Source organism: Juglans microcarpa x Juglans regia, chromosome 7S (assembly GCF_004785595.1).
Source record: "Juglans microcarpa x Juglans regia isolate MS1-56 chromosome 7S, Jm3101_v1.0, whole genome shotgun sequence".
Taxonomy (NCBI): Eukaryota; Viridiplantae; Streptophyta; class Magnoliopsida; order Fagales; family Juglandaceae; genus Juglans; species Juglans microcarpa x Juglans regia.
The window spans coordinates 17,585,994-17,712,649 of NC_054607.1; the positions used below are offsets into that span (position 1 = coordinate 17,585,994).

At 35.1% G+C, this 126,656-nt stretch overlaps 3 protein-coding genes, 1 non-coding gene and 1 pseudogene across 4 annotated transcripts; 2 read left to right on the top strand and 3 right to left on the bottom strand.

The window, feature by feature from the left end:
• The first annotated feature begins 10,157 nt into the window (after positions 1-10,157).
• Positions 10,158-15,193, top strand: LOC121241653 (GABA transporter 1). Its single transcript, XM_041139518.1, has 7 exons — positions 10,158-10,394; positions 11,330-11,560; positions 13,308-13,405; positions 13,607-13,796; positions 14,123-14,253; positions 14,393-14,629; positions 14,717-15,193. Exons 1-7 carry the CDS (start codon positions 10,268-10,270, stop codon positions 15,095-15,097), a joined length of 1,395 nt encoding a protein of 464 aa, XP_040995452.1. The 5' UTR covers positions 10,158-10,267; the 3' UTR covers positions 15,098-15,193.
• Positions 15,194-21,539: 6,346 nt separating this feature from the next.
• Positions 21,540-30,775, top strand: LOC121240880 (annotated as a pseudogene).
• Positions 30,776-32,040: 1,265 nt separating this feature from the next.
• Positions 32,041-64,571, bottom strand: LOC121241118 (AP-2 complex subunit alpha-1-like). The gene is made up of 27 exons (XM_041138739.1): positions 64,094-64,571; positions 58,684-58,815; positions 58,258-58,383; positions 56,522-56,584; positions 56,351-56,448; positions 56,028-56,235; positions 47,691-47,762; positions 47,524-47,616; positions 45,623-45,724; positions 45,065-45,162; positions 44,717-44,798; positions 44,498-44,586; positions 43,603-43,708; positions 43,426-43,491; positions 42,041-42,147; positions 41,850-41,954; positions 41,646-41,766; positions 41,337-41,519; positions 40,927-41,163; positions 40,155-40,235; positions 39,727-39,891; positions 39,519-39,605; positions 39,296-39,421; positions 33,591-33,671; positions 33,430-33,501; positions 32,714-32,793; positions 32,041-32,628 (listed from the first exon to the last, which is right to left on the bottom strand). Exons 1-27 carry the CDS (start codon positions 64,223-64,225, stop codon positions 32,484-32,486), a joined length of 3,057 nt encoding a protein of 1,018 aa, XP_040994673.1. The 5' UTR covers positions 64,226-64,571; the 3' UTR covers positions 32,041-32,483.
• Positions 64,572-73,361: 8,790 nt separating this feature from the next.
• Positions 73,362-73,443, bottom strand: TRNAS-GCU. Its single transcript has one exon. It is a non-coding gene; the product is annotated as a tRNA-Ser (tRNA).
• Positions 73,444-79,431: 5,988 nt separating this feature from the next.
• On the bottom strand, positions 79,432-83,033 carry LOC121241162 (UDP-D-apiose/UDP-D-xylose synthase 2-like). The gene is made up of 9 exons (XM_041138814.1): positions 82,574-83,033; positions 82,356-82,448; positions 82,080-82,187; positions 80,894-81,008; positions 80,670-80,803; positions 80,485-80,586; positions 80,309-80,401; positions 80,056-80,191; positions 79,432-79,963 (listed from the first exon to the last, which is right to left on the bottom strand). Exons 1-9 carry the CDS (start codon positions 82,844-82,846, stop codon positions 79,851-79,853), a joined length of 1,167 nt encoding a protein of 388 aa, XP_040994748.1. The 5' UTR covers positions 82,847-83,033; the 3' UTR covers positions 79,432-79,850.
• Between the last annotated feature and the right edge of the window lie 43,623 nt (positions 83,034-126,656).

Here is a 126,656-nt window from a genome sequence, read left to right on the forward strand (position 1 = left end):
TTACTATTAATAAAAAATTCAACTCAATTCAACATACAAATACAATTTAAGTTATTTTTCCTTGAGTTCATGTGCTATGCCTATGCCTTGTTTGTTTTTCTAATTATTTTCAATTCATATCATTTAATCATTACAATCTTTTTAAAATTTTATATAAAATAAAATAAATAATTTAATTTTTTTAAATTTTAAAATAAAAATAATATTAAAAATATATATTTTAATAATATTTTATTTAATTTTAAATTTTAAATTCAATTCATCTTATAAAAGAAAAAAAAAAAGTAGCTAGTTGCTAAGGTCAGTACGATCGACAGGCATCATGAACAGTCACTGTCTAATTAAATTCCAACATTAAAGATTGAAGTTTTTCCTTCAGTTTAAGCAAGACTCATCACACAATCAGCCAGCTGACTAGTAAAGAGTAAATAAGCTAGGCACGGCAGCTATTCGATAAAATGACTTGAAAAAGTTTTCTTTCATTCATAATTCTCTCACTTTTTTCATACATCTGAATACAAATAGAGTCTATATTTATTGACTTTTCATAACAACTAAAATGCAAATAATTGATACACATCAGATTGTATTCTTGGAATATTATCATTTTGGAATCTTTTAGACTTTTCTAGAATTTGTCTTATCTATGTGTAGTGCATATGAGCATCGTCCAGAAGGTGAGGTTGCTTCTGAAGCTGCAGCTGTAGGTGCGGTGCATGTCCTTCTTTTGAAGCTGCAGCTGTATTGTCTTAATAGTCCCCCGCAAATCAAGTGGCACTGGTCCAACGGTGAGGCTTGATCGTAGCTGTGAAAAACGTGCAGAGGACAACGACTTGGTAAAAATATCAACTATCTGATCCTTGGTTGAGATGAATGAGACTTGAAGAGTTTTGCTTGCTACTCGCTCACGAACAAAATGATAATCTAACTCAACATGTTTAGTACGTGAATGTAAAATATGATTAATTGAAAGATAAGTAGCACCTAAGTTATCACACCACAGTGTTGGTGGATTAGAAAGAAAAATGCCAAACTCTTTCAAAAGAGATTGTAACCAGAGAACCTCACATGTAGCATTGGCTACAGCCTTGTACTCGGCTTCAGTGGAAGACCGAGCTATGGTGGATAGTTTTTTTGAACTCCAAGATATTAAATGTGACCCAAAATAAATGCAAAATCCGCCCGTAGACTTACGATCATCCGGGCATCCTGCCCAATCAGCATCAGAGAAGGCTGCCAGCTTACAAGGAGAAGAGGCAGTAAAATGGAGACCAAAGTTTTTGATAAGATTAAGATAGTGAAGAATTCGTTTGACGGCTTGCCAGTGGGGCTGCCGGGGATAATGCATATACTGACAAACTTTATTAATAGCGTAAGAGATATTTGGTCGGGTAAATGAAAGATATTGAAGACTCCCAACAATACTTCGGTAAAGTTGAGGATCTTCAAAAGTTTGGCCATCAAGAGTCGTGAGTTTTACTGAAGCACACAATGGAGTGGAAACAGGCTTTGAGTTATGCATGTTCTTGCGAAGCAATAAATCAAATATGTATTTACATTGATACAAGTAAAGACCAGAAAAATTTCTAGTGACTTCAATGCCTAAAAAATAATACAAATAACCCAAATCTTTGACAGGAAAAAAAGAGCTCAATGCAAAAATAAACTCAAAGATAAACTCAGAGCTTGAACCCGTGACTATGAAGTCATCGACATATATCAGAACATAAATACATCTAGATTTTTACTGAAGTATAAAGAGAGAGGAGTCAGAGGTTGAACCTTGAAAACCAAGAGAAACCAAACAATCGGACAGTTTAGAAAACCAAGCCTTAGGGGCTTGCTTCAAACCATAAATTGATTTTCGCAACTTACAAACATGAAGAGAAAGATCAGGATTGACAAAACTTAGAGGATGCTGCATATAGACATCTTCCTCGAGTTCTCTATGTAAGAAGGCATTCTGGACATCTAACTGGTGCAAGGGCCATCTGTAAGACACTGCAAGAGATAGAAGCAAATGAATGGTCACTGGTTTAACAACAGGGCTAAATGTCTCTGTGTAGTCGAGACCGGGTTGTTGGTGGAATCCCTTGGCCACAAGACGAGCCTTCGGCGCTCAAGAGAACCATCCACCATGCGTTTCGACTTAAGGACCCATTTAGCACCAAGTACATTGTAGGAAGGAGACGCAGGAACCAAGTCCCACGTTTTATTTTGCAACAAAGCCTGAAATTCAAGGACCATGGTTGTTCTCCATTCTTGGAATTTCGAAGCCTCCGAATAGGAGGTTGGCTCTTCGGGTATGAGAGGAGACGCAACTGTAGTGGACAGAGATGGTTTGTCAGGCCATGGGAGGGTGCCATCCGAACGAATTTTAGGGCAGTGAATGTTGTTTTTGGCACGGGTAGTCATTGGATGAAGAGAGGAGGTCGGCTGTGAGGAGAGATGAGAGATATTGGGGTTTGAATGTGATGGAGGTAGTGGCGGCTGCGAGGAAAAATGCTGGAGATTAGGGCTTGAGTTGGATGAAGTTGAAGGCAGCTGTGAGGAAGAATCGAGAATGGTAGAATGTGTACGTGATGGGCTAAGTGTTTGAGGACGGCTTGAGTTGGTTTGATGAGGACTGGAAGGAGGAGAACGTGACGGGCTTGAGTCCGTGGGAGGTGAGGTGGAGTTCACGTGGGTGGGCTGTGAGTTTAATGGTGGAACTAGAGTGAGAGTGGGCCCAGACTGAGTGATAGACACAGGAGGATTGGACAGAGTTGTAAAGGGATAATTTTGCTCGTCAAACTTAACATCTCTTGAGATGTAGGTACGACTAGTAGAGAGATGAAGGCACAAATAGCCTTTGTGATCTGGGCTATAACCCATGAAAACACACAGTTGGGATCGTTGATCCATTTTATGTCAATTAAATGGTCTAAGATTAGGCCAACAAGCAACACCAAACACTCTTAAAAAATTATAATCAGGAGTTTGATTAAAGAGAGTTTGAAAGGGTGATTTGTGATTGAGAACAGCAGTGGGCGTTCTATTAATTAGAAAGACTGCTGTCTGGAAAGCCTCTGACCAATATTTATTTGGGACGCATGTGCAAGTAGTGTGAGTCCTGTTTCTACAATATGACGATGTCGTCTCTCAACAGACCCATTTTGTTCATGAGAGTAAGGACATGTGAGACGATGTGAAATTCCACAAGACTTAAGCAAAGACTGGAGAGGCCAAAATTCTCTGAACAAAAATGACATTTGTAGAAAAGGTATTACTCACATATTGCAAAAAAGCTAAAAAAATAGTATACACATTTGATTTAGACTGAAGAGGAAAAAGCCAAATATATTTGGAGTGATCATCTACAATAGAAAGATAAAAGCGACAACTATTAGTAGATAACACGGGTGCTGGGTCCCAAACATCAAGAAAAAGTAATTGAAAAGGTTTGATGGATCGGGAAGATGATGGAGGATGTGGGAGAGCATGGACTTTAGCTTGGGAACACGCAGCACAAGTGTGAGAGCCAACTTTGTTATGAACAGGAAGTTGAAATTGCTTCAGTACGAAGGATGTAATCTGAGATGAGGGATGGCCAAGGCGAGCATGCCATAAAGGAACAGAGGTACGTTCACCAAGAAAAGCTTGAGGGTAGGATGTGGAAGGTGCAGAGGTCTGTGCATGATCCAGTGGAAGCACATAAAGGCCATCTTTAATAGGTCCTTGAAGAAGTGCCTCCCGGATTTGTAAATCCTTCACAAAGAAACATGAAGAGTGAAACTCAAAGTAAACAGAGTTATCAAGACAAAACTGACGTACAGAAAGTAAATTTTTCGTAATTGATGGAACATGCAATAATTTAGTAAGGAGATATTTGCCAGAAGAAGAGTGAAGCTGAGCAGTGCCAATATTTTGGATTGGAAAGCAAAGAGCCATCTCCGATGCTGACTTGTTCAGGGCCATGATACGGGGTAGAGTCTATGTTGAGATTAGCGAAGTCCGAAGTAAAGTGATTGGTAGCCGCAGTGTCTGGAAACCATTGAGCCGAGGGAGAACCTGAGTTGGGGAGAGATGAGTAGTTTGCAGTAAAAGACGAGGGAGGTGAAGTTTGGTAAGAGTGGTCGAAGCAATGATAACAGGAAATGGCCGAATATCCAGATTTACGACAAACTTGACATGTGGGACGAGACGCAGGACGGGTGGAGAAGAAATTTTGAGGACCTCAACCAGAACCACGCATTCGACGACCCCCACGTCCATAAGTATTTATGCCTCTATGAAAAGTAGAGGGTGTGGATGGTCTACTGGTGACATGCGCAGCTAGAGATGGCCCGAAAGCGAGGAACCAGAGAGAAGAGAGTGAGACTAGTGTGCTAACCGGGACTTATGATTTAATAGATAACTATATCTTTGATGGGAAGATAAAGAATCTGGTCGAGTGGCAATGGAGGTGACCACCGACTCATATTCAGAGCTAAACCAGCAAGCAAAAAGGCAGAGAACTGAGATGGAGAAAGAGGATAACCTGCGGCGCTCAATGAAGCTGAAAGATTTTTTGCTTTGTTGAAATATTCGGTTAGTGATTCCAAGCCCTTTTTCAAAGTAGTCAACTAAAGTTGTGTTTGGATAAGATGAGCTGAAGAGCGTGTAGCATATAGGTTATGAAGAGCATACCAGATTTCAGACGATGTGGTACACTCAAGAACCTGGGCTAGGACAATCTCTGTTAAGGAGGAGTTGAGCACCAAAAAAAATGTAGGCGTGAGCCTTTTACCAAGCTCTAGATACCACAAAGAGTAAATAAGCTAGGCACTGTAGCTACTCGATAAAATGACTAAAAGAAGTTTTCTTTCATTTAGAATTCTTTCACTTTTTTCATACATCCTGACTACAAACAGAGTCCATATTTATAGACTTTTCATAACAACCAAAATGCAAATGATTGGTACACATCAGATTGTATTCCTGGAATATTCTCATTTTGGAGTCTTTTGGACTTTTCTGGAATTCGTCTTATCTGTGTGTAGTGCGTATGAGCATCGTCCAGAGGGTGAGGTTGCTTCTGAAGCTGCAGCTGTAGGTGCAGGTCCTTCTTCTGAAGCAGCAGCTGTATTTGTCTTAACAACTAGCATGCACTCAGACAAGAGCATTGTAATTATAAAGTAGGAAAATGATTTGAGTATGTAGCATCTCGACCATAACTTTAACTCAACTTGATATTAAAAGTTTGTTTTTTGTTTTTAAGAAAACATATTATAAATATATTTAACAATTACATAATATAATAGTAGGGTTGGAGCAGAAAATCTAGTTTGGGAGCCAAGTTAAAAAAAAAAATAATTTTGAGAGGGCCAAATACTAATTTTTATATAGTCTACTTCATAAAAATACATTTCAAAACTTAATTTTTATCAAATTTTGAAAATTCTAAGTGGCTAGCCCCCTAAGTCTCTTAGTAGTTTCACCCCTGGTAGGAAAGCCCTAACATTCAACTCAAACCAGTAAATACAACACAAAAAATAAAAATAACAAAAGAGGGATATGAGGTCAATGACTTCTCCCACCCATTTCTCACAAGGGGAAGCTACTTAAAGTGGTTTTGTTACACGGATTGTAATACTACGACTGAAAGTAGAAGTGAAAAGATTTGTGCTGCATTTTGCCTGTCTGGATTGGCTACAAGAGACTTCCACTACTTATTTTCCACGATCTTTGGTTAGGAGAAACGAAAACATAGATAGATAGTAAATAGGAGAACCGTCAAATTGCCGGGGAATGTCGGTGAGGGACATTGGCGGCGCGTTTGTTTGTTTTTTTTCTTCATTTGTTTTGAATTGCTGCTGCTGTTGACAGTTTATTTGAATTGAAGGTAAAAACTAATTAAATTCTTATATAATTAATACTAAATTATGGTTTAGTTGTTGCAGTATGCATGATTGCTCTTAAGATTATGCTTCATTTCCTACGTTAATAAGGTTGCATGCTATATAAATGCACAGAATTAGCAATAGGGATCGAGAGCTAGCTGGTCTGACTCTGTCACTACTCTAGTCCAAATTTGACTTACATATGTTTGATTTGCTATTCAATGGTTTGAAGATGGACCTTCTTGTGTTTAAATTAAGACTTAGATCATCAAGTCGATCAAAATCTTGTTGTAGTCAATTTTCTCTCTCTTATTTATTCTCCTACAACCAAAATCAAACTCATCATCCTCCTCCAATATCTTGGGCCTCCCGAGCAACCTACTAAAACTTTCTATTAGGACTATTCATTTGAATTGGATTTTTTTCTTGGCCCAGTTCAGAACCTAAAAAATCAGATTCTAGCTCAAAACAAATCTGGGCTAAAACCCGAGTTGCAAAATCCTCCTACAACCGGTACCCGGGTTTTTTTTTTTTTTTTTTTTTTCGAAATAACTACTCTTCTTAAATCAATCTCTGCCGCTGTTGATCATTGTATGTCTTCTTATTGTAGATATTACCCTCTCTATCTTCGTATTCCTCTTCAAGATCCGGGTGCCACTTATTCACTCTTTGCTTGTTCTTGTCTTTTCTTTCACAGATCTTTCGACTTTCGCTTCCTGCATTAAAATGTTGGAACATACTGGTGACTTATCAATATAAAAATAGAGAATATTATTAGCGCTAAACAAAAAAAAAAAAGACTTTTCACATGCTCTCATCAATTCATCGTGAATTATAAGCACGTGTTCTTGATCTACTAATTTCATGATGTGAAAAAAAAAAAAAAAACCTGGTTAAACAGGAGTTTCGGGTTTAAAACCTAGATTCATCCAGATTCCGGCTTGGGTCTGACCTGGTCCGAGTTCTAACCCGGGTTTGAAATTTGGGTTCCATTCCGGGTATACCGAGTTCTCGGGACGGAATCTGTATGAACAATCCTATTTTCTTTGCTCTCTCTATACCTACCTTTTCCAAATTTCATACTTCCAAGTATATATATCTTATCATTACATTTATCCTTCATATCCCCGTAGCTGGATGTGGAAATATATTGAAGCCCCAAAGTTGTTCAAAGTTGTTCCTTTTCACTGTGATGATCCTACTTTAAATACTCAAATTTCTCAAAGTTTAAAATCAGAGTCGGAACTGGGACTAGAAAAGTATTGGATTTAAAAAGTCCGAAGTACTTCAACTCTATATATATATTCTAACTACCAAGCGTTATAGAAGAGAACTAAGTAAAAAGTAAAATATTTACACATAAGTGAATAGTATTTTTTAACAAAGTGGTTACTCATTTAGTATTTATATGCAAAGTAGCTAAATCATTGTGAATGCTCTAATTTTTAATGAATGCAAATTGTAGTGACAAGTAATAGGAGTTATGAGGTGCTCAGAGATAAACAAATCTATGGGAAATACGGGATCATGAAAGGCCATACACAATTTCTCAGTTTAAATATAGAGCAATATAGATTGTGTTTACATGTTGAACTAAGTTGAGTTGAGTTAAGATGATAAAATATTATTAGAATATTATTTTTTAATATTATTATTATTTTAAGATTTTAAAAAGTTGAATTATTTATTATATTTTATATTAAAATTTAAAAAATTATAATGATAAATTGAGATAGATTTATGAACCAAACGTAGTGGATCTCCAACCACACTTAATAATGTGACAAATTTTAAGTAATCTCATATATCAACTCAAAATTTTAAGTCATCTTTGATTCCAAGATCATATCCCATTTCCTGGAAGTGTTAACGTAACCAAAGCCAATAATACTGCTTCCTTCAGCACCAATCCTCCATCAAAAAATATATAATCTCTTATTATTTACATAATTTTTACATACTATATTTTTTTATTATTAATTTATTATTTAATATTTAATATATAAATAATAAATAAAAAATTGAATTAATTTAAAAAAACTCCATTTTTTTTTTAAAATTTTAAGATTTTAAAAAATTTTTAAAAATATAATAGGGAGAGATTGGAGGAGGCTGTACAACATTGCTCATCCTCCATACACTAGTCTGCCATTTAAGACCAGTGCACACCCAATCACTATGCATGGCTGTCGGGTGGGACCCAAAGATGTTTTCATGGTAAATGTGTGGGGCAACCCAATAAATAACAGGCCAGCACACCTCGGGGCATTACAATCATTTGCACTTTTTTCAACGCGCAAGTCCGATTTGAATTCACATCTTATATTATTATTATTTATCAATTTTAATTTATAAATTTTATTATTATTTATAATCTATTTCATTATTATTCATAATTCATTTTAATTTATTTTTAAATTCAAACGAAAAAATCTTGATGAGTCTCTTTAAAAAAGAAAAAATATATATACGAGAATATGATTTAATTATAAAAAATTATATAAATTAATATAATGTGATATAATTCAACAAATTATAAAAATATTTTTACTATAAAATATATCTACCAGATCACAACATTAATAATTATATTTAATATCACCTACTTTATAATTATTTACAACTCTATTATATAAAGGGTAACTTTTATAAATTTGAATTTTATTTTAATAAAATTATATAAATATATTAATTGATTATTAAGTTAAAAGAAATGTTTTAGTTATAAAGATATTTCATAAAAATAAATTTATAAATTGATGTTATTTATTGTGATATATTAAAATATAAAACTATTTTTATTATAAAATAAATGTAATGTTTAAGTCTATGACTCTGATAAAATAATATTTTTAGAATAATTATTTTTAATCACCCAATAAACAATGTATAGCCACAAATTTTTAAGCAATGGAAACTCATAACTAATAAATATTATAGACCAGTTGGAATATTAATCAAGTTGCCTGATGTTGAGGAATGCAATCTCTACATCCGATCTCATATATACGTAAAAATAAAAATTTATCTAAAATAATGATTAAACAGAGCTCTAAATTATCTTCTTTTATTTTTTTATTCAAATATAATACATAATTTAGAGAAACAGTTGTCTGTTAAGAAAAAAATAAAAAAATATATAATATAAGAATAATGAGTAATATTTTTCTTGCCCAACATCAAATACTACCCAGAAGTTAGAAATAATATATATTTAAAAAGAAATAATATACATTTAAAAAGATGTTGAAAAATTTTAAATTTATTCTTTATTTAATAGTTAAAGAAGTGACCATTAATATATTGATATATTTTTTTATATTTTTTTAAAAAATATTTTAAAATGATTAAAAAGTTATAAAAAAATATTTAAAAAAAAAAGAAAAAGAAAAGGCCAATTTGGAGTGGCCAATTTGGTCAAAGATGTTTATGTCCGAAAATAATAATAGGGAATTCCGGAAAAAACAAGGGCTATCAAAGCTGGCTGCTTGACTAATCTTTTGCGTGCAGTGGCGGAACCCCTGCCATGTATCGCCCTTCCAAAATCTTTTTATAAATTAAATTTTTTTAATTTTTTTCAAATTTAATATATATATGGAAATCGACCCCCTCAAAAATATTATAATCCTTGCGTGCTCTTCAAAATAGTCTAATCCATGTATATTCATATAAATGCCTTTCTCTAATTTTTCTCTATATGTCCCAAAATTTTATTTAATTTTTATATATAGTATATTTAGTTACTATAATGTGGTCCTTTCAAAATAAATTTCTTTGATCCTATTAATTCTTTTAATTTGATGGATAAATTCTAAAAAAGTTTAAAATTAAAATTAAATATGTGAAAACAATAAATTTATTAATACGGATCCCAAACTTCTTGATATATAATACTATACTAATTTTTTTAATATGTAATCTAAAGTTAAAATGAATACTAGATGAATCATTTAAGAGTGACATTTTATACCAAATAAAATAATTTAGAACTTTTATCCATTTCATTAAGCAAAAAAAAATTTATTTGAGGCATCAATTCAAGATTTTAGATCAAACTTGTATAAACTTACGTTTTTTAATGAAAAATGGATTTATGAAAAATTACTTATTAATTGAATAATATTATATATAGTCGTAGAGTGTATAAATATTGAATAATCATTTTAAAAAAAATATAAAGTCTATTATTAAAAAATTAATTTTTTTATATAAATGATTTATTTATTTATTTTTTAATTGATTGAGCGGCGCCTTACACTCGCCAGTACTGCAGCTATCATTTATATCTTTTTATTTCTATTTCTGCCTTTGTTTCTGATATTTCCGCTCTTTCTTCACGTTTCGCGTCCTTCTCTCTGTCCATTTCGTCTGTCCTCTGAGTCTGAGAGAGGGCAATAGAGAGAGAGATGAGTACGCTGCGATCAAGCTCAGTAGCAATGCATGAAGGAGAAAATCATGCAAAGATCCGGCCTGAAGAAGCACTGAATCAGCAGGACCTTGATGCCGGTGCTCTCTTTGTTCTTAAATCCAAAGGTAAATTAAAAAGAGTTGCTACGAACTTAATTCTCACTTTTCAAACTCTTAACTACTGTTTCTTCCTCCATTAATGTCATGTCATCATCACCATCACATATATATATGTGTATATATATATATATATATATATATATATATATATATATATATACACACACGAACGCACTTCATCCATGTCTCCTTTAATTAGTTTGTGCTGTTCCTCATCATCTTCTTGATCTTTTTTTCAATCTCTATCCTCTTTTGTTTTTCCCTGCGTGTCTGAACTCGCATCCCTAGCTAACACCCCGCCCCCACGTGATAAACTTCAAGGTTGCTTGCACCAAACCACCACCCCACCCAGTGTACCCACCATCAGTATACCATGTTGAAAAGTCAGGCCACATATATATGCACATAAATTAGGTTTGAAAAAGATCTGGATCTCTCTATATTCACTTTGCTTTCACAATTTCCGTCTACCACTGCCACTTAAAAAAAAGTCTCCGAGCTATTGATTTTAAGTGATTTGTCAAATTTATTTTATAATAAAAATAATTTTATAATTTGATAAATTATATCAAATCATATTAATTTATAAGATTATTTTTATATAATCACTTTATAATTAAAGTATTTCTCTTTAAACAAAAAATATATTTCCTAGACTCTCTCTCTCTAAACATTTATAAATGGGCACATAACATGTTTGTGCATGTGATGCATGTGAGGCAAATCTTTTTAATTCTAGGAAAAAAAGAAAAAATATGAAGACAAACTTTCTCGAGAAAAGAGCCTTACCTTTTCAACTTTGCATTGCGTATGTGATCATGGGGTTATGTGCCACTTTATTAATTCGTGTCAAAATCATGAGCAACTCATATGATTATGATCATGATATATATGTTTGGTGCTAATAATTTGATCGTGTTCCTAAAATATATATTCCATAGGATCATGGCTGCACTGTGGTTACCACTTGACAACATCCATTGTTGCTCCACCTCTCTTGAGTCTTCCATATGCTTTTACCTTCCTCGGATGGACGGCTGGGATTTTCTGCCTGCTTATTGGAGCCCTAGTGTCCTTCTATTCCTACAACTTGATATCCATGGTTCTTGAACACCATGCTCAACTGGGTCATCGCCAACTGAGGTTCAGAGATATGGCTCATGACATCTTGGGTACGTATAAACACACCTTTCCCCCAGCTGGCCTCCTCTTTTTTTGGAAGAATTTGAATGCCTAATATTACTCTTATCATGATTTTTACCATCATAATAATTAGCACATGGTTTCTATTTAATATATATATATATATATATATATATATTGAAGTCGTTTATTAAAGAATATTAATATATCATATGTATTTTGTTATGAAAAAATAACGAGTCTAGTTTCAATTGAATACGAACTTTATCTTTCAAAAGTTATTATATTCTTTGTATTTATATTCGTATTCGTATTTGGCACATTACTCATGTAAAAGCTTACCAAATCCGCGACAAAAAACAAAAAAAAAAACCCTTGGGATTTGTCAACAACATCCTAACTAGCTGGCTCGTTTAGATATATAAATCATCTTATCTCATCATTATAATTTTTAAATTTTTATATAAAAATATAATAAATAATTTAATTTTTTTAAATTTTTAAATAATATTAATATTAAAAAATAATATTTTAATAATATTTTATTTAAATTATTTAAAATTATCTCACCGTCGAAATGTAGGCTTCCAAAACCACTAATTCATGTCCGGCCAAAGTTCTATAATGACAAGGCAAGTGGGTGGCCAGAGTATTGGCTTTTAACTTTCATGAGAATAGACTGATTAATACGACAGTTTTGGAGACATCTGCTCTTAGGATTTGTAGAATTTTAGTGACATGTGTAGAAACGAAGATCATGATCAATCTTTCTTCTTATGATATTTCACGAAGATTTTTTTTTTTTTGACACTGTAGGGATTTTTCACGGCAGGTGAGCCCTTCAATTTTTTAAAGAAAAACATAAAAGTATTAAAAATCTAAAATGAAAAATATTATTTTTTAGATTAAACTTTTAAAAAATAAAATTGGATTATATATTTTTAATTATCGCTTCTATGAAATAATAAAAAAAAAAATCTTTAAAATCTTGTATTTTTTATAAGCTTTTTTGGAGGGGATCGGAGCAGATGCATGGCCGGTTGGCTGTGAATTCAATAATTTTCGTCCGGTATCGAAATAAAATATCCCATTATGTCAAACTTTTATTTGACGTTTCTATTCTAAACAAATTCAACTTTGACAATTCATCTCCACGTTTTCTTTTCTTTTAAATTCTTAGACCAAAAATAAAAATAAAAATAAAAATAAAAGAAAAAAAATTCAAGAGAAGTGATATTTAAACTAGATAAATATGGAATTTACATAAAAAAATATTTTTTAATAATAGACCTCATTTTTTTAAAAAAATAATGCGTAAGATTTACGCACTCTAAAATTGTATCTAACTTCTTACGTAATCAAAGCTCAAAATTTTCATCAAAACTGCATGGCCATCAAAATATAAATGTGGTAGATATTATGCACCTTAATGATCTTGTGATATAATTTGCTTTCTCTTTTAACCTATTTATATATTTTTTTTATTTCAATTTTTTTAACATGCATGATAGGAAATGATCGCCGTTTTCCTATAATATATATTTTCTTCCATCATCTAATTATCTAGTTTGGGTATTGAGAATACCTGATTTTTAAAATACCGCACTTCTATTTATTATTTTATTATTAATTTTTACCTACTTTTCATTACTATTTACTGTTATTCAATATTCTATTATTACCTTTTTATTATATTTTTCAGTATTATTCACAAAATATTTGAGAATATCTCACTACTTAAACGTAACCTAAATCTAATCTGATTGACTTTGGCAGGACCAAGATGGGGTTGGTTTTATGTGGGACCAGTTCAGTTCATGGTTTGCTATGGTGCTGTTGTTGCTTCTACTCTTCTGGGTGGACAGTGCATGAAGGTCAATCTCTACTCTAAAAGGCTGGCCTTCTGCCCCATGTCAAAATTTTCTGTATCTAGGCAAAGGGTTAGGGATGATCACATCCTAGCCTCTATACATTATATATAGTACTATTTGTTTGTTTTTATTGTTTGGGAAAAAGGCTTAATGAAAATTCTCTCATCTTTTCCTCTTCTTTCCTTGTTTCCGCCCTCATTGCAGACAATTTACTTATTATCGAACCCAGATCATGAAACTATGAAGCTATATCAATTTGTGATCATATTTGGATGCTTGATGTTGATTTTGGCTCAAATCCCATCTTTTCACTCATTGAGGCATATCAACTTGGTATCTTTGGTTCTATGCCTTTCCTATAGTGCCTGTGCCACTGCTGGTTCCATTTATATTGGTAAGTATCACTATAATGAAGTTGGTAAAAAGATAAATACATAAAGTAGATCCTACGTACAATATTTATTGTTCATTTCTTATCCGAAATATTGATATCTCCCATTTGAGATCCTAAAGTATTTGATAAAAAGTTGGAAGGAATCAGCTTTGAGCTGCTATGGAAAGATTAAAGAAATCTGGGGAGGGGGAGAGAGAGAGAGAGAGAGAGAGTTTTGATGGTAATCTTATTTATTGGCAAGTATTATTCATCCTTGTATGCCTTAATATAGTAGTTGCTGCACTTGATTTGGATTTAACTTATAAAGCATGGATCAATTTTGTTAGGACATTCATCCAAAGCGCCAGAGAAAGACTATTCTGTAATGGGTGAATCTGATGATCGCATCTTCGGTATCTTCAATGCCATTGCCATCATTGCCACATCGTATGGAAACGGAATAATTCCAGAAATCCAGGTTTGAAATGTTTTAGATCAATCTGTTTTCACAATATTAGATTCGAGTGCAATTTCTTTAAGAGGTTTGGACAAACAAATGGAGTCAAGAACAGTATGAATGCCCCAATATTTCAGCAATACGAATTTTGTGGTTATAGGCAACAATAGCACCTCCAGTGAAGGGAAAGATGTTCAAAGGACTGTGTGTATGTTATGCAGTAGTGGCGGTGAATTTCTTCAGTGTAGCCATCTCTGGCTACTGGGCATTTGGTAACCAAGCTAAGGGTCTCGTACTCAGCAACTTCTTGGACATTAATGGCAGACCTTTGGTGCCAAAATGGTTCGTTCTCATGACTAACATCTTCACCATTCTCCAGCTATCTGCTGTTGGTGTGGTGAGCTTCTCTCTCTGTCTCTGTCTCTGTCTCTCTGCTGGAATTTTGCAGGCCATTAATACTTCACCGGCCATGGGGTTTTTACAGGTATACTTGCAGCCCACAAATGAAGTGCTTGAGCGTGCGTTTGCTGACCCAAAAAGCAAAGAGTTTTCTCCTCGCAATGTTGTCCCCAGGTTGATGTTTCGGTCACTATCCATTGTAATAGCGACAACCATAGCAGCAATGCTTCCATTCTTTGGAGACATCAATGCGCTAATTGGAGCTTTTGGGTTCATTCCCCTTGACTTTATATTGCCTGTGGTGTTCTTCAACTTGACATTCAAACCATCCAAGCGGAGCCCCATTTTCTGGTTGAACATCATTCTCGCAGTTGTTTTCTCCACCTTGGGGCTCATTGCAGCTGTTGCAGCAGTTAGACAAATAACCCTTGACGCCAAAACCTACAAGTTATTTGCTAATGTATGATCGCCCAACCCAAAGTGCTTATGCATGTATCATTAGCTGATTGGCTGAAACCTATGCGATACATTCAATTTATTAAATGATAAATAGTATATGCATATAATTAAGTAATTAGCATATATTGAGTTATATATTATATGAATTATTCTACGCATCAGTCTATAGCCGCAACAAACTACACATTATTTTTTTATTTTTTTATTTTTTTTACCGCAGCACACTGTGTGCTGCAGCTGAAGTGTGCTGCGGCTATGGGCTAATATGAATAATTTTCCATATTATATATACAATAACAATACTTTTAAAAGAGTAACAATATTAGCACCTTGATTTTTAAATTTTGGTTTTGTACCTAGCCTTAACCTTCTATCCCTTTAGAATAACGATATATACAAGTCTCAAATATACAAATCTCGTACATGTATTTTATAAAAAAAGTAAAAAAAGTGTAAATAACTCATTTTTTCTTAGTGGGTTCCACTTTTTTTTAAAAGACTTGCTCAAGATTTGTGCATTTGGAGGCTTGTCCTTAATATTACTCATCCCTTTAGTTACTCTCTATTATTTCTATGCTATAAGTGAGTTTTGGTTGAGTAGAGAGAGTGAATAAGAGCTCTTTATCTATATGGTGTATCAAAGCAACTCTATCCCTCAAGAATCACAAGTACTAGAGTCTAATTTTTTTCAAAATGTGTAATTCTACATACAACTGTGAAGTGCTTAAACGCCGCGTAATCGCTTTGAAAAAAAGTAGGATCCACTATTAAAAAATTATTTTTTTATGTGGGTTCTATGTTTTATTTATTTTTTTTCAAAATGATTACACGACGGTTACATAATTCACGGTTGTAAATATCTTTTCTTTGTTCTTTTTAATAAGATAATAGAGGGGTGATGACATGGGCTTGGTTTCAAAAGAGCAAAAGTCCATCCTTTTTTCTTTTTTTCTTTTTAGAAGAAGTCCATCCTTTTAAAACTGTAGATTACTAGTCATGAACCAATACAATTCGAGAAAATAATTAAATTTATTGAATAGTACTAATTAACATAGGTAAACTAATTACGGGTTCAAGATGTTTGTAAACTTGACATGCATGCTAGACTTGAAAGAATAGTACATATTAATTTTCAAAATGCTTTTAATATGGCAATTCATGAACTTTTCTTTGCCCTAACCCTAAACTCTCTCTCTCTCATTCGCTCACCACCATCTACCAATTATCCCCTGACTTGATGCAAGCAAGTGGATTCTCACGGTGGCCTCTTTGCTTATAACATTTGGAAACCCTGGTACATTCCAATTAGAAAGAGGTGGTAGCTAATAAGGGTTAGGTAGTCACTTGGACTGCTCGGCCAACCCGATCAAATGGCAGAAGAGGTGGTGTGCATTTAATATTTTGTCCAAGCGGGAGGATGGGATACCCACCCTAGTTAATTGAGCTAGTTGCCCACATTCTCTTTTCTTCATCTTCTCTTATTTTCACTTCATGTTCCTTTCTTGTTCGTTCTTCCTTCTTGTTCTATTCTACTTCTTTTGTCTCATTTCCTTCTTTCGTGGTCAAACTCGAGTTCCAGAGAGTTACAGAGACCGTGACCATAGTCGTGGGTCTCTAGTTACAGAGACCATGACCATAGTCGTGGGTCTCTCGAGTTCTAGAGACCCATAACCATGTCTCTTGAGGCTCAAAGACCCACGGACATGATTGTAGGTTAAGGAACCCCCTCCCCAGTGCTCGTTTTATTGCACATTTGTATATTTTTGGATTGATTGTTGTTGATTTGTTTGATCATCTAAAATCATCTAGGTTGGTGTCTTTGTAGTCTGATTAATTCTAGTTTGTAGAGATATGGATGGAGTTAATGTCAAGGGATTGGGGCGGAGTTGTGAAATCTGCCTTCCTGTTCATCAAGTGCAGTGGGCAGCAGTAAGAGCAGGGGCGAGATGTGAGGGAGAGTGCTCCTCGGCCATTAAGGGTGGATAGCACCCCTAGCAACTTGGTTACACTCTAGAGTTTGCTATAACAATTTGGCCGGTTTGGTTATCAAGATGTCTAGTCTCATCTAATATATCCATTACAATTTTTTCAAACTTTCATACAAAATATAATAAACAATTCAACTTTTTCAAATTTTAAAGTAAAAATTATATTAAAAAATTATATTCTAATAATAATATTTTATTCAACTTTCAACTTTTATCTCATTTCGTATATATAACCAAATCAAATAGAGTTAAATCTAAGAGTTTTCACTGAAATTTAACTGAGTAAATGGTATGTTGCATTTGCATGGTCTTTGAAATTTTCCGTGATCAAAAGTTTCAGTACTGGTGAAAACTTGGCTAAAATAGTTGGATTCTAGTAAATAAAGTTGTTGGGCTTAATTAAAAATCTAATCAATAACTAAATTTCACGAATATTTAGGCTTCGTTTGGTTACCAAACTCATCTCAACTCATCATTACAACTTTTTCAAATTCCAATACAAAATATAATAAACAATTCAACTTTTTCAAATTTTAAAATAATAATAATATTAAAAAATAATATTCTAATAATATTTTATCATCATAACTCAACTCAACTCAACTCACTTCAACATCCACACACACCCTTAATAGAAAAGTAAATATGCAGAAAATATTTAGGCACCTTGGCTTAGAATTTGAAAATCACCCAGACTTGGGGATTTGATCTGGGTCAGGTGTGATACCTCCAAAAACCAACCCAAACACCCTCAAGCTCATTGATATATACTACTACAACGATGGTATATATCATCACCACGACTATTCAAGCACACCTCAACTTCTTCACCATAGAAAAGGAAGGAAGAAGGTTTTTTTCTTTCCGAAAATGGAAGTTAACAAACACAATTTAACATCTGTAGGACTATTCCAAGCAAGGATTGAAGAATTAGGGATTGATTCACATAGGGTCCATCACAATACAAATTAGGTACGTTTACCACTGCATGCATCTGATAGAAGTTTCCCAAAGCCCAAAAGAATTGTAAAACCCTCCCTATAACATAGTATGAGAAAACACAAAGTTGGTAGCAAATGAAAGATCTTTCAACAATAAACACATGATTAACCCAGCTCTATCATGTGCATATTAAAAGGTGTGAAATATGGTAAGAAGATAAAAATAGAATATATGTGTTTGTGGCTTTTGACCAAGTCCTAGATCTTTTGCATAAAAAATGGCTTCTTATAACAGTACTATATTTGTATATTGAAAAATTAAAATATAACTTGAGGCAAGATCTTAACTATTTGTCTTTGATCATGTCTCGTTTATTTTCACAACTCATCTAATCATTAAAACTTTATCAAATTCATACATAAAATAAAATAAATAATTCAATTTATTCAAATGCCAAAACAAAAAATAATATTAAAAAAATAATATTTTATTCAACTTTTAACTTTAATCTTAATTCATCTCATCTCATCTGTGAAAATAAACAAGGCTAATAGTTAGATCTTAATTGATGCTTAAATTACTAAAATTTGACTGTTTATGGTGCAAATTACTAAAGATCAAAGAATGTAAATTCCTAGTTCTAGTAGTTCATAGTGCAATTTGAAAAAATGATGGTAACTCATCATTGCAAGTTATAATTTTCGCTTGGAGATAAAAAGAAAGAAAAACATTAGTTTTAACAATTGAACTCGATGCTCTTTCATCGAGTAAAACTAATAAATTGTTATATTCATAATAATTCTTTAACCATTCACTCTCAATGCAAACCATTAAATAATTTACAAGGAAGTCATCCTCTTTAAACTCATAGATTTTTGTTAAAAATTAAGAATATAATTTATGTATTGTTTATAATTGCTTAGTAAGAAAGTCTTCCTTTCATGGCCTCTATATGCCTCAATGTCGGCAATTTCGTGGCCCTTTGCCTCAAATAGGAAAATTATCCTTTGTGGAGGGAGTAAATTTTGGTCTTGGTTGAAAGCCTCGACGCCACCACAATATGAGTGTCATCCTATTGACACTCCATCCACATCACCAAAGGTTGCATGCTTAGCTTGGCCTATATCCAATGTACAAAATTGATCGGACTCCTTTGAGGTTGGATCATCGACACACTATCGAAAGAGACCCTCAAACTCATGGTGAGACTTGAATCTTCTATACAAGTCTAGAACGTTCTTAAAGAGGTATATACTCCAAAAAAAGGGAATTCGAGCTCGCTCAACATGAAGTCGAAAAAAAAAAAAAAAAAACAAAGGTATGCTTAGGTTAAGCTATGCTTGTGAGCATAATGGTGTAAGCTGATTAGGTTTGGGGAGTGGGATGAGAATTTTTGGTTTTAGATGAAAGTTTAAAATATTAATTTTAAATATTATTATTATTTTGAAATTTAAAAAAGTTGAACTGAGATTTGAAAAAATTGAATTATTTATTATATTTTGTGTGAGAATTTTGAAAAGTTATAATGATGAGATGAGATGATAAAATTAAACTAGAAGTATTTAGGAGTTTTATGCATGTGGTTATTGCTCAAATGGATCAAAGATACCTCAAGGATAACAAATTGATGGCATCTCAATGTAACTCATCCTATTTTGTAGACAAATAATAAGATTATAAAAATTTGTTAGTTCGCTAATTCAAGTGTTCCATGAGTAAATCATTTATTATTTTAACGAAAAATAAATCCAAGAAAAATTGAGATTGATTGAAGTAAATGAGAAACTATGCTAATTGCAAATTTTGCTTAGGTAAATAAAATATGAGTTCATAACGGTCTAAATATGGAACAATTAAGAAATCGTACCGATTTACAAGGACTAGCCCTACTGACCATTGCCAATATTGAAGATGGAAGGTTGCCGTTGGAAGTGTGATGTTATTCCCTCCATTTTGGTCTTCACATATAGCTTTGGTGTAGTAACTGCACCCACACATTTTTCACTTACGGGTATTCTAAAAATTCCCATAACTCTGAGTCGACTCACTACTCCGACTCAAACATAACAAGTAACACTAATCTTGACTATCCCTTTGGTTTTTTTTTTTCCTTTTAATTAATTTTTATTAATATATATTTTTTGTATTTGAAGCTTGATGGCACATAATTATCACTAATTGGCTGATATGATAGTGCCATTGCCATATGGGATTGTCATGCTAATTTCTAAAACTTCCATTTATAACATATATATATATATATATATATATATACACACACACACACACACACACACACACACACACACATATAAATTTATCAAGAGTAATGCTACATGTAGTCGTGGAGTGCGTAAGCGCCGTGTAGTACTCGCTTTGAAAAAGAGTGAAGTCTACTTTAAAAAATTAATTTTTTTTTTCATGTGAATCTCGTATTTATTCATTTTTTTAAAATGATTGCGCGGCGGTTACGCAATCACAACTACAACTATCATTTCTAATTTATCAATGAATATATCTTGGGGTTTATTGGTGTTATAAGCAAAAGAAAAGAAATAAATAAATTCACAATAAAGTCAAAATCTTTTTGATTTTGTGCATTTTCTTCTTACTGTGATTTAACAAATTTAAATATTGTAGATCCTACTTTATCTTGTATATGTGATGTAGAAAATTGTTTTTTTTTTTTTAATTAAAGTCGTGCTAATTGTATCATACAAATTTTGGGTAATCAAATTGTTAAATTTTTCATCAAATCATCTAAATTATATATACATTATATAATTTGCAATGTCATTCTCAAACTATTTTAGTTTCAACAATGTTCCTTTTAATGATTATATTTTATAGTATGAATGATATAAATAAATTTAAAATAAATAATTTGTAAAGAAAAAAAAAATAAAAAAAAATACTAAAACAAAAAAGCATTGAAAATTTATATTATTTTTTTTCTTTTAACAAAAGGATTGAGCCATGACTCGTCCGGGTTGTAATCATGAAACTTGGTGAGCGAGTTACTAGTCAGATTTCCTTAAAACAAGGAGCTGATATTAATGGAAGTCGATAGAAGAGTGAAGAGGGGATGTTGTTGAGTTCTCTCTTCTATTAGGGCCTTTCCTTTCTCTATCTCTATCTCTCCCTCTCTTTCTCTCTAACCCCAAATAGCCGAATACACCATCTTCATTGGCAGATATCAAACCCTAACCAGGTATTCTCCATTCGTTTTTCAACATAACGTTTCGAAGTTCCAATCTGTTTTTTGAAACATTTTTTTTTCTCGATTTGATTCAAATACTAAACCTACTTTTGGGGGGGGGGGGGGGGAGGGGATATCAATTTATATAATCTCATTCTTATCGATTCATTTTTTACTTGGTTTGAAGGGGCTACATGAGCCCCAGTTTTTGCACCACGAGGTATTTCTTCTTTTAGGTGATATAGAGAAAATAGAGATTAAAATTGGCTATAATTTGTTTCCGATTGTGGGCCCGGTTCATGATCTAGATCGATCGGATAATGGAGCCTCCCATGGTGAGATCAAGGGGTAGGTTGAGGAAACAGAGGTTAAATGAGGCCGACAACATTGCTCTTGGGCCTAAAACCAAGAACTAGATTGTCGAGAATAGATCGGTGGCTTTGGTGGGAAGGTACGTGATGAAGGAATTCAATGGCAGTGGGATTTTTCTTGGGAAAGTTATACATTACTACTAGGGATTGTATAAAGTCAATTATGAGGATGGCGATTGTGAGGACTTGGAAAGCGGTAAGATTTGTGGCATTATTTTGGGTGATAATGACTTCGACCATGATTTGAGTAGACGGAAGTAGAAACTAGATGAGTTAGTATCGAAAACTAGTGCAAACAGTCGGATCGAATTAGAGAAGAAAATGTTCAGCTCATTAAACAGAGGTTGAATCATCTGCATTAAGTGAGGGGTGGAGTGACAACTGAAAATGATGGGAGAGAGGATGAAGGCCATGCCAATTCATCGAGTGATTCGTGTGAGTATGTGAGGGACGGGGATTCGGAGCTTGATGTAGAGAGCCCACCTATCCCACCACTAGAGTTGCCACCTTCTTCGGGACATTGGAGTGCCTAAGAAGTATGTTTCCTATCTTTTATCTGTTTATGATTTTTTATAGTCCTTTAGCATCCCTTTATTTTTTGAGCCCTTTTACTTTAGATGATTTTGTGGGGTCGCTTAAGTGTTGGTTTGCAAATACGTTGTTGGATGCGGTTCATGTTGCTTTGATGCGTGCATTTATGCGTCATCTTGAAATGTTCTCATCAAATGGCTTGGAGCTTGCCTCAAAATATTTGAAGTACTTTTTTTTACTTATGAGAAAAGTGCTTGAGGCATCTGTTTTCATTTTATATCTTTTGCTGATGAAGCCAATATACATTAATTTTTAATGTCAACTACAATTAAGTTATTTTTTCAGCATTTAAGCGCAAATGATATTTTAGTGTAATTGATTACTCACTAATATTTCTCCTATAAGGGAATTTATAAAGTGATTTTTCATACTTTTACATTTGGTCACCGAAGAAGATGCAATGGGTTAGGTGTTTCCACCTATGGGTCCATACAAAAATACCTTGTGCTAACTGTGCTAGGTGCATCTATTTCATTCATTTAAAATTCAATGAACTATTCTTATAGGATAGTAATTCATATATTGTTTTCTCTATTGACAAGCAGTTGAATGAATAGTTTTATTGATCTGTCCATCAAAATAGATGGTGGGATGAGGTTTTGGCTTGGATATCTTGCACGATTGTATTATATTTTACTTATAAAAAAGATGGTATTAGACATCCATTTCTCTATCCACCCGTTCATCTTATATTTTAAGATAAACATATCTTTCATATAATCATTTCTATTTATATTTTATTATTAAAATTACGTATGGAAGGTGCTTTTTTTGCAAATTTTCATTGTTAGCAATTCACTTTTTGTTACGTCTTTTTTATGTTTCAGGTGCATTGATTGGAGCTTGCTTGATACATTGACTTGGCATGTTTACTCGGTCCACTATTTAACGGTAATGAGATACACAAAGGGGCTTGAGTGGAGAGGATTTTATGGCAAGGTTTTGGTTGTGGAGTATTATTGCTTACCAGCAGATAGGAAGTTAATGATTTTGCAAATCCTGTGTGACGACGTCTTAGAGTCTGCTGAAATAAGAGTTGAGATTGACAAGCGTAAGGAATCAGAATTTGGATTAGATTATGATACAGAAACAACCAACCCTAATGAAAATGTCCCTAGGCGGGTTCACTATAGATATTCCAAAACTTCTGCTTGCAAGGACAGAGAAGTGATGGGGATTATTGCAGAAACCTACAACATGAACTCACTTGTTAACTCAAATTCCTTGGGTTTCAAAGGTACTAAATGGGATGTGGATGTTGCTGATATTGATGTGGATAGAAATGGTGATGAATGCCGGCTTTGTGGCATGGATGGGATCTTGCTTTGTTGTGATGGATGTCCATCAACATACCATTCGAGGTGTATTGGCGTGATGAAAATGTTCATATCAGAAGGGCCATGATGCTGTCCAGAATGCACTATCAATAAGATTGGGCCAACTGTTGCAATTGGGACATCACTAAAAGGCGTAGAAATATTTGGCATCAATTTGTATGATCAGGTCTTCTTTGGTACTTGTGACCATTTCCTGGTGTATGTTCTCAATATATTTATTTTACTCTACTACCTTACTATTAATAATGAACTTATTTGTTTGTTTTGGAATTACAAGAATTTAGCTTTGTGTACCACTTGGTTTTTTAAATTTAGTCAAAATATCAATCATTGCAGGCTTAGGGCTTCTAGAGACATAGAGCCATGTTTTAGATATTACAATCAAAATGACATTCCAATGGTCCTGCAAGCTCTTTGTTCATTTGTGAAACATACAACTTCATACTTGGGGGGGTGTGTAAGGCAATTTTGCAATACTAGTCTATTCCAAAAAGTATATTCTCTCTTGCAGTGATGAATGAAATGCATAGAAACTTAGCCTGCATAAAAGATGTTGCAAACCTTTTTATTCTATCATTCCCTTCTGACAAGGAATAGCAAAAAGTACCTGCTATGCTCGAGGTTGGGATATAATGACGACCAAAACAATGTAAACAATGCGGCCCTATCATGTCTTGGGATCCCCATTGTTGACACAAGACAAGAGGAATCCACACTCATGGATATGAACTTGGCTGAGAGGATTAAAAGGGAATCTGCCATTTCTAATGGTTCGGATATCCAACAAGTAAATCTATCGGACTTAACCCACCAAAGTTTAGTTGACAAAACATATGTTGTAGACCTCACTACATGCACCTCTAGAAACATCAAAGGCAGTTTTACCAGTTATGCAAATTATGTGTGTTTTCCTGTGAGTTTGGCCTCTCAAAGCAGAGAAGGTGATCGAGCAGGTTCTGAAAAGAGTAACGGCAATTCAGTTGCTAAATTTTTATACTTGGGGTCTTTCTATAAACCTCAAGCATACATAAATCACTATATGCAAGGAGATTTTGCTGCGTCTGCTGCTACTAAACTGGTTGTTCTTTCATCAGAGGAAACTCGGGTCCCAGAGGGTAATGCTTTAGAAAACTCGAGGAAAGTTGCATCTTCCAACAATTTTGTTACAGGCAAAAGCGCTCTCAATAATGACCTCTCATTTCTTATGGCCAAGTTCTGAAAAGAAACTTGTGGATGTTCCAAGAGAGAAGTGTGGTTGGTGTCTTTCTTACAAGACCCCTATTTCAAGCAAGAGGGGATGTATCTTAAACCACGCATGCCTGTGTGCCACAAAAGGTGCTATGAAAATCCTTGCTGGATTTCGGCCCATTAATAGTGGAGAAGGAAGTCTTGCTAGCATTGTAACATACATTTTATATATGGAAGAATGTTTACATGGTTTGCTAGTTGGCCCCTTTCAGAGTGCTAGTTACAGAAAGCACTGGCATAAATGAGTAGAACATGTTTCAGTTTTTCGTGCAATTAAAACTCTATTTCTTGAAGTAAGTTCTTTTATTTCTTGGTTTACTTCGTTTTGGTGTATATGACACAATAACACGTAACTTTTTATTTTTATCTATGTGTTTCATAGAGTGTATGTGATTTCCTAATTTTCATCTGAAGTGGCTTCTACAATGGTCATATGGGATTTGATATATTAAATCAGGCGTCAGAGTAAAATGTTTGAGGGGCTACATATGGTTCAGTGTTTGTTTCATAATTCGGCATTAGATTCATGATTCCTAATTTTGTTTTCATGCCTATAATTTTCATTCTTGTGAATGAATGCACGTATTTGGGCAAGATCATCTCAGGGAGCAACTATATATTTTGAAGGTTGATTGCATTATGTTTAGGGTGGATTTGCACCGATTAAAAAAAAGATGTTTAGGGTGAATTTGTTATATAAAAAACGTTAGCTTCAGATTCACAATTGTGTCTTGAAGCTGATTTGCAAAAGTGTGTGGTTGATTTGAAGTTTTTTTTTTTTTTTTTTTTATATATATATAAGTAAAAAGAAATGTATTAGATCAAGAAAAGGGCAAGGCCCGAGTACACAGAGGGTATACATAAGTACCTAAGTACAAGTTAAGGATTGCGAAAAGCAGCGTAAAGGTTGTTGAAAGAAATGTCATTCAGTACAATAGAAGAGGCCCAAAGTAATAAAGTACAATAGAATAGTCCTTAAACCCTTCCAGTGCACACTCTTTCTCCTCAAAACAAGGACTATTTCTTTCGTTCAAAATGCACCACATTAGACAAAAAGGCACCATTTTCCAAATAACTGCGATCTGTCCCTTACCTCCAAGTCATCTCCAACTTGCCAGAGGCTCTATCACACTTCTAGGCATTACCCATGCCATACCTAGCCTTGTAAAGATGTCATCCCATAGAATCTTAACTACTCCGCAATGAAGGAGCAGATGGTTCGTTGAATCACTATGATGTTTGCACATAAAGCACCAGTTTGTTAGGTAGAGGCTGCTCCTTCTCAACTTATCAGTTGAAGTGATATTTAAAGTTATATGATTTTTGCAGTTTAGGAGATCTGCTTCATAATTTAAAACAACTTTTGGTTTATATGTTGAAATGAATCCCTAGTGGAACTTATTGAGCTTCCCACCTTTCCAAAGCCATCCAGTGATGTCACGCCACTGCCATTGGCGTGCAAAAAAGGCCCTAGGGATTATTCTTGTAGCACCACTTTCATGCATCTCAATCCCTTGTTGTTTCGGCGTCAAAAGCATTGGAAGGAGACCTGAAGTGCTAGAAAACTTAAAATTTCAGACAGTGGAAATGAAAACAAACATTGTTGAGCAGCCAAAATATTTTTAAAATGTTGTAATTTAAATTTGAAAAGATGTATTAATCAATTGATTCACTTTAGAAGCTTGGATGTCCTCTCCTGTCAGAAATCCACAAAGTTTATGTTCCCTTGCCAAGCTTCTCATATTAGCACCAAACTTCCCTTGCAAGCCCATCCCATCTTCACTGCTTATGGAAGCATTCACCGTGCTACAAACATTGTGAAAAGTGACCAAATTTAGTACCATTATGATAAACTAAATCCCTTGCAAACTACCAACGTTAAGTTATTAGAACAATTTCTTTCATACAAAGCCTCGTGTCTCCCTTCTTTATGCTATCTCTAGTTACATTTATGAAATTGCAAATGCCTTGCATTTACTTGCCATCTCTTTTGTCCTGAAACATAATTGTTATTATTATGTTTCTTTGTAACTTATTTCGGCCCAAAGCATGGGACGTAAGTAATAAGTTCTTTCTAGGTATGTCTTGGTTCACGTTTAAATTTTGCACTAGCTTGTCAAATCCTTCTAAGCTAATGATGTTTGTAGTCAAATTTGAATGCTGAATTTTTTTTTAATAGTGTTCTTATTTTTAGTGCTGAACTTTGAACTTCTAATGTATATATTATAGTTTTGCACACAAAGAAGAAATATTATGGTATTGTAATATGCTTGAACAATATTTATGAATAAATAAAATAATTTTCTAATTAAGGGGTATATTTGTATTGTGAAATAAAGTTTTGAAAAATAAAAAAAACTGTTGGACCTAAACCAAATTTCTATTGGAGCTATTAGTGTGGTAGGCGCATCCTACCCATCAAGATCATGCCTTGGTTGCTAATTCTGAGTAAGACTTCAATATCAAATTGTCATACTGCATTTCAGACCTTTGGTTGCTAATTCTGTGTTTGACATCAAATATATAAAAAACTTTGAGCTATTAGATTAAACTTATCTGCAAATGCCATATTTTTATGCAGTACAAGTTCTTGTATACTTTCACATGTACCGAATGCCTCTTTGTAATTTTTGAAAAAATCTTGCTTGAAATTTTGTAATACCAAAGTTTCATTGAATGAATGGCACTGAAACTGTCAGTAATGTGTCTTTCAGCAGCAAATAGCCAAGTTTCAGTAATCAAATTGTTTAATGGTGCTATTTGTGCATGTAAAATGTATTAATTCCTATAGGCAAATATAAGTCACAGGCATATTTCTTTAGGCACGTTTTTTTCATGTGGAATTTATAGTTTGGTTGATGATCTGAGTCTTTATTTACAACTTGAGGAGCACATTAGTATCCTTGCTCTTTCTGGGGACTGGGTTAAATTAGTGGATGGTTTGTCAGTTGACCCTTTTGTGATTCAAAAGTGCTATTTGCACTGTCACAACAACACATAAACGTGGACTTAGTGGAAGACGAAATAGGAAATAGTTTGCTTCATCTGAAGTGACAGATGATAGTTGCTACGACCAAAGTTTTGCCTAGTGGCAAGGTGGAAAGCTATCAAAACTTATATTCGAGAAAGCAATTTTGCCACGCTCAGTGGTAAAAAAAACAGCTCGCCAAGGTAATCCTACAATATAGTAACTACCACGCCTTAGCTCTCCCTTCATGAAAATAATAATCCTACCACACTTAATGTTAACATCTTTCTTCTCTCTAAAATCAGTCTCTAACTACATATAGTAAATGTTGCATTGTTATTACAAGCATCTTTAAATCTTAGATTGTTGCATTTATGAAACTAATACTGTGTAAATGGAATTCTGGCCCATTAGGTGGTTGAAGAAAGATCTCTGGCATTTATTGTGTTGATAGCTCCGAAATTCGTAAAAGAAGTAGGCAGTTAGTTTGGAGAGCTACAGTTGAATTGAGTAAGAATGCATCACAGCTTGCGCTTCAAGTTTGTTCTTATTTTATTTGTTGTTGCTTATCCCTTTCTAGCCAACCTTTCTCATTATGGCGAATTTGTAGGTCTTATATTGGAGTTTGCATCAGGTTAGATACTTGGACTTTCATTTGAGATGGAGTGATCTTCTTCGTCTTGAGCAGAACTTGCAGGATGGAAAAGGTCTAAATACAGAAGCTTCTACTTTTAGAAATGCTATCATTTGTGCTAAAACAATTGTGGGAAACAAAGTCAGATATGCAGTTTTTTTTTTAATCAAAAGCATCTTCCTTCACGCATCATGAAGAATATCATTGAGATTGAGCAAAATCAAGAATATATTTGATTAAAGAGTATGGAGAAAGTGTTGATGAAGTATTCTTGCCATCTGTTGAGGAGCCTATGAATGTATCGATCCAATTACAAAGAAGGTGCTTGAAAGCCTCCTGTCGAGATGTATTTTTCTATCTTACTTGCAGGAGAGACAAATTGGAAGTACATTCTTATTCCTCGTGTTAGCTAGATGTTTTAATTAGGTACTATTCCTAAAAAAATTAATATGATTTTTTCATGTTTTAGTTCTCTATAGTCCGCCATCTTGGTTCAAACTCATGAACTTTTCCTTGGTGTGATTTTCAGGAATGCAGTCAAATGCAGGGCATGCCAAGGTGCATTAATTGAGCCCATCATATTTTCTTTTGTCTTGAATGTTTTATTTTATGATAGTATTTTTGCCAAATGTGCCTAGAATACTTCATGCTTTTGCCTTTATATCTTTCTTGTTGCCTAAGATCAATGAAATTTCTGAACTAATGATCACAGCTTGTGCCATATTTTCGTCAGGTTATTGTCATGAAAGATATATTTTGAATTCTACAATGTCCATGAATGAGGAAGTTGAGTTCTTGATTACATGCGAGCGATGTTTCCATGCAAAGGCTTTAGCTCAGAAAGATAGCAATAATGAATCTCCGACCACTCCCTTGACATTGCAAGGTCATGAATGCCCTAACATAAGGAAAGTCACCAAGGGTGGAAGGCCTCCATGTAATAATCAATCGTTAGCACCTGTCTGAACTCAGGCTACTGCTTCTGAGTTGAAACAATATACTTCTGATTCTAGTTCAGCAAATAAAAGCCACCACAAGCTATATTCTTGGGGTATTATGTGGAAGAAGAAGCAGAGTGAAGACACAGGCATTGAGTTTAGGGTTAAAAATATTCCTTTGAGGGGCAGCTTCGATGACCATCAGTTGGGACCTGTTTGTCACTTGTGCAATAAGCCATATAGGTCTGATCTTATGTATATCTACTGTGAAACTTGCCAAAGTAAGTTTGCTTTTGGGGTATTATATGCGTCACACATTTTTTTTACTGAAAATACCTCTCTCCATCTCCATCTCTCTGTGTGGGTTTGTTATTTATTTGTTGTTATTTTTATTATTTTTTTCACTAATTGTGTTTGTGGTCAATGGCAGAATGGTACCATGCTGACGATGTTGAACTTGATGAGTCAAAAATCTTTGGTGTAAAGGGCTTCAAGTGCTGCAAGTGTCGCAAAATAAGGTCACCATTGTGTCCTTACATGGACCCTAAAGACAAGTTGCCTGAAGGCAAGAAGACACGCTTGAGAGAAATAAAGCAAGGATGTATGAGAGTTGACTCTAATTCTGGAATGATTTCTGAATTCAACGAGTGTGAACTTGTTCCTCCAATATTTCTCATGAAGGAAGACTCTAAACAAGAATCTAAAGAGTGTGAACTTGCAACTCCGGTGTTCTCCATGGAAGAAGTTTTGGGTCAAGAATTTACAGTGTGTGAACCTGAGACCCCACTGTTTCTTATGGATGTAGTGTCAAAACCAGAATATGATCCTCTTCTTTTACCCCATTATGGAGCTGAGCTTATTACGGAGCATGATTCAGAACTGGACATTGAAAGGAATACTGTTTCTAGGCTAGGGCTGCAGAAACTTCCAATCAAAAGGCATGTCAAGAACGAGGGGATGCAGATGGTATATTTAGAGGTAATCTTTCTCATGCTGAAGTGTCAACACACGTTGAAACATATAACTTGAAACCTACAGAGAAGGCAACGTCTCCTCATGTAGAATGGGATGCTGAAAGTGAGATGATGTTAGACTATCAAGGTTTTAATTATGAAGATATGGAATTTGAACCCCAGACCTACTTCACTGTTACTGAGTTGCTGGCATCTGATGATGTTGATAATACATCTGGAGATTAGTCAGGAAGCTTTAAAAATCCATCTTGTAAAATTTCACCTGATGAGATCCCCGACCAGTATAGAATGGATACTTTTAATGATCAACTAAATCCTGCAGCTTCTGTAAAACCTACCATTAATATGGGGCACTGTCAGAGGTGTTCACATACGGAACCAGTCCCTGATCTTTCTTGTCAAATTTGTAGGTTGCAGATACACATAAACTGCTCACCTTGGGCCGAATCATCATTTGAGGAAGGCAGTTGGAAGTGTGGCAATTGCCAAGAGTGACGGTAGCTGATCTAGTTGTAGTCTCTTTGAGGTTTTGGGTTTTTTTGTCTGCTCTTAGTGACTTTCTAAGGGAGCTCTCTCTGTGGTGAGATGGTTTCATACATTTTACAATTTGATTGATTGGAATGATGTTATGAAGGGGATGGTTCAGTCTCCATTGTTGTCAAACCTTGGAGAGAATTTTGAAATGCTATGGTTGTGGTTTCAGAGGCGGAGTAGTTTCTAATGTTGCTGGGGTTAATGACTTGTGGCTGTGGTTTCAGAGGCGGAGCAGTTTCTAATGTTGTTGGGGTTAATGACTTGTTGCTGCTTCCCGACAGTTGCCAACATCCGGGCAATAGGCTTCTTGTGTTATTTATGTAAAGTGACATTTCTTATGCTGGTTTGGTCAGCCTACGAAGTATAACTGGGTGCGTATGGGTAGGATTTAGCCATGATGTGTCCTCTGCGGTCGATGAAATCCAACCCCCCCTCCTCTTAATAAAGTTCCATGTAGATTGATTGATATTTTATTTTGTTTATTTGGAATTCGAGATGTAATTAAAGATGTATAGATATCAGGGCTCCATCCAGTGGTTTTGGTGGCTGTTACGTCTAAAGATGTGGTTTTGGTGGCTGTTACGTCTAAAGATGCTGTTGTGTTAGCTTGCCATGGTAGGTTGTGTAAAAGATCTAAGGAAATAGTCTTTCGAAGAAATGAACAAGTCTGTTTATTAACACTAAAATCCACTAATGTAGAGACTATGTTTGGCTTTAGAAAAATTCTACTCATCATCCTTACGCCACACACCATACATATATATTTTTTTTTCCCCCGCTTTACCTTCTTTCATCACTCCCAGACCCTAGAACAAATCTGGCTATCGATAGGATTTTAACACGAATGGACGAAATGACTGCTGCCGGCATGATTTGCATCGCTTTTACCGAGTCTTTTAACTCTGGCGTACGCACACATGCTTGCAGCATCAAAACTTCTGTAGATAAAAGTAATGATATTCTTCATCGTCAATCACATTTAAGTGGTTGCCATTTAAGATATTGATAGAAGAAGTCACTTGATTCTGCTACATCACAGGTGTAAATTGAGATTATAAGATTTAAGATGAAGAGTAAGTGTAATTACTAAAGCTACTCATTATTCTTTAGTAATTATGTTGCCCAATGAGGCAGTTCTCGATCTTATTAAGAGATTCTATCTCGGATTAAAGGAAAATCGAAAAAAAAAAAAAATCACATCGACAGTGTTCTCTATCCTCCAGTAATTGCTCTATCGAAAATATTACTATGGACTAACAAACAAACGCAAACTGTTACAACCGGTTCTACTTGCAGTATCTTTTACATGCACTCAAATATTATGCTACAGAAACCAATCCAGCGACACTGGGAAAGGGAAAAAAATCAAGATTAATAAATGATAATAACAATAAAAGACCCTCACCCCAAAAGAGAAAAATCTCGCCAAGGCACAATTACTTTGTGCAGAAAGAATCTCATAATCCCCGACGGACCGACCCATGAAAATCCCACTCAAACACTCAGCCGGCTGCTAAATTATCTCACCCCTAATTCCGCCAGCCCTTGCATCTTGATTTCTTCATCCACCACTCTAACTCGAGGCACATATGGGTGGCCCGGCCGTATAAATCAGGTTTACATGTGTATAATGAACAAATCCTCACACTGTCACTCACCTTCACCTTTATCACAGTAAACCAGCAAGCATAGCCCCTGGATCTGTTAATGCTGCTGCTGGAGTAGTTGGCTGAGGTACTGGAGGTGCTGGCATTGGAGCATAGGATGCCGCCGTAGGAATGCTAACTAATTGTTCCTTGATGAACTCCTTCAACCTGCGCATCAGCCGTCAGAAAAAATGCACCTAGGTAAAAAGAAAGTTATGTTAGCAGTATGCGACTGGGAAATATAAACACATACTCAAACGTTAATGTTGGGTCCCCTGACGCAACTGTCATTCGCAACTGTGTTCTGTCTGCTGGATCAGTTTCAATTCTAACCTGAATATCATAAAAGAAAAGGCATTCAAAACAGTGACCTTCCACAGACAATATTGCATCCTTAAGCTTACATACTAGGGCATTATCCACACCTATTCTTTTTCCTGTGGAGAGAACCCTTGGGAAGTTTTCAATTGCGACTTTTGCAAAAATATCTCAAATCCATCTTTTAGTGATGTACAATATCATAAACTTGGAAAAACTGTAATCGGTAACGCCTTTTCAATTGACTCTCCCCCACCCATTTGCCCACTTTCCACGTTTTCTACCTTATTTTTTCAAAATCCCAGGTCCATTTTTCTCTCTCCAAATGAACTATTTTCATCTCTTTTAATAAACATTGCTTGTGCCCTTGTGCCACTATATGCTCACAAGTTTATCCAAATAAAACTCGAATCATTGAAGTTCATCCATAACCAAAACAACCTGATAGCAAGTAGTCATTCCACGCTCCCAATTTCTACAAATTGCTCTTTCCACTAAGAAAATTGCAAGTTAATTTCCCCAATTATTGACCAGAAGGTTTTAAATTCGGATCTCTCAATCTTATGGACTAGGTAAGATTCAATAATGAAAACAATGAAATCAAATCCAATTGTAAAACTCAAATTCCAAAACTGGATCGATATTCCTTACCAAGCAGAGCATGGGCTGTGTACTTTCTGAGTAGAATGTAGTGCTTGCAACAAGATTGTTTGCATTTGGGTCCTAAAACGGAGAAATAAACATTGTTAAGCTTCACAAAACCAAGAGTTACACGAAAAGTATTGACATCTCTCCTTTTAATAACTACTTACAAGCCCTGGACAAACCATCAACCGGAGACTGTTAAATAGATTTGCCATGTCCATGAGAGGCATTGGTCTTACGCCTCTAACCTGCAAGATTGACAGGAAAACAAGAGCGTGCAGATACTAATCAATATTATTAAACACAGTAGCTACTCAAAAGACCACTGCATACTGAGATTTGCAAATACTCAACAAATAGAGCAATGCTGAAGACTGTTAATAAATTGGTTACCATATTTCAAATATTTTCTCTTTTATTCTTCAACAGTGAGAAGAAGACATGTTATGATGATAATACCTAACATCTCATCACTGTCCAATAATAATATTGGATGGTGAATGAGAACTCCAACAGTAGAATAAATGGAACAGTGGTAAGTAGTTAAACTTTTCAACCTTCTCTAGCAATGAGATGATGAGACAATCGTTCTGCCTCACATGCAGGTTAGGTTGACAATACCTAGCATCTCACCCCCATCAATTAGAAATGGATATTTGTGATGACCCGGTCCAATATTTTTAAGATCAAAATAAAGATAATTTTACTGGGCCTAAATTATGTTTAATGGGCCATATTGGATAAGCCACGAGCTATTATTCATTGAGGTTGGCTAGGAATTTTAGTTGGGTCCATAGGTCCAAAAGTTAATTTTAAGGCCCGTTAAGGTTAAGTAGATGATTTTAAATGGAATCAATGGGCCAATTTTTTAGAACCACAATTGGTTTATCGGATAATTTTGAATAGGCCACGGGTGGATTATGTGGAATTTTTATTGGGCTCAATAATTAGGTTAAAGCCCATTTAATATTTAATGGACCAAGCGGGCCTATATTTAATTCGCATTAGGCCTAAGATTTTATTTAAAATACCAAAAGTATTTATTGGACGGGTTGGGATCATTTTGAAATTTAAAATCGGCCAGAAAGGATTATTATGTGACTTAGCCAATGAAATTATAGGCAAGTCCTGGAACTTAGTTGGGCCCTTAAAATGGCCCAACCCACTTGTTAGAACCTTATAAGGACCCAAGAACAAACCCTAGTGACCCATGGACCAACTAAGACCCAAAACCCATGTGGAAGGCCCAAGCCTTAAGCCCAAATGTGATACCCAACCCACGAGAAAACCCATGCACGCAGGACTCTCTTCCTTCCTCATATAGCTAGGGCTGCCGTGTAGTTCAGGGTAGATACTGCTCAACGTCCCTCGCTCATATCTCTCAGTTTTCATGGTTGCTACAAGTCAAGGCCAGTCTGCAAGTGCACTGGTTGCCACCAGAGAAGCCACCACCGCAAACAACCTAGACCAATGTCCAGCCATGCATGTCTGTCGCTAGTCACCACAAGACTCGGTTTCGTGCACTTCCTCCCGCTGCCAACTGATGTCAAACTCCATGGAACCAGTCCACAGCACCTCAAGCCGTGAGCCACCACATGTTTAATCTGATTGACGCCACCATGAGGCAAGCCACGCTCAATCCATGACAAGTCCAAGGTCAAACGGCAGAGGCTTCATGTGAACACGGCCCAGTCCGCTTGGTCGTGCTCCCCCTCTCCACATCACCAGCCATGAACAAGCACCTTGAAGCCAAGCCAACCTGTCAGGACCCCTAGGAAAGTGGCCTCCAGCCACGCCTCGACACTACCATTGACATGCCATGGCAGCCCCACAGCCAGCCTACATGCGTGCCATGGCCCATGCCTTGACACGCATGAGGGGCACAACAAGGCTACTAGCTGCACGCTGCCCAACATGTGCATGTCTATGCGCATGCCTAGGGAGGTTAGTGACCGCACGCAGCCCAGTGAGCGGCCTAGCATGCACACGCCCTTGCGCACGCCCATGCGCGTGCCCTAGCAGCTGCAGCCCAGCAAGGTTAGTGGCATGCCTCAGCAGGCATGCCATCCAGTGCACAGCTCCAGCCCGTGCCCTGCAAGCAAGGCCAGTGGCATGCCATCTAGCGCACGGCACCAGCCCCTGCCTTGCAGCATCAATGCCCAGGCCACCTGCCTGTGCCATGCGAAGTTAACGCCCAGGCCACCTGCTTAGGCCATACAGCACCAATGCAGGGCACCCTGCCATGCCAGTAACAGGCCATGCATGGCATCATGTCGTGCCCACTAGCAGCCCCATGCATGGCACCCTGCCATGCCCACCAACTAACCATACACGGCACCATGCTGTGCCCCACCAGCCACGAGCCAAACTTGCCCAGCCGTGGGCCATAACCACACCTGCCCACCCATGGGCCAATGCATGGCACGGGCCACCATGGCCCTTGCAAGACTATCTTATTGCTTTATTTTATTTTTATTTTAATATTTTCCAAGAGACCTTTTGGGAGTTTCCACTTTGTAATCTCTATAAATACGACTCTTAATCATTTAGCTTACATCTTTTGACAATTCCCTTTGTGGACGGCTTATTGTTTTTGAGATCATTTTCGGTGCTTTGCACTTGGGCTCTTTGGGGTACAATTCATGAATCCCTTAAGAGAGAATGATCCCTTGTAATTCGTAAATAGATGTGATTCAAGTTAGCCAATCTTATGAGTATTATTCAATCATTCTCCTATCTTCCATTATTCTTCCATTGATCATCTTATTTCACTTGCATTGTTCTTGCATTGCTTTTATACTTTCTTGTGCTTGCTTTCTGCACCATCAATTCATCCTTTCCCACGTCCAAGCCAAAACTCATAATTCCACTTACCATATTTAGCTTTCCTCCATCTTCCATAAACCCTAGCCGAAACCACCAAGTCTGTATAAGGTAATTCCTATATTTTAGGAATCCTTGACTTCATACAAATCCAATCCCTTGATTTAAAGAATTGTAATCCCATCTTCAATCCCTTAAATCACTCCATCCCTACAATATCTCAAGTCAACCAAGACCTTCCATAATAGCCAAAACCGAATCCCTTTCCTTCCTTAAAAGATTCCTACCATTTAGGAATCTTTCCATATTCATCTCCAATCCGTCCAACCTCATCCAAGCACTCAATCATGCAAACCCTAATCCCATTACCCTTTGCGTGTTGCCCTAGCCACCAAACCCTAACCTCACTTCACTCCTCCAACCCTAACCCATACCAATTCGGCACCATTCTCAAGAACAAGCACAAGCCGAACTACATTGCATTGCATCCATCAAACACTTAGATCACCCAATTGCATCACCATCATCACTTCCATCACTTAAACACTAAACCTTCATCAACCTAGGGACCCTCCATTGCCACGAAAGTTGAAGGCCAAGCAAGTTGGCAAGGCCCACTCGGTCATCACCATCACCAAGGCGAGCTCATGGACCTTAGTGTTTAGGGACTAGACTGAGGCCCCTAACACAACCACAGTAGTCGCACCGTTGTGAGCCAGCCCAAATGCACCACCCCAACAGCCGACGTCCTCTGTTTTGACAACCTAAAACAGAGCAATCGGTTTTCCTCCAAGCATAGCAGACCAGCAAGCCACAACTGCCCTCAGCCGTCCAACCTCCATAGAAAATGCCACTGCTTAGCCATAGTCAGTTGCACAGCCACCCAATGTAAGCCACCGGTGACCACCAAGTAGTTGCACAGAGTACAACCATGAATCCATAGCCAAACCGAAACCACCATGGCCCTCCCTCCCACACTCAGCCTCTTCAAGTAGCCCAAAGCTCCACCCAAATAGAAAGCCCCACCTTGTTCTGCCACCGGTTTCACGTCCAACGCCCTCCCTGCTCCAAAGTCTTGAGTTGCACCGTGCAACACCAAGACAACGCCCAGCCATGAACCCTCTCTCTATCTAGCTACGTAAGCTCTCCCCCTATCCCTCACGTTGGCTCTCTCTCTCTCTCCAGTTTTACGGGTAAGCCATCTAGTCCATTGGTTCCTCAAGTGCTTATTAAATCAACCTTGTAATTTAAAACCATGAAGCTTTAGACACGTATATGTAAAGCTTGAGACTCAGTCAAATAACGTATATGCCCTGATTTTAGGTGACTTGCAATCACAGGTTAAGGGTTTAATGAATATAACGGGGTGTAGGGAAATCGAGGTAGGGTTAAAAACACTAGGTTTTTAACGTGGAAATTGTAGAGAAACCATCTTAGGGTTTATTATTTTATGATACTATGTTGACGATAAAATTCAAGAGAAAATTAGATGTTGGACATGGAAAAATATTCTTAGGGTTTAATCATGCAATTATTTGGAGAAATTACATGGATAACAATGATTGGGGGACCTATGATATTTTAGGGTTATGAGAATTTTAGGTTTTCAAGAAATATAGGTTATTTTAGTATTTCAGGTTTTAATTTCAAAGTACATGTTAAATTAGAAATTAACGCAAGTTATGTGTCTATCTTAGAGGTAATTGGCCTCGCCCCGGAAATAATGGAAACGCGACGAGGTAAGTAGCATTATCATACTCTTCCACGTATGTACGGTAAACAACATGTCTTTTATAAAAGCATTATGTATGTATGTATGTCCTTCACTGGAAGCCCCTTTTTGCGTACCAAGTTATGATATGATGACAGTGAATTTCAATGTCATGTTAATATATGTTTCACATGCATCATGATATGTTTTCATGTATGATTACGATAAGCTATGTCATTATGTGTTCTATGTGCATCATGGTAAGAAATATAAAAGACAAGTTATGAAAGAAGCTTTAAGAATGGTCATAAGAGATGCATGATACCAATGCAGTTATTGGTGGATGTGCAAGTCACGGATCTAAGTGTGGTCCACCATAGTATGTTATGATAAGTTAAGTGGTTATACTTGTGGCCACAGACAGTGGAACCGGTGTACAAACCTGCACAGGGGGTTTAAGGTGTGCTGACCATTAAAGAAAGGAAAAGATATTAATGAGTTGTGCATAGTACATGTTGTATGTTTATGTTAGTATAATTATTAAGGCTGTGTTTGGAGCTTGAAATGAGTTGAGTTGAGTTGTGAATAATAGTATTTTGTGGGTCCCATTGAGATGGATTTAATTTTTTTTAGGTTGAGATGCGTTTAACTTTTTAGGTTGAAATGTATGAAATAAGTTGAGATGAGTTTAGTTTTTTTATGGAAAATTGCAAAAGTAGTGGGTCCCATCAATAATTGGATTGAGATAAGTTGAGATAAGTCAAGTTGGGTTAATCTTCTAAACACAGCCTAAGTATGAACGCTTTCAAGAAAACCCTATGTTTATTAGTTTACTGTATGATGTACTACTTATTGAGAATTCGACTTATTTTTTTGTATGTTTTCATATTTTAACCACCCTAGGTGAGATCTTTATGAGGATGGAGCTGCCGAACGGGATTTGGCTTAGGGTGGCCAGACAGATGCCTAGATCATGTACAAAGCTTAAGTTATGGTTTTTAAGTTTGAGAAATTTTAACAAGTACTTCCGCATATTCTATTTTATATTTTCAGTATTTTAATAAACAATGACTATTTTAAATTATGGAATCTTTTGTATCTGTTAAGAAGAAAATTTTAAAGTCAAGGTTAGTAGCACTTTGGTTCTCCTAGATTTCTAAAAACGACTTTATTCTTAACCCTAGGGGGCTAGGTGTTACAATATTAATAGAAAACACCAGCCATTGTAAAACACAAGATATTCATAATATCTATATAGAGGGGTAATAATAACAAAGAATGGACTATTCATGGAAGGAAAAATTTTACTCCAATTCCAAAGAGGAAAGTTTTACACACCACTTCTTGGAGCTTCAAAGGCGGTCCTGAAAGTGATCTCCATTGAGGGAAAAACTCTTCTGCCGACACTGGTATAGGCTGAAGAAATTTATTCAAGACTGCAGGAAGGCGAAGCTTGACATTGGCCTACGACAGGAAAAATACGACATATAAAGTCACAGATGTTATCAAGCTTCATGTTTGATTTTTGGCAGAAGACCGCAGGAATAACATATATAAGTACCATATTGTTACCAAACTTGTATGAGAAATCGAGAACTGCTACATCCCTACTAGGGTGGAGATTCATAACTTCAAGTGGACATTGAACCTATACAACAACACGATACCAAAAAACTGTGAAGCACAGGATGAATACAGACAAAAGATAAGAGTGGCCCCTAGATAAACCAACAAACAATGATTCGATACAAGAAAAACAAAGTTTTCACCTGAGCTCTGGGAGGAATGGTTTCCGGTACTAATGAGAGCTCCATTTTTAAATGGGACGGAGGTAATATTATAGCCTGAACAGAAACAAGGGGAGCAGTATTCTTGTTTCCCAAGAAAAGAACAAGTCGCCCTTGATGTGCTCGCCAGTCTCCTTTAATGCCAATCTGGGGTAGTATTTAATAACAAAGTTACCAAAAGCCTAGTATGCTAATTAACCTTTAAAAATAGTTAGGCAGACATGAAATACTTTTTGATAAGCAGACATGAAATACTACCAAAGCAAGTATCTTATGGTAAACTGCATCTCATCAAGTTTAAATATATTATAGATGTGTACTTGGGCTATGCCTATTCTTATTAATATAATCTTTAACTAATAAAAAAATATATTATAGATGACGAAAGAACATTTAGAGGGAAGAGAGACCTGGATATGAGGATCCTCGTACAGAACGCCACTATCCTTCAAGCACAAAGCATGAAACCTTTCAGCAATATTTCCTATTGGCTGCAAAAAGAATAATGAAGTTAGCTACTTAAAAGTCTACTCAACCACAATGAAAGTACATCACTATTTCACAGCATATAGCCAGTGATACTAGGCCGTGTTTTAATAATGCTGATATATCCAAGTAAAAAACCCTACAGGATTCTGCTAAGAATATCTCAATCTTGGGAGGAAACCAGTAATTTTGGGGAAGTATTAAAGAAAACAAGAAAAAGATTCATAGGGAGTTGAGATTAATATTTTTTTTTATAAGAAATTTTATTAATGTTAATAAAGACTAGGCGAAGCCTGAGTACGCAGGACGTATACAAGAGTATGCACCTAGCTAGAGCTAAGGAGAAATAGATACAAGGAATAGGAAAGAAAAATAAGTTGACCTGCTTGAGCTTAACTTACGATTGACAACATCAGTTTCTTATCCAATAAAATAAAAAACAAAAAGATTGACACCATCAGGGCTGACTTGAGAAGCTTTTAGCTTTTCTAATGCAAGTGAGCCAATCCAGCAACCTCTACTCTACTGAAATCAATTTCTAACTATTTTGTTTGCATGAGCATGAGCATGAGCAATGCAATGCTCAATTTGTTTGCATATCAATGGACTATGTCACTTCACTGCATATGGAACATCTTATTCAACCCACCTCTTCCAATAAGCCATACGGAATTTCATTATAACAGTCGGTTATACCTGAACTGAATTTGTCTGCTCTCCAACAGGTACAATGGCGGTGGCTTCCACAGCATTCGGAACATCTTCCAATCCGGAGACTATATTTTGTTGAGACTGGACATCACTACTGGGAGGGCCTTCAATAGCCAGTGGACCCAAGAGATCACCAAGGAGATCGGCTGAAGGAGGTTGGGGATCTACTATACTCAAAGTCCCATTCTCATGGGACAATCCTTGCTCTGCTAAACTCTGATCCTGTCAAGATAATCAAACACACATCAATTCCAGTTGAAACAACTAAAAATTATAGATTCAGTCCTAAGATTCCAAAATTAGAGAGGGAGAATATGCTAACAATGGTAGGGCTCAGAGAAAACAAAGAAAAATTATAATAAAATGAAAAAGAAAATTGAAACGGAAGAACTAACCACGTTAATGCTCATGCTGGGCACCTTTACTAGACCAAGCTGGGTGCTGGACGGTGTCCCATTAGCAGGACGCTGGTCAGTCACAACCAGAGCACTTGATGTTTGCTGCTGGGCCCGCAATTTTATAGCACTTTGTTCCGCAGTATCAACTTCAGTATCCTCAGCCTTCTTGATCAAAGCGGACTAAATTTCAAAGATAATATTAGAAGTTAGTACCAAAATCTTTCAAGTGAGCCCTTTAACCAAAGCTATCTATGAAGTGACTGCAAGAAAAGTATATTGTCCTGGAATAAACTGCACCAGAAGTACCTGTCGCTCAGGGAATTTGGGCATTTCAGCCAATATATCCACTAGAGCTGCACCTTTCCTACTCAACGCAAAATATTCAACAGCTCGTTGTTGTATTTCAGCATCAATGCAACTCTCATATCTACACAAATGAAAATTTGTGTTGAAGAAACCTACAACATTCTGTAATATTTTCAACAATAGGTGCACAGCTAAAAGTCTCACTTGTTAAATATTCCCCAAATCTGATTCTGCAGCTCTGGGTCTGGGGTTTGGGTGTGCATTAAAATCTTGGCATATGTTGAAAGGAGAATGGGAATGGTAGAAGACCTGCAAATAAATTATGGACTCTAAGATATAGTAGAAGAATGAAACCACAAATTAGTAAGATAAGGGGTAAAGGTAAGTGCCCTTACGATACAGTAGGAAGTTTCTCGTGTAAGATGCTAAATAATTCCTTAGGACTACACCCAGGCCGTCTGGCCAAAAGGTGGCCAAATTCTCCAAGGAGATACGCACTGACCTGTTGCACGTAATACAATTCCAAAATACATTTAGACATTTGTCCTAATTAAAATTTTCTTTGAATGAATCAAATATTTTTTTTATTGGCACCGGTCTAGTGTATCAAATATGTTTTATTCAGCTGCAAATGATTTCAAAAAATTATGGATGGCTCAAGAGAATTAACCAATATATGGAGGTATATGATAATATACAAAAAAAAGCAACAAACTAACATTCACAAGCTTTATGTAGGAATGGCAATATGTGACATGACCAGTAAATCCAACACGAACACGACAGGAAATTAATGAGTTTGGGATTGATGACCCGTTAAGACACGATTTATAAACGGATCAATAACGGGTCAACCTGCTTAACCTGAAATCAACCTGTTTTAACCCGTTTAGATTTTATTTCAAAATTACTATTTTATTATTGTTGAGTTGTAATCTTAGTATTTCTCAATATGCTTATGTGTTTATTATTGAGATTGTAATTCTGGACCTAAGCTCATATTTGTTATTGTAGGGTTTGTAATATTGGTTTTATTATATGTCAAAATTTGAAAAATATTGATATTTATTGTTAGTAGGTAGTCTTATTTTTTTTTAAGATATCGTGGCTACTAATAAATATAGATTTTAACTTTTATGTGAAATTATGTTAATCAGGTCAAATGGGTTGTGTGTTAGTTCAACCCATTCACATGAAATGGATTTAAATGAGTCATCTTGATCTATTTCTAATTAATTATTAAACGGGTCAAAATGAGTGACACGACACGATCCATTATCTTAATGGTTAGGGTTAGGATATAAAAGTTCGACATGTTTAGCTTAACGGGTCAAGTTCGGATTGACCTATATAGTTGAATGTTCATAACTTAACACAATACGAACACAAGTCAAAAACACGATTTGCCACCCCTAGAGCCTTCATGAGACATGGTATGAAACTTGAACGCCCAAATAAATCATGTAGAAAAATGACAAGTTGTGCAACTATGATAACTATTTTGTTATAGCTCCCAATTCAGGCAATCCTCATTCAGCCTATTAGATTCATTCTCAATTTTTGAAGTAGTGATCCAAAAACAATAATAATTTCCAAACTAATATTGGCAATCGCCTCTGCTGCGGATACTTATGAATTATTCGACAATAGAACATTGGCAACAAGCTACACATTATAGAGGCAAAGGATAAAACAAAGAAGAAGAACTAAAGGATATATCTAGCTAAGAAATATCAATATCATCATGAAACCATTGATAACCATTGTACAGAATACGGACCTTCACCATTGTCTCATGTATAGCAGGCTTGTCAAGATAGTCTCTTGCTTTTGCTGCTGCATAAGGCTGATTAAATCATGAAATATTAGTTGAATAGTACAAATAGAGACGTTTTTCATGTAATACATAAAAAATATAAAGAAACAGGAAGAAATAATATTATAAATATCTTATCACCTGTAGGTCTTCATTGTTGGTAACAAACTGCACAACACGAAACCATATGTCATCGCTAACAAAATCTCCAGCTTTATCAATCAATTGAAGAATCACATCCACGTACCTGTGCCACATTAAAACAGTATGATATCATTGACAAAGGATTCAGAATGCACGTAATACCATATAAAAGGCAAACATTCACTCAATAAACTTCAATTGAAGGTTTAATATATATCTAGAGCCTTGTTAATTTATCCAATAATAGAATTTACCAAGTCACATATAGAACCTCAAAATTCCAATCCTCACCATGAACAAAAGGCTAAGTAGGAATAGCCAATCAATTTAACTTTCAGTAATTATTTATAACATGAACTGGGCAAAAATGAAAATTCACAATGTGCGAGAGAGAGAGAGAGAGAGAGAGAGAGAGAGAGAGCATCTGACTCAGTCATCCAGGCGTGTACCTACAAAATCTTCCCCAATATTCTCTTTGAATTCGATAATCACGAAATAATAGGTTCAAGACTCTTGTGACCTTTAATGTTTTCCTTCAATGACAATACCAAGCTGCCATCCCAGGTGAGCAGATAACAATGAAGAATGGAGATTCCAAATGGGAAATAAATTATTGCAGAAAGGACAGCCTGGTCTAGCATCTCATTTCTTTAAGTGGTAAACCCAAAACCCATTATTTACATTTAAATTGTCTGGTATACACGCATGGTAAAACCGGAAAGTTAACTGTCTTAGCTATCAAAGTGTCATTTTCAAAGGTCACAAGCTATAAAGGACCCTTTGTAATTTAGATATCATTTTAATAATGTTAGTAATATAGATATCATGCTTTCAACATAGTTTTTTTAATTCAATCTGATCCCAATTGCTTGCACACAGGAACCATGCTTACCATGACAAATCCGGGGCAAACTTCTCTGCAAGAATAGCAGCTTTAAGTGATAATTCCTCACGCATCGCAAATTCTGCCGTACTGAGATACTGCAAATGAAATGAAACTGACTTGAGATTGAAACTAATTTGGCAAGCTAATATTGGACAAAAATACAATTAAAACAGATTTGTCTATCAATCTCATAAAAACTTTAGCCCTGATCTACCATTGGCATACCTGCAATAATTCTTCAACTATGTCCTTTGCATTTGTAATATCGCACATACCATAAAGCAAATCAAGAGCGCGTCTACGAATACTGAGGGCATTGATGTCAGAAAATCAGACTTTAAAATATATAAACACATACATACCTACACATCAAACACACATGCTAGGGAAATCCTAACATCCCCAACTTTAAGTTGAGGCTAGCATCCACCAATAGACAATATAATCAAAAAAATAAAAACGCAACAATAGAATATGTATCACATAAAAAATAAGTCTATTGCAAATGAAAAGCTGCCAATATCAAGTATTCTTCAGAATGCAACTAATACATTACACAACGACAGATTCAACCTGATGTCGGGATCCTTCAATGAGGTTATGATCTGAGCCTGATGCCTTTTGATGATATCTTGCACATCTGTTACCAACAACATCCGGGTCATATTTTCCTGCGCAAGAGCAATGTTAATATCAAGTTATCCAGTTACAAAGTAGCTATTAAGGCCTTGTTTGCATTCAAAACCCACCTCAACTCATCTCAACTAATCTTATCTCATCATTACAACTTTTCCAAATTTTCACACAAAATATAATAAACAATTCAACTTTTTCAAATCCCAAAACATCTTTTCCAAATTCTCACACAAAATATAATAAATAATTCAACTTTTATTCTAGTATTCACAAACCATCTCAACCCATCTCAACTCATCTCTGAATCCAAACCACTCCTAAATTTACCCTTTTGAGTTTAGACAAAAAAACATTCTTCATGCATTATTGGTCATGGGTTGCATTGAAGGGAAAGAAAGAAGGGAGGAGGAGAGAAAATACTAACAAAAGTGTTTCTATAATCTTTTTTTATAGGTAAAAACAGAATGGATTAAAAGAAATGTTTCTACAACTTACCAAGCCAAGATATCGAATATTTGGTTCACGCACAGCAATAAACTTTCCAAGAAGGGCAACACATTGAGACATCATCTCTTTTTCAGCATCAAGATGCATGACCTGAGATAGAGCAATTAGAACATGCGAAAAAGCAATAAGATAGCCCCTAAATATCCTAAAGAAGAGTACAACTATATTCCTTTTTATAAGTAAAGGAATAGTGTTGCCTGGCAACATCACTTCCTGAAACCAAAAGCACCATGCTTTTACCTATTAGAAAAGGAAAATATAAGAAGCAAAGATTTAAACAGTGGAAAGACTAAGGGATGTTTGGAAAAAGTTTTCATCTCATCCCATCTCATCTCATCTTATCTCATCCTTAAAACATAAACACTTTCAAACTAATCATTACAATGTTCCCATACTTTCAAATAAAAAACAAAAAATAATTCAACTTTTTAAAATCCCAAAACAAAAATTATATTAAAAAAATAATATTCTAACAATATTTGAACTTTATAATATTTTTTATTAAACTTTTTCTCTCTTTTTTTCCAAAACCCAATAAATAATTAACTCAAACTATCTAACTACTATTCACAACTCATCTTACTACTATTTACAAAATTCTCATCCCATCTCATTCGCTAAACATCCCCTAAGATCCCCTAAGAATCAAAAGAGAGAATTGTCCCAAAAGATTAGGGCAATCTAAGGGCATGTTTGGACAGGTAAAAAAATTCTCCAAACTTCTCATAATTTTATTCACAAACATCACTCAAACACAAAACACTTTTCAATTTCAATTTTTTCATCTAATCATTATATGATCATTATCCAAAAACAAAAATACCAATTCAACTTTTACAAACTTCAAAACAAAACACAAAACACAAGAACTAATACAATTTTTACCAACTTCAAAACAAAAATTATATTCAAGCAAATTTTTTTACTTTATAATATTTTTATCCAACTTTTTCTTTCTCATTTCCCAAAACCAAATAAAACATGTTCACTCAAATCATTTCACAACTATTCACAAAATTCTAAGATACTCTTTTTTTTTATAAGTAAAAATATTATACATATCAAAAGGAGTAACCAAGTATACTGAATGTATACAAGAAAACACCTAAAAAATTCTGAGATACTCCAAGTGTCCAAACATGCCCTAACAACCTAAGTCAACCCCCACAAACAAAATTTACAAAGGTTAATGTGATAATGATACATTTGCAACTCTTTTACAACAATTTTACGACTAACCCACGTAATTATGCCACTTTGTTAAAAATAATTTCAATTTTACACAACTATCCTTTATTTGAAGAGTTGTAAAAGAGCTGTAAATTTATCATTTTTAAAAATATATTCGAAAGCTCCACTCCTTCAGTATCCTTCTGCATCTTTTTCCCCTTTTTGGGCAAATGCATGTGGACAGCAAGCATCAGTATTAATATGTGACGAAGAGAGAACACAGAGAGAGGGGTCGTGCATTTGCATGATTTCACTTATCCTCGAAAGCATGACTTTGCAGTTCGCATAGTTATGCTTGTAAGTGGGTACGTCCATATGTGTATACCCATGCATGTATGCCTACGCAGTTCGGGATAGTGAACATCTCAACAAACGGAACTCAAATCTTTTTTTCCCAAGAAATGCACAAAGTAGTTTGTTTCCGTAGAAACCATTAAAAATACTGGACTCAAGCTTTCATTCTTTTTACAAGTTCCAGCAAGTTTTCATAACGGCAACATCGTCTCCACATAAACACACTTGTGCACGTATACATATGCACAAAAGTAATTTGTTTGAATGCATGTATGAACTATGAATGTGCAAAAGTCACTAAATAATCAATCAGCCATTTTAAAATAAAATGCAATGAACTAAATTTATTTGGGCTGTAAACTTACAAGAGCAAGAGCCTCAAACAGAACAGCATGTGATGCATTGTTCTTATTTACATTTTTAACAACATCAGTCCCCATTAATATCCGTTGTAAGACCTGAAATTAACAACTCAAGGTCAATATAAACAGAATGTAACAAGGAAAAAAAATTCACTTGAGAAAAGCAGAACCTCAAACAACGATCTTCTGGTGTTTGGATCTTCAATGGTTGGAAAATACTGAAGAGCCCTCATTGTCTTAACCTGCATTAACCAAGTGCTAAGAAGCATTAATATTAACTTGTTAACACATAAACCTACTACAAGTCACCAACTTGTGAATACATCAACCTATTACAAGTCACCCAATAGTCGAGTCACAATGGATTGTTTCTTAAAAATGCAATTGTCTAAACCTATGTAAAGTAACATAATTTTAGACCCCTAGGGGTTGGTTCAAGTGGTAAAGGCCTTGGGTGCAAACAATCTCTAGGAGCCATCAGACTAGGGGATTTTCCTCTTGAATTGCCCGAGATGTACTTGAGGGAAACTCCTTGTCGAGGGCTTGTGCACCCCCGGATTAGTTGGGACGCTGTTCCTAGGCACGCGGTGCCAATAAAAAAAAAAGTAACATAATTCCATATCATACATGTACATTTCCATTCTAAGTTAATAAAATGAGGGATTTTCGTGTAAATGTAGACATTTAATCAAAAAATCATTTTAGAAAAAAGGGTTAGAGATCAATCTAATATTATCTCTGAGGCCTTCTTTGCTTAACTTTCTGTTACCTATCAAAAAGAAAAAAGGGTTACTTCAAGAAGCCTTGGCTTGTGTATAGGTTGGAGGAAGAATCCTCTCAGGCAAGGTCCCACGTATTCTGCAAATGGCTTTGGGGCCACCCCTTACTCTACCATTATTACATTAATCATATGAATGTGAGGATAAGCCATTGATTTTCTTTTCACTACGGTTAATATACCAAGGTAGTAGCTCAAAAATAAATAAGCAAATAAAAAATTTTCCCATAGGTAAAATAAAGTTAAGCCAAAATAGAAGAAGAAGGTTCATCTATATCCGATACATGATGATCTCTAATGATCAAACATCAATGACCTACTGGTTCATAATTCTTCCCTCCATACCCACAAGCTAACTTCACCAACAACAAATCTTCTACTCTCCTCTCTCTAAATGAGCAACAAAACTGCAAAAATAATAGATCCCCAGAATCTGTCATAAAAATAATCCCATTGCTCGATACCATACATCCAAAAGCAGATATAGAAAATATGGGTAGACCTAAGAAATCCCAAACAAGCACAAGAACAAGGACTAAACCCTTCAAGTCAAAGCACAATTAAAAAATAGCCAATCTGTCTACTCCAGGCCATTGCAAAGCCCAGATCAGTCGACAACACTTCAGTTCTAAGAGGAGGTTGATAATTTCCAAACATCATTCTTCCCAAAAGAAGAAAATCCTAGATGTAACTCGTGCATTCTGATTAAAAAAAATATGGGGAAGTTAGCATTCTCGTGACTTACAAGTATATTGAAACAGGACAAACATTTGAGATGTTGACGCATACAAACTTGGATAGAGCAAACGTTTCTCTTTGGAAGCCAAAGGCTAAAGCTATGTATCACATGGCATCTGAAAATACCTTTTAGTCAAAAAGGAAGTGCATGCGGGAGATGTTAACTCGTGCATTCTGATTAAAAAATATGGGGAAGTTAGCATTCTCGTGACTTACAAGTATATTGAAACAGGAAAAACATTTGAGATGTTGACGCATACATACTTGGATAGAGCGAACGTTCTCTTTGGAAGCCAAAGGCTAAAGCTATGTATCACATGGCATCTAAATATACCTTTTAGTCAAAAAGGAAGTGCATGCGGGAGATGTTAAGGTCTTGGTATCTTATTTAGTCTAAATTCAGAATTTATTTCAGTTTGTGGGTCTATAATCTCCAAAGTGCTTGCAAATCGCCTAGGGGAGGTTTTGGGGAAGATTGTTACAAAACCCCAAAATGCATTTGTAAGGGGTAGACAAATCCTAGATGCAGTTCTTATCGTCAATAAATGTCTGGACAGTAGACTAAAAGCTGGCACCACATGACTCCTTTGCAAGTTGGATATGGAGAAGGCCTATGACCATGTTAATTGGGACTTCTTAATATACCTACTTGGGAGGTGCGGATTTGGGGAGAGATGGCGATCGTGGATCAGATGGTGTATATCAACAATGAAATTTTCAGTTTTGATAAACGGCAGTCCAGTTGGTTTTTTTAGCAGCACCCAAGGCTTACGACAAGAGGACCCGATGTATCCTCTTCTCTTTGACCTTGTCATGGAGGTGCTTAGCTGAATTATTTCAGCACAGGTTATTAATGGCTTTATGGCGGGTTTCCCGATTGATGGCCCCAATAGGGGTACTATTAACATTTCTCATTTGTTGTTCGCAAATGATACACTAATCTTTTGCGAGGCAGACCAAAACCAGGTTCGGGCATTGAAGGCCCTCCTACTCTGTTTTGAAGCAGCGTCCAATTTGAAAGTGAATTTTGACAAATCAAAAATGATGCCTGTTGGAAGTGTTAACAACATAAGGTAGTTGGCTAGCACGTTGGAATGTAAGGTTGCCTCCATGGAATACCTTGGCCTCCCGTTGGGGGCTGCCTCAAGAGCTATTCCAATATGGGACACGGTGATCGAGAAGATAGAGCAAAGATTGGCAAGCTGGAAGAGATTGTATCTGTCGAATGGTGGCAGGATTACCTCAATTAAGAGTACGCTGTCTAATTTACCTACTTACTTCCTGTCTCTATTCCTTATTCCTGCAAGTGTGGCGTCCCAGATTGAAAAGCTTCAACGTGATTTCTTGTGGAGTGGAGTGGAGTGGGAGATGAATTCAAATTCCATCTAGTCAGTTGGGACAACGTATGCTCCCAATCTCCTTTGGTGGGTTGGGTATTAGAAATATGAGAGTTTTTAATCGAGAGTTACTTGGAAAATGGTTGTGGAGATATAATATGGAACCAAAAGCACTATGGAAGTCGGTGATTGAGTGCAAATACAGAGGTTTTTTTTTTTTTTTTTTTTTGGGGGGGGGGGGGGGGGGGGGGGGGGGGGGGGGGGGGTTGGTGTACTAGAGAGGTGGGTGGGGGCCATGGAGTGGGAGTTTGAAAGCACATTAGACGTGGATGGGGGGTCTTTACTCGATATACAAGATTCATTTTGGGCGAGGGCAGTAGGATTAAATTCTGAAGCGACATATGGTGTGGAAATAGTGCTCTAAAGGAATCACTTCCTACTGTGTTCCGGGTGGCATGTGAAAAAGAAGCTTCAGTGGCTAATCTCATGGTGATATCGGGGGGAACAAGTCCAATGGAACATAAATTTCAGTAGGGTGGCCCAAGATTGAGAAGGGGGCAGCTTTGAGGATTTTTTTAGCCTACTGTATTCCATAAAACCGAGCAACCAGCTAGATGATGTGTTGTGGTGGATACCTGCAGGTAAAGGTAAATTCTTGGTTCGCTCTTTCTATAAATTCCTCACACTCGCCGAATAATCAGTTTACATGGAGAAGGATTTGGCAACATAAGTCGCCTCTTAAAGCGCCATTTTTCACATGGACAACTTCCCTGGGTAAGATCCTGACAACAGATAACTTGAGAAAACGCAGGGTGATTATAGTGGATTGGTGTTGCATGTGTAAGAAAGCTGGAGAGACAATGGATCATCTATTACTACACTGTGAGACTGATAGTGTTATGGAATGAAGTGTTCAGCAGATTAGAGGAGCTTGGGTATGCCCGCTACAGTGGCTGCACTATTGGCAAGCTAGACCAATTTGAGAGGCATTCAACAAATCAAAGTTGTGTGGACGATGGTCCCGATATGTATTTTGTGGTGTCTATGGCAGGAGTGCAATGAACTGACGTTCGAACACAAGGAGCGCACAATAGAGGAATTAAGAGCTTTGTTTACTAGATCTCTATGTACATGGGTCATAGCTGTAGACTTTAATGGCCTCAACTTTCATGACTTTCTTGTCTACATTGCTTCAACTTAGATAGGGTGTACCTTTGTATATCATCTCGTGTACTCGGGCTATGCCTATCATTATTCAATAAAATTGTTTACTTATAAAAAAATGTATTTTAGTAATTTATGTTATTTTTGCAAATTGGACTATATTTTATTAGCATGAGTCTGATAGTCACTGGACTTTTATGTAGTGCCTTAGATTTATTTCATTAATCAAATTAGGCATCTAGAGCATTCTCATCGGCTTAGCCATTTGTCCTTGCAAGCAAAAATTTAGCTAATTTGAGGTAAAAATCATCTGCATTGGATTAGCCATCAACAAAATATTGACTATCAGCTACAGTAACTCAACATATTTGTTGATCAACTGTAGCTCTATGCATCATTTTTTTAATCTTATTTCTCTCCAAATGGCAACTCTCTCTCTCTCTCTCTCTCTCTCTCTTCAAGTGGGCTCATTCCATGCCCTCCCTTCACCAACAAAGCTCCCTTGCCGCACCACCCCCCATGACATCGTCTTCATTTTTTTCTTCCTGTTTTTTTTCTCAACAATTTCATCTCCAGTGTTTTCTCTCCCTTTTTCTCTTCTTTATTTCAACCACACCACATAGACGGAGAGCCCCCATCTTCATCTCCTTTCTTTTTTTCCCATCCGTCGCTTGTCTCCATTGTTGCCAAAAAAATAAATCCAGCAGATAGCTGCTTCTTTTTCAATTGTTGAATTCTTCTTCATTTTTTACTTTCCTGGAGCAAGAAGTGGATGGTAAAAGGGTTGAAGAACTCTGGTTCTAGGCTTGCTCTTGACACCCGTAGGCAAAGATAAAAAAAATCATAAAAGAAAAAAATTAGTATTTTAATAGTATAATGCAAAAAGAAGTTACTCCAATGTGAAGAATTAGGTATATAGGTTAGCCAAAGTCAAAATAGTAACCACCGTTAGCCAATTTGGCCAATTTTTTAGCGAATTTGATGTGAATGCTCTTAGTCCCCTATTAGGGAAAGTCTACGGTAAAGAATCTTTTTTTTTTTTTTTTTTTTTGATAAGTCTATGGTAAAGAATCTCAAATAGATTTGGCATTGTACTCAAAACAATTTGAGATTTAATTTGAGAATTTGAATATTTTGCTTTATAGAATGCATGTGTGTGCCCTTGTGTGATTTCGTTTTCCAGAGCCCTGGTATTCTTCTCTCTTGGCCACTTTCACCTCACCATTCGCTTCGCGTTCCAAAGCTTTCAAGATGATTCCTCTTCTTGGATTTCTTTGATCTTAAACCCTCAACCTTTTTCCTAGATATTTTGAACCTTCAAGCCCTAAAATTTTCAGACCATAACCTACCAAATAAATCCAATAAACAGCCTTAGAAATACCATAGTTTGCTGCTGCCAGAGTAGTTTCTACAACCTTTTTGCTTAAACAACCCCATTGGGCCACTAAAATCCCACCTGTTCAACATAATTCAAACCGCAAGCCCTACATACAACTCAAACCCTAACACCACAACCTTTGAACCCAATGTGCATCCTAAGCATCCATGAGCAGATTTCTCAATCTGTCCTACGTCATGACACTTGACACAGACTTAATTCCATGTCACTCCATAGATTTTGAATTTGAAGGCATATTCAAAAGGGAATCCCTTTGATCCGGATGTGGTGTAAAGACTAGCTTTACACCCACTAATGAGAAGTTGATAAGTCAGTGATTCATTGGTTTCTGAAAAACAGGGCATCACTCGATAACTTTTTTTTTTAACAGTAAATAAAGATTTTATTGACGAGTAATAGGCATAGCCCAAGTACACATGACATATACAAAAGCAACACCTAGGCATGATTGACTAAGGATGCATGGAATTCATGAATATTCAAACCATTGGAATCTATTACAATCGACCAATGGAGTAGAGTGTTAGAGAAGAAAACTCGTCACTTGATAACTTCCATGTCATCTTCTTCATGCTTTTACATCTTTGTTTTGTCATTACTTTCTCCCCAGTTTTTTCATCAACAGCACACCATAGATTGTCTAAAATTCATATTACAGATATCATTCCAAATGATCTGATAAAACTAAAATCCTTTACGGAACTGAGCAAATAGTAATTTCATTTATAATACTCTACCAACTTAAGCAAATGAGCATCCATTTTCATTGCTTGCAAATCGAAACCTCAGATATCCCAGCAACCATAATCTTATTTTCCTCATTTCTCCTCCACTTTCTCAACGACCAAACAGGCACTTCCAAAGATTTATGTAAATTTGACATTTTTTTACCTAGCAGTATATGCTTTCATATTTTTTGTTTTCTTTACATTTCTCCCAAACCCAAAACTTTTTTTTTCATTAAGTCTCCTTGCATTAAAAACCAAACAAACTCTCAAAATCCACATACCATTCTGCAATTCTTTGACAGCACTCTTGAACAACCACAAAACAGGACCCATTGGAGGCAACAAACTTAGTAGAGTTATGGAACTAAGGTGGCAGAGTAATAAACCTTTTATGCGAATCGAATGCCAGTGGTCGAAGGTGAGGTCATGAACACCGTGTATGACCAGTTTTGTCGATCGTAGGCAGGGGTAGGAGCAGTTGATATTCTTTTTTTTTTTTTTCAGTAGAGAAGTTGATATTCATTAAAGGAAAATGAGAGAAAAGTGAAAAGAAAGTGTTGGAAAAGCAAAGATAGCTTACAAAGGTGGGGGAGAGCGTGACTTTAGAAACAATCAGGTGCTGTCATTTATTTTCCAAGAATCATTGAATGATGATGTGTTAGATTGTCATTCAAGGGTGTAAAACCATTGTTTTACACCTGAACCAGATAGAACCTTAATTCTATTCAAAAAGCCAATCTAGGGGAAGGTCAAGACTGAACCACATATTCCACCTTACCTTGAATAGTTGAATACCATCCTTTCAAAGCAAAGTTGAAACATTATATGCCATCTTTCATTCTAAAACAAAATACTGTTGGCATGTATAGGAGAGATAATTTTATAAGTACCAATTGCTAAGGCAAAGCACCCCAGTGTCATCACTCTCAGGGCCCCGGCAAAGTTGGATGATATCTCCGGGCTCCAGTAGATTATCCAGGCAAACCAGGAAACATATTCTGTATGCTTAAGAAGCTAAGCATGGGAAGCACCAAGATGAAGATGTCTTTGGCCTTCTAAATCCCGCAAATAAAATATCATAAAAAACTACTATTAACAAAAAAATCTGAAACCAGACTAGTTGCCACCCTTTCTCTAGTCAGTATGCCACAGATGGTAAACAATTAATGTCACAGAATAGAAATTTTTTTCTGTGTAGAACAGATAATTTTAACATTCCCAGAAGTTAGCAAAAATATTTTTTGCTCTTTTCCATCCTCTTACTAGTTGGGAGTATCTTTTTACATACCTCCTGTGTAATAGGGTTGCACCCCTTTGCGCATCCTAACAATATTCCATTACTTACAAAAACTTTTAGCACAATATCTAATTCAACTTTTAGCTGATCGCATTGTATATTTTATTGATCCATGGGTAAGATGCCACACAACCATAGATAGAAATGGCCAACAGCATTCAAAGTTAATAATGGAAAAAAGGCAAAAGAGAGTTATCTTCCTTTTGGAATTCCACACAACTCAGTCAGTCGAAAGAAGTCCTCAGTGGAATCACAATAGATGACACTAGAAAAGAAGAACTAATAGTTTTTTTTTATTAGCACCAGATGTCCGGGAATAGCGTCCTGACTAATCCCAGAGGGGCACAAGCCCTCCTTAGTAAGAAGTTTCCCACAAAGGCACCTCGGGTAATTCAAGGGGAAAATCTCTCGGTCCGATGGCCTCTAGAGATTATTTGCACCCAATGGGATTCGAACCTTGGACCTTGGATGGAGCATACCACCAAGACCAAGGCCTTTACCACTTGAGCCAAACCCTAAAGGTTAAACTAATAGCTTTACTGGATTAAATGCAAAACGCATACAAGATTATCAACAGATAGTCAATTTGGAGTAAGCTACATTAAACTGCATAGATATTATGTGGTGTCTTGAAAAAATTGCTAATTTCTACCTCAAACTATTGCTTCTCCAGCTATAATTCAAACGATATCTAATGCCAGAACAATATGGGTGCGTTTGGATGTTAGATAACACATATCTACAGAAACACATTAATGCATTCATAAATATGTAAGTACTTGCATATCAACAGGTCACTTCAGATTCTCTTGGACAACCAAGGATGCGATTATTTACGTAGATATTTCTTATATTTCTATACTTCTTTGTCTTTATTGATCAGTCAGAGTACAAAGGATGACCAATCTGATTAAACTGCAACCAGTGTCAGGATTTTATCAGTTTCCAGTTTATTCTATAGCTAAGAGTCCAGTCTCGGGAAACAGCAATCAGATATTTTTGCGCAACCATGCATTAATTTACATCCATTACATACAGAGAAGTTGAGGAAAAAGCCAACACAAACCTGAAGCCAGGGAGATGGGATACCATAGTAAGTGTACTCTTGGGGAATATCCTGGTTCCTGGCAAGCCTCTCTAATGTTTTAACGCATTTTGGAAGACAACTCCAATATGCTTCATGGTTGTTTGATACTAAGGAAACCAGAAGGCTCATAGATGATGTCAGGACACCAAGATCACGTTCATCTAATAGCTGTGCCATCCGATCCGCCCTAAGACAAATGGTAAAAGGAACTATAAATAACCACAAGTAACCATATAAATAACCACAAGTAACCATATTCCATTAAATCAGCCTTTTGCCAGAAAAGGAACATTCAAACATACCAGCCATCTACATTGACAACATCAGGATTTTTCCTAAACAAGCGCAGCAGACAAAGAGCAGCTTTCTTCCTCACAAGCGGTCTGCAGCTGCTAGAGATCTAAATCAAAAGACTTCATTAAATCCATCATTTTCTATAATTACTGATTAATAAAAAATTTGTGTTCTCTTACAAGTAACTTTTGAACATCAGGCGCTAACGACTCCGAAAAATCTCTACCACCAATGTTGCCAACCTACAGAGTTTAAGAAATGAGGTGAGGTCATGACGGAGCAATAGCTGTTAATGTAAAACAAGAGTATGATATGATAGTTAAGAAAAAGAAGACACTGGGGCAGGGACAAGTCAGAAAACATTTTACATTCTCTCACATGCAATAGTTAAAAAATAATAAACAAACGCTTTGCAGAGTTAATTCATTAGTGAAAATACCATAAAAAGTAGATCAAATAATTTCAGATAGATCATAAAATAATCGTAAAATTCTGAAATATAATGATTCAGGTTCTGCATATTTGCAAAGCATAGTACCAAGTCCTTCCCTTCATTACAGTAAAACAGTAACTAAAGAATTTGCATTGTCTATCGAGAGTTAAACCACCTTCCAGGAAAACGGAAGCAGTGTTAACAGTGTACCATCATATAAAGTATGTTGAGAAGATATGATTACATTAAAGTGGCCAAATATCCGCAAGAGAACAGAAAGGATGTGTAATGAAGGGGAGGGCTTGGTGGTACAGCTCTATTTTTCCTTGCAGGCTACCATAAACCAGGAGATGCAGCTTGCCTGAATTTTTTTCTTTTTTTCTTTTTTTTTTTTTTTTAGAGGTAATTGAAAATGTTATTGATATTTTTTTTTCATCTTTAGCCAGTGGAAAGCCATAAAGAAAACCTTCTATGATTCTATGAACCTAGCCATTCTTGATGGTATGCTTAGGCACATAAGGCCTAGAATGTAATGGGAAAAATATACATATGAGATTAACCAAATCCAACATGTCCAAATTGGGCTTTATTCAGTTGAAACAAATTGCCCAGTTGCATGGGAAATTCTTTAGCCTTTTTCCTTGCAAAGGATTTTCCAAAATTGAAATTCCACAAGCTGTCAGGAATTTGACAAGATGTAATTGCAATACAGTGCTTCCGTGATTATTGAATGGGAAAATGCAGAATCTGAACATCAAACTGTGCAGGAGATCACATCATGATCTCGACTGTTTCTCTGTTATAAATAATTAGTAACTTTATTTTTTTGATCAGATAAATAATTAGTAACTTCCAACAAGTTCAAGTCTTGGATGGTTAAAAACACAAGGGCATGCTCAGCTTTTTATTCATAATAAATATCCATGAATGAAACATCAGAAGAGAGTCCATCTTGTCCTAATAAACATTAAGTCATACACCACATATCCCAATGCCATTGTTCAAATGGACTTGTTCCTAAATAGAAGATTCTTGGCTTCTTAAACAAATAAAGTAAAACACTATTTTTCCATCGATGTCTCAACCCTTCATAATACACTTATTACAGCACATGCTTTAACAAAACTGTCTCATCCTAAAATATATTAAATATACAAATTGAACACCAGATGTCTTGGAATAAGTTAAGAATAATCATTATACAAAATGAAAAAGAGTATCCTTGAGTATAAAGCATCAAACATAACAGTCCGTCAGCTACTGATGGTACAGGCCATATTTGCCATCATGATAAGTAAATTATTGAAATATGCATCAAGAAATGTGCTACACTGGAGGATATTCCATAAGCACCTTGATAAAGTAAATGCATGGTCCTTTTGACAGGTAAAAAGAGAATAGACAAGAATAATCAAATGTAGTTTGAAGCAAAAAGATAAATAGTGAGCTATTAAAATTTAAAAAGTTATCCTATTGCCATACCATGGTCAATGCCAAACACTGGAAAGTTTCATTGCGACCAATAATATCATTGCGCACAGTGTTTATTGCCAGTCTCAAAAAGTCATGGTTCTCATTTAGCAAACTTGATGTCACAATGTACCCAACCTGCAGCCATTTTTAGTCCAATAAAAATCAGAAATACAGCTGAGAGTAAAGTTATTTCTAAACATAGAGGACAAGGCAATATATGACTAACATCAAACATGAAACCATGTAATAGATGTGAAAGATGTCTTTTAAGAACCACAAGTTAAATAATACAAAAATGCCACGATGATACCAAATCTCAATATTTCTGGTCTTCAGCAGTTAAGCTCGAAACCAGGGCTTTACCAAGCCAATAAAATGTAAAGAACTGATCCAAGTTCCTGTCATTGAAAAAATTAGTACACAAGATGAAATTACCTGCTTTTCGGGATACTTTGGAGCAGATATTAGAGAAACAGCTTCCATGTGACCAAAATCCACATCATAACCAAGCATGTAAATGTACAGCATTTTCCAAACATATTTTTTCTTCTCATAAGGTGATAAGCCCTGTTGAAAGAAGAAAAAAATCCTATAAAGTTTCAAGAAACAGGCAGCAAAAAGCCAAGAACAATACAAGAAAAACTATCACAAACAACCAAAACGATACTGTGAACCATAACTGATATTAAATACAAACAAACGTGACATGTAAGATACAGCAAATTTTTAGGGAACCTAATACAAAGCAGTTGCACAAAAATACCTTTTTTCTAGGTATAACATGCACACCCTCACAAGATTACACCTGAGATCTTCAACCTCCCAACTTATGGGATGACATTTGATCCAAGGACCAGGGCAAAAAATAAAGGTAGCATAATGGTCTCAGTGCCCATTGCTGATATCAAGCTTTATTTTTTTCTGGAAATTGCTGATATTCAAGCACACCTTTATTTAAGCGGCCAGGAAAATTCACATTCCAACAAGCCCCTAGGGGTTGACTCAAGTGGTAAGAGTGTTGGTCTTGGTGGTATACCCTCCCCAAGTCTAAAGTTGGAACCCTTGGTGCAAACAATTGTTAGGGGCATTGGATTAGAGGAATTTTCCCCTGAATTACCCAAGGTGCACTTGCGGCAAACTCCTTACTAAGGTGCACTTCCAGGATTAGTCAGGACTTTGTTTTCGAACATCCGGTGCCAATAAAAAATATTCACAATCCAATAGTGCCAAAGATATCAATAAACGTTGTTATAGGAGGATGGTGGAAAATGGTTGGGGTCTATTTTTTGGGTGTTATTGACTTAAGGCATCCTTCTCCTACAGTCAAACCAAACGAAAAGTTACCATCAAGGTGGGGGTGCTAAAAATAATAACGATAATCCTAATCTCCTCCTTTATTCCACTAGTGAAAGTACTGGTCTTAAACTCTTCAGGCAACCATTGTATTCTACTGGAATGAATTGCGAACCATGATTGATCATGTAAAACCAGGCCCAATTTCATTAGGGCTGAAATGAGAATATTGTTATTGGCCCGAGGGCCTATAAATTTCTAAAAGCCCCTTTGAAGTTGTCGGATTGGATAAGTGTTGGACAAGCCACAAGCCCATGTTTTAAATGAAAAAGTCAGACTTCTTGGATGACAAACCCATAAACCCAGCCCATTAGGAATCAACCTGACAGCCCTTGAAACCCCAAACAACAAAAGATTCATATTGTTGCAACTCTCCCATTTCAATTCAAACTCCACAACCTTTCTCCCTTGGAATTTTTTCTTCCCACCACATCTAATGATGCCAAAGACCCTTCTCCTCTCTGTATAAAACAAACCCTTCACACAAAGTTCTCCATCCCCCACGCCACCTCTCTCTCTCTCTCTCTCTCTCTCTCTAACAAGATCAATGCATACTTGCACACTCATGGTCATCCCTATGCTCTCACCCCATTCAACTCTCTGCACCCGAGAACTAGTGCCGATGAAGACCACCAAAAGCAAGTTGTTACACCATATTGACTTATGAGCATAGGTGGTGTACGGGATCCCATGTTGTTTGGGAGGGAGAAGTTATTGCTCTTTATAATGATTCCAATGGGGCTCCAATGTACCATTAATTAGTACTTTTGATGTATGGCCCAGAGGTGGCTAGGACCTTCCCTTTGAGCGTTACATGTTGTCTCCCTCTGCTTTTTCTCTTGCCGTCTGTCACTGCACAGCCAATAACAACATTTTTTTTTATAAGTAACCGCCAATAACAACACAAGTCCAAGCAAGCGCAGAGATGTCCCCATGCCCAAACCATTAGAACAGACACGTTGCTCTTTATCTCACATCACCTCTCTCTAGTTCCACCATGTGCCTCAAATTCATGAAGTTCAAACTCACACAACCGAAGATCAGCACAACCACCAGTTGCAACTCTAGCTTGGACAGAAACTCCCGTCCAAGTTGCATAGGGTCCCTTTTTGCAGAAACCAATGTTGGCCAATCGGCCCAATCCTTCACCATGAAGCACCGCCGCATCATCCTCCTCCAAACTACACAACATTCTCTCAATGATTATTGACGCATTAATTGTTGTATAGAGCTACGAGTTACATTAATATGATCACAACCTTTGAGTTATGTAAGTTAATATGACTACATCCTTTTGAAATGCATCTTTCTAAGAAAAATTTTGGTAAGTATGAAGATATTTTATTGATGATCAAATAGGCATAGCCCAAGTACATAAGAAGTATACATTAGATTACACCTAATTAGGAACTAGAAACAAATACAAGGAAATCATGAAAGTTAGACCTTTAGAAATGCATCTTTTCTAAATTATACTATCACTCTTTCAAATTGCTTAGCGTTTAAATTGCAAGATAACAAACATGTTTTTGTAAATGCAAGGCATGTTGCTCAAATGGGGTATAATTATTTTTATATGTAAAACCAATTCCTTGATAATCCCTTTTATGCATCCCTATGATTATAATTATAAAAGCATGTAAATGCAAATGGGTGCATGCTTCCACTATGCCATGTAATGTATATGTTGTAATGTATATGTTGTAATGTATATGTAGTAATATTATTGGATGAATGAATGAAATAAAAGTAAAAGGGAATCAAAAAAGAAAAGAAATGAAAGGTGAATGGCTGAATGATTGACTGCTGACAGATAATTGATGACCGATAGTGGGGTCAATGGAAATGGCTATTTAAATGGCTTACTAGATGTGGGCCTACTAGATGTGCGCTTTGCAATGCCCATCTCCTTTTGACAAGATTTTACCCAAGGCCTTAGGTGCAATCATGATTGTCAAGATCATCGACCCATGCACAAAAAGGGTAATTGCATGAATCATTACTAGATTTTATATTATGGAATGAACGATAATGTTTAATTTATGTATGATGTTTAAAAGAAAAGGCTTAGTAAGTAATGATATGTTTAATGCATGATGTATTGTTTACTGAATATTTGACTCACTGTTATGTGTTAAACATCCTAAGTAATAATCAATGTGAATATGAAACTGAATTATCAAAAACAAATGTGAATATGAAACTGTAGAACAAGACTTGGCTTGGGGAGAAGAGGCGAAACCACAGAGACCTAAACCATTTATGGAGATTTTTAATTTATTATCTTATTATTAGTAGTTGACAAGTACAAGACTTCAACAATTTTTTATAAGTGCTACTGATGACTCTGACTTCATAAAGTTTGGTTTATTTTTGTTTTATGAAATCTTTTATACCTAGCGCATAAGTAATTTTTCAAAGTGGCATTCCCGACCTTATGAGGGAAGGGGTGATACAGATAACCTTCCATAAGCCCCACTCATCTTAGTTTGGTAGAAGCGGTATGGGGTCTTCAAATAAATAGGGTCCAAACTCCTCTCATGTAATCACTTGACAAAACTCTTCTCGTGTAATCAAAGCAATAGACTTTGCCATCCATTGTATCAAAGTAACTAAACCTAAGAAGCTCCAATTTTGGAGATCAAGCCAAGATTGTTCCATCATATTTTTTAAATTATAAAACTAAAATAAAATAGTGTCCATTAGGTGCACACTGGTGTTTGAGGAGCCTTCGCCATCCCTTTTGCATTGTGAAAATGAATCAATTTTTTTTTTTTTTTTTTTTTTTTTTTGATAAGTGAAAATGAATCATAAATTGAAGTAACGTTATTGATCTGCTGCAGGATCTCTGCCAGCATCCACCCATGAGACTATAGGTCTCCTTAGAAGGGCCCAGTCATCTTAAGCTGAGCAATAACCTCAGCAAGCTGATTCATTCTAGTGTCTTCTGCCATTTGAATAGTGATATCTCTAATGCTATAATGTTAGGTTACCTTGTAATGGAAGAAAATTAAAAGCTAATAATAAAGAGTAAGGCCACTTTGAGGGCACCAAGTTATAGTATCACAGAGTGAGCATAAGAGGATGGAAAAATAAGACCCACATTTCTAGGGAGGGGAAGTTCTTGTGGTTTATAGTGATTCAACGATGCTCCAATTGTAGCCTTGACTACTTGTCTAAAAGAAATTGTAGCCTTGACTAGTCATTTTGGAGTATCAGTCTAGATGTGGCTTGGGCTTTCATTGGATCATTGCAAATGTCATCAAGGCCAACCCTAGCAAGTATGAAGCTTGAGCTGTGCTTTTTACAATGGAATGGTCTAACGAGAACGGGTGGAAATAAGGAGAAGTTTTGGCGATTTATAATGATTTCAATGGGCGCCTTAATTAGTCCTTTTAGAATATATGTTCAGATGTAGCTTGAGTTTACCTTTGATCATTACACCAGTCCTCCACAACCATTTTTGGTTTCACAACTGATTCAATTTTCATGGATAATTCAGCAATTTATGGGAAACACAACCCAATCTGTCAATAAACCCGCATACCCAAATAACTTTTTTCCCATAAGTAAACTGACCCATATAACTGACAATAACCAACCAACAACACAAACATAACTGACCATTACTGCACGGCTCACTAATTTACAGACAACTAACCCACTTAGGACCAATTGACCCAGCAGGCCAACACAAAATGCAACTCCCATAAGTAAAAAATGGTAAATAAGAAAGATATGCCACATCGTCCTCACATGCTTGATGCTTCCAGCATGAGGAAAATCAGCCCAGACACATGACAATTCATCTTAATTCATGCGGAAAGAAAATGCACATTGCAGGCATCATGCTTATCTTTTAAATAGATGGCACCAAATACTCCAGGGAAGAAAAATTTATCATCCAATTAAATGAGTCCTCGCAAACAAAATTAATTGCTCACACTAACAAGTCCCGCTGAGCTATTAGACTAAATCCTATGAGCAATAATTGCATCATGCCGTACTAAGTGCCCATTCCCTCTCATAATCGCAAGCCATTACAAAGGCGGTCTAAAATAAGCCTGAATAGCAAAAAGCTCTATCATGCTGATGCCTGCATTCCCCTCTCAAAAGACTAAAGAAGGGACCATCAGCTCTCTATGTTCAGCCGCTCGCTAAAGCAAGGATGAAAGTCAGAATAGAATGTAAACTTGCCTTTCCCATAAGGTGAAAAACTTAGAAGCTCCAACTAACTTCTCCATGTAGTTTAATGATGCTTATCTGAGTAAACATCTTTTGTAATAGAAGTAATAAATCTTAATTGATAGCCACAATATTTCTTTTTTTTTAATAGTATCTGAGTGAACACCTTGACTTTGCATGCCCCAAAATTCAAAATTCCTTTCGCTTCTGACATTTTCCGGTGACCAAACACACATATAGCCACTAATCCCGATCGATCAAAATATATAGGCAAATAAACAAAGCGTGGTAGAATTCATGGCCTAACCTTCTCGTTCTTGAAGCGTGTACGGATGTTTCCGAGTTCCTTGTCGACGCGGAGGCGTTCCTGCTCTTTGTTCTGGCAATTGCGGACGTCGCTGATGAAAACGGAGAGCCCTCGCATGCCTGACAACGCCATCGCCGCTCAGATCCACTCTCACAGGCACACGAACACGCACATACAACGAGAGAGAGAGAGAGAGAGAGAGAGCGCGCAACCCAACTCTTGAGCTCCCAATCCTAGATCCTCCGTCGCCGTGACACCGTTCGGATCTAACGCTGCGACAATAATAGAAGGGGTATCTTCGAGAAGATCAGCTCCAAATTCAAAACCGAAAATGCCTCTGTCACATATATATATATATATATAGAGAGAGAGAGAGAGAGAGAGAGAGAGAGAGAAGGAAGGTGGACTGACTGAGGTGAAATTGGAAAACTCGTCGGAAGGAGCACGGAGACGACTTTTATTTACAATCCCCCACCGCCCCCTAAAAAGAAAAAAGAATTAAAATCTAATCCATTTTTCGTTCATTTTATTTTCCGCGTAATATTTTTTTTTCTCTCCTTTTTTTTAATATTATGCTTATTAACTGAATACGAAATTATATTTTTCACCGTGAATTATAATTTATTTCTATTTATAAATCAAGTAATCAAAAGTTTTAGGTCCCGTTTGTTTGGATAGTTAATTGAAATGAAAGTTGAATAAAATATTATTAAAATATTATTTTTTAATATTATTATTATTTAAAAATTTAAAAAAATTGAATTATTTATTATATTATATAAAAATTTAAAAAAATTATAATAATAAAATGTGATGAAACATTTTTTATATTCAAATCGGACCTTAACCTCCATCTTGTTCAGCAATGTGAAAATACAGAGTTATGATTGTACAGCGGTATCCGAAAATATATCTTTAAGATATTTTAAAGTGTCACCGATGATATCCCAACATATTAAAGTGAACTAAAAGATGTATAGATTGATATATAAAATAATTTTTTATTTGATCGATAATCATAAAAAACGAGAGACATTTTAGCCATTTGCAAAAGCTCAAAACTTCTTTCTTGCACTTATGCTTATGGATAAACATACAGAGCACACTTCAAAACGTAGACCGTTACCACTTTCATCTTAATTATTTTTTTCAAATTTTCACTTGATTATGATCTAATCGTTAAAATTGTACCACATAACTAGTTCTCAGTTGATCTTCATGGTCTAGTTTTAATCGAGAAAACAAATTGAAAAATGTAAGCAATTTAGGGTAGAAATTTTAAAGTTTTTGGTAGTTTGTGATAATATTTGCCAACATTTATTTCATCTTTTCTTTATACCTCCTAACATAATATTAAGGCTGCGTTTGGTTATAAAATTCAATTGAATTCGATCTAATTTTAAGTTGAGTCTAATATCTAAATACCTAAATCTCAAATTACTAAACTCATCTCAACTCAAAACCTTCTTATACGTAGGACTCACAACTTTTTTCAACTTAATACATATTTCTACGTAAAACCCACAACCTTTTTCAACTTCTCATAAAAAGTATTAAATTCATCTTAACATCTAAACACATTTTAAACTTAATTTAGATGGATCTTATATAACTCTTTCTACTATTCAATTTACTATTATTTATAAAGAACTTATTTATAAAAAATTGAGTTTAACTCATCATCCAAACAAGCCTAAAAGATTTGAAAACTGTCACAATTTCTTAGAGTTAAATATGCATTTAGTCTCGTTCTGCACTTTTAACAAAAAAGAAGAAAATGAAAAGCGGTTAATGAAAAGACTTCCTGTGCAAAATATTCATTACCAGTAATTAATGAAAGAATCTACGTCAGTTTTGTCGTTTCACCTCCAGTGTCACAAAAGATTTCCTACAATTCAACACATAACAAACTAATGAAATCTTAATACTTAGGCTTCATTTGAAAAGTAAATCCATCTTAATTCATCTCAATTAATCATTATAATTTTTTTAAAGCTCAATATAAAATATAATAAATAATTCAACTTTTTCAAATTCTAAAATAATAATAATAATAATAAATAATATTCTAATAATATTTTATCATCTCAACTCAATTCAACTCAATTCAGTTTAACATCTAAACGCACTCTTAAGCTTTTCTTTTAGAGTAGTACTAGAGTTACAAAAATATTTCATAAAAATAAATTAACAAATTGACGTATTTTCATGTGATATGTTAGATTTATTTTATAACAAAAATAATTTTACAATCTGACATACCATATCAAGTCACGTTAGTTTATGAGTTATTTTTTATAAAATCTCTTCATGTCTAAGGCGTTGCTCTTTTTCTTATATACAAATATTGATATTTAGCAACTTATCTATCAAATCTTGACAATTTACGCTCTCCATTAGATCATATCTTAACACATCATAAATCGTTAAAAGTTGTTATTTTAGATAACAAATTTAAAAAGAGAAAAGCTTCCAGCTAGATGGGTGTAAAAATTATTTTCACACTAGCCAATCAAATCGCGACACGTAGACTTCTCAAACTCCAGCCTCCTACACCCGGCAACACCAAATCGTTCTCTCCCTCTCCCCCTCTCAAACACGCTACTCTTCTCTCTATTCTCAAACTCCATCCCTTTCGTTCTCTCCCTCTCCCTGTTCATGCCGTGACTCAATGAGTAGTGATTATTTGCTCGATGAGTGGAGAAAGAAGGAAGAAAGGGAGCGTAGAGTTCCGATGTTTTCAACAACTGTTCATGCCATGACTTGAAGTTGACGTCCTCTCTCTCGCCTCGCACTCAACGCGTTTGTAGTAGCTTTTTATTTACCAAGCTCTCGTCTTTCTTCAAGCGCAAACCCACCCAGTTCTGCACTTTCTTCTCACTACAACACTTTTATTAGCTCTCTCTGCAGCTTCTTCATTTCTTTCTTTTCCAAAACTTGAAACTCACAACGAATCAATCGTTCTCTTAGACTATAAGTGGGAAATTTTTTTATGGGTCTTAATAGATATGTGGATATATATGCTTTATGAAGTGGAATAATGACGTCGATCCAACGGGCTTTATTGTCATATGAAGGAATGGAATTTGAGAACAGAGAAGAACGAGTAGCGTGTTTGAGAGGGGAGAGAGAGAGCATGCTCTGGTGTTGTCGGGTGCAGGAGGTTGGAGTTTGAGATGCCTACGTATCGCAATTTGATTGGCTAGTATGAAAATAGTTTTTATAGCCATCCGACTAGAAGTTTTTCTCATTTAAAAAACATTAGTAGTTTAGGATGAAAATACTAATGTACAATTAGAATATTTTCGATGCAGTGAAATCATTTGCATTAGCAATTGAATATTTTTAACCTACTTTAATTCAATGCCCATTTTTGCACAAGAAAGTGGGCCTTTTATTTTTTTATTTTTTTTTCTCAACTTTAAAGCTTGTCATTTATAAACATGTAAGCACAAACTCATAAGAAAATTCTTCATCTTTAATTTTTCCATCCTCAATCACACTACTCCTTATATAGCCTATTATAAGTAATTTTGTATGTCAACCAATTAAATGAACAAACACTTAAAATATGCCACTGTGATTAGGTGCAGTTTGGATAGTGAGATAAGATGAGATGATTTTAGATGAAAGTTAAAAGTTGAATAAAATATTGTTAGAATATTATTTTTTTAATATTATTATTGTTTTGATATTTAAAAAAATTGAATTGTTTTATTATATTTTGTATGGAAATGTGGAAAAATTATAATGATAAGATAAGATGAAATACTTTCACTATTCAAAAGGGACATAAACATGAAAAAAATCAAATATGAATAATAAATGGGTCCTAAATCCCAAAGATAAAAACTAAGGCCCATTTGGATTGTGAGATGAGATGAGATAATTTTAGATGAAAGTTGAAAGTTGAATAAAATATTGTTAGAATATTATTTTGTAATATTATTATTGTTTTGATATTTGAAAAAGTTAAATTATTTATTATATTTTATGTGGGACTTAGAAAAGTTGTAGTGATGAGATGAAACTGTTTCTAGGCATGGTTTGGATAGAAATATGTTTCTATCTCATCTCATCTCATTATCCAAACACTACAAACATAAATATTTTTTAATTTCAAATCTTAACTTTTCATCTAATAATTACCTAATGATTATAAATTTTTTAAACTTTAAAACAAAACATAAAAAACAATTCAACTTTTTCAAATCTTAAAATAAAAATTATATTAAAAAAATTATATTCTAATAATATTTTAACTTTTTAATATATTTATTTAATTTTTTCTCCCTTATTTTTCAAAATTTTATAAAATATTTTAACTCAAACAATTTTTAACTCATTTCACATTAATTCAAATATTTAATTATTATTTATAAACTATCTTAACTCGTATCATTTCAACTCATTATCCAAATCAAGTACTCAAAAAAGGACAAATCAGGAGAAGTTCACGTCGTTGCTTTTTCTTCCACACGTATACACCGAACCGTGGAAAAATTTAAGAGACCAATGCTTCATTATTTATTTTTTCAGCACCTACCCTTTCCTGGTGGAAGGATTATGAATAAAAACAAAAAGAAGAGCTCTAAATTATATTAGTTTCGTTTACCTCTTTTTGGTCGAAGGATAGACGCTGTACATGATGGCAACAGACCCGATGTGCGTGTTTGTTTGATGAAGTGCAAGGTGGTGGGTGTTGCTGTTGGAGTGGATGATAGTTGTGGAGGAGGTGGGCCTCTGTCTAGTGCCCATTGAAGGCGACCCCGTAGATGCTAGGAGCTGACATTGCTAACACTTATTTCCTTACTACGTAACCACCCTACTTATTATTATAAAATCTATTAAAATTATTTTTAAAAAATAAACATCTAAATGTTTTTTTTTTGTTTTTTTTATATATTAGGTAGACTTCCAAAAGAATTTTCACTTTTATATATTTGTAGCATGAGATTCCATTGGTAAGATCATATTAAAACCGAAAAAGGTTTAAAAAAAAAAGAGCATGGCAAAGATGGCCAAAACAGAGAGAGAGAGGAGCATGATCTATCACCCTCTTTTAATAGATGTATATGTCATGTGTATATGTCATAAAATTTTGCTATTCATTATTTTACACACTATATATATATATATATATATTTGTTTTATTCATGCTGAACTAATTGAATTTTTCTACTTATCATCCATATACCACACATTTAGTAAAGGAAAAAAAATTAAAAATTAAATAATCATCTAAGTCACCACTTTTTTCTTACAAGTATAACGCCAATTTATAACAATAAATTCACTCTTTCTCAAATTATTCATAGTCAACATCTTATCAAGAGATATTGTTCAACCCAAAAAAAGCAACTTTGGGTTGTATTGGAATACGAGGAGAAACTAAAATAGAAAGCCATTCACAAGAGCACATAGACTAGTGAAAAAAGTTGTCAGGTACTTGACCATGCTATTGCAAAGTTATGATACAAAATATTGGAATATGAGGAAAAAAGGGAAAGACGTACCCCAAAAAACAGCACGTTGCACAAGAGGAGGCACGGGTATGTGCTCTTCTGATTTCTTTATACTCCTGATAAAATAAAAAATAAAAAATAAAAATAAAAATAAAAATTAAGGTGGGTTTGAAACCGAGACATTCACAAAATGTAGGTAAAGGATAGTGAGATAACAGCCTACAAATATTCATTGTAATATTATGAACTTATATAAAAATAAAATATCGTGGACTACTTAAATCAGATATTTTTTTTTAGTACCAGGTGTCCAGAACAATGTCCTAACTAATCCTGGAGTACACAGGCCCTTGGTAAAGAGCTTTCCACAAGTGCATATCGAATAATTCAAGGAGAAAATCTTTCAATCCAATGATCCCTAAAGATTGTTTACAAATAATGAGATTTGAACCTTAGACGTAAGAGAAGCATATCTTAAGCCCAAGGCCTTTATCACCTTGAGCCAAACCCTAAGGATTTAAACCAAGTACCTTAATGGAACATAGGATATAAAAATTCATGGAGCAACATGTCATGTTGCCAGACAAACTGTATGGATGAGACTTTTATCTTGGAAAATTATGTCAACAAAGGAAGCTCTATGATATTCGCTTTTGTAATTTCTTTTTTTTTTTTTAATAAATACTACTTTTCTAATTTCTACCATAGATTATTATAGTTTGAAAGTGTAAAGAAAATACAAGATACCAGAAGGTATTTGACTAGGTCCGCTATACATCCCCAAATATGAACAAGTCACGTCCTTAAGTACGTGTATGTGTACATTGTCTTTCTTTGTCTTTGTCTTTGTCTTTTTATTTTTTTTTTTCAGTATAACCCCCATGACAAATAAATAAAAGTCAAAACGGAAAGTAAACAAATTTGAAACTAGTTTTTGTTTATATAATCTAAAAGAATTAGATATTAATGCTCTCGGGCCAATTTAAGTCACAGATTATTTCTCGTCGTCTCTTTTTTTGGCTTGAGATAGAGAGAGACAGTCTAGTCAATTTAGGATGTAATTTGAAATAATAACGTAAAACATTAGGAGTGAGAAGAAAAGGCCCAATCAAAGAGAGCTCAGTCTTAAGCGCTAAGGGGTTGGCTCAAGTGGTGAAAGTTTTGGTCTTGGAGTATCACTCCCTTCAAAATTCAAGGTTCAACATCTCATGAGTGCAAGTAATCTTTTAGAACCATACTCCTTAATAAAAAGTCAATAATTTAACCAGTTCCGTATAGAAAAACTTTTGAGAGTGCGGCGTACAGGACTAGGATTTATTTTACAAGAGTGGGCTCAAGTGGTGAAAGCTTGGGTCTTGGAGTATCACTCCCTTCAAAGTCCAATGTTCAACATCTCATGAATACAAACAATCTTTTGAGACCATACTCCCTGGTAAAAGTCAGCGATTGAACCAGTTCCGTATAGAGAAATTTTTGAAGATGCGGTGCACAGGATTGAGATTTATTTTGCAAGAGTGAGTCTAAAGAGTCCTGTCTTAGAGAGGTTTCGACATAAAAAAATAATAAATAAATAAAAAAGCTCAGTCTTATGTCACATAATTCTTTTTTTTCACGAGTATTCTCATGTCACAAACTTTAGACTATACTGTAGTAGCTTTCTATTTAGTAATCGTATCTCTCCCATAAACTCCACACTTTAGCTCACCAAGTCTACCTGGGATGGGGGTACCTGCAAGTTCTTTTTCAGCCACACTACCACCATTCCTTCCTTTTAAGAAATTCTCCAGCTGTCAATCATCCAAATCTTTTGCACCACACCTTTCATCTAGAAAGAAAAACCCAGATAGTTGCACTTTATATCTAAACGTCCACCGATCTAGTATAGAAATTTTCTAGCACTAGGCAGCAAGGAGTATATGGCAAAGTACAAAAGTAACCATACATAACATGCAAGTCCAGAATGATAACTGCAGAATTTAACTTAGATGGATCCTACAAACAAAATGAAAAACTTCACAATGCCAGTAAGCTGCAACACAACCAGCTAGGAAAGAGCAGCACAAGCATGTTGTATGTGCCCAAATAAACTTTTCGATGGGGATGGCTACCCAAAATGAACATAAAGTGGGAACAAACCAACCAAAGCAACGTCCACAACCATACCAACTAAAAGATCCTCAGTATACAACATAAACTCTGACCAAAAATCATTGCCTCTTTTCTGAACCTCTGCAAAGGTTGCACAACAGGAATCTATGACTATCTGCATACCACCAAATTAACCATAAGATTTTCTATTACAGTAGAATAAGAAACTTGGTAACAACTCCTATGATATGTTCTGATCAAGCTGAAGCACACACTGACAAACCAATTAACCACTGGTATGCAGACGCCACTAAAAGGGAACCAGACCCAACTGACTGGCTAATGTTTTAATGTGGATTAATCCAAGTAATGATTATCGAGTTCTACTGGCTCTTTTTTAAAACAAAAAAAAGGCCACTCAAAACAAGCCCTGTAATATCGACTCGTTCAAGCTGAAGTCAACACTAGTAACCATACATTCACCCGTGAAGTGCGTAAGCGTCGTGTAATCGTTTTACAAAAGAGTTTAATTTATTATTAAAAAATTATTTTTTTATGTAGATCTCATATTTATTCATTTTTTTCAAAGTGACTGTGCAATACTTATACACCCACGACGACAACTATCATTTCTCAATGATTATTTAGTTCGACTGACTTGTGTCATTGATTCAAAAAGACAAACACAAAGCAAACCTCTGTTCCAAGTACCAACCTTAAAAAGAAAAGAAGGATCAGCCAGCATTTGGTTTGAAGCATTAGAGCAAATACATAATCAAAAAGCCCAGTGGCCAGCAAGACCCCTGGAAAATGAAATGCCAAAAGAATGAACAAAAACCAAATATTAGATCGTTTCTAAGTAAAGATCGTTTCTAAGAGAAACAGGAGATGAAGGGAAGCTCGGTCCACGGTGGGAAGGGCCCTACATAATAACCACTACCAACCGTCCAAGATCATACTGACTCAAAGATAGCGAGGGACGAGAGTTGCAGCATCTATGGAACGCCGAGCAGCTAAAAAGTTCTATCCTTAGAAAGTTTATCTCTTATCAGGAGAGTATCATTAGGAGGCTGAGTCAATTGAGCTTTAAATAGGAAAAATTAAAAAAACACTCCATTATACATTTTTTGTTTTCTGCATTCAGTCTGCCAATTTTTATCAGCAACCAAACAGAGCCTTAATCAAACTCCCAAACTTTTGTTTCAATTGCACACGCACCTGCAAATCCAGGTTCCGCTGAAGAAGCAGTTGCCGAAGCCGAATCCCCAACGGTCTTGGCGGCATCCAACATATCAGGAGGAAGCTCAGCCCCTCGAGCCTCCGTCTCCTTCATAATCTCCTCGAGCCTCAATATAGGCCCGAACTCCTCCTCCTCTCTATCACCACCGCCCTCCTCTTTCCCATCACCACCATTTCCAAAAAAATCTCCCCCATCAATATCTTCCGCGTAACTACTCTTCAAAACTATGAATTCCTCTTTCAAATCACCATTCCGTCCATCTCCAGAACCGGCGACAGCAACTTAACGAACTCCGACCAGACGCATCGGAGACTGAACACGTGGCTCTTGACGTTGTCGTCTATACAAAGCGACCAACTTTGGCGGATGATTCACGGACTCCGAAAACGGATTTTCCGCAAGCATCGAGGGAGCTGAAGACGGTACTTCCTTCCAATTCGTTAAAAAAGAGAGAAAAGAATTTTTAGTAAAAGCTCGTCGCCTGAGAGATTCGAACTCTCGCGGGGAAACCCCATGTACTTAGCAGGCACACGCCTTAACCACTCGGCCAAAGCGACGGTTTTGGTAGTCACTCTTTGCTTAAATTTAATTTAACAAAGTCAAGATAACTACAGAAATTAATTTATATACATTTTACGAGTTAACGTATGGAACCCACGTTGAGCCCAAATTTCGGATTGATTCAATATCTCATCTTCAATGGCAAAGCATCACTACGCCAAGGAACATTAGCGGACGGTTTGGATACAAAAATCTCATACATCATCTTATCTAATTATTATATTTTTAAAAATTTTTTTTATACAAAATACAATAAATAATTCTATTTTTTAAATCTCAAAACAAAAATAATATTTTAATAATATTTTATTTAATTTTTAAATTTCATCTCAGAGCATTGGCAATGGCCTAGTCATTGTCAAGTTCAAATTTTAACTAAAATTTGAAGTTTTGGCTTTACGTTTGAAGAAGTTAAGCCACGTTGGACTAATCATTCTAAAGTCAAAATAATAATATAATATTATATATTTTAACAATTTTTTTATATCTTACAAATACATTTCATATATTAATTAATAATATAATTTTTACTGTCCAAACAAATTATTTAATGTGAAGAAGAAATGAAGAGAAAGTGAATACTTTTTAATAAAATATTCTTTTGATTGGTAAATAGTAACTCACCAAATATGGCTTTGGTTTTTTATTTACTATATAGCTCATAACTTGACTTGAAGTGATTTGGTTAGTCTAAAGCAGCTGATTTTGAGAAAATTTAGTCAAAATTTAGACTTAACTGACATTTGGCTAGTCCAGTGCTCTTATCTCAATTTACTATCCAAACCTAATCTAATTCTTTTATGATTCACTATGTTAACGCAGTACTACCTATCAACCATTAAATCTATTTTTATACTTCGAAATAACAAATTCAAAGGTTAATTAGTAATATTACATTAAGATAACGAGATAAGAATAAGGTATATAATATTTCCTTCACAAATATATATATATATATATATATATATATCGGTTGACGGTTGAGATATCTTCATTTTTTTTTATTTAACAAAATCTATTTTCACAGATTCTGAGTTTTCACTCCACTTTGAGGAGGAGGAGGAGGAGGCGGAGGAGGAGGAGGAGGAAAAAAAAAAAAAAAACCGGTGGTTCTTGTTTGACCTGATACCCATGCTCTCTCAAGGCCTGAAATTAAAGGAGTGTAGGTATAACCCAAAGTCATAAAAAGGTTATTAAAAACAATTCATACCTAAACTCATATTCACATAAAACTTGATTAAGCTTCTAACTTTCTATTCTTTATAACCTCTCTCTCTCTCTCTCTAATTAGACCTTAGTTGTTATTTGACATGTTAAAATGCTTTGGTAATGTATTTAAATATCATCCTGATCCCCTATGCATTCGTCTCTGTTCCAGCTATTTGGATTAAAAAGGTTAGAATCAGATCAATGAGGTTGGCACATGGAGTTTCGTAGGAGAGCTACACTGCAAAAAAAAAAAAATCATGTCTCTGCAGCATGCAGATCATTTTACATCAATATGTTGCTCTTTTAAATTCACTAAATATGTTATGAGAGGACTTTCCAAGGGTTAGCTTATTTAGATAAAGAGGATTATCCATCCGATTCAATCTCAAGTTTTTATGGATGTTTTAAAACATATTTAAGTTTTTGGCTTTGTTTCACTCAATCACTATACTTTGGTTCTTTGAAATTATGATAAGTCTGTAATCGGGCTCCTAAACAAATCCGAGTTAAATCCAGATTTCATCCTGCTGTAAAAGAATAATATTAAATATCTCTAAACGTGGCAACAAAAAAACATTAAAGAAAAGAATTATATATATATATATATATAATAACTAAGTCCAGCACTCAAGCTAATTACAGTTTCTATAAAATTTATTTTTGGATTAACAGGTTTGAAAAGCCCACTTGAGATTCGACGAGTAATTTTGAAATAGTCTACAGGTCCAAAAATTTATTAAAATTTATTTTAACATAGTATAAATTTTATAAACTTAATAATTAGGTTAAAATTTTTTAATGGACTAAATGAGAATTTAACCGAAAAATTTATCCAACAAATTGTATTATTTTTAGAGTTTGAGTCGAGACCATTAACTCATGAAAAGGACCAAATCACGTACGCCCAAGACCCAAGCCCGTGAGAACAAGTCCAGACTCCACGCCATGCACGTCTCCCTCCCACTGCATTCGTGGCAACAATCTGTATATATATATATATATATTCACGTACAATTAGGATGTACATTTTTTTTCCAAACTAGGGTTGCCCGCACATAGTTTTCAAGCAATTAACCAAACACTAGGACACCACCACCTTAACACGCCCCCTGCTCAGCTATCGTGAACCCTGACCACCACATTGCCGGCTAGAGACCCCACAGCGCAGCCCATGCACGCACCAATTGCCCTCTAGTCCACGCTCTAGGAGTAGATTATCCACTGCCATCAGTTCCTTCGCGTCCAAATGCCAACCCTTGGCCCGCCTGGCCGTGACCACCAAACCACAGACCACCAAGCCGCCGTCCAACTCCAGTTGCGCGTCCTCACCATCGCGGAAGCCCAACCCCGTGTGCGTCCACCACTCGAAACCACCCTGCCTAAACCTCACCGCCAACCTTCTCCCACAAGTGGAGCCACCATTGGTCATCACGCAAAAGCCTCTGTTTTCACCACACCAAAACAGAGCAGCCCCAATCTTCTAGCTCTCGACCTTGTTAGGTGCCACCAGCCACGGCATGGTGAAGTCTAGTGACGCCAACTAGCCACCCTTTCGTCACCCACGTGCCACTCCGGTAAGCCGACGCCCGATTTCTTTCTCCCCCCCAGTGTCTTCTCCATTTCTCTCATCACTTTCTCACACACTCTCTCTCTCTCTCCCCGCCATAACAGTTTTCTCTCTCTCCCTCCCACAGTGATCTACTGCCGCTCCAATCACCTTGTCACCGCTTCATTGTTGCTCTCAGTGGGTCTATAACACGGTCTTTCTCTCAGTATATGTAGTTGATCAAGAACTTGTTCCTAGTATTTGACTTTTACCCACATGTTATAAACTTTTTACAAGATTGCCCTTAAAAACCCTTAGCTATCTTGTAAAGGTTGGAATATTTTTTCTAGTGTATCGAGCAAGATGACGTGATATTTTTTATTGGCTAAACTCTTATGGACTTTTTGTTGTAGACGGGCGTATTCAAATTTAACTTGAGTTTTAATGGACTTAAATTAGTTATTTCCGAAACTATGTTTAAGTTGGACTCATTTTACTTCATGTCAGTCTAGAAACTTTATTTTATAACTAAATTAGAGTTAAAAGTATTAGTCAGAAAAATTAAGTGGTATCGATGAAATTGGAAAGTGATGGTATTTTAGAATTACGGAAATTTTAGATTTTTTTAAGGAAAAGTATGTTATTTTAGTATTTCGGAGTTAAATATAAAAATACCTGTTTAATTAAGAATTTTAATAAGTTATATGTCTATTTTATAGGTGACGATTGATCTTCGTTTGGCACAGTCGTGAGAAAAATTCAAAGAAGTTAAAAGGTCGAGGTAAGTGGGGTTCCTATGCTAAACTTTGCATAAAATAAATGAATTGAGGTTGGTTTTGAAAAATATGAATGTTTTGTTATGAAAAGAAATTTGAAACAATCTTAGTTATTTATTCTGCATTACACATGAAATTTGTATAAAAGAGAAAAATACTTTTATTATGACTGGTGTATACATGAGCTATTTTTTATATTGTTTCTGAACTGTGCAAAAAGAGCAAATAGGAAAATTTACACATGATTATGTGAAGATGCTCTAAATCTATTTTCATTATGAAGATGATATGATTCTGTCCAATACTTTATTTTGATAAGATGTGACATGACATTCTGATTATGTATATGGTTCTATTTCTGCTTTTCTATAACCTTATCACGATTGTACAACTATGGCCTCTGTTCTGGTTGGTATCAACTTTTATATTTTTGGTGTAATCACTTTGAAATTAAAGTGATTTTCTACATAGTCTTTCCTGTGTGCACAATCGAAGTTCTGAGAATGATAAGGGGAAGATTTCATATTTTGTCTCTGCTCAGTTGGCCGTTGGGGTTTGCACAATCTTACCATAGAGATCAAACATGAAATTCTGTTTAGATACGATGTTTCAATTTTGTTATGCCAAAAGGGTTTTGAATAACACTATTTTTGAATTTTTGCTCTGATATTTTTGATAATATATTATGATTCTACATTCTGAAACTAAAAATATTTTGTTCTGCATTCTGAATTTTGTAAATACTCATGTTTACATACTAATATATATTTTATGTTTACTGAGTTAACTTTCTTTTTAGACACCTGATTTCAATGAAAAATAACAGAATATATAAGCTTAAGGTTGTAAGTAATTCGGTCCAAACTGGCAAAACCAACCAGACCGGATCAAATTATGGACCGGTCGGTCTCGGTCCCAAAATATGTGGACCGATGACATTCAGTCCAAACCTGTGTATTTTTCAGATAATTTTGATGGTTCAACTGAAAATCAAGAGTATGATGTATTAACAAGATTTGATGATTGTAGAGGAATAAGTGTCGAATAGTACAAATAATTATTGGAGAGTCCATTTTAGTAGATTTATTAATTTATGTTATTTTGAGACATGGATATTGCTAGTCTTTATGGAGATTTTCGTTTGTTATGTTGAGATATTTATTTGGTGTCCTTGTGGAGAAACATATATATATATATATATTTATGTTGAACAAATAAATTAATATTTTATGGAATCTTTTTAAGTCTTTTTATGAAGTCTTTGTAGTATTTAAGTGTATTATTGGAGATGATGAAAGGTGACATGAGCTAATTCCATGGACCTCCGACCGGAGTGTTACAATATGTCAATATCTCTACCATGTGATGAACACAATGACATTTGTTTAAATCGTTGTTTTGCTTTTGATAGTGATAGACTGCAACCATTCCCGTAAATGGAGTAAATAAATTAGTAATGTTTTATACAATTCTAGGATATAACACACTAATTTTGATAAAAAATAACATCAACTATTATAAAAAAATAAATGCTTTATACCATACACAGCCACATAATCAACACATGATTTGTTATTTTTGTAATTCTATTTAAACATACACATATTTAAACAATAAGATACGAATATAAAAATGACAAACTATATATTGATTAGGTAGAAGTGTGGTATAAATATTCTATATAGAATTTCTTTTAAATAATTCTTTTATGTAGATCTTAAATTTACCTACTTTTTTCATAAAGAATTTGCAAGATTTGCACACTCTATAAAACTGTAAATATTATTTCTTTAAAATATATTGATTGATGGTTACTACTCATTATGAGGCCACGTTCTCTAAAATTGTAATCGAGATCTCGTCTACTTGATCTGATGAAACTGATTGATTGTTACAATTCCCATATTCTATTGTTTGGCAAAAACTCAATATGTATGGTCAAGGTGATTTCCAGTCGACTACCCATCCAAACTCAATAGTCCCAAAGAAAAGAAAAACAGATTCTCACGAACCAGCTGCAATTTTTTTTTTTTTAATTATTATGTCAGGGAATCTCTTCAAGGTAGGGCCCTTTGAACCCACCGTGTAGAGTAAAACCTGGTCCGTATACCTCACCCTCGAAAGTTTCTCTACACAGAACCAATTAAATCATTGGCTTTTCATCAAAAGATATGGCCCCAAAAGATTATTTGCACCCATGAGGTGTTGAACCTTAGACTTTAAAGGAAGTGATACTCCCAAGACCAAGGTCTTCAGCACTTGGGTCAATCCCTTGGGGTTACAATGATTAGAATTGATAAAGCTGGGCTATTCACGACCTAAACTATCTTCACCACTCATGCACGTCATCAAGAATATGCAACCGAGGGTAATTTCACTTCAATTAATAAGCACATCAAACATGGTTATACGGCTACTACTGAGATTAATTTTGGACTAAAAGACAACCAAAATAAGTAATTGCATGAAATTAATAAACAATAAATTAAGAAACATGAGCTGGAGATCGTCAAACAGAATAATACAACAGACTGGGAGTGACAAGTTATAGGAACGATAAGCATACCCACAGCTCTCCAGCTTTCCTTTAACAACGGACCCCAACATCTAGTAGCCAAGCTTTACTGACCAATTACAGTGGTATAACAAGAATTTATAACAGAATCTAAGTTCTTCTCGAAATATCCAAAACACATTCCTGAGCTACTTCAGCTATACTGACAATGGAAAGACAAAAAAAAAATGTAGTGCATATGCGAATCAACCATTAACATATATTATAAGATGGACTTCGAAAGAATGGTAACACCTGCTAATCGGCAGCAACATAAGCAAGATCCACTTCTTAAGTGCCACCATACACCATTTTGATTTAGTTGGCAGCTGGTTTTGCAATGGCCTGCTTAACAGCCTCAGCATACGTCCTATGTTGATAAGTGAGTGTTGATTCAAGCAAGTCCCACAGAGATGTCTTTGGGTTCCAACCTGACAATCATAATCCATAACTTCCATCACAATGCTCCTAAATCTCAAGGAATTTTATAAAAAAGTAAAAAGGAACAGAAAATAATCATTACCAAGTTGCCTATTGATTATGGTCATGTCGGGAATTCTCTTATCACTATCATCATATCCCACCCCATAAAATTCTTGGGAGCTCACATCAACAGTAGGTACTTCCAGAGAAGGTTCCCCACTTACCTTTGAATAGACCTGTATATTGCACGAACATCAACTTTTAAAAATCTCGCCCAAGAAAAGCGTAAAAATTCATTAATGCATTTTCATTAGACCACAATTCGTATATATGCATAAAAAACAACCCTTCACCTGAATCATCATTTCAGCAAGCTGCCTAACTGTAACTTCATTGTTAGGGTTGCCCACATTAAAAATATGGCCATTGGCTCTAGCTGGATTTTCCTGAAAGAAAAAAGGATTACACCACTCAGCTACCTCTTTTGCATGCCAAACATAAATTTTAAAATAAAGTATATTGCACTTACAATCATCAGCAAAACAGCTTCAATTGCATCCTTTATATAAACAAAAGTTCTCTGGGATTGGCCACCATCAACAAGCTTGAGTGGCTCATGACGCAGGAGATTCTGTAACAGGAAGGACGTGCTTACAAAAAAATAATAGGGAGAGAGACAGAGAGAGTGGCAAAATACAACAGAAATTATCATACATTACTAAAGCATGCCAAAACCCTTGGAACGCCCTCACTTGGACCATCAATGCCGGGTATGAAATCCATTCTGGGTCCAATCCAGTTAAAGGGTCTCACAATTGAGAACTCCATACCATTCTCAGCACCCTCGGCTGTAATAAATAAGACAAAAAAAAAAGTCAGAAATGCACATTACATGTACCAATTAAAAACCAGCCAGGTCAATGGAAAAGATAGCTTACCATAAATTAGCCTCTCAATCAATTGTTTTGCACATGCATAGGACCATCTCTGTTTCTCAATAGAACCAAAAATGCATGGGGAGGCATCTTCTTTAAGAACATAATATTCAGGATCCTACAGCAGATAGGAGAAAATGACTTGGCTAATTGCAGACAAGCTAAATAAGAAACAACAATGACTTACCCAAAGAAATTCAATACATTCTCATCAATCTCTTAGATGCATTAATTTTTTCTGAAAAAAAGGTGAAGCAAAAGGGGATTATTCGTTCAAGATATGTGTGTGGTACTTATTTTGAAATGTTAGTCTGTTCCAACCAAAAATGCCAGTGTATCTATCAAGCAATTGCAATTTGCAACAGATTCGAGTAATGCTAGACTGATGGTGCTCTTTCCAAATTCCCTTTTAATGGAAGATACAAAAAACACTTGAGTGATAGTTGCTCTGCTTTGTTCCACACCCAACCCCTTTCTTTTCCTACTCTACAACCCATAAAATCAAAAGATGGCCTTTATTCAAATTTTTAGTAAACAACTCTCAACAATAAAAAGACAACAAAAGCAACACTAGAGAAAATGTAACATTACTCTGCACAACTCCGTTGATCAATACACATTCAAAGCGAATGGTATAAATCCACAAAAGTCAGAGGCACTAGGACCACGGTGAAATATTCAACAGAAAATGAATTGAAATTCATCATGTAAAGAAGATAGCTAGGTAAAAGAGATCTGTAGAAATTCTATGGTTTCTATACCAATAGCATAGTCCTGCGTTTGTACAAACAATATTCATTACAGCATATATTTAATGGATAGCAAGACATGCAGGGACAAAGACCTTCAACCACCACCGCTGCAGCAAAACTCTACAGAGTCATAGGCAACCATTTTAATTGCTAATATCAATATCATTGTCCAAAATTTCGTTAATCGACGACTCCTACACAGATTTTTTGAAATCTTGATAAACATTGGAATATAGACATCCAAATGTGATGCCCTCGACATATTATACTTCACAACCAATGCTAACGACAAACTATCTGAATTACTTAAACAAATTTATCATATATAAGTTTGCAAGAAAATTACAGATCTGTATTTTATCCTCGAAATGCCACCAAGCAATTAAGTTTAAAAGAAAATTCAGAGCAATAAATAAATAAAGAAAACGAAGGCTTACCTGACGAAGAGGGCTATCTTTAGGAAGAAAGCTCCCAATCGTTTTCCCATACACCTCACAAGTAGAGAAGTGAATGAGACGTTTGCCATTCTCCGAGCAGTACTTAACCTAGTCAAATCACACACATCGCCTTCAATCAAATTCCACCACAATAACGACCAAATATCCCAAAAAGAAATACGATACCAATGATAATCAGTTCCAATTGAATCGGGAAAAGAAGGCAGAGAACCCCGCCGGGAACACGAGCATTCCCATATCTCAACTGACGCTTACCACGGGGAGCGCATCGATGAAATTGCTGTAAATCGTGTCGAGCGGGCGCGTGTTGTAGTCTGCCGGAGTGCAAATCGCCGCCAGATTAATTGTCTGCAACAATGCGAACAAAAATTTCAAGAAAATAAAAGTCAGGAAAGACGAAACGAAACAATACCAAAAGAAATGGGATCGGATTCTAGAGAGAGTGTATGAAGGGAGAGAACGGAATGGAGGACCAGATCTGCCATCTTGATGAGGCCTTCGAGGCGGGAGTCGTGCTTGATGTTGAGGCGGTGGAACTGGATGCGATCGGACCATGGATGGGAGCCAGCGGGCTCGAGAAGGTGCTTGATCTTGTCGTTGTAGACGTCGACGGCCAGCACGGTGTGCGGAGTCTCAGCCATCAGCTTCTCGCAAAGGTGGGAGCCAATGAAGCCTCCAGCACCGATCATGCATATCGTCATCCCCTTTATCGGATTTCCGTCCAGATCTACCCTCGCCGAAGCCATTTCCAAGATCAGTCACAGTCACTCTCTGAGCAGCAGTCCGGGGGATGAAATCAACGTGAGGGGGAATAACTATACCTGGTTAAGGTGATGGGAATTATGTGGTTCAGGGAGGGAACCGCAAACTGCAGAAAAAGGGGTCTGCGGACTGAGTATGCTTTTCCCGTTTCATTTATTTATTTTTTAAAGGAAAAGAGGAGGAAAAGCGAGGGAGGAGATCTTTCCGCGCGTGTATGTGACCCCTCTCAGCTTAGCCACTCTCGTTTGTTGCTTCGTTTCCGATACGCGCCATACAGGGTGGCCACGTGGTGTCATGATCATTATGTAATTATTATAGCTGCTTAACTTACTATTATCATTTTTTATGGCAAAATATAAAATGAAAAATGATATTTGCGCACTAACGGAAAATGAGACGGTGCGTTTCGCATAAATCCAACACATTCGGATTGCAATTCTATCTCTTACAGGTCTCGCACAAACCCACCGTTTGGATTGCAGTTCATCTCCTCCAAAGTTTCTCCTCCATCTCACTCTCCTCATCTCCGAAGCTTGCCCAGATTTTGCACAAATGAGACGGAATGAATCCCCTTGGCTAGGAGTTCTCTCCTCAAATATGTTAAACCCAATTAATATGCTTTGGTTGGAGAAAAGCGCCAACCTATTTGATCTGTTATTTTATTTCGCTTATTGAATATCTAGAAGTCCAGTACTTCTTAATTTCCTCAGCTGTTCTTCCTGGGATCCTTCTCGCAATCAGATTGAACATCCTTATGATAAGCATTTCCTCGTCTTCGGAGAACTCTAGCTTGGATTCTTCACTTGTTTCCTCTGGAATAAAGAAACCCATGAAAGATCATTTAGAGAAACTTAGTAGGAACTTCCTACTCTAAGGACATGCAAAGGAACTGAAAAAAAAAAAAAAAATAGAGAGAGAGAGAGATGGAGAGAGAGCATAGAAAGTAATTATGAACAAAGGGGTACGTACCTGATCTAGAGTGGGCAAAAATTTCATTAGATCTTTTGGGTATTCTTTACCATCAGGTGATTCGAAGTCACATTAATTAGTTTTTGTTTATCTTTAGTGTTGCTATTGGTCCCCGTCCATGCATTGTTATACAATTAGTAACTGTTAGCAGAACATTTTGATAAGATTTCTGTTACTCTTTAACTAAATAAGAAGTAAATAAATTTCTATTATTCCGAATTCTTTTTATTGATTTTCTTTGTCTTTCTCCTCTCATTTTGCTTAAACTCTTAGAAATGATGTTTTGTTAGATTACCTTCTCTAATATGCCCCAACACAATAACCAAGCTTTTCTTTCAAGTTTGTTTTGTAGAGAGTAAATAATTAAGTTGGATATCTTTCTATTCTTTATACCTCAAATTCTAACTTCAACTAAAAAATCAACCATTTTTTGGTATGTTTAAATTGAATAGTGTATTCCATTAAAATCTCTCTAATCCTCAGATAAGCCGTCCATAAGAACATGCATCTTAAATATGATAAAGTTATAATGCCTTATAGCAAGATGTATAGTATTCCTCTATGCTAAGTAAATATTTCTTATTTAGGTTAAGCATATGATGTCTTTGTATGGACATATATGGAATAAGTGGAGACATCTTATCTTTGACAAGTTGAACTTAATGTTTGTGTACTAATCTCTTGCTTGGTTTATACAGTTACAATCTTCTTAAGTCGAAGACATCAAGCAAGATTATGATACTGGTAAAGATGACATCAGTATGCTAACTTTCAAAGTTGATTTTGACCGGGCTGAGAAATTGGAGTAGGCTGTCAAAGCCCACTGTAGTCGAGAACTAGTGTTTTATAAACATTGAGACAGACTTGGCCTTATTTTAGACATGTGAAGACATTTTAATGCTATTGAACGATCATGAAAGCGGCTCTTTTAGGAGAAAGGAGGACACTCCATTTCTATAAACCAATTGGATGGTTAGATTTGTGTTTATTATTATTGAGATTGTAACTTTAATATTATTACAATATGTTTATGGTTGTATTGTTTGGATTGTAACTTTGGACTTGTGCTAATATTTGGTATTGTTAGGATTTTTATTTTTATTTTTTATTGTTTGGATTGTACAATTGGATTTTAATTTGGTTTTGTGTTTTTATTGTTTAGATTGTAATTTGTAATATTGGTTTATATGTTAAAATATGAAAAGTATTGATATTGGTCATCAGGAATTATTTTTATATTTTTAGGAGATATTATGATTTTAATTTTGATATAAAATTATGTTAATTGGATCAAATGGATTATTCAAGTCAATTTAACCCATTAACATAAAACAGGTTGAAACATGTTGAAATGGGTCATGTCATGTCAATTTATTTTATAGATAATTAATAATAGGTCAAAACGTGTCATGTTGTGTCAATCTGTTATTTTAATGAGTTGTATTAGGATTTGAAATTCTGATACGTTTAGTTTAACGAGTCATGTTCGTGTTAACCCATATAATATAATATGTATATCTTGATACGATACGAACACGATCCGTTAACATGATTTGTCACTCTTACTTGAAATGTATTACATGACATTTGTAAACGAAAATCATAATATTTAGATTTGAAAGTAATATTGCAAAATAGAGAGAATAATTAAGAGCAATAATAGCAATGTTAATTTGGTCGCGTGAGAAGCAAACTTAACCCCAGGCGACGTTTGTACATAACTTTGATTTAAATAAATAATTAAATTAGCTGCAATAATCTATGAATGATTGAGTTTCGTCGCTTGATGATATCAGCAAGTGAGGACGGGTAATATTTGTAGGACCACCATGTGATGCGAGCAACCTTTGCACCAATGAGCTGTATACCTTGGTGCTCACGTGGTTCATATTTTGATTGTGCTTTTATAATAAGTTTAAAGACTCAAATAAGATGAAAATTTTATAAATAATAATAAAATAATTTGTGAATAATAGTAATATATTTTTAGTTAACTTGTGTTTAAAAAGTGAGGTGATTTCATATATTTTATGAATAATTGTAAAAAAAGTATTGAAAAAATAATAATAAAATATTGAATAATAGTGAATAATAGTAAAAATAAATTAAAAATAAAGATAAAATAATGAATAGTAGTATTCAAACAGATCATTTTGTTTTATGGGATTTTGGAAAATGAGAGAAAGCGTTGAATAAAAAATATTATAAAATTAAAATATTGTTAGAATATAATTTTTTAATATAATTTTTGTTTGGATATTTGAAAAAGTTAAATTGTTTTTAATTTTTTGTTTGAAAGTTTGAAAAAATTGTAATGATTAGTTTAAAAGTATTTGTGTTTGAGTAATGTTTAGGAAGTAGATGAGATGGAATGAGATGAAAATTTTAAAATGAAAACTTTTTAAAAAAAAGTCCTAAGTCTTGGGAGTTGCTATAGTGACCGCATAAATTTTATAAAAATAAATTTATAAATTTATATAATTTGATATGATGTGTTATATATATATTATAATAAGAATAATTTTATAATCTAAATTATTATGTTAAGTCATGTTAATTTTGTAATAAGTTAAGATGATGGAGTAAATTTTATAAGCCCACCTAAAATAAGTTTAGATTCAGAGATGAGATGAGATAGTGTTAGATAGAATATGAAAATTGAATAAAATATTGTTAGAATATTATTTTTTAATATTATTATTATTTTAGAATTTGAAAAAGTTGATTTGAGATTGAAAAAAATTAAACTGTTTATTATATTTCATGTCAGAATTTGAGAAAGTTATAATGATGTGATTAGAAAAAATGAAACATTTTTTGAATCCAAACATGACCAGATGTTAAGATGAGTTTAAATGTACTTATGGAAAGCTGTAAAAGGTTGTGGGTCTCGTATGTAAAGAGATGTTGAGTTGAAAAATGTTATGAATCCCACATGTAAAAAGATTTTGAGTTGAGTGATATTTTGTGATTTGAAAATTGAATATTTGGATGTTAGATTTAATTTAAAATTAGATTGAATTGAATTAATCTTAGTATCTTCAGATGGGGCCTAAATTTAGTGAATTTTTGAGAAATTTGTTAGATATATTATTTATTGGATTTTGTGAAAAAAGAGAGATTTTGAATTAAAAGTTTGTATAAAATATGTTTTATATTGGGGCTTATAAAAATGGATGGTAGAGTTGAAAATTATTTAAATGTAATTTTTTATCAGATGCTTTTATTTTGATTAATACAAAATATGTTTTGATTTTTGTGTTTTAGTAATATTAGGAAAAATACAAATAATTAAATCTACATCTTTTTATCCATTTAAACTTTCGAGACAAGTGATGATTTTACATAGTGTCAGAATAAAAGTTTTCAATTCTAACCTTAACTCTACACTCTATTCTATTTAATTAAATATTTTACGTTAGTTAAATATTTTACGTATAGGACACACTCATTGAGGGAGAGTGTTAAGATAAATTTAAATAATTAAATCTACCTCTTACTATCATATTAAATTTTTAGAACAAGTAATAATTTTACATATAATAATCGGATGAAAAGTAGAAATCCCGAGCAAGTTCGTTAAAACTAGCAAACCATAAATGCCTATTCTAGATTTATTCAAGTTTTTTAAAAAGAGTATTCAGAATTTATATATTTTAAGACTGTATATATTATTTCTTTTAGGTAAATATATAGTAAAATATTGAGCCAGCCAAAATCTCATCCTTCATTATTTTATATGAGAGTGTTGGATGCACATCTTTATCCTAATTCCACGGTCGTTTTGTTAACGTCTAGATTAGGATAAGGGGCATATGAGCACCAAGCAAATTCTCTCCAAGTACCTCTATTATTTTGGGTATTCATTTGTGTCATGGAATAGGATAAGATCAGAGCACGTGTGATTCATGTGCTCGCAAATGGGGTTTTGACCAATTAATGAGTTATTTGAATTTGATCTGAAATTCCATGAGTGCCACAGACTTCACTCTCAAACCCACGTGCTTCTTTGTAGTCATGTATGTACTAGCATGTTCACGGCCGCGGCGGGGTGGTGGGTTGGGCTCACACTGAATGGCTGGCGAGAAAAGGAGCACCGACAATACCATAACATCGATGATCAAACCTGCCTTAGCGCGTGAGAAAAATATTATTTTATGAATTATGTTAGAACAGTTATAAATGGTACAAATATCACGTATTTTTTTAAAAAATAATGAAATTTATTATTAAATAATTAATTTTATTTATTTAAATTTAAATTTATTTAATTTTTTAAAAATAATACACAATACTTGTTCAGTCTATAATTATAAATATTATTTCTCTTATTTTATTTTTTTCTCATGTACACTTCCACAACCGAGAGAGTTAGGATATATTTGAGAAATAAGATGAGATGAGAATTTTGTACATAATAGTAAGATAGTTTGTAAATAGAAGTGAGATAAAATATTATTTAATAAAAATATTATAAAGTTAAAATATTGTTAGATTATAGCTTTTTATTATTATTTTTGTTTGTGGATTTAAAAAGGTTAAATTTTTTTTATTTTTTGTTTAAAAGTTTAAAAAACTTGTAATGATTAATTTAAAAATATTTATATTTAAATAATATTTAAAAATGAGTTGTAATGAAATGAAAATTTTGTAATAAAAACTTTTTCAACTGTTTGTGCCTATCGTTTAAAAGGAGAAAGGTTATAATGAAAGGAGAAAGGTTTTAATAAAAGAATAGATTAAATTTATAATTGATGTGTTTAGAGATACTAATTGTAAATTTATTTTTATTATAAAATAGATTTAATGTATTATATGAAGTCATGTCAATTTATAAGTTTAATTTTTTGAGATCTTTTTGTAACTGTAATACTTATATAACAAAAATAATTGCCAGAGCATTAGGATGTTCAAATCTCATATATTATTTTAAAAAAATAAATATAAAATTTATATAAAAAATTAATTTTTAATGGTAGATTCCAATTTTTATGAATGAAAGTTTTTAGACTTACACACTCAAAGTATGACTATATCATTACTCTTTATATAATAAAAACTATAACTATCGATAAAATATAATTTTTAGTACATTTAAATTCTTGAATTTTTTTAAATGAGCTTTTAATTCAATAAAATTTTAATTTAATAAAATTCAGTAAATTAAAATAAATATTTTTTATTAAATAAGTAGAACTTATAAAAAATTAATTTGGTGATCCTTTATACAACCAATCATTTATATAATCATATTTTTTAAAAAATTATTTTTAATATAATGATGATACTTTTATAAATTATTTTATAAAAATATATTTAATTAAAAGTGTGATTGTATAAATACTTTTTTTAATAACTCATAGCACGGACAATTCACTTAAAAAAAAAAAATTAACTAAGCTAAGACCGAATCCTAACTATACCATAGCTCATAGAGTAATTGACTCAACTTTCCTAAAAATAATCAAACTAAAACAAATTAAATATTCGATATTTTTTTTTAAAAGTGAAACTCTCATCATTCGTTTATCAAAAAACTTATATTCATCACTGGATATATTATGAAATGTCCTCATATCAAACATGACATCATAAACTAAAATAATGCATTTGGAACTCCACTAGTACATTGGTTTAGTCTTCACTATTGTTAATACTCTCTACAGACAAACGTCTAAGACACAATACTTTTTGTCTAAATAGAGATTCAACTTCACCTTTCATAGAAGGAACTAACTCAATCTCTACGGACAAAAGTCTGAGAGACGAACTTTTATTTATTTATAATTAATAATAAGGAAATCAAAATGGAAAGCTATAAGATAGATATAAAAAAGGACGGAGTACAGTTTAGACCAACTCTGGTAAATTTTAGAATCTGTGACAATGCGTGAAGCCAACACGCTTGTCTTTTTTTAGTCACAAAAGTCAGATTTGAAAGATCTGGTGGTGACGAGTTTGGTGATTTGGCGCGTGTGGCGAGAAGAGCAGCCATAAGAGGTGGCGCGTGAAGACCACGTGCAGATGTGGGTGGTGCTTCAGAACCACGCACAGTGATTTTCGCAAAATTGCCACTTTTCTCTAAATGATTAGTGTCTTGGGAGTCTGCTTGTGCCACGTGTCTCAGGAGTTGCTAGAAAGTAGTAGATTTTTCTTTTTCAGCCTTAAAGGAAGCAAAATAAAATTAAGCAAAAAGAACTATCTTGATAGATAAGGTGGGTGGATGGAGGAATGAGGGAAATGAGAGGGAGAAGGAGGAGGAAACCGAGGCCTCCTCTTCCTCCTGCGAAAATCAGATCTGGGGCTTTTGATTTTTTACGAAAAAAAGAGTTAATGATATTTAGTTGAGTTTCAGTGAGATAAATCGATCGATTATTTGCAAACAACAACCGATACTTGACTCAATTAGAGCCATAATCCCAACAATATTATCTATTTTAGTTATTAAAAGCACATTCTTTATCTTAACTTAATTTCTCAACACATACTGCTCTAAAGGTTCTCTAGTTTTTCCTTAAATATTATTTCTTTATTATTTTCTTTCCATCATCGTAGTTTCAAAACTTCTTGCAGCATTTAACTAATTTAAAATTACTCGATAGTCAATGCCAAGCGCTTGTCTTTGCTTACACATCTAGCCGGCAAAGAAAGACGCAAGGTCTAGGTATTTCTTTATCATAATTACGATCAAAATATTTATTTATGGTTAGTTATTTTTTCCGAAAATATATCTATTCACATAACATGAAATAGTCATTTTTGCCACAATTAACTTTGTCATAAATATTTATTTTTCTTGTAGTGATATATCATTAAAGAACCTAACCTCTAAAATTTATATATCTCAAACTCTAACCCTATATCCTTCCTCTTGCATGAGAAACATAAATGAGGAGTGATATAGACGGGATTTATGGGGTAAGCATAGAATTTTTATTGTTCACTGCAATGTTGACCTATATATAATAGGTTGATATATATATATATATATATATATATATGAAAACACATGAACAAGAATTTGTAACATTATATGCTCTTAGCAATCGGCCAATTTTTATGCTACCATAAAATAAATTATTACTTCTCTCTCGTCCACTGCGAGTAGAGGTTTTTTCCTGCTTCACATGCAGGGGTCCCTACGAGTGTACTGCTACGGATTATGGCTGATGAATTGGAAGACTTGTATGGTAGGATGTATTTGACAGAATTTGAAGAATAAGTCGTCGTCGTTGATGCAGAGGTGGTTCGAGACATTGTTCTGCGGGGTGAGAAGTGTTTGATATTATAATTGTTGATGTTGAAACACTAAAAGCAGATATTGCGTAGGGTTTGGCATCCTATGAATTCGATTCGAATTTAGGATTTGGATTCAAAGTTCTTAATTGCAGAATTTGAGGATGTGAGCAATAAGGAGAGAGGGTCATCAGGGATGATCCCTGGACTTTTGACAAACACTTGGTCTTAGTTAAAAACTTTGATGTTCTCAACAAACACAAACGTTGCAGTTAATTGAAGTTTCGTTTTGGATGCAAATTCATGACTTGCCTCTAATGGCTCGAAGTGAATCCGTGGGAAGATTGATTGGAAGTGCTCTGGGTACAGTTGAAGAGGTTAATCTACTTGATGGGGAGATTGCTTGGGGCGAATTTCTACGTGTTTGAGTTTGTCTGAATATTACAAAGCCTTTGTTAAGGGGGAAGAAGCTATGCATTGGTTCTAGTGTCTCTTAATGGGTGCGATTCTCGTATGAGAGATTACCCGATTTTTGTTACTTTTGTGGGAGAATTGGTCATTCTCAAAGAGACTGTGAACAACGAGGACAGTTTGATGAGAAACAGGGTCCTCTTCCCTATGGTCAATGGATGCGTGGCGTTGGTCGTGGTGGAAAACTAGCTGAAGCATTAGGCTGTTGTCAGCCGTTTACAAAGGGGGATGTTTAGACAGGTGAGCATAGTAATGCATGGAAGGTGGGGGAGATAGCTGTGGCATCAACAGTTCCTAACATTGCGGACGTTTAAAAAAATTCTATCAATGCTAGTTATTCAGATGAGAAGAGGAGTTGTGAAAGAGTGGGAGTTAAAGATGTTGAACAATTGAGTAAGGAAGGTGGTGGTTTGCTCCTTTCACACATGCACGTTTATGAGAAGTTGAATGAACCGTTGAAAGGGATGGAAGGAAGCTTGGTGGGGCGTGTTAATGAGGGAAATGTAGTGGGCTGTGCTAGTTAAGGGAATGTAGCGAGCTGAGTGAAGCATGCCGAGAAAAGGAAGACTTTCTCATCTTCACAAGAAGGCGTGTCTCTAGAGGGGAAGAGGCAAAAACAAGGGGCTCTCAAGGATAATGATGGGGCACAACTTCATGAGGTACAAATTGAGCTATCAGTAGAGGCTACGGTCCAGTCCTGTCAACAACCATGAAAAACTTTTACGTGATTTGATCACGAAGGAAGTTGGTGTTTTTTCAGGAGACCAAACTGAAGGCACGTGCTATAGAAATTTGCAAGTTTAAATTGCATTTTAGTAATTATTTTACTGTTGATTGTGTGAGCAAAAGTGGTGGATTAGCATTATTATGGAAGGGCAATTCGTGTGTTAGGGTTAAGTCTTATTCTAAGCATCACGTTGAGGCTTTAATTAGGGAGGGGGATTTGCCAGACTGGAAATTCACAGGTGTGTATGGCAATCCTGATACTGCTAATAGACACTTGACTTGGAATCTGATTAGAAAACTTAATTCTGGTGAGGAATACCCTTGGCTTTTAGGGGGTGATTTTAATGAAATTTCGCATTTGAATGAAAAGAGGGAAGGGAGGCCACATCCTGAAAATAAAATGGATGCTTTTAAGGAGGTTTTTATGATTGTTCTTTGAGGAATTTGGGTTTTAGCCTTTTAGGAGGCCACAGTTCACATGGTGTAATGGAAAAGAAAGGGACAGATCCATTTTTGAAAGGTTAGATAGATTCTTGGGAAACAATCAACTCTGTCATGTGTTACCTCAGGCTGTGGTAAAACATGGTGTTGCTACATTCAGACCACCTACCTGTATGGTTTGAAACTGAAGAAATTGAAATTAGGGGGTTTAAAAAGAAACAGTTTCGATTTGAGGCTATGTGGGTGGGTGAAGAAAAATGTGCTCAAATTATTTATTATGTTTGGAGCAATGGAGTGGATAGATGTAGTATGGAGGGAATTATTAGGATGATTAGAGGGTGTGGAATAAAAATTTCTTTGGGAATGTGAGAAGGAAACTGGATGCTGCTAGAACAAACCTGCAGAGTGTTCAGCTTATAGATTTTTTGCAACCTGATTCAGTAGGTGTAATTTCAGCTAGAAAGAAGGTGCAGTTATGGCTTGAGAGAGAAGAAGTAATGTGGAGGCAAAGATCTCGAGTCCAATGGCTTCAAGAAGGGGATCAAAACACTAGGTTTTTCATGCTCAAGTTACAAGTAGAAGAAAAAGGAATTTTATCAAGATATTACAATATGAGAGGGGTGTTTGGATGGAAGGTGCTCAAAGGGACATATTAGTAGTGGATTTTTTTCATAAAACTTTTCACTTCTTCTGCTCAGAGGAACCAAGAGGAGGTTTTGGATTGTGTGCATCAAAAGGTTACAGAAGAGATGAATTCAGAATTGACAACACCTTTCCAAGCAGATGAAGTAAGGGTTGCACTTCAACAAATGCATCCAACTAAGGCATTAGGCCCAGATGGTATGCCTCCCCATTTTTTTTCAAAAATATTGGCACATTATTGGTAATTCTGTGATTGTTGCTGTTTTACAAACACTAAATTCTGGTCACTTGCCAAGAGAGCTCAATCATACACTTATTAGTTTGATTCCTAAGAAAAAGGTTTGTGAATTGGTTTATGATTTTTGACCAATTAGTCTTTATAATGTGGTGTATAAGTTGGTTTCTAAGGTCATAGTGAATAGACTCAAGGTTTTTCTGCCTGCTATTATTTTTGAGTCACAATATGCCTTTGTTGGTGGAAGGTTGATAATTGACAATGTTTTAGTGGCCTATGAGCTAGTTAATTATTTCAGGCACAAAATACATGGTCAAAAAGGTTATATGTCCCTTAAGTTGGATATGAGTAAGGCCTACGATTGAGTGGAGTGGAGTTTTTTGGAAAAAATTATGTTAAAATTAGGTTTTGCTCAATGTTTTGTGAAGCTGATTATGCAATGTGTGAAGATAATTTCTTTCTCAGTTTTGGTTAATGGGGAGTCTCATGGACCTACTCTACCTACTAGGGGAATTAGGCAAGGGGATCCATTATCCCCTTGCCTATTTCTTCTATGTACTGAGGGTCTCATTGCTTTGTTAAAAGATGTAGATAATAAACAACTTGTGAGGGAGATTAGAGTATGCCAAGGGGCTCCAATAATGAGTCATTTATTGTTTGCGGATGATAGAATGATTTTTTGTAGAGCTGATGTTCAAACTACTAGACATATTCAGGGGTTTTTAGAGAAGTATGAGGAAGCATCTGGTTAGAAAGTCAATAAAGAGAAAACTGCTGTGATTTTTTTCCAAGAATGTCGATGCTGGTAAACAAAGGGAGTTGTTGAGTTTGTGGGGTGTTAGGACCTTCCAATAGTATGTAAATATCTAGAGTTACCTAACCTAGTGGGGAGGTCCAAGTGTAGAGCTTTTGCTGATATTAAAAGAAGGGTGTGGAATAAGTTGCAAAGTTGTAAAGAAAAACTGTTATCACAAGGTGGGAGAGAAGTTCTCATTAAAGCAATGGTTTTATCAATTTCCACTTATGCTATGTCTTGTTTCAAGCTACCATTCAGTTTTTGTAGAGAATTGGAAGGGATGATGGCTAGATTTTGGTGAGGGTAGAGGGATAGTGAGCAAAAAATGCATTGGCTAAGTTGGAAAAAAAAATGTGTACTTCTAAGTTAAGAGATGGGATGGGTTTTAGAAGCTTACATTCCTTTAATATGGTTTTATTGGCTAAGCAAGGTTAGAGGATATTACAAAATGAAGGGTCTTTGTTACAATAGATCTATAAGACCAAATACCTTCCTAATGGTACCTTTCTCCAAATTACTTTGGGATTACATCCATCTTATGCATTGGGGGGGGGGGGGGGGGATCTTTGAGGTAAAAAAATGGTTGCTTGGAGGTTGTCGATGGATGGTTGGGACTGGTGATTCTATCAAGATATGGAAAGACTATTGGGTCCCAGGTCATAAAGTCTTAATGCTGGACTATGAAAATATGTTACCTTTATCTCAAGAAAATGCAACTATTGATAGTCTTATATGTCAAGAGACAAGAACATGGAAGGTTGATGATGTTAGAGCTCTCTTTAATCCAATAGTGGCTAAGGAAATTTTAAAGAATAGGTTGTCTTTTACCCCTTACAGAGATAAATGGATCTGGTCAGAGGAGTCAAATTATTGTTTTAGTGTGAAAAGTGCATATAAGATGATTCAAGCTTTGAGTTCAAGTGGTATTGGTGAAAACTCTAGTTGGATGCAAGATAAGCTGCTTTGGAAAAAGTTATGGCAGATGAAAGTTCCAAGAAAAATTAGAACTTTTGCTTGGAGAGCTTGTAGGGATATACTCCCTACTCTATACAACCTAAGACTGAGAAATATTGCAGTGGAGGGGGGGTGCTATTTTTATGAAGAGACTAGAGAAGATATTAACCATGCCTTATTTTTTTGTCCTCAGCTTCAAGTAGTTAGGTGGAGGTTTGCTCCAATGGTATTGCTTTTTAAACCTGATAAGTGTTTATGAAAAATGTGAGATCTGTTTTGACTAGAGGAAATGATGCAGATTTTACTCTTCTTTTTGTGCTATGTTGGGGTGTTTGGTATAGGAGGAATACGATGAAAATAGAGAAAGAGCTTTTTACTCCTTTTTCAGTAGCTAACTTGGCAATGTCTCTATATAAGTCTTATTTAGATTTAAGCTTATCAATTACTACTGAGGTGATGAAGATTTGTAGATGGCAGCCTCCATTAAGGGGTTATTTGAAGCATAATGTTGATGGAACTGTTTTCTTGGATATGAGGTAGACTGGAATTGGGTTGATTTTAAGAGATAGCTATGGAAAGGTGGTAATGGCAGCAACTATTTCAGAAACTAAAGTGAATGAACCTGCAACAGTCAAGTTACTTGTAGTGCTAAGAGGGTTGTAGCTTTGCATTCCTCTTGGTATTCATAAACTAATCATTGAGTCTGATTGTTTGCTTATGGTACATGAATTATAAGCTGCCCATGATACTTTCGTAGCTAATGTGAACTTAGTTATGGAGACAAAGAGTTTAATGAATTATTTCCAGAAAGTTAGCATTGAGCATGTTAACCAAATGGGTAATGTAGTTGCACACACATTAGCTAGATATGCATGTAATGCTTTTGATGTTCAAATGTGATGGGGGAAATGTCCAGATTTTGTTGATCATGCTCTTTGGTTTGGTCAAGTTACTATGCAATTTGCTTTGGGTTTGAATGAAATTCTGTTTATAAATAAAAAATAAAAACAATCGGGCAATTTGATGATTTGGTCTGAGGTTACCAAATTCAACACAACCAGTGGAATGGGTTCATTGATGACCAAGTAATATTCAAAGAATAGTGTTACATATATTCCGGTATTGCATGTACACTACAAGAAATCAGGTTTTTTTCAGCGTTCAAAATCGTCGCAAATATCCCTATTAATCGCTGCATTTGAGCATTTTCAGCGATTTTTAATTCGTTACATCTTCGACGAAATTAAAGTGCATTTTTTGATCAATTTCAGCGATAGGCAAAAATAGCCATTCCGTTCAGTTATTAAATCGTTAAGAAAAAGCAATTGCGACGATATATATCATTGCAAAAGGTAATAAAATCGCCACAAAAGACTCATTATTTTTCTCAGCAATTAAAAATTATCGTCGCTATAATGTAGTCCCAGTGGTTACAGTCACCAAACTAGATTATTTCCGGCGATTAAAATTCGCCACAAAAAAGTTAAATGGACAAAAGAAAAAAGTATTTCCGGCGATATTTACTCGCCGGAAATTGTTTTTTAAAAAAGAAAAAAAAAATTCACAAAAACAGAGATGAACTATACCCAAGCTGGATTATCAACAAAAATAAATACTCAAATGAAGATAGAAGTTAAAGATTCAGGCATGAAAAAGAAAATAAGAACATTTATACAAGACAGTAACATAAAAAAAAATTATATGGGAAGAAACCATAAAGGAGTGGAGGTAGTGAGGGTGAAAATGTGAATATCATTCGAATTTAATAAGTGATGTTCAATTATCACTTACGAATATACTGCATATGTGACTTTATTCATTGAATAACATCAACTATCACATATACATTGACAAATGAAGTTTCAAAATTTAGCTTGCAACAAGTTTACATGTAAATGGTAATGTCATTGAAAATATGACATTACAAAGCTATTAGTCCAGTTTATATATTAAACTTTTTGGCATAGTTACTTAGTATTTAACATCCGATTTTATTTACTTTCCTATTGGGGTTATTTAAGTTGTTCCTCAATCTGAATCTCTCTAAGAACTGATCATAGTGGACTATATGCTTGTCTGAAAGGAGCACAAAAACCCAACAAGCTTACATGTCTTACTTAAGGTTTTAACCCTCTGATTTACTAGATATACACGCACACACACACAAATAGCACAATGAAGAGAATGACAAGACCCATTAGCTCTAATTGATTTCTGAACAAAATAGAGAGTAATCATTTACCTGCATAACACACATCCACTAAGGTCAGCTTCTATGTTTTTGACAATTCGGATGCATCTCTTGGTTATTTGTTTGATGGGATCCACTCCAAAAATCCTTCCGGCTGCAACACCTTGTTAACCCTCTGATTTACTAGATATATATATATATATATATATATATATACACCTTTTTGCTAAACGTAAGTAAGTTTAGCAAAAAGAAAATCACGAAGCATCTTTTTTTTAATATTGGGTGTTGGAGACAGTTTTGATTAATTTCATAATATTGATGTCCAATTTTTAGATAGAGTCGTGCTACACCCACCGAGGGAGTAGCTCGAGGATGGATTCTGATAAGGCCATCTGGTCTATTTATTTATTTTTTTCATTCTTTTTTTATACCTGTATACATTTTTAAAAAATATAATAATATTTAAAAGCATTTTCTTAATCACTAAAAAAAATAAAAATAAAAAAATTATCGAGACCGATGTCAGATAAGTAGCATTAATCTTTTAGAAAATTTTCCATCTTCAATCATCGGGTGCTCACTTGGGACTATTTTTTGTAATACAATATTAAAATAGTTTTCTAGTGAAACTAACCACATTCCATTTAATTGGTTGGCCTGTATTTTAATTAGTTTTCCAATTGTGTTTTTATATTTTTCTTTTAAATTTACGAATGTGAAGGTGGGAGGGACAATAAAGGGATGTGATCATAAAGACTAATAAACTGGAAAATAACGTCAGGAAAAAAAAAGCTACACAAATCAAAATTTTCCTCTTAGGACAAGTTGACCAAAAGGTCTAAAACCTTTTGATGGTCTCTGATTGCTGATCAATTCCCTTATCCGGGTCACATTCAAGTAAATTTGGGTACATATCACAAAGTTGAAAAAATATAAAAGAAAAAAAATGAAAATATTTGAAAGTTAATTTATCTTTGATGTTGAGTCTTTTTTTTCAAATATCTTACATCCAAGAGTAAACTCCTTTATTCCTTTGTTAATAGTTTGAGTTAAGATAAAAATTAAAAATTAAAAAAAATATTATTAGAATATTATTTTTATTTTTAAATATGAAAAAGTTGAATTATTTATTATATTTTGTTTAAAAATTTTGAAAAATTGTAATGCTTATACGAGATAAGATAAGATGAGTTGGGATGATTTTGGCATCCAAATCTCCCTAGCAAGTAAATTGAAATTCATATCAATTTAGATAATTTAAAAGGGTAATGATATATGTACAATTTTTTTTATAGCTCTTTATACAACTATATTTTAAAATGAAGACATTTATATAAAGTGATGTTATTTTTATAAGTTATTTTATAAAAATATTTCTCATTTAAAACTTAGTCGTATAAAAAATTGTAAAAATAATTATATGTCTATCGTTTTTCAATTGAAAATTAGAACTTTGATAGATTTAGGAGGCCGGTAAAGTGCGTTCATTTCTTTAAAAGGAACGTAACTCTTATTAGGTGGAAATTTACAAAGTTCAATATTTTGCTTTGTAACTATGGAGTTGGGATTAGTTAACTTGTAGTTCAACTGGTACGTTTTCTGTTTATAGTGTCAAATGGGATGGATGGTGAGATCGTTTGGTTACACAAATTATATTATTTCGTCTCATTTAATTAATATAATTTTTTTAAACTCTTATATAAAATATAATAAATACTTTAATTTTTTTAAATTTTAAAATAAAAATAATATTAAAAAATAATATTTTAATAATATTTTATTTAATTTTTAACTTTAATTTTATATTATTTTATCTCATCTATATTACGGAACGAAGCATGAGACTTAAAAAAGAATCTTTTGCTTTAAACGAAGGGAGTTGGACTTCAAGCCATTTTCCTCTCCATCCAAGCTCGTATCCGTCCCTTCAATGGATTTTTCAATTCAAAGCTTTTGCTATAATGGAAGCAGCATTGGTTCTTCCGCCTTTAATCGGAAGCTCTTACCGTCCTTAATTAGCTGACGTGGCTACGGGGAGAGGACGTCGGGCCATGGTTTTTTGCCTTTTTCCTGCCACCCGTTCTCCCTCTCTCGTTCCACGCAGACCCCTCTCACAGGAACATTATACGGGGTGTGCAATCGGGTTGGATTGTTTTTGGATATGATCCGAAACCTGAAAATTCGAGAGAATTCAAGCGATTATCTGTCCGGATTAGATCTGGAGGGGTAAGATGAAACTAGATCTTATTTAAAGAAAATATAAAAAATAATTCAATTTTTTTAAATTTTAAAATAAAAATAATATAAAAAATTATATTATAATAATATTTTGACTTGATAATATTTTTATTCAGTTTTTATCTCTTATTTCTCAAAATCCTATAAAACATATTAATTCAAATCATTTATTACTGTTTACAAATTATTTTACTGTAGAAAAAATTCATTTACTGCATGTTATAATCGCCGATAGCTCGCCGATGTCAAAGCGTCACAATTGCTCTACTAACCGCCGCAATGGTTACGCCGCAAAATGAGAGGAGTTTTCATGGCGATTGAGATGCCGAGAAAGGCTGTTAAGCATTCTGCCGCAATTGGAATCCATCTGATTGTTGTAATTGTCGCAAACATTGGACAGCCTGCGGGGTTGAATCGTCGCAAACAACTTACTACCAGCAGCGGGGTCGAATTGTCGCAAAGAACCTAGTATTACGATAGTTTGTTCCGTCGTAAATTATTTTAGTTTCGACGTTGTTCTTCTCACTGTAAAATTTGCCACAGTTTGTAATCACAGCTGATTCTCGAAATTTGTTGGTGGAAAATACCAATTTTGGTCATAGAATTTCCGTCGCACCGTTCGCCGAGTTCAGAATCAGTTGAATGGCAAGGTACGCGTTGTGTCACTACGATGGATTTGTGGCAATAAGGAATGAATTTTTGCAAAAGCCACACGCTGCGAAAAGCTCTTGTAAACAATTACTCTGCATCAGTCTTCTCCATTTGCAGCAAATTAGAAGCAACCAATCTCAAATTTCAATAGCATCAATTTGGAGCTTTTTTTCCATGTATGTGGCAACAGGTTCTCACTAATTCCATTGGGTTTTCACTAATTATCATTTTTTTCATATTTTATTCTTGTATGACATTTGCTATAATGATGCACTTATTATCTTACACATGCTAATAAACTACAAAAAGGTTTTCATGCATCCAATGACTAATAATAACACTTGTCCAAGTTAAGGCAATTAACAATGCAGAATATAAATATATAAACTTTTGACCAGGTCATACGTGTATATAGAAACTTCAAGAACAAGATTCAAACATTCTTAAGTTTCTTACATTTTCCCACAATACATAAATACTTGCTATTTCAACATGCCAGCAGTCCTACAATTTCTGTCAATGTCTGCACAAAAATATTTCTACATTTGTTACTAGGATCTTGTCTAGCACAATTAAGTCAGCAGCCAATGCATGGTTTTTTTACCTGGTGCAAAAACAGACAAAGGGATAAAGTCAGCCCTTCAACATTTATTTTATCTTCCTGTAGGCACTACAGAATCATTAAAGTAACTTATAATGAAATCAAGTATATACTAGCATAGAATTTCCAACACCACCAATAGTGGCTTGTCTTTACAAAAATCTGTGAGTAAGAACAGTAAGTAACTTGTTCAACTCTATAAAATCCAACTAAGATAGCCACCACCATATATACATGTCCTATTAATTTTAATGTTGAGAGGAAAGACCACCAGTTCATGAGTGTAATCAAGACTTAAAAATCTTGTCAGTTAGCACCCTGGTTGTATTTAGTTGAGAAACTTAACTCTCCACATCCTAATCCAATAAGGTAAACTCTAAAGGCAACATACACTACAATCTACATTAGACATTTATATGGCAAGGTTTTCCTTGCAAGTGGTAGTTCTAATAGGCTGCAGCATGTGCCAATTCTTAAACAAAAACCAATGCAGAATATTATTATCAACTACTTACTACAGAAATTTGCTATGCTCCTAGGAAATATATCAGTTAAACCTTTTACTTCTATCATGAATACATGCCTCATTTTCGAAAGTGTAAATATACTTTGTTTGAAATCACTTTTTGAATCAGTAGACATTCATTAGTCTACCAAAAATCATCATGCTGGATAAATTCATCCCATTACCCCTTATGCCATCTAATCTGCCCATTAACATATGAAACACATCAATATAAGCAACTTTTAACCAACTCATGAGTATGGGAGGATAAGCATAATCCATGAGGCAAATAAAACAGAGTTTGTTAATTGTGTTTATGGACGAAGAGACCAAGGAATGCCTTAAATTTGAAATGACAATATGGGATAGTCATCTAACCTCTTTTGCCAAACCCTCTCTAGCCACTGCAGAATTCCAAACTCTGCCTTTTCAAAAGTCATTCATCAAAAACCATAAACTGCCAAAAAAACAAAACAAAAACCATCATTGTCAAAAAACAAGAAGTGTAGTTGCTGGCAATAGTGTGGCTACGGATCTCCCTGAATCTCTCTTTGAGACTCTAATTCTGACCCAATTTCTGAAAGGCGAAGGTTTAGGCGTTGCTCATAGTCCTGCATATGGTCCCTCATAGCCATGAAACCATTCTGAATCTCTTCAAACTGATTTTGGAAGTACTCCGCATTTTTCTTGTTCTGTTCATTTTCTCCAACAAGGCCTTCATACTGCTCATTAGGTATGCTAGACACTTTAGAAGATTCGGGAATAACAGAGTGGCCCAACCCACTTGAATAGCCTGACCTATGGCCCAAAACCTCCCTAAATATCACTGTCACTGCATCATCTGTGCGATTCTCTAGCTCTTTGGCATTCATCATTGCAACCATTTCATTCTACAACATGTAAACAGTTTCACCATTACATTTATATAACCAAGTGCTCATTTCCAATTCACTACACATTGTTTTCTGACATTTAGACTTTTCATTCTACAAAATATTACACCACACGTACATGTATTTCAAGTATGAAAATTGAGGAGCTGATTACGTCTAGTACCCATTGTGTTGGCATATATAGCATGTGCCTGAAGTGTGGAATTTCTTTTATTATTAACTAGCATTAAGTATTTGCACTGTAATTTGCCCATATTTATGTTTAACACTACTAAAGGTTGTGCTCACATAATTCTCTTCCGTAGTGGGTGTGATGAATCTTCCCTTCTTCATTGACCAATAAACATCTTTATAAAAAGAAATTAAATTCTTGTCCTTCTACACAATGTGAGATAGGCAAACATTAGTCTTAACACATCCTTGAAAATAACTTGCAGAAAATTATAACAGGTTGTAAGCCAATGTTCTTACTTCACCTTTTGTTCCATTAATACAACAAACGATGTCCTTCCGCTTGTGTGGTTAACTTTTTGTTTACGTCTGTTATCTCTATTTTGCTCGGTCATTTTCTGCAATACAACATACATTAGTCACTCCTGAACTTTCTGACTTTATTTTTTTTTTTTCGCGCGCCCGGGGGGGGGGGGGGGGGGGGCGCTATTGTAATTAGGCGTTCAATAACAATTACCTTGAATGGTGCACTCACCCACCGATTGCATAACCACTCCCATATCGGCTTCTCTACCAACGAACCTCCATTAGCTATTGCTTCCTCATGTGTTGCACATTCTTTGTATTTAAGATGTAGCAAGTAATGAAACGAGTTATATGCACGACATAGTTGATTTGTCACTGTTTGACGATGATTTTTCTTGGTCCAATCCAACAGAAAGTCAGCCTATAAATGTACCAGTGTTAGATTATTTGATGCACCATACTTACCTTTGAATATAACAAGTCTTTGTGACTATAATTTAAATATCGAAATCAGAAGCCATATCCAAATATTTGATGCATTGAAAATACAACACAAAGTCAGCATGTGACTGAAACGAGTTAGCCTATACAACACAAAGTCAGCCTATAAAATCTCTCATATCAGAATGTTTTTGAACTTGAGAGCGTTATAATTGCAATTCAAGCATATTCTCATATAAACTAGATAGTCACACTCGTCTCTCCTCCATTATATTTAACAAATGAAGAGACCTTGACTGTTGTAAGAGTTAATACAAGCATGAATGGGCTCCCCCCTAAATTTTTGAGATCCATGTAGGACTTGTTCTGTAGATTCAACAAGGGAAGTCTGGGTAAGCTATAGTTCCTTATCTTTCCCATGTCTTTTAGTCTTGGCTGTGGTCAGTATTCTTGTTTAAATGTTGTAAGAGTTGCATGCGTCAGATAGTGTATAACTAGGAAGTTGGAAATATCTGAAATCTAGAGAAAACAAGGTCTATGCAATGAGCTGTTTAATGGTTACTATTTTTTACAAAGGTGTAAATATTTTAGATATTAATTAATAGATTGTTCTTATTTAATAGAGTTTTTTTATTACTTATATAGAAAATCTATTAATTAATAGGTTAGCATGCAAGATTCATATCCGTATCTAAGTGGATGTCATTGCTAGTGTAAATTTTTTGGGTAATTTCAGAACCAATATTTTTAAATATCTCAAATGTGGTTTTTCATCTCTTCGAGGAATGCACCCTGGTGTTTCTTCTTGCTTAAAATTGACATCTGGTGTGGGGTGGGGTAGGGGAAGTGAAGTCATATGCAAATCTATCCAGCATTGAAAATAGAACACAGAAAAAGCCTATGAATGAATGAGTTTAAAAATCCCATGCACCATACTTATATGTTATTCTAACAACTCATCCATACAAGAGCAGTCACATTCAGAATCAGCCTATGGATGTACCAATTTAAAAAGCTCATGCACAATATATTTTTCAGTTAGTCTAACAACTCTATGAAAGATTATAACCACTAGAAAACACAAGCCATGAGGAAATCTTTGAAGTATTCAAAATCATCTCACTTACTTAAACATGCTCAGTCAGTTCATCTTTCTCCTTGACGTCAACCACCTTCCAGCTAATATGCCTCATTTCTGCATAGTGCTTGTTGATCCATGTGACTCTCGTAGTGTATATTGTTTTGTTGTTGTATGATGGGCCTATCCTTTTATCTTTGATATCCAGTGGTATCTTCCCTAACTTTCTTAGCCTCTCAAACTCAGTCCCTTTGGCTACACCCCTGGGACGTTTAGAAGTTGTTGGTTCTATACAACAAACACAAGCCATATTGTACATGTTAGTGCAATATTATTTTGATTATGTTAGCTTGACTGAGTATACAAAGGAATCACAAGATCCCGAGTCTACAGCACTGAGAAAACAAATTTGTAAATAACAGAGTTTTGAATTTTGAACTAGTTTGTTAGTTTGTTAAGATAAGTTTATTGCTTATCCTTGTACATTTGAATTCAATCTGTAACTGCAGCACGATATTGCTTTATAAATATACATATCTTGAAGTGAGTAAGGAATTGAAACCTACTACATCATAATACTTGTTTTATCTTACATGGTATCAGCCAGTAGCACGGCTCACGCCTGATCCTTTCTTTTCTCAACACTTCCGCAACCTTATATTTTTTTCATAATGTCTTCCAGTTCAAGCAATACTTCAAATATGCCTCACTCAAATGTAGACATTCATGCCACTTCTCAACGTGTTACTGAAAAGTTAATTGGTACCAATTTTATGGCATGGAGTATGCAGTTCATGGCCTTCCTTAATAGCCATGATCTCATTGGCCATGTTGATGGCACCATCACGGCTCCTGCAGAAATCACACAGGATGCCCCCAATCCAGCTTATACAATATGGTTCCGGAAGGACAATTGTGTCAAAAGCTGGATTCTTGCTTCTATTTCAGAGAAATTAGTTGCTTCTCTGTATGGAACTAAGACTGCTAAGCAAGCTTGGGATTCTCTCCAAACCAGCTTTGCTTCAGCTTCCAGGTCACGGGTTGCTTTGCTCAAGAGATAGCTTCAAACACTCTCTCAAGGTAATAAAACCTGCACTGCTTATATTGATGAAGCTAAAGCTCTTGCTGATCAATTGGCAGCAGCTGGCAAACCTATGGATGATCAAGACCTTATTGCTCACTTACTGGGAGGATTCAAGGTAAGTTACACTCCATTCATTACCTCATACACTCTTGCTACTCGAGATAATGATCTTACCTTGGAAGACTTTCAAGCTGAACTACTCAGCTTTGAGGCTCTCTTAGACAGTCACCAGCAAACTTCTCAAGATACTCACTATGCTTTTGCTGCAAACAAGTCAAAAGTACCAACCTTTCATAAAAAATTTCAAAAGCCAGGTCTGTCCAATAATTCTAGACAGCCTCGAGCTCCAGCTACATTCAACAGTCGTGGTTCCAGTTCTTTTCCTCAGCAATACTCTCGGTCACAAAATACTTCATTCCAAAGGCCTACTTGCCAAATTTGTGGTAAAATAAATCATATAGCACTTGATTGCTATGAAAGGTTCAATTATGCATTTCAAGGTCGAATACCTCCTGCTGAACTTGCTGCCATGGCCAATGAAACCAACGCCACACTTGACAATCAAATATGGTATGCTGACAGTGGGGCTAATGCACACATAACCAGTAATGAAGCAAATCTTACTACTCAGCATCCCTTCGAAGGCACAGACATGATCACAGTTGGCAATGGCACAGGTTTATCAATTCAAAATACTGGACATACTTCTCTTCTGCTTGACAAACATTCCTTTCAATTAAATAACATTTTGCATTGTCCAGATGCATCTGTTAATCTCTTATCAATCAACAAATTTTGTGTGGACAATGATTGTTATTTTGTTCTTACTGGTTGTCATTTCTTTGTCAAACAGAATCAAACCAACAAGATCCTATTCCACGGTCAAGCTGAGAATGGTCTATATCCTCTACCTGGCAACAAGAGCTTCTCCAATAAGATGCATTGCTTTGCAACTAAGCTAGGCACAAAAACAAATAAAGATGGTTGGCATAGTCGACTAGGCCACCCCTCTGATCTTGTCTTAAATAATTTATTTAAATCTGGACATCTACCTAGTCATGAAGAATCCTTTAACAAGTCTACCTTTTGTAAATTGTGTCCTCTAGGAAAGGCAAAACAAGTTCCATATGACAGGTCTACACGACAAACAAATGGTCCCTTAATTCTTGTACACTCTGATGTTTGGGTATCTCCCATAACTTCAGCAGGTGGTAGTCGTTATTATGTCCTTTTTATTGATGATTTTTCCCGTTTAACATGGTTATATCCCATGGCTAATAAATCTGATGTACTTTATATTTTCAAACAATATAAAGCTCTTGTTGAAAATTACTTTTCTTGCACGATCAAACAGTTTCAAACAGATAATGGTGGGGAATATCTCTCCAATGAATTTAAACTCTTCTTAAGCACAAATGGTATTTTACACCGTCTCACTTGTCCGTATTCTTCTCCCCAAAATGGTATAGCCGAAAGAAAATATCGCCACATCAGAGAAATGGGATTAACCCTTCTTGCCCAATCATGTTTACCCAGCACATATTGGCCTGATTCATTCCTAACATCAGTTTATTTGATTGACAGACTGCCAACAAAAGTTCTCAACAATCTATCTCCCTTTTACATACTCCATAAATCTGTTCCAAGATACAGTGACATGCGTGTCTTTGGATGCAGTTGTTACCCATTGCTTACACCATATGAAAAACACAAGCTTTGTTTCAAAAGTAAAAGATGTGTTTTTCTCGGATATTCGGGTCAACAAAAAGGGTATCGATGTTTAGACTTATCTACTGGTAGAGTTTACATCTCTCGCAGTGTCATCTTTGACGAGGCCTCTTTTCCAGCAGCTGATATGGTGCCAGACTCAACCAAACGTGAATTTGATACTGCTGGTAAGGTTCTCACCTTCCCAACTTCTATTCAATTATCAATTCTTCCAGATATTCCTCAGCAATCTGAATCATTTCCTTCATGTCATGGTAGCCCCTTGCCTTTTCCAAACACAGAACCCACTACTCATATCACCATCAATCCTGCTTCCTCATCTCCAAATTTGACTCCTGCTCCTGCTCCTGCTCCTCATCCAAGTATTCAACCAGAATCCACTACACCAAATTTCTCTCCATCTCCGCCAATTGAACAACCTCTCAACTTGCCTCCACCTCCAACAATTCCACAAATTGTTACCCGTTCGAAAACTGGAAATCTTAAGCCCAAACAGTTTCCAGGATTTCAGACTTTTTACTTCACTCGACATCCCCTTCGTGTATTGTCCACCTTTTATCATGAAAATGAACCAAGCTGCTACACGCAAGCCGTGTCTGTTTCTGCATGGAGGGATGCTATGGGTCATGAGTTTGATGCCTTAATGGCCAATGGTCTTGGTCCCTATGTCCACGACCAGATCATCAACCTGTGGTTCGAAATAAATGGGTATACAAGATTAAAAGAAAACAAGATGGCAGCATAGAGAGGTACAAGGCACGTTTGGTGGCCAAAGGGTTTGATCAACGTGATGAAGTAGATTATCATGAGACTTTTTCGCCAGTAATTAAATCCTCTACAATTCGTTTAATTCTGGCACTAGCTGTTAATTTTCACTGGCCCATTCATCAGCTTGATGTATCTAATGCTTTCTTGCATGGCATATTGGATGAGGAGGTATTCATGGAACAACCAAAGGGATTTATTGATCAAACTCAACCTGATTTTGTTTGCAGGTTACATAAATCTTTATATGGGTTAAAACAAGCTCCACGAGTTTGGTTTCAAAGACTCTCTCAACAACTGACTGACTATGGTTTTCTAGAGTCATCAGTTGATACATCTCTTTTTATTTATACCAAGCATGGATTACAAATATTTATTCTTGTCTACGTAGATGACATCATTGTCACAGGATCAGATCAACATGCCATTCATCACTTCATTGCTCAGCTTGGCAGCTGCTTTCAACTCAAAGACCTTGAGAATTTGAATTACTTCTTAGGTGTGCAAGCATGTCGTGATTCTAATGGTCTTCACTTACGACAAAGTAAATATATCACTGATCTCTTGCATAGGACAAACATGGCTGGAGCAAAACCATTGTCCTCTCCTACAGTTTCTGGAAAGAAATTGACAGCTCACGATGGATTACTACTCAAGGATCCAAGTCAATACAGAATGGCAGTTGGAGCACTTCAGTATTGCACTATTTCAAGACCTGATATTTCTTATATTGTTAATCAATTATGTCAGTTCATGCATTGCCCACGAGAAGGCCACTGGACAACACTCAAACGTGTTCTAAGATACCTCAAGGGGACAGTCGATTATGGCCTTTACTACTCACCATCAAGCATCGAATTAAATGCTTATTGTGATTCAGATTGGGCAGGCAATCCAGATGATAGACGCATTAGCAGTGGATATGGAATTTTTCTGGGCAACAACTTAGTTTCTTGGAGTGCTAAGAAGCAAAGTGTGGTCTCCTGTTCCAGTACAGAAGCGGAATACAGGTCTCTTGCACTAGTTACTGCTGAACTCTATTGGATGAGAATGTTATTCAAAGAGCTAAACATTGTTCTAGCCAAATGTCCACTGATTCGATGTGACAATATAGGAGCAATTGCACCGGCTTCAAATCCAGTCTTCCATGCTAGAACAAAACATATTGAAGTGGATTATCACTTTGTAAGGGAAAAAGTGGTAAATAAAGATATTCAAGTCTGTCACGTTTCAACAGAAGATCAAATAGCAGATATATTTACTAAGGGACACACTGCTTTACGGTTTAAATTTCTCAGGTCCAAACTGATGATCTGCTTGCTGCCCATCAGTTTGCAGGGGGGTGTTAGCTTGACTGAGTATACAAAGGAATCACAAGATCCCGAGTCTACAACACTGAGAAAACAGATTTGTAAATAACAGAGTTTTGAATTTTGAACTAGTTTGTTAGTTTGTTAAGATAAGTTTATTGCTTATCCTTGTACATTTGAATTCAATCTGTAACTGCAGCACGATAGTGCTTTATAAATATACATATCTTCAAGTGAGTAAGGTATTGAAACCTACTCCATCATAATACTTGTTTTATCTTACAGATTATTTATCCTCTCATATCATGGGCATTTATGAAAGACTTCATGAACTTGTGTTTGAGTTTACTTACCCTCCCCTTGGCCAGTTGTATTCATCTCTGCCTCATTACAGGTACCCAACAACGCCTCGCATTCAACATCTGGAGGTTGAGTGGAGTCATTAGATGATGACTGGCGTTCATCTCTCAAAGTCCATGTTGTTGGTTCTGATGGTAGGCCTCGTCCAATATTAACCTGTTGTGGTGATTGTCCAACTGATCTTCCTCTGCCTCTTTCTCTTGCCGACAGAACCATATCACCAAATAGAAGAATAACTTGCTAATTTGTTAACAAGATCAAAGAACTTAGAAGGAACTATAGCAGACAGAGAGGTTGAAGCTAACGAAGGTAGGTTGGTTCCAACTACAAGAATGTCTTCTCTCTGTAGAAGTGAAGTTGTCTTCTTGACTGTTTTGAAGTTAGACGTGGAGTGTTGTATGCTCTGTTTTTTCATGTAATGGCAAGGATAGCTGTGGCACAGATCTCCAAATCATACGTGTCATCTTGTGTTCACTTGCATCCAGAATTTTCAATCCTGCTATTTCACTTTGGCGCAATTGTTTTTCCTATCTCCGGCGCAAGTGCAGCAGAAAATTAAACATGAGGATGCTTGCCAATTTTAACGCCACCTCACTGGCCTATTTCTCGTAGGGTGCGGCTACCTATGTTGCGCCCAGTGTAAAATTTTTTTTTCTTTACTCATTTTTTTAATACATTTAAATATTTTTAAAAAATAAAAAAAATATCAATATACTTAAAATTACTTTCTTAATTACTAAGTAAAAAAAAACTTTTTTTTTACTAAACGATCAAATGGAGCGGTCACAATAGATGGACAAAGTAGTGTTTCTCTTTCTCGTAAACGTACCATTGTATAGACCCAATAAGATCTAGAGGCACAATAAACTAAAAGTATTTGCCAATTGCCACTTTGAAAAACTTGAAGTTTAGTTAAAAGTATATATTTTTTATATTTTACAACTACTCTAACCATATGTTAATTAATAACTTAATTTTTACTTAAATTATTATTTCTCAACTTATTTTGTTTCCTCAATCTAATTTACAAAACCAACTTATTCTTGGAGACTGATATGTAAACTTAATATACAAGACCAAATAAAATATATATGCAGATCTTAATATATCGAAGCAATTATGAGCAATTGGATATGATATTTTGGAATAAAATATCACTTTTGAATTATGAACAATACATCTTCAAATATGAAGAAATACTTAGAAATACTGTAGGTCATATTTGAAGCCACTAGTATTTGACTACTCCAATGCAGATGATTTCATCTTTATTTCTCTCTTCTCTTAACATTTCCTATCACAAAGGAAAAGCCCCTTTATAGAAATTTGATTTGTAATATTGTTGGATGGAAAATATATAAATTTTCTTTGTAATTAAGACATTTATATTGAATTTTAAATAAGTTTAATTAGACGTTTGTGGTAATTAGCATTAAACGACCATTGAAAATATGATTTCTTAACCAATAATTTAATTAGAATATGATTAGTAATTAACATATAATTGGTAGTAAGGTCAAATATGATGAAATTAAATAAATTAAAAAAATAATTTTATTATTATTTTGATATAATTTTATTATTATATAATTCATAAATGGATAATCTAATGTGAGATTGGATGTGAATGGAATAGGCGAAGGTAACTTCATATTATATTAGCTAAAACTTGGGTTTCGCTCTGAATGTTCATCTTGTGAACATTTTTTTAAATTTATATTTCATTGTTATCTCTCATTTTCTTTTACTTTGATTTTTACCATAACTGACATTCATGCACAAAACTTCAGTGGTTGAACTAAGTAATTGAACTCAAACATCGACAATAGTAGTAAACGTATTTCTCATGTCATATTGGTATGTAGTTGAGTACTAAATACATAAAGCTGCTGCCAGGCCATATCCAATAACATCATTCACCTATGATGAGGAGATCTTATATGGATTGGTAAACTAGGTTTCCCTTTCCTCATCTCACCGTTCTATTGATTATGCTGACTTTTTTCAGACAGACTCTTCAAGTGTTGTGATGATATAGCTCTGAGGAATTGTATGATCTGACTGAAACTGTGATATATGCCTGCCTTGAGAAGTAACGGAAACAGGGTTGCATCCTACCGACCATATCCAATCCTGCCAAATTGTACACATTGTGGAAAACATCAAATGATTCTCTTGATACATTCTATTAGCAAATCAAGAGGAATCGCAGATATCTGCTTCTAGCCGGAATATTTTAAAAAATGGGAGCATGTCTTCTACTTTATTCTATATCGTCTAATTTCTATCAATGCATCAGTATAGTTTTTTCCTATTGACATATGACATACCTCAATAACGTTTCCATAAGCTTGACTGTGGACAAGATGAAGAGAAAGCAAACTAGCAGGATGCTCTGCGGCAGCAGCCAATGCAGCTTTTATGGGCCTCTTGATTTTGGGAGCATAAGTAAATATCATGACGGGTGATGCCTCATGTACATAAATAACATCTGTCTATGCTTACTAGACAAAATTAGTTATTGGTAATATAATTGTACACCAATTATCTCTTGGTGTAATCAGATATCTCATATAAGTTTCCAATTCCAATGTCTATCTTTCAAAAAAAAAAACAACAAATGAAATTTATTTTAGCCAAAAAAGGACATAACAAAAAATACCACAGGTATATCAGATAGAAAATGCATGTATTTAACTACAAACTGAGTCTCTATCATAGAATAATGATGGAGAAAAAAATAAAATCCAATTTCCATTCAGATTAAAAAATTGTGTACTTGGAAGCTGATTGATTGACTTAATAGCTCACAAGCTACCATTACAAAAATCCTTGGGAACACCACCACCTGAGCCTAAAATAGTGGAGATTGTAGGATTCAAAGGACATAAAAAAACAATTTAATGTTGTAACTGACATTGCCAAACTAGACCTTACCAGTAGTAGGAAAAGGTTTTACTTTCATTTTTATATAAGTTGAACATAATTACAGAGCTAACATATATGGAAAAAGAAAAAGGGAAGAGAATGCCACTGTAGATTTTGTAATATTTCCATAACTGTTTAGATTTACGAAATACAAGGGCTTTGCCATTTTCTATTTATTACTAACTTTAACTTTATCAAACATATGAGAGAAGCATGGCTAAAAAATAAGATATTTCTCCTAAATCTGTAAGGTATCACCTAAGCATTTGAAATATACATATTCCAAAAATTCCCAAAAATATTTTAGTCAACATTATGCATGAGGATGGTGAAACCAAAGAGAATCAAAAATTGAAAACTATGGAATTGCAGTTGTTTTTTTTTTAAAAAAACAAATCACAAACAACATATTTTCGCAAATTGAGATATGTCATTATTGAGCACAAACAACATCAGGATGGTGAAACCATCTCGAATAAATCAAGTTGTGTCATTATTTATCACAAAGTCGGTTGAAACTGTAGGAAAAATAAATGGATCCTGCATATATGGTGAAGCATAGCTATCAAAGACTACCAAACAAAAGGTTGTGTTAAGTGATAGTGAAATGCGTAAAAGAATAAGTAGAGAATTGGCATTGATGCAGACCATCATCAGACGAAGTTCCAAAGTCAGTTTGGAGGTTTTCTTCACTGCTACCACTATCTTTTTCATTATATTCATTATCTTCCTCATCAATGAAGTCTTACTCATTTCCAAATGTCGAATAATCGTGATCTGATATTGGGTTCGAGAGTATTGTGACATCAGCAACATGAACTGGTTCTACATCAGACCTATGCAAGGGATTCCTTGTGCTGGCATCATCATATTAGGGTTCTACCTCTACGTATGATGGTTCGTTCTCTTGGAATGCATCATTTTCGAATAAACCCTCTCATGATCCTCATCATTCACCACTGGCCCGGCCCGCTTGGAACATCATACATGTTCCTATTCGTCACCTTCTTCACTACGAACCAATTACCACCCAAACTAGTGTCTTTAAGGTAAAACACTTAAGAGGCTTGACAGGCAAGGGCGAATGGCTCATCCGTATACTATTTACGAGAAGTGTTGACACTAGTTAGATGGTCACCAACTCGTATTCCTCTTTTCCCATCACCGATATCAAACCAATCACATTTGAACAAATATACATGACGCCATCTCATGTAGCGTAATTGCAATATGTCAATTAAAACACCATAGAATTCAACAAGTTTTGAACGGTGTTCACCGTTAACAGCCACCCCACTATTCTGGGTTCGGCGATATTTTCCCAAGTTCTTTGTGTGGAACCTTATGCCATTCATGATGCAAGCGTCATATGAAGCAACCCATGGGTCCGGTCCACAAGCAAGTGCATATATATTGTCAGTGACCTCTTCATTATTTTCTGAACGCAATTGCTGAACCTGTGAGGAGGGTAAGAAACCCATTACAAATTATATTCTAGTTTAATTTGACAATATGAGTTGTTAAGGCCTTTAGAGGTAACCTACATGTGTGCGAAACCAACTTGAAAATTCACTTTGATGCCTACGCTCTACATTATTGGTGGAATGTTCTTGAATCTTGCAGTAGTGCTGACTAAAGGTTCATATGCATGATAAATCGAGTTAGTATAAGGTATTATTGATGCTATATTAATAAGGTACAAGTAATAGAAAACCCAACATACTTACTGTAGGTACTGTCCAATCTCTGCACAATTATTAAGCACATATCATTTTACCTTTACAAGTAGAGTCTTATCCAATCGATGCGAAGTTGGCGAGCTCAAAGGACGTACCTTTTCTGAGAACACAGACAATCCTGGATACTGATGATTGTTATCAATATCTCTATTTCGTTCCACTCGATTATATCTAGTTTCAACATCATGGATGTACAAGGAGCAAAAAGTCAAGCATTCAACATGAACATAGGCTTCAGCAATTGACCCTTCTAGACGAGCCTTATTTCTGACGTAGCGCTTGAATTTTCTCAAATATCTCTCAAAAGGATACATCCACCTATATTGTACTGGACCTGCAAGAAATGCCTCACGGGGTAGTTGAATGGCGAGATGTACCATTATATAAAAAAATGCAAGTGGAAAAATCATCTCAAGCTTGCAGAAGATGATTGCAATGTCGGATTGTAGTCTCTTCAGTACATCTAATGTCAATGTTAGTGCACACAAAGCCTTGAAAAAGGCACTTCACTCGGTCAATGCAAGGCATATATCTTATCGCAAAAATCCACCAATTGCAACTAGAAGTAATCTTTACATAAAAACGTGACAGTCATGACTTTTCATTCCTGCTATCTTTCCATCATTGATTGAAACGCATCTGGAAATATTTGAGGCAAAACCATTCGAAAATTTCACATCTGCAAGCCACTTACAAAAATGTCTCCTCTGATCTAAATCCAATGTGTATGAACCAAGCATCATGGAATATCCACTACCAGCAGGTTGTAAATGTAATTCCTTCTTTAATCCAAGCTCCATCAAGTCCCTACGTGCATTTGCAGTATCTTTGTTTTTCCCTTCAATATTCATCAACGTACCTAGGACGTTGTCGCATATGTTTTTTTCAATGTGCATGACATCGAGATTATGTCGTAAAGGCAACAATGACCAGTAAGGTAACTGGAAGAATATACTTTGTTTTTTCCAATTCAATTCATTTGGTCTGTGTTTTCTCTTCCGAGAACCTTTGCCAAATTGGACAGTAGCAACCTTCTCTAGTTGCTGGAGTACATCATGTCCCATGAGTTCTGTAGGTGGCAACCGATGGTCATCATTTCCATTAAAAGCAACTTTTTTCTTTCTCCAAGTGTGTGCGGATGGCAAGAACCGACAATGACCCATATAACAATGTTTTCTCCCATAACGCAACCACATGGAATCTGTATCGACATTGCATAACGGACAAGCCATTTTTCCCTTTGTGCTCCACCTTGAAAAATTGGCATATGCAGGAAAATCATTAATAGTCCATAATAATACAGCATGTAAGTGGAATCTTTCTGACTTTGAGGCATCGTATGTCTCTACGCCGTCATCCCATAACTGTTTTAATTCATGAACTAAAGGTTGCAGATAAACATCGATGTCGTTTCCTGGTGCTTTAGGGCCAGGAATGAGCAAAGATAGCATACGGATCTTTCATGCACAACCAAGGGGGCAAGTTGTATGGCATGAGTATTACTGGCCATATGCTATAAGGTTTACTCATATTATTGAAATGGTTGAAACCATCACTGGCTAGACCCAATCTAACATTGCGAGCATCTTCTACAAACCAACTCTGGTCTTTATCAAATTCTCTCCACATCTTAGAATCATTTCATGGATTTTGCAGTGTCATTTGACATAAATAACCTTTGTAACCTCGGCGTCAAAGGAAAGTATCACAATACTTTTTGAGGAATCCTCCCTTTTTTTCCTGCAGTCGACATCCATCTCGACTCGTTACATTTAGAACACTCTTATTTCTTGGCATCCTCTTTTCAAAATAACATGCAGTCATTTGGACATGCGTGTATCTTGACATAACTAAAACCCAGGTCACGCTCTAAGTGTCGGGCCTCGTGATAGGAGTTAGGCAACTGAATATCTAGAAATGCAACTTTTAACAATTGTAAAACCATATTAAATGATTTTATAGTCCACTCACCAATTGTTTTTATATGAAGCAACTTAACTATAAATGACAGCTTAGTAAACTTTGCACAGCTTGGATAAAGTGGGCGTCGGGCATCCTCTAACAATTGGTCAAAATCTGTCGAGGGGCCTTCACTAATGTTGGATCCTGAACTAGTACCTTGTTCCCCACATGCATCCTCCATAAATGATCCGGCCTGAATGTCATCTATCATTTCATCCATATCATCAATATAATTCTCATTTTCATTACTTTCATCATCATCATCTGACGAATTATCACTCCAAGATTCATCCTCCCCGTGAAATATCCATCGTGTATAACTTGGATCAATACCTATCATAAATAGATGATCTTCGACTTCATTGATTGGTAGGAGGATGCCATTACGACATCTTCGACTTGGATACCTGAACATACTGCTTCCAGGTGCATGGGCTCGGGCCATATTGAGGAGTTGATTAATCCCTTCACCATATTTACGTGACGTAAATCTGTTTGGCACTTGCATCCAACTCTTGTCCATTTGAATGCAAATCAAACCAACTAGGAAACCTATGTGAGATAAGGCCACTTGAAGTTTTTACAACAAAGAATAAATACCAAGAAGAAGAACAAATTTAGTTGAGTTGGCATGGATATAAGGAAATTTTATGGAAAGTTTATTGTAAACTCAAGTTCTTTGCACAATAATTACAACCTATGGATTTGTATATAGATTATTGAACAAAGTTTAGATGTTTAATTAATTGTTAACCAAAGCAGGTTTATGTTTTCTTTTAGAGGCCCATCATTTCGATCGAGTTACCAATGAAATGAAGGGGAAAAAAAGACTTTTCATCACACTTTGTTTATCACTCAATGAAAAGGAGTTGATGATAGAATGATAGATTGATTCCACCAACCATTATATGATCAGCCTCACCTCTATTCTAGAAATCATTTTAAAGGATAATATCCTTTTTTTAGTTATAAGTAATAGAACTAATTTAAATATATCTATTTAATGAAATAATGTGTTTTATTTATTAATATAATTTTCAAACGAGTAATGTATTTGAGTAATGTATTATATAAAATAAATATTTTTCGTAGTTGAATGGTTATATAGCAAACTGTAGAATAAAAGCTGCAAGTTAGTATGGGATAGATTCATGAAAGAGCCTTTTTTCTCAAGAACAAAGAACACAATAGCAAAGAATTGTTATTAAGTGGGCCTCTTGTTAAAGTTCATACAACCACTAAATTTCATTAATAACGCCACAAAATCCTTAAATGGGCAATAAAGAATTAGAAAGCCCATACTAGAAAAACAATTATGAATATACCATAATAGACCTAGAGTCAAATCTGGACGTCTCAAATTCTCAAGCTATTTGCACTATATTGTGTCCCTACATCCGAATGTTCCTAAGACTTAACAGTAGGGTGAAAAATAATTTTTTTTTTTTTTTTATAAGTAGGGTGAAAAATAAATTTGTGGACACATGTGCAATGTGCTGTCAAGTGTACGAGGGTGATGTCCATGAAGCTCTTCTATTCGTCGATTTTGGATCTACACACACATTCTCAAGCAATATTCTATTTTGGATCCACACACAATGTTATGTCAAGAAGATTCTTACCAGATTATTCAGGCCAACATACATTTATGCTTAAAAGTTCATATGGAGCTATATAATTCTTAATCTTAACAACTCCCACTCACTTTAGTTCCAGCATGAAGTCCAAAGTAAATTAAGGCACCCACTCACTTTGATTTCTCCTTTCTCACTTTCTCTCTTCTCTCTCATCTATCACCATGCCCATTTGCATTCTGGTATTGGTCATGGATACTGTTCATAGGTCTAAAATTTTATTTTCTTTCTTTTTTTAGAACCTCAAGTCAAGCCTTCTCCTTAGCTATCAAAACATCAAACCAAGCCATACATGAGTATATACTTTTGCTGCTACTTCATAGTTGCTGCAACTCATCATCCTCTGTTTTTCATCCCCTTTTCACCCCTTAAATCAAGTCACATACATTGTAATATTTCTGTCCATAATTCTAACATCCTTAAAAAAACTAATTTTTAAACCCTAAGCCCACCACAAACAGACATTGACAAGTTTTCTCTACTCTTACCTATGTCACACGAATTGATCTCGTCATTTCCTTGTCTTGAAGCATTTTGATGAACTAAGAGCAAACCGTTAATGCCATCTTGGTGTCTAAATGCTCTGTTCTGGCTTAAATTCCAATAAATTACACAGAAAATTAAACAACTCCAATAAATTGGCAGCAAGACTTGTAAAAAAAAAATGGGAGCAAGCCACAAGAATCATATAATCAGATTTGATTGTCATTAGTAAATTCTTGAGAACCCGTTTATAGCATGTTCATTCTTAAATGAGTAGGAATCTGTTTGAAAAAATTATTGAATGTCTAATAGCTTCATCAATATAAGGGAATCTAAGGGGGAAAAAAAACTTATTACCTAATGGGCCTTTACGACGAAAGTTGCTTAGCGCGACCGACGAAAGTTGCCAAAAGTGCGTCGTGATTACCAATGAATATTGCTGGAAGTCAATGGCTGGGACAATTATTTACCTCTCAATGGCCTAACGCTTTGGATGATTTTCATGAAGGGGATAAGAGGGCCGATAGCTTCAAGAACAAATTGGGGCTTTTGGGATGACAGGATGCTCAAATCTGAGGTGAAGGAAGGTTAAAAGTTGAGAAACGAAATTCTTGAATGGCAAAAAAATTTTGGATGGACTCTCATACGAAATTCTTGAATGGTAAAAAAAATTCTGATTTAGCGTTCAAATGTTTCTAGGGAATTGATGATGGAAAACATATTTTTTGCAGTGAAAATCTGTGGACTCTTGTACCTGCCCAACTTCCCATCATGAGAAACTAGTGATTTTGCAGCAACAACCAAGTATACATTTTTTACGTCCATTTCTAGTTTCGCCGAGGTATAGATTACTTGGTCTTAGTTTTTATGTTGGCCCAAACTCGTAGCGTATATGTTAACTATCGATGCAACTACCTAGTGCAACTGTTCATAACACACCAGACGTGTATTTAACACAGCATGGTTTACTGCGTACGTTTATCGCTGGGAAATGTATTTTATTACGACAAACTATGGTCTGTGCAAAAATAAACCGCGGCAAAAAGCCACTAATGTTGTAGTGACAATTGAAGAACACTTGGGGTACTGGGGGTTACAATTGGAAGGGGATTCTATGACTGTTGTTGATGGCATAAAATCAAAGGATGAGATTTTACTTCTTAGGGGCCTTTGATCATGGAGATTCAGTGCATGTTGCACTGATTTCAAATGGTTGAAGTCCTCCATGTAGGAAGACACGAAATCGAAGCCGCATACCTTCCTACCAATCAATGGGTTTCTAGTGGGACTACATATAATTATTTATATAGAATACTATATATAGTGATTTATATAGTTATTTATGTATAGTGGATTACTAATAGTGATATACTAATACAAATAGCTATTTTGCTACTAATACTATAGTGATTATCACTATAGTATCATATAGTGATATAATATTAGTATAACTACTAATACTATAATATTGGTAGTAATAGAGTTACTACCCTCTATTACCCATTTACTACTTATAGTGTATTTGAAGTTTTTTATTTTATTTTTTATCATTTTCTTTTAAGTATTTTTTTAACATCCTTAATCATTAAGAATAAATTAAAAAATATATAATTTTACTTATAGTCACTTCCTTAATCATTAAGTAAAATAAAAAAAATTAAAAAAAATAGAATACAAAAAGAATAGCATATGGGTAGTAGGAGGGTAGTAACCCTATCATTTGTCATGATTTATATAATTATTTATACATAAACTTATAATGGATTACTTATAGTATTAGTATTAATATATAAATATATATATATATATATAATAGTATCATATAGTGAAATAATATTTGATTATAATTTATATATGTTAATGATAATATGCTAGTGTCTAACTTATTTATATATTTGATTATATATGTTAGTGATAATAATTAATATGCCAGTGGGTACATACATGCTAGTAATAATATATTATATGATGGTTATATACACTTTTTTATATGAGTGTATATGATAAAATGTATAAAAATGTATTTATCAAAAGGAATATATGTTATAATTTATTATGCCATAAAATGTAATTATCCTTGATATATATATGTATAGTTTATATTAATAACATAAGATCAAACAAATGTTCATATTTTAGATTAAAATTTTATGTTATATTAACTTTATGTTATAAAATTAAAATTTTCAATGTTATATCAAATGTTATATTAGGGTTTAAAAGATTAATTTTATGTTATTTTATTATTATGAGTAATAGGATTTTAAAATTTAATCTTATATTAATTAGCAATTTAGTATATAATATAATATTATATATATAATTATGTATCTTTTATATAAAAATTATATATAATATAAAAAATAATACAAAAATATTTTATATAATATAAAATTGAAATATATATATATATATACACATGAATTGCTCTGGTCCGATGCTAGAAAACAGAAAATCGGAACCGAACCAGTTTCGATTGATTTTTAAAATGATTGAACCGGTCTCAGACTGAACCTGTTCACCGAAGATGAAGCTTATCACAATTTGCCGTTGTGTTTTCTTTCTTCTGTTTCTTTCTGAATATAACAAAGTAGTTATTGAATCCAGTTCAATTACTTATAGCCTAGATTTAGAATTGCATGTAACGTGTTTGATAAAAACACTGATTGATCCCTATAAATAAAGAGCATGACTGAACCACAAGAATGTGGAAACCAATACATTAATTCTCTGTTTTATGATTCTATATGGTATCAAGAGCCATTGACTCACATCACCATTGGCAGACTCTTTTAGCTCGTCTGCAATCACGCCACCCACCTCCAGTCCTTCCTCCACCCTCGTTAACCTGCACCATGTCATCACATTAAATAGGGGTGTAAATCGGTCTGGTCTCAGGGGGTAGGGGATGGTGGACTAAAATTTTCGATCCATCTTTTTCCCGAACTGGATTGGACCGAACACCCATAGGGACTGAACCAATAGTTATCATTTTGGTCCGGTTCAGTTCAGCCCAATTATTATTTTTTATTTTAGAAATAAATTAATAAGAAAATTTAAATTACTAGAATTAAAATTAAGTTAATTATTAATATGGATTATGTAACTAACTCATTAAAAATAATATTTAACTATAATTATATTTATGATGTTGATTGTTACTATTTACTAAGTTAGACTTTACTCTTTAGTATTCATAATTATTAATAATGTCATACATTTTATATATGGTTAATGAATATCCAATAATTTCACTGTACATAGATTATTCATGCTTGCTTACAACTTAAGTATTTAAAAAAAATACCTAATTACTTTAATTAAGTGTAAATAGTAGAGTATGTATGAACGTATTAACTATTTACATATAATGACATAAATTATCACATGATTTATAATTTATTATTAATTGATAGAATATTATTTACTATTTTATATAGTCAATGATAATAAATTAGATAAAAATTACATCATTAACTTATATAATTACTATATAAAAATAATATATTAAATTATTAAAAATATTTAAAATATATATAAGAGGGTTTGGTCCGGTCCAAAATTTGTAGACGCCTGGATTAGACCAAATTTCATCGGTCCACATATTTTGGGACCGAGACTGACCGGTCCATAATTCGGTTTGGTCCAGTCAGGATAAAAAATTTCAGTCCGGTCTTTTTTGCTGGTCTGGACCGAATTATTTACAACCCTAACATTAAAGCTCACCCAAGAGAAATATCTCCTGTAGAAGGCACAATTGATCCCTTATCTTTGTGGCCTGAATTTATTTGGGATGGGTCAATTTCCCCACCTCCTCCCAAAATTCCTAGCCAGCACATACCAACCATCACCATACCCAATCATGCATATCTTCAATGGGTCCAACATGATCAAATTATCCTCAGCACCATTATCTCTTCCCTCTTTGAAAGTATTTTGTCTCACGTTGTGGGCCTTTCCAACTCTCAAGATGTCTGGAAACTGCTTGAGACCATGTTCCTAAGCTTGGATTGTCCATTAAAGGTCCCATCTCTCCACCATAAAAAAGGGCAGAATGTCCATCGTTGATTATTTCCCAAAGTTGAAACTCCTAGATAACTTGCTACTGTCGGTCACCCTCCCCTATAATTTGAGTATACCACTTACCTTCTATCTGGTCTTAGTTCTAAATATGATTGTCTTGTCACATCTATGACCACACAAAGTGAACCCATGACTTTTGATGAGCTTTATGCCCACTTATTGACCCATGAATTGCGGCTTGAACAACATACTATACTGTTGAATATGGTACTCCTTCGGCTCAGGTTGCTATTCGCACATCTCAAGGTTTTGGCACTACTCTTCGCATATCCCCTAGGGGCTCCAATTCTTTTAGACAATTCTCCTCATCTGGTCATGGCTGAGGCATGGGGTGTGGTCGTGGACAATCCCCCAATTCTAACTCCATCAATACATCCAACAATCGCCCATTATGCTGAGTTTGAAAGAAATATGGTCACACTGCCCTCACGTGCTATCACAGGTTTGATAACTTGTACAATAGTGACGACTAATCTCCAATGTCTGCTCACGTTTCCACTCCTCAAAATCCTGGTGATCTCTCTTGGTATCTCGACACAGATGCCGCACACCATATGACATCAGATTTCCACAACCTCAACATTCAATCTCTACTGTATGAACTTGGTGTCTTTCTCTAACAACCACCAGTATTGTGGTGCAATAATATTAGAGCAACATAACTAACTACAAATTCGGTCTTTCATGCCCACACAAAACACATCAAAATTGATGTTCATTTTGTTTGAGAGAAAGTTGCCTCCAGTGCACTCCAAGTCATGTTTGTTTCTAGCAGAGATCAGCTGGCGACTCTATCACTAAGCCTCTTCCATCACAACAATTTACCTTACCAAGAGACAAGCTCAACATCACCATAATGCCAATAAGCTTGAGGGGGCATATTGAAACAGAGTCCATCTCAGACTTTGTGATGGTATTCCTCACTTCCCACGATAGAAAAATATGGAAAGAACATAATAGAACAAGTACTGAAGAAAGATCAAGAATTGAAGAAAGAAGCCACAACACTTCTCTTATTGCTAAGAGATTTTCGAGGAATCTCTAACCTCCAAAATACAGTCAACTTCCAGAATTCTCAAATGTTTTCTCCTTCAAGGCTCGCACCCTTTTATACTGATATAATACAAGACAAGAACGATGATGTTACTCTATACTTCACACACTACATTACGCCTCCATCAAATGCACCATTCCATTTAACTACAAAATACACTGTTTACATTCCTCTACCATTAATTCTGTTACAACTCATGAAATGCATAACACTACTTATCTCAACGCACTGTTTTACCTCCCTTACTTATACAACTCATCAACACGATCAACACTCCTATATAAGACTTCATGGCAACCCTGCCACTATACAACTAGACTCCACCTTACAATCCCCTTCCCTTAAAGGTCATTGACCTCAGGGGCCCTGTTACATCCCCTCCATTCAAAGACCTTTCCCACAAGGTGTAGGTAAAGATCCCTTAACTTCCACAACAATTCCTATGAGTTGTCTTCAAGAGGTGCACCCACCCACTTAACTAAAACGCCTGTAGTAGCTTGGTTCCCAAATTTTTTCTTTCTTCTCTGCAAGATAGACTCAGGTTTAGGTTAAATCTAACCCTCAGAATCCATAGGAAGCAAATAAGATAGTGGTATAATTTGCTGGCCCAATTTTTTCTTCAAACAAGATACATGAAAGACTAGGTGTATCTTTGAAGAATGAGGTAGATTAAGTTTATAAGCCACAAATCCAATTCTTTAAATCACTTGAAAAGGACCAAAAGACCTTGGAGCGAGTTTTAAGTTGTGGTGCATGGCCACTGACTTTTGCCTATAGGGCTGAAACAAAGACCCAATCACCAACTTCATGCTTCTATCAGTCCTTATCCTATCTTTATAAAACTTCATTGTTTGTCGTGCTGCAATCAAATTCTGCCTTAACAGTTGCATTAACTGCTCTTTTGATCTTAATTGTTGGTCTACTGCTACATTTGTAGTGGTACCTGGAAGTAGGCCAACAACTTAGGAGATAAATACCTATAAAGGGTCTCAAAGGGTGAAACCTTTAATGAAGAATGGTAAGTGATGTTATAACACCACTCAGGCATAGGCAACCAAGTTCTCAACTCCTTAGGTCTGTCATTGACAAAGCATCTCAAGTAGCCTTCCAGAGATTTGTTTAACACTTCAGTTTGCCCACTAGATTGTGGGTGATAGGTAGAACTGAAATTAAGTGAAGTCCTTGTAGCTGGAAAATCTCCTTCCAAAATGAGCTTGTGAATATAGGATCTCTATCCGAGACAATGGATTTGGGCATCTCATGCAACTTGAAAATACCAGAAAAAAATGTTTGAGCCATTGTACTTGCTGTAAAAGGATGAGCAAGAGGAAAGAAATAGGCAAATTTAGGAAACTTGTCAATCACTATGAAGACAACAGAAAATACCTTCGATGGAGGCAGTCCCTCAATAAAGTCTATGGATATATCAAGCCATGGAGAGTTTGGAACTGGTAAAGGCTGCGAAAGATCAGCTGGAAGCAAGGTCTCATGTTTACTGGTTTGACAAACAAACATCACACTCTCAAACCAACCTCCCGACGTCCCTCCTAATGCCTTCCTAAAAATAAATTTAGTTTAGCTCTTTGGAAAGTCTTGTGATGCCCCCACATGACCAGCTTGTGGACTGTAGTGGATAAGGTGAAGCATCTTTGTTTTAAAAGGTGATTCAGGAACCACCACTATCTTTCCTTTCCGCAAAAGAAATCCATGCTGAATGCTATAATGTTTTGACCCCTTTAAACCCTACTGGAGGTTGGAATAAATGTCACTTATGAAATGAGAGAGTTGGTAAGACTCTTTCAATTCTTCAATCCATATAGGGGTTGAAAAGTAATCAAAATTATAGTTGCCATCTCCTCTTCAGAGTTTCTTGAAAGTACATTTGCAACCTTATTGTCCTTACCCCTTTTATACTCAATAAAGAAATCATAACCAATCAACTTTGATAACCATTTCTGTTGAGTCTCAGTCCCTACTCTCTGCTCCAACAAATACTTCAATGCTTGTTGATCTGTTTTAACTTTAAAAGCTTGCCCCAACAGATAAGGCCTCCATTTAGGGACAACTGAAATAAAAGCCAAAAGCTCATTTTCATATGTGGACAACAAAAGAGTTTTGCCTTTTAAGGCCTTGCTTTAAAAAGCAATAGGTTGGCCCTCCTGCATGAGCACAACCCCTATCAAAAGCATCCAATTCAATTGTGATAATTTTAGTGAAATCAGGTAACCTCAAGACAAGAGGCTTAGTCACTACCTTCTTCAATCTTAGAAAAGCTATTGTTGCTTCATCACTCCACACAAATGAATTCTTCCTCAATAATGTTGTCAATGGAGCTGCTATACCACCATAATTTCTTATAAACTTTCTATAATAACTCGTTAGGCCCAACATGCCTCTTAAAGCTTTTATAGAAGTTGGAGCTGGCCACTCCAACATAGGGGTGCTACCCGTATGGTGTGGGGAGGGGGCACCATGCGGGGGGATGGTTAAATCACTGGGTTTATAATTTTTTTTTGGGTCTAAGTGTTTGTTTAGACCCAAATTATAATATAATATAATTGTAAATTTTATTCAAAAAATATAAACTCATTAGAGTTTTGGGTCTAAATGTTTGTTTAGACCCAAATTATAATATAATATAATTATAAATTTTATTCAAAAAATATAAACTCATTAAAATTGTATTTGAATTATCTTGACCTCCTAGACCAACCTTTATATGGGAGGCAAATGCAATACAGTAGTCATTTTTAAGCAATGTGGGACTTAATGTTTGGTCTCCTATATAAAGGTTGTATATATTTATTTACAATAGATATTTATATAAATATAAAAAATAATATTTTTTATTATAAATTTGGAAGGGTGCGGAGCAAGGTGCTGGGCGGGGCCCTACTAGGGTCAGCCTGCCCCCCACCCCTCATAGGCGATGCGAGGTACCTCACTCGCCCATTCGGGGGGTGGGCTCCCGCTGCCCACCCCTACTCCAACATGGATACAATTTTGGACTGATTAGACCTTACACTTGAACCTGATATCACATGGCCTAAGTAATCGATCTCTTCAAGTCCAAACTTGCATTTGGATATTTTAGCATACAAAGTATTCTTCTTTAG

What these genes read in the sequence shown, in the direction of transcription:
- LOC121241118 (XM_041138739.1), bottom strand. Translation starts at nt 64,225, where the DNA reads ATGGCGTTGTCAGGCATGCGAGGGCTCTCCGTTTTCATCAGCGACGTC. An exon ending in TACATGAGACAATGGTGAAG is followed by an intron (nt 42,148 to 43,425) that starts GTCCGTATTCTG and finishes TACGTGCAACAG; the next exon opens with GTCAGTGCGTATCTCCTTGG. An exon ending in ACGAGGATCCTCATATCCAG is followed by an intron (nt 39,892 to 40,154) that starts GTCTCTCTTCCC and finishes ATACTACCCCAG; the next exon opens with ATTGGCATTAAAGGAGACTG.
- LOC121241653 (XM_041139518.1), top strand. Translation starts at nt 10,268, where the DNA reads ATGAGTACGCTGCGATCAAGCTCAGTAGCAATGCATGAAGGAGAAAAT. An exon ending in CTTTGTTCTTAAATCCAAAG is followed by an intron (nt 10,395 to 11,329) that starts GTAAATTAAAAA and finishes TATATTCCATAG; the next exon opens with GATCATGGCTGCACTGTGGT. An exon ending in TGGGTGGACAGTGCATGAAG is followed by an intron (nt 13,406 to 13,606) that starts GTCAATCTCTAC and finishes CCCTCATTGCAG; the next exon opens with ACAATTTACTTATTATCGAA.
- LOC121241162 (XM_041138814.1), bottom strand. Translation starts at nt 82,846, where the DNA reads ATGGCTTCGGCGAGGGTAGATCTGGACGGAAATCCGATAAAGGGGATG. An exon ending in GATTGAGAGGCTAATTTATG is followed by an intron (nt 80,804 to 80,893) that starts GTAAGCTATCTT and finishes TATTTATTACAG; the next exon opens with CCGAGGGTGCTGAGAATGGT. An exon ending in TTTTGGCATGCTTTAGTAAT is followed by an intron (nt 80,587 to 80,669) that starts GTATGATAATTT and finishes TTCCTGTTACAG; the next exon opens with AATCTCCTGCGTCATGAGCC.